Source organism: Amphibalanus amphitrite, unplaced genomic scaffold (genome assembly GCF_019059575.1).
Source record: "Amphibalanus amphitrite isolate SeventyFive unplaced genomic scaffold, NRLGWU_Aamphi_draft 001776F_arrow, whole genome shotgun sequence".
NCBI lineage: Eukaryota > Metazoa > Arthropoda > Thecostraca > Balanomorpha > Balanidae > Amphibalanus > Amphibalanus amphitrite.
This window is the reverse complement of record NW_024883269.1, coordinates 1-111,033: the sequence shown is the minus strand read 5'-3', so window position 1 is coordinate 111,033 and position 111,033 is coordinate 1. Positions and strand designations below refer to the sequence as shown.

The following is a 111,033-nucleotide window of genomic DNA, read 5'->3' as shown; positions in this document are numbered from 1 at the left end:
CAAGCTCCCAATTAGGGCCTTGGCTCCACAGATCCCCAACGCCCAGACTTTGATTGCGCAAAACCCTCAGATTCTAGATGCCCAGCTCCCATCGACTGCTCGCTGGGGGGATGGGGTGGCGATTTGAACGGACCCACGCCACATCCAGACATCAAATAACTCGACTCAATCAGAGCCAAACTGGCGATCGACGCAGCGCGATGTGACACTAGTCGACCTGGTCGATACGGTCCATTGGGCCGCGTGGTTCTGTGAGATATCGCCCTTGGTGATAGTGCAGCTGCGGCTGAGCAATGTGACAGATCATTGCCTGCTTTCAGTTGGCTTTCACGGGTCTGAGCAAAGGGAGGGAGCGGTTAGTGGAAGATAAGCGTCGTTTAGCCTTCATGAGCTGTGGCCATGAAGGAAAATCTAATGGTCTGAACTAAAGTATAGGTAATCCTTGCTTAGATCAGTGACCAATGAGGCCTATTTAATTTCATTGAGACACCGTTCCGTGCTTCTATCCTCAGGATACTGAAATCCTTCTCCTCCACGCCGCAACCCTCCTCCGGGCTGGACAGGCAACTTTATCTCATGCGGGCTGCTCCCTTGGAGCGGCACCGCTGCTCCCGAGGGAGCGCACCCCGTAGCCGGGTGCAGTGAGTGCCTTGGGGCTGGGTGGCCTGTCCTCTGGACGGGCTCAGCCCCGGCGACTCACTAGGGTGCCTGCCCAGACCAATGTCTCCCCCTATATCCTATCATCCTCCCGGCTCTGAAATGGTCTCATTGGACCGAAAGGGCCTAACCCAACAAAACAAATTGAGATGATTTGGCTTGCTAGTTGTTGAATTAAGCTCAGGCTACACTACCAGCGTTTTTTTCGGTTTCTGCGTGATTTCGGTTTCCGCGTTTTACGGTTTCTGTGTTTTTTCGTTCCGGGCGGCCGCCGCGTGGACGGTGTTGTTTATAGCATAGTGATGGATAAGTGATCAAATTAATTAATTATTCATGCTAAATATTATCGTGTTTTAACAAAATTATAATTTAATAATTGTTTTAAATATTTTACAACTAACAAGAATATATTTTCGATCATTATCATTTGTCAGCTTAATTACAATTATCATATTTGAAGTAGAATGATGAGTTTTGAAACACATATTGTCTTTTATAATCATGAATTACGTCATTTTCATTATTTATATCTGAAACTGTTCCATCGTCACAATATTATTAGCAACAATCACTTCAAATCATTCATCACTAAAACGAAATCCCGCAGAAACGGAAAAAAAGCTCACAGCTCTGAACTTTTTTTCGGTCCCGACTCGTCGGTTTTTGCGGGTTTTCGTTCCACGGGACGCAAGACTGGCAGTGTAGCTTGCGCAATGCATTCGCTATGAGACGAACTTGACGACGCGAACCGAAATCCCGCAGAAACCGGAAAAAACGTCGGAATTCATGCTAGTGTAGCTTAGGCTTTAGTCGCACTAGACCTTGCCTGAGCCTGACTATCGCACTTGCACTGTTATGCGAAAGCCGATGCGAAGTTATGTTGTGCCCGTATGAAAGTCAGCGCTAAGTCAGCGTTAGGGCAAATTTTAGCAATTAACCATATAAAACATGTCCATAAACGTGAAAAGGAGCACCTGGAAAAATGTTTTTTGATGAATGCTGATAGTTTTCCTGTAAATATGTCATGATATTTCCAGGTTGAAGTCTGATCGCTGATCGTAGATGGGCAACAGGCCGTATGTATGGGACTTGAAGTGGAAAGATGTAATCAAAAAGAGCTCATTGAAAATGCTTTTTTTCATTATCTTTTTGCTACGAAAGACAGATTATATGCCAGACCGTGCCAGACCACATTTTTGTGTTGTTTTACGGAAGCCATCACGGCTGATGCCTCGTGACTCCAGCATTAAGTGCTCCCTAGCCCAGATTCCAGCGAGCTCCACTAAGCACTCTGAGAAAATATGTGAGGCATAACGACCGCCACCGGATTTATAAACTCGGCACATGTGAAAAATGTGGCCCACGGTAGCGAATACAGCGCTGGTGCCGAGCCGCTGCCAGATTACATCTCTCGAGTTTGTGCTTTAAAAGATAAACGAGTTTTCTTTATGGAACATTAATGAAAGTTTTAGAACTTCATTAACGGCACAATCTCGCGCACATAGTTGAGAAGTCGTAACTTGGCTCATTGTGATCCTCCCTAGCTCGGGTGCGTGGCTCCTCGCAGCCATTGAGCTCCATAGCGCCGGCAGGAAGACATTCACAGACGTTCTCGGAAATGCGCAACAGCCTATGGCAATAGTCTCGTTCTACAACGATGGGCGTTGATAAAATAGTTTAATGGCACGAGCTCAAAAGCCATCAACAGAACCTGTTTTATTCAGTGCGCTGAAACAAAAGCATATCATCTGCGTTATGTATGCCTTGCAAAGTGACCTTCAAAAATGTGTCCGACTCTGATGCTATCATCTTTTTTTTCTTTTTTTGTTACGTTGCCCTAACATATGGCCATTTTGCTGAAAACATCATGTATTTGTTGTAATAGTAAAATGTTTGTATTTTTTTTTATTTCTTTTAACACTGCACCTTTTCTCTCCGTCTAACCTCTTTCCTCGCACGACTGACCTTCACGCCCTATTAACCCTGGCATCCATCAGCCCAGTTGACATCCCGCCCTATGACCCCTCCCCCTCACCATCAGCCGAGTGCCCCCCCCCCCCGCCGGAGGGGGTGAGAGTGCAGGGGTGCTCGTTCATCATCGGTCCGGACGGTGAACCTAAGCACTTCCGGTGCCTTTGATGTTGCCGTCAGGACCGCGGGCGACGGAGAAGGAAGGGGTCTCGAGGCCAATATATAGGTCGATAGTGGCTGGAAATGGTGGGCTGATTGAGCTGACTGCCAGGCGGGCACACGGGGCTTCTACCGTGATTGAGAACGTGACAAATAACGGTTCATGTCCTTGAAGCTTTCAATCACAGAAAAGGAGATTCTGGATACCTGATCCTTCCGTATATGGAATGTGCAGCTTTTCTAGTTAATGTATACTTTACAGGAATTCATTTAACAGCGAAATTCAGTTTTTTGGGCGTTTGTAATCGGGCGCTAGAACATTGTACCACTTGAGCCTATTTTTGTTTTACTTTGTGTACCACGTAGCCTCGCTGTTTTTTTTTTTTTAGCAGTCGACGACATTCTCAGTGTAGCCAACTAGCCACACCTGCCTGAGTAGTGAGCACTTCATCTGTACTTCACCAGCAGTCCTCTCATCACCGATATCCCTTCCCCGTGAACTCTGTTCCAGAACCATTGTCCTCCCTTTCGTCACTGGCTACTATATAACCCATCAGATGGCTATCGATATAGTAGGCAGGCGAGCCCATTTTCTTTGACAAATGGAAGACGCTCAGAAAAGAGTTGAAGTCTCGCTCGGTCGTTGGGGATTTTCGGGCTTGGCTCCTCTAATGATCTGTTTAATGGATGTTCTAAATGGACCAGCGGCTACTGACAGGGCCAATTTTCAAAGATGCATTTCTAAGGCCCAGAGTGCCGACCTTTCAAAGCGAGTTGATTGAGAACGGGATGCGTATCGAACCCCAGCCATGAAAGACGTGGAAAAGCCGAAGAAATATGAAACTATATATGCGCTGGCATCAGCTGAGTGAGGATTCTGTGTTGCGAATTCAATACCAGATTCGCGTTAGCTTTCAAACTGTCAGATTGGTGCCAGTGTGACATTCAGCAGAATCGTTCTCATTGCGTTGACCTTCGTCATTATCCAAACACGGAATGCCAGCCTTGGTAGTTGTTAGGCCCAAATACAGTTGTGAATTTCTGAGATAAGGGATATTAAATTTGTTCATTGGAAATTATCAACATGTTAACCCTCGCCCATGTAGGGGGGAGGGGGTTGGTGCAACCCCCCCCCCCCTGAGGTTTTTCTTAGCTACACGCCGAACCGTTTCAGATAGCCTGCTCAAATTTTCAGTACCCTCTGGGGCATCCTTTGCGCAACTTTTGGTATTTTTTTTGTCAAGGTCATGTCAGGTCACGGAGTTATGACGTCATAAAGGGAACAACCTCCGGCCAGATTTACGCTAAATTGGAGATTGCTTCACATTGGTATAAATGCCGACTGACCTGACACACTGATGGACTGTTTTAGAATCACAACTGGCTGATTTGACATTGGCACAATGTCCGTTGACATTTTGAAGGTCACTAAAGGTCAAGGTAAGGTCAGTGACCTCGGTTAACCTGTAATGACTTCTTGCACTTGTATGCCTTTTCGGAGTATTTTGATGCCCTGAATTCGAATTTGCTATCCATTTCAGGCATCGTCGGCTGTTTCTTGTAGTTCATTTTGGGTCAGGGTCAGGTCAGTGACGTCACACGCCTGACGTGACCCAATGCACAAATGACCTTGCAGACTTCCAATGCTCCCAACGCATCATTTTTAGAGTTATGACATCGAAATACACACCAAACGATAGAGAATTGATCAAGGATCACGATAGTCAAGGTTTCAAGTCGATATCTCTTACCGTTTTGCCGCAATCGGCGCGAAATCTGAAAAAGTTAGATTTTTTCCGAAAATTTGACCTTTGACCGGTCATAAGTAGGTCAAATGTTGACCTAGGACCAAAAAATATACCACCAATCGCGAGATCTCGTTGAGAGCAATCCGTTGGTCTTTTCCGCTAAGCTCTACAACGCTCCGTTTTCAAACGCCAGGGGGGGTCGCACCAACCACCCCCCTGCATGGGCGAAGGTGGCAAAACACCGTTTACGGGCGAGGGTTAACAGTGAAAAAAAAAATGACCATCATGGATGCCTTCAACATTTACACCACAAATCATTTATTAGAAATGGCTTATTGATACTAAAGCTGGTAGAAGCCCCGCAATAATCCTCTATTTTCAACAGAACATCAAAAAACGATTCCACTGACAAACTTTTTGATGGTCATCAAAGGCGAAATCAAGGCAAAATGAGAATCAAATCAAATGTTCTATCGGCGGCACTATTTGGAGCACCGTTTAGAGATAAAAGACTTGAAAGTAATTTAACAGAGATCTGCTCTTCTGGAAGATCAAAAGGTTCGCATCAGACTGACAATTTTGAAGCGTGGTGAGCTGAAACACTAGCAGGATCATTACAAATGAAAATTGGATAAAAGGCAGGCTCGTCTTATTTAAAGATTCAAAATATTGGCCCTGATTGACCACTACTCAGCTCAACGTGCTTCAGTCGGTGGGTCGTGAGATTCCTGGTTCAATTCAATCCCGGGTTCGATTCCCAGTGCTGCGCGACGCTCGCTTTGGGAAGTGTCGTTCCCTGCATGCTGCTCACCAGTGCAGCCGTTCTCTCACATAAGCCTCACCACAAAACTGTAAAGAGTAAGACGACTGCCTTTCTCCAAGTAGACTTCCATGGCCTGTTGGCCAAGGGAGAATAAATAAGTAACTAAATGTAAACCTGACTGAACGCTTAGCCAACGCAGACTGAGGTCATAACGAGAGTAGCTCGTTCTGCTGGATCCTGACGTCAGCATTTTGTGTCAGTCTTCTGACTCCGCTCGGTGGTAATTTAGACATTCCTAGGAACAGTGGGTAAATATAGAATGGATGGATGGTGCCAGTTTGGCAATCTTGACTAATTTCCTAACGCAACTCTTGCCTCTTTCTCACGCATAGTATGCACAGAAAAGGCTTTAGGTCAATATTTTTTGCGTGACTTTTTTGGTCTATGGTCCGATTCAAAACAGCGAGATGAGAGGAATTCGACCACCCGCTAGTGAGACCAAATCCCAAACACCATAACGAGACGCTGCGCTGCGACTGAAAGACCATACCATTTTGACTGCCGTTCTTCGGTGAAACAGGCCACGCAGTTGTTCAATCGCTCACCCCGGAGGATGCTTCAGGTTGAAAAATTTATTCAGGAAGAATCCCACCCTTGCCATGCATTCATCATGAGCTCGAGCTGTTCGGGAGCGTCTCATTTGACTCCAGAAGTGAGAGGTAGTGACGTTGAAGGGCTGTTCTGACGGTACGTGCCAAAGTGCGGTCACTGAGGAAATATAATTCACCGTCAGATTGGAGAAGTAGGCGGGCACAGAAGCTAAGAATATCCTGTCGCTGACGAGAATATCGTGTTCAGAGTTATTCAGTAATTTAGACGGTCCATTTAGTACCGCTGCAGAATACTGGTCGACATCCCACCTGGTGCAGTTGAAGGATATTGGATAAGCGTAGTGTCGGGGTGTATGTAGTTACTAGTTTGTGATCTCGCATTGGTCACATGGATGCTCGTTTATTCGATGAGCTTGAGGCTGGTCAATTAAAGATCGCGAGAGAAACAGAAACACAGCCCTTTCGTTCTCTCTCCCCTCCATACACGTTTGCGTTTTCCAGCGGCGCGGACCGCAGGCATCTGTCTGGCAAAAGTCCAGCAAGCACCACTCTACCACTGCACTGGGGCTGACACTCCCTGAACCTCCCTCCCTCAGAGCCGACTCTCTCTCTCCCTCCCTCTCTCTCTCTCTCTCTCTCCCTCTCCCTCCCTCCCTCCCTCTCTCCCTCTCCCTCTCTCTCTCTTTCTCTCTCTCTCTCTCTCTCTCTCCCTCTCTCTCCCTCTCCCTCCCTCCTACAGCGCTCCGCCGTTCCTCTGACAACTGACTGACGTTAACTGTTGACTCGCCCGTCAGCCGCCCGCTCTCCAGTTCTCCACCAGCCAGCCTCGGTCTGTGTAAACCGCCCTCTAACAGCCTCCGACGGGCGAAACGAGCCACAGAAATCCGCCGGAACTCGGCTGCTGTGTAAACCGGGCCTTTACGAACGTTAGAAAGCGGCGACGGGGTTGAAGTCCAGGATTTTACGCGGTGTGGATGAACTTTTCCGGTGGTTGTTTTAATGTAATCAGCGTTCGCGGCGGCAATGAACGGAATTTAATTAGGCGCTCTCGGTCTGTGCGGTAGTTGATTTTATACCGACCGCGGCGAGGCGCGGAACGTTTGGGTGTTAAGTGGCGCAGTGGTAACGAGAATGAGCCGCGAGGATCTGGGGGATATGATAACGTGCTCCATTTTGTGTCATAGCCGAGCGCCGGCCGCGGGGAAGGGCACTAAGTGAGCGCTCTCCGCTAAGGAATGGCATGAAATGCCGCCGAAAATTACATGTGCCGTCGCCACAGGGCTGTTGGATCAAGAAAATGTGAAGTGAAATGAATGATAAAGCCAAATGAATGTGAAAAGCATAATGGAAGCATTTATATTGTGCCGCGGAAACGTGCCGTGAAATGGCGATGTGCTGATCCATTGTGGTGGTTACAAACGAGGGTATTTAAATTTCACGAAACAGCCCTTCCCTTTCAGACATGTGTCTGTAGAACTCCCCGAAATAGCGTCCCTACCGACAAATTAAAATTATTAAATGTAAAAAGACACAAGACTCAGCTCACTCGACAGCTAAAAACGTCCATCTCCAGCGCTTGCTCTGCGCATATAATGACCAAAGCGAAACAATAATCGCAACAGTCGGTCGACCGAGGAGTTCCTAAACGAATACCTTCGTGGTCATTTATAAAAGTTACTCCAACAATGCGACTCAAGACAAGGTTTCATAGAACTTTCGCGCTACAAGAAAGATACGGTTTCGCCCATGTGATTTTATCGCAACAGAAAGGATTTTTATATGCAATGGACAGAGTAAGGAGTGGCACTAACCGATTGTGCAATCCCGCTCTCGAAGTTGATACTCGTAATTAGTTCACCTGTTGTTGAGTTGAAAGCACCTGCAGTATCAGCTCCCGGTTTCAAGTCATTTCAACAGCACTTTGAGGTCTCTCCAAGACGTGACTGAGAAGCTTTGTGTTGATGCTTCAAGTAGTTCCTTACGGCGCTTATCTTTGTCCAAACCTTTGGATGTTACTGTTGTCGGTAAGGAGGGAGATAGCGTCTTTGGCTCCGGATGGTACTGCCTAGCGAGCTTCGACCCATGCGGGCGCACTCTGCGGCAGTTGGGCTAATATTGACCCTGGTAAGAGCCCGCATGAGTGCGTGTCTCTGTGTGAGTATGGGAGTGTTTTCGGAAAGAAAGGATGCGTACTCGCGCAAGTTAGATGTGTTTTGTGCTGTCTGGCTTTCAGAGCGGAAAAAGAGAAGGGAAACGAGTAAGTATTGCATTGTTATTGGTTGAAAGAAAGGTGTTATGGGTAAAAGTTATGTTTTAATATTTGTTAAATATAGACACACAAAATTGAGATAGGTATATGGCTACAAGCATTTTAGACAGATGCAACAGATGAGGGGAGAGAGAGAGAGAGAGAGAGAGAGAGAGAGAGAGAGAGAGAGAGAGAGAGAGAGAGAGAGAGAGAGAGATGGGGAGGAAGAGCAGGATAGAGGAAATGCGGCGATATGAGACACAAGAGAGCGAACACACAAATATATGTAGTATGAGAACTTATCGCAATGCATCATAGGCGGGAAATAGTAGGTGACCTATCTAATGGTTTTCACTATCAATTCTCATCACCGTTTGGATTTCATTGTCTAAATGAACGGATGGTGCTGAAACAGCTTTACATAATGGCTTGCCCACCTGCTCCTAATATGAAAGTAAATCAGAGTCAGCTGAATAGCTGGGTTTTATCGAAATCACTTTATAATTTCAGGCCATATTCTGATCGATGGCTTATATCAGGACATTGGCCCAGTTGAATTGTCGCTGCTCTGACCTGCATTCTTGAAGCAGACAGTTTTTACCATGTATTATCCAGGTCAACTTTAATTCTTTTGAGTTGCACACAGAAATATTATCACATCCAACAAATTTGGTAATTGTCCACTGTCCATCATGATAGTCTTTGTAAGGCTCGCCTGAAGATACAATTTTTTGAAATCGATGAATAATTTATCGGTAAAGCGCAGATAATAATTATCAATAGCAATGTGTGCGTGGGGAGCTTTATCACAGAATTTACATGACTTTTCGAATAACGAGCTGAAAAATGTATGTTATACAAAATATTTACTTTGTTTTACTATTTTGAAAAGGTGACCTTTGGCCAGTATCAGCGAGCGCTAGGTGACGGAAAGGTCCACTTTCACTTCCGGTCGCAGAGAATGAAACACCGCTTTGACTGGACGGGCCTCGGAATGGTCTTTCATTTCATCCAGAACTGCAGACGAAATGGCCCTTCTCTTTTCGGCGCCAACAGTTTTGATAAGAAATTCTCCAGCGCTGTCGGAGCTGAGTTTTCTGCCGTAGGAGCGGTGTGTTTTAACCGGTAAAACATATAGCCGCCGACGGCGATCATCCTTATCCTTTGTTCTCCCGGCCCGTGTGAAGAGTTGATACAGTGCTTGGTTAACCCTCGCCCGCACATGCCATTTTCCCATCCTAGAACGCACATGGGGGGGGGGGGGTTGCCACCCCCCCCCCCCCCCCGCGCCATTTCGTTCCTGTTGGAGATAGAGCTTAGCGGTAAAGACCAAAAAGATTCTTTGGGAAGAGACGAATCCAATGGTACCCAGTTTTACCTTCTCAGGTCAGTCATTGACCTTCCAGGTCAGGTCAAACTAAAAAATATTGCTGTTTTGGGTCACCGTTGGATATCAATTGCGCTGCTTATCATATACCGATGACGATGCCGTTTTCTGGTGCCAAGCCAGTTAGAGCCTCTTTGTCACACTACCCGACCAGGTTTTTGCTGCTGAGGTCATTTCAGGTCAAGTTAGGTCAAGGTCAATGATATGTGTTTGTATGTCTGTGTGTGACTGTGTGTATACTGATGTGTGCAACGGTTGTTTATGTGTCCATATTACATGAAATCATGATCTGAGAAGCCTTTACCAAAAATGCAGTAAAAAAAGCTTCACAAAAAGTAAATTCAGCTTGCCTAAAACGCAATTATCTTAGATGACCTAGGTTGACCTTGACCCTGACCTTGACCTCTGTACAATGTCAAACAGCATGTTCCATGATAGGTGGGAGGTAAGACTGGCAAAAAAGGCCGAAATCAGGGTGTCAAAAGCTCACAAGGCCCATAGCCAACGCAAAATGTTGAGAATTGGCCATGGGTCATGACATGATCTGAAAAACAAGGTCATATCTCCGAAACCAAAAACCACAGAAACTTGAAATTTTCAGTGGACATCAAGAAAGGATAGAAGAGCAGCTATACGAAAAATCAGCCTTCTAGCTCTAAAAATGTTGAGTGCAGAGCAGAAAGACTACCTGGGGGGGGGGGTGGCAACCACCCCCCCCCCCCCCATGTGCGGGCGAGGGTTAAGTGGACTGTTTCGCCACTGACGTTTTGCTTGCTTTTACGATCGTTATAAGTTATATCTAGCCTCACAAGTGTTCGTAGACATCTGGGGATCGTTTTACGTGAAATGATATTTTTATCGTCACTCTAGCATAAACTACAGCTAAATAATGACTGATATTTGATAGAGCCGAATATCACCATTTAGCAATGCTGCCTTTTAAAGACTTTGTTGTTTTTGTTCACCATGCTACTCTTTGTCCCATTTCCAGAACTGTTTGGCGAACTTTACCGTATCTTGTCATACAACTATGGTTGTATTCCCTTTTCATCTATCTGGTAGACAGAGCACAGAACCTTTCTATCCCATCCAGAAGACCACGACAGCGCTATCAAATTGTTAAATACTGACTCATGTTAACATATTATGGATAGTCGATGGCCAATAAATGCAGTAAGGCTAACTTCTGATCGTTTCTCATTCGTCTAACATGTCGTTCCAAATTAGATTTGATAGCAAATCAACAACCTTCCAAAAGTTACCGAAGAGCTGATTGACCGCGGCGACTTGGCAAACGAATTACGAGTGAAGGGACATTTGTTACAATGGTTGATAGGAACCAACGATGGAATAATATTGAGTGATTTTCAAGCACTGCAAGACCCAGCTTCTTTAGGAAATCACTACGGTATCCTTTATTTCAGGTAATGCACCGATGCGTAGCATTGAAGGCTGAATCTGATGCTTCTCAGACGTGTTCCTCAGACAGATGATTTGGGTTGACGTCATTGGCTCTTCTTTGTAGTCGATTGAGGCTAATTTGGTATGTCTCAGGCTAGGTTGGCATGGAAACTAAAAGGGTACTATTGCTTGTGGCCGTTGCTATCATTACATCCAGCTTAGGTATTCACTTCCATCAGTGTTATTTATGTAATGTAAAAAGCTCTCGACTTTTACGTAAGCGAGCGTTGGTTGACTGTGTCATGTTATCCAAATGGCACTTATCCCGCTAAAAAAAAATATATTTCTGTACCCACCTTACCTCTACACGATGTCGGCAAAATATTTTGTTCCGGAATGTAAAAAAAGAGAAAAATTTCATGTATGTAATAAAAAAGAGACAAGTCGTCCGTATTTGTATCCGGAAATAGCTGTCCGTACATAAAGGCTTGTTTCAAGGCCATCTGCCCGTAACGAAACTGCTACCAACCACCCGTACGGAGCTGTGACCCGTACACCGCTCTGCTGAGTCTAGCTCGGTCACTACGCCGCTGGGCCCGGCCTCCCCCTCCCCCCAATACCACCACCACCTTGCTGGGTCAGCACAGCTCTAAGCTCAGACTCCCGCCCTCCCGCGGCACTTCGGGTCTCCTCTAATAGCCAGATAATTCCCGGGACTTAGCGGCACGCCCGCGGCTATGCAAAACAGCTGAGTGGCCAAGCGGAATTCGAGGGAATGCTTTCATCTAATCAAGGAAGCAGCTAACCAGGGGTATAAACTTCAGCAAACAATTAAGATAAAGCAAGCGCATCAAAAAATGGAATGTTAGCAGGGATATTGCTGGGCGCGTTGAGCTGCTTATCCCTGTCAGATTATGTCTTAGACAATACTGGTGTCATGGGCCTTTATCGAGGCATGATGAGACATGCATATTTTATCCAGTGGAGTGAGAAACAGACGTATTTTAAACATATTACTGTCAAGCGAGGCGTTTAATAAAATAAATGTTGGTTGGTAGAAGCGGCTTTCAACGTTGATCAATATATAATGTTATGCACACATGAAGACCATCATCATATGCGAAATCTCCTATTGGCGCAATAACTATGTAGACAGTAGACATTTATTTGACGTCAGCAATGCTTGCGATCGTAGTCAAATAGTCTTGAACCCTTTAGTTGAGCATCTTTAGAACAAAACGGTCAATACTCGATCAGATTGAACATTTTTACGGTCTCAGAACGCCTAAAGGCAAGTGTTCCGCGACCATGACCGTCCAGGCGTAATCAAGGTCGACCTAGATCGACCATAAACGACTTGAACGACCAGAAACGGAAACCGATTTTCGCCACGGTATTGGTATCTCCTCAATGCTCCCTAACGCCCGTTCCTGACACTGGAGCTCGGTTTCTGTGAGAATTTATCGCCACTCTCGGACCGCGCCGCGCCGGCAGAGTCGTATCTGTGCCGTTCCAGTCTCGTTCGATGCTCTTTGAGGTTGTAGCGCGTCTGCAGTGGTCCCCGGACACCTACCAGTGACAGCTGAATGCCGGTCTGGTGCCCTCAGTTCAAACAGACTCGCAGACCGCGCGCCGACCGCATACCAATGGCGTATTCGACCATCAGCAGCGTCAGCAACTGTGAGCGACCGTCAGCAGCTGTCGACAGCAGAACGGAGCTTGTTACGGCCGATCTTCTGCATAATGAACAGACCCAGTGTTAGCAGAATCGCACGAAATGTTTAGCATTACAGTCTGCTGAAAGCCGATAGACTTATCCAATACAGCCGTACAATGAAGTCGTTAGTTATGTAATAGCCCACACTCAACACTTCTGGTTGCATGTTAAATTCTAGTACCCAGCCAATTGAAATCCACGAACCATATCGACTTCGATTTTCGATACCAAATGGGAGCTCACTACAACGACAGAGTCAGTGCTCCATTCGGCCTAGCATTTTACAGCTGTCGCAGACGCAGCAGCCGACGCCGACTCAGTGACGTTTGTGCCTGTGCGTCACGAGCGCTCTATAGTGGACTGTATCTTGTTTCTGTGTGACTGGGCTTGGCTACTGGTCCATGGCATTTAGGTGACTGAAACGCAGACCCTCATGATACAAGGATAAGTAGGGATAGAGGCCACGATGGCGTGACTCGAGGGGAGGTTAAAGAGTCGCGCTGGCGCAACAGGGGCTCGTAAGGACAGAGTCCACGATGGCGTGAACAGAGGTGAGGAATAGAGACCGCGATGGCACGATCGGGCGAGGTTGGGGCTGTGCCGACCTACCTTTAAGAGATAAGGATAGAGGCCACGATGGCGTGACACGAGGGAAGGTTAAAGAGTCGCGCTGGCGCAACAGGGGCTCGTAAGGACAGAGTCCACGATGGCGTGGACAGAGGGGAGGAATAGAGACCGTGATGGCACGATCGGGCGAGGTTGGGGCTGTGCCGACCTACCTTTAAGAGAGATAAGGATAGAGGCCACGATGGCGTGACACGAGGGAAGGTTAAAGAGTCGCGCTGGCGCAACAGGGGCTCGTAAGGACAGAGTCCACGATGGCGTGAACAGAGGTGAGGAATAGAGACCGTGATGGCACGATCGGGCGAGGTTGGGGCTGTGCCGACCTACCTTTAAGAGAGATAAGGATAGAGGCCACGATGGCGTGACACGAGGGAAGGTTAAAGAGTCGCGCTGGCGCAACAGGGGCTCGTAAGGACAGAGTCCACGATGGCGTGAACAGAGGTGAGGAATAGAGACCGTGATGGCACGATCGGGCGAGGTATAGGGAGGAGGGTAATTCTGCGTTTGAAGTGTAAGTGAAGTGAAATGTAACTGGAATGTATACTGTGCCGCTATCTTGATTCTCTCACTCCTCGCTCTCGGTGATCACTTCCTTTGTCACACCACTGCACTGATTTCACAGTCTGTATTGCAAAGAGCAAGATCCGGCAAACCAATTACACTGCTTGAAGGCTGCGACGAGCGGAACGAAACAACCGCCCGGCTCGACGACTGAGGCAGAACAGAGAATAACTTGAGTATACTGTGCCGCTAACTTGAAACCTTTTGCTCAATCGCTCCAGGGGACCACTTCCTTGGACACACCACTGCACTGATTCACAGTCTATGTTGCGATGAGCAAAGAGCCGGCAGAAAACCACCACACTGCGTGGAGGCTGCGCCGAACGGAGCGAACAACCGCACGGCGCGAAGACTAGGAGAGAACAGAGAGCGGGAGGTGTTTACAGCAGGCTTTAAATATGACTGGCAATGGGGTCACACACAGGGGAGATAGCGAGGGAGCAAAGCAAACGGTATTAGGCAAACTAACTGGGCGCGACGAACCGGAGATAAAGAAAGAGATAGGGCGCGACGCAGCGCGCCAGCGGCCGCCGGGACGGACGCAGCGCGCTAAACAAACGTAACCGGGCCCGCCGCGCTGACCACGTTCCCCGTGAACAAAGCTATCGACGGGCGTCGCCGCGAGAGGGGTCAGGTCCGGCACACACAGGTGCGCGCAAAAACACCCCCACTGGGGCGGGGGGGGGGACGGCGCGGCGGCCCGCTCGGCTGACCCACCGGCCGCCCGCCACCCTGCTCGCGAGACGGGCGACAGGACAGTTTTGGCGGTCACATCCCGCCCCCCGTGTTCGACTCTATGAGAACACTAAACTCTGTACCGCCACTGATATATCGGCTGGTAGAAGGCCTCGACGGGGCGGAGTCCGGACCGGGCGAGCAATCGGCAGTTCCCACATATTTACACATATTTACATTACTGTTCACAGCACTTGCTCACTGTTCTCCCATCACCGCGATCTGGGCGACGACCATCTACCCGCTTATCCTCCCGCTGTCTTGATCTGGACAGAACGGACTCTTCGATCTGGTCCCGGGAACACCTGGGTCATGCGGGCGAGCGGTCGCGTAGCCGGCAGTGTGTTGGAGTCGGCGAGGAGCGCTGGATCTCCGGCGAACACGCTCTTGATGCCCCGCCGTCGGTTGCGTGGCTGGGGCGAGGGCATGCACCGCTCGCGGTGCTGCCGCCGCCGCTGCTGCTGCTGCTGCTTGTCGCGTAGACTCTGGGACGAGAGCATGCACCGCCCTCGGTGCTGCTGCTGCCGCTGATGCTTTCTGTTGCGCGGGCTCTTGGACGAGGGCATGCACCGCCCCCGTAAGGGCCCAGCCGAAGTCGGTTCGGATGGCGACTGGCTGCCCTGGTGGTCCAGCTCTCACCTCGTGCTGGATAACAGCTTCGAGAACGTTGGCACCCAGAAGCAGTTGCACTTCGCCTTTGGAGCAGTCTGGCACATCTAGGTTCTCCAGGTGACGCCATGTTTGTCGGTGCCGTTTGCTGATTCGTGGCACAGAGATGTTCATCTTCGGTACGGCCCACACCTCGGATAATGTTATCCGCTTCTCGCTGGCCTCAGGGGACAGACCTTGCACTTCCATTACCAGCTTCCTGGCCACTTGCCCCCTTCCGGTACCTTGAATCGTCTGCATGCATAGTTCCTGCGGCTCGCCTGAGATGCCCAGCTTGTCTGCTAATTTCTGACTGCATAGGGATGTTTGGGCGCCAGGGTCTAGTAGAGCCAGTGTGTCTCTGGTCCCTGTCCTTCCAAAGACTCGGACTGAGACTACTTGCAGCAGCGTAACATTGCCTTTGTCCTCTTGATGGCATCCCGAGGCTGCCGCGACTCTCTTCTGCTTGGTTGCGAGACGTATCCTCGAAACTGCTTCATCAGCCTTTCTCTCCGTTTCCGCGGTTGACACTTCGGGTGGCTGAGGCCTGACTGGCTGGCCGCCGTGGAGGAGAGCGTGGTGCCGGTACTTGCAGCCGTTCTTCCCACAGCGTTTTGCCTTCCGGCAGTCTTTCACGCGGTGGCCCTTCTTCAGGCACCGGAAACATCGTTGCTCACCAAACACGTGCTTCAACCGGGCGTCGGGAGGTTTTGCAGTGAACAGCTTGCACTGATCCAGATTGTGATGTTCTCCGCATAGAGAACACTTCTGGTCCTGCGCGGGTTTCGCGATCGTGGTAAAGGCCTGTCTGCTGGCAGTTTCAACGGTGCGTACCCCTTTGTTCTTACGGCTAGCTTCTTCCGAGTCCAGCTTTCCCTTGGGGCAGCACCTGCTGATCTTGGCTTGAGTCTGCAGCCACGCATCCACATCCAATAGTGACGGTTTTGCGGGCTTTAGCTCCATAGCAAACTTGCCCCACTCACGCCTCAGTTCTCTTGGTAGTTTTTCTACTGTTCGCTGCAAGCTATTGCTACTGTGCAGGTCTGCGCTCGCTCCTATGTTCTGCAGAATAGTGACCGCACAGTGCACGGTTGCTTGAAACCCTTCCAGTGAGTCTGCGTCGTCTTCACGTGGGTCCGGAGCGTCGAAGATGCTGTTGAGGTTGTGCTGAATGACGTCATCGTCCTGGCCGAAACGCTCTTCAAGCGCCTTTAGAGCTTGGTGGTAGAGAGTTCCGTCGTACAGCATGCCAGATATGGTCTGCTGTGCCAGGCCACTCACAGATGATTGTAGGTGGGCGATTTTCTCAGTGTCGGAGAGGGATGGTTGGTCATGGACCAGCGCCTTGAATAACCCAACCCACCTCGGCCATTCTGATGCCTTTCCGCTGAAGGTAGGGAGAGTTAATCTTGGAATACTCTTTGTGAAGGCAGAAAACGCGGTCGCTCCATCTGTGCGCGGCGCCTGCTGCGGGCCTTGCAGTCCTTGTATCCATGACGTCGCGTTTCCCACCTTGCGTGATTCCGATCTTTCAACTGGCTCTTCAAGACGCGCTCCCACTCGACGGGCCGTTCCGGCGATCGCTCCTTCACGTACTTCACGCTGACGGCTCCCGGTCACAACCTCTTTGCCTCCAAACAGTTCATCCTCAAAATCATTTCTTCTTTCTATTTGGAGGTCATCGCTGAGCTCTTTGCGCAGGCTGGCTTCTAGCTGGGCGGCTTCAGCTTCATCTTCAGCGTCTTGTAGCTGTCTCCTCCGCTGAGCTTCCCTTTCTTGACGCTGTCTCTCCTCTTCTTGCTTCTCCTGAATTCGTCGTCTCTCCTCTTCTTGCTTCTCTTGAAGCCGCTCCTCTTCTTGCTTGCGCTTCAGCTGCTGTAGGCGTAAAGACTTCAACTTTGCGGCGACTTCTGCTTCAACCTGCAAAGCTTTCGAGGCGTTACTTGTGTTGCTTCTTTGGGCGACAGATACATGAGAGCCGGCTTCTGATGGCGCCTCATCTTTGCGCTCAGCAAGGTGCTGAGTGATTCTTTCCCCAATTTCCTCTCTGTCGCGCTCGACTTTTGCGCAATACGCTTCTGCCTCAGCCCTTTCAGTTTGAGATGTCAGACAGGCTTCTAAAGCTTCATTTGCTGCGATGACACCTTCCAGGGTCGAGTCAATGGTTTCTAACAAACCTTCCAGGCGCGACCGACTCCCACGGGCTGCGATGATCGCTTCCGCTCGGTGACACGCCCGTGAGAATGCTGCCAACTTTTGCCCCCGTTTTCGGCGCAGCAGTTTCAAGTTTGCACTGGCTGCTTCTTGACGAGCTTCTTCCTGGACGCTCCCTTCTTGCTCGGCTGCGCCGGGCTGATCTGTACCTTCTGTTTCTGACATGATGCGGGCTCTATCCGGCCCGGAGGACCAGTTAAATGTCGCAGACGCAGCAGCCGACGCCGACTCAGTGACGTTTGTGCCTGTGCGTCACGAGCGCTCTATAGTGGACTGTATCTTGTTTCTGTGTGACTGGGCTTGGCTACTGGTCCATGGCATTTAGGTGACTGAAACGCAGACCCTCATGATACAAGGATAAGTAGGGATAGAGGCCACGATGGCGTGACTCGAGGGGAGGTTAAAGAGTCGCGCTGGCGCAACAGGGGCTCGTAAGGACAGAGTCCACGATGGCGTGAACAGAGGTGAGGAATAGAGACCGCGATGGCACGATCGGGCGAGGTTGGGGCTGTGCCGACCTACCTTTAAGAGATAAGGATAGAGGCCACGATGGCGTGACACGAGGGAAGGTTAAAGAGTCGCGCTGGCGCAACAGGGGCTCGTAAGGACAGAGTCCACGATGGCGTGGACAGAGGGGAGGAATAGAGACCGTGATGGCACGATCGGGCGAGGTTGGGGCTGTGCCGACCTACCTTTAAGAGAGATAAGGATAGAGGCCACGATGGCGTGACACGAGGGAAGGTTAAAGAGTCGCGCTGGCGCAACAGGGGCTCGTAAGGACAGAGTCCACGATGGCGTGAACAGAGGTGAGGAATAGAGACCGTGATGGCACGATCGGGCGAGGTTGGGGCTGTGCCGACCTACCTTTAAGAGAGATAAGGATAGAGGCCACGATGGCGTGACACGAGGGAAGGTTAAAGAGTCGCGCTGGCGCAACAGGGGCTCGTAAGGACAGAGTCCACGATGGCGTGAACAGAGGTGAGGAATAGAGACCGTGATGGCACGATCGGGCGAGGTATAGGGAGGAGGGTAATTCTGCGTTTGAAGTGTAAGTGAAGTGAAATGTAACTGGAATGTATACTGTGCCGCTATCTTGATTCTCTCACTCCTCGCTCTCGGTGATCACTTCCTTTGTCACACCACTGCACTGATTTCACAGTCTGTATTGCAAAGAGCAAGATCCGGCAAACCAATTACACTGCTTGAAGGCTGCGACGAGCGGAACGAAACAACCGCCCGGCTCGACGACTGAGGCAGAACAGAGAATAACTTGAGTATACTGTGCCGCTAACTTGAAACCTTTTGCTCAATCGCTCCAGGGGACCACTTCCTTGGACACACCACTGCACTGATTCACAGTCTATGTTGCGATGAGCAAAGAGCCGGCAGAAAACCACCACACTGCGTGGAGGCTGCGCCGAACGGAGCGAACAACCGCACGGCGCGAAGACTAGGAGAGAACAGAGAGCGGGAGGTGTTTACAGCAGGCTTTAAATATGACTGGCAATGGGGTCACACACAGGGGAGATAGCGAGGGAGCAAAGCAAACGGTATTAGGCAAACTAACTGGGCGCGACGAACCGGAGATAAAGAAAGAGATAGGGCGCGACGCAGCGCGCCAGCGGCCGCCGGGACGGACGCAGCGCGCTAAACAAACGTAACCGGGCCCGCCGCGCTGACCACGTTCCCCGTGAACAAAGCTATCGACGGGCGTCGCCGCGAGAGGGGTCAGGTCCGGCACACACAGGTGCGCGCAAAAACACCCCCACTGGGGCGGGGGGGGGGGACGGCGCGGCGGCCCGCTCGGCTGACCCACCGGCCGCCCGCCACCCTGCTCGCGAGACGGGCGACAGGACAGTTTTGGCGGTCACAACAGCGATCATACGACGACATTATGCTCAGTCAGCTGGACGAAAGGCATTTCAAGCTTTTTTTTATTTCGGTCAATGTGATGGTTTCGTATGAAAGTAACAGCGGGTACTGAGAACTGAAATGAAATAATGTTTTTCTTGAAATCCTGGAAGGAGTCTATTCGATAGACAGGCCGTAGAAACATTGCCCTACAGAGTATTATAGAGCCTCTGTCTGTCTGTCTGTCTATCTGTCTGTCTGTCTCCCCCTCTCTCTCTTTCTTTTCTCCCCTCTCCTCTCTCTCTCTCTTTCTCTCTCTCTCTCTTTCTCTCTCTCTCTCTCTCTCTCTCTATTTCTCTCTCTCTTTCTCTCGCTCTCCTTGATAATCCTCATATCGGCAGTCCCAATGAGTCGCATCTAGGTGACATCCGTCCGCAGCACGTTTTAAAGGGACTATCCCACCTTCAAAAAAGTACCGTTTAGGATTCGGAAATGTTACTCATGATATTTTGACAAATTCTGCAAGTTTTTACGCATTTTCATCGTATACTTTTTGAGATATTGCGACTTTCATATTTCATCGTGACGTCATTTATATCGAATCTGTGACGTAATGAAGGATTTACTTCATGTCAATGTGAGGGGAAATTTGGCAGCAAATATATTTGCTCTCAAATATGACGCGGCTCATACAATAACAAGAGTGTCTCTGATTGGCTTATTCGTAAATCAAGTGATACTTCACTTGAATGTGTGACAGCCGACAGGCGTTCAAAAGGCAAATGAGTAATGACGTCATCAAATGGCCGTTAATAGTTAACCCTCGCCGGCCGAGGGGGGGCGGGTGCCGCCCCCCCATAGGGTTTTTTCGCGATAGCTCCAAACACGCTGGCGATAGAGAGCTGAAACTTGGCATACCTGACCTTTGATCCAAGCCGGATCTTTTGACATCAACCGCATTTTTGGGTCAGGTCAGGTCACTGACCTATGACGTCATAAGTGAACCTCTGCACGGTCTTCAGATGTCGCAACTTCGCAACGCCCTCACTGCCAGAGGAGATGTCACAGGGAAATGAAACTTGCAGGATCTAGTATCCATTATGAGTCCCACAACTTGTATATCTCGGATTTTTCCTCAAGGTCATATGAGGTCAGGTCATTTTCGTGACCTCACCATTATAAGTCAATGGGGAAAAATGAAAACTGCTATTCTGGCGCCGGGAACGATCTCCAACTATCTCAAGCACACAGAATCGTGATTTGATGCACTCCTTGCAAGGTTAGATACGTCACTTTTGCAATGTTGACCTTGCGTGACGTCAGTCATATTAGTTTTTCGTCAATAACTCTTGATCAAATTGAGCTAGCGAGTCGGGAAAGCCGCCAATGGACTCAGGAAGGCCTGCCGAATCGAATGATATGCAACATGACCTCTTTCGACCAACTTCGTGACCTGGGGGTGCTGACCTGAAGTTGACCTGAGGTCAACACCCCAAGTTGACCTGACCCGGACAAAAAGTATATCATTCGACGCGCCTGAGCGAGGCGAACACGATGCTGCCAAAATCGGCGCTCTGCGGCCGTTGTTTGCGAAGTTATTCACCAAAAACTGAACCGTACCTTGGGGCACTTGACCTGACCTCAGAGGTCACCGGTTGACCTAGGACCTTAAAATCGGGTACCAATCTCTGCGTCTCGTAACGGCGCACACGCTCGTTTTTTCCGCGACGCGCTAGCTCCACCAGGGGCGAAACGGCGAGGGGGGGTCGTACCCGCCCCCCCCCCCCTCGGCCGGCGCGTATGTAGAAAACCAATAGGTCCGGCGAGGGTTAAGAGATAGGGCCTTAGCTAAGGCCCACTTTTCAAATGAAGGGAACGAATTTCTTTAAGACCACGAAACTGAGGATATTGCGACCAGGATATATAGTTGGTTTCTGAACCTGGCCGCCAACTTGGCTATCTCAACTCAGAACTAATGCAAAGGTGGGACAGTCCCTTTAAAGGGACAGTATCATCGAAAAAAAAATCAATGTATGGAGCTGATTTTTTTTTTACTAGCATTTCTTATTTTTCTGAATCAGAAAAACATAGTTTGAGGACCGAACTCGGTGAAAAATATTTTTTTTCATGAGCGAGTCATTTTCATGAGCGAACCACCACTACAAGCATGGCCGCCACTTTGGAAGCCTGCGAAATTACTACAGAACTGGCGCAGATAATACATTATTGACGCTACGCTTACGCGGCCGCTCTTCTGATTGAGTTGTCGTTGAGATCGAGACTGATCAGATGACGTCATACATATACGTCATACATTGGAGGGAGATTGTGATTCAAGCTGGAGGAATTCCTTTGTTGAGCCGCTAGAATCCGAAGGAAACAGCGGAAATTGCCTACGACTATTTAATGAATTTAACGGTGATGAATAAGTGCGAAAAACGTTTTGGCTTTATAAAATTTGATGAAATGACCAGGGTAAAAGTTTTATTACTGGCGGTCAATTCAAAACGGCGCAAACATTTAAACAGTGAAGATAGTGAAGCACGATTCAAAGTGTAGTACACCTTTCGTACTTTGAGCGGCGATAGCGGGATAACGGTGTGGAGCTTCGAGGATCGGTCTTCAGTTCCCGGACCAGAAAGGTGGGGCCTATGCAATGTCAAATTTCATCAAAATGGTGATACTGTCCCTTTAAGATCAACAGCCCGGCGACGTTTCGTCAGAATCCTTCTCCAATTACAGATGAATGAGGGGTCTGTTCTCAATTGATCCCTAGGACCTCCGAGAGTCGACCAACGGCCTCCGTAACAGCTATCGTTAATGGCTAACGCCGCAATCTCAGAGCTCGTAAAACGGCCTCTCCAGTCTTATTTCTTCCGTGGGAGACCGTCAAAGACGGCCGACAGGAGAAATAATGCACAGCTGGGGAGACTATCACTTCAGCTGAGATTTCTCACCATCGCAATTCTAAGTGGAGGCTGAGCGGAAAGCCGAGTGGAGAAGATCGCATTAAACTTCACAACCCATATCGCTCGGTTATCGAACATATTTGTTATGATTTTATGTTCCAAAATTTACTTACGGGTATTGAAAAACGTGACTCTGTTAAGTGGTGTTCACTATGTTTCGAGGCCTCATTACAGTCTCTAATGGTTTTGTGGCCTCCCAGATGTTGGCTATGCTCTGTCTGGCCCTGACTTTCCTGCTTTAGGGTGACCACCTGCCTTGGCGTAACCTCTAAGCTTGGCGTAGTCTCTGTCCTCCACATCAAGTAAATTGTCAGCGTGACCTGACTTGACTATTGACCTTAGCGTGACCTTTCGACACTTTCGCTAACCTCATCTGACATCCCTGCAGGTTTGGTGACATATGACCTTTGACCTTTGACCTTTGACCTTTGACCTCTGACCTTTGACCTCTGACCTTTGACCTCTGACCTTTGACCTCTGACCTTTGACCTCTGACCTTTGACCTCTGACCTTTGACCTCTGACCTTTGACCTCTGACCTCCGACAGGTCTGCTGACGCTGCTGGCAGTCATCGGCGCCATCATCTACGCGGCGGTGACGGCGGCGGGTCAGGGCGACGATGACATCATCTCCCGCTACGTCTCCCTCTACAACTACGCGAACGCTAACAACACTGACAGGGAGCTCAGGTGTATTCAGGTGAGGGAGAGGGAGGGAGGGAGAGAGAGAGAGAGGGGGAGGGGGGAGAAAGAGGAGAGAGGGAGGGAGGAGGGAGAGGAAGAGAGGGAGAGGGAGAGAGAGAGAGAGAGGGAGAGGGAGAGGGAGAGGGAGAGGGAGGGGGAGGGAGAGGGAGGGAGGGAGGAGGGAGAGGAAGAGAGGGAAAGAGGGAAAGAGAGAGGGAGAGAGGGAGTGGAGACGGGGAGGAGAGAGAGAGGAAGAGTGGGAGAGGGAGAGGAAGGAGGAGAGAGGGAGGGAAGGGAGGGAGTGAAGACGGGGAGGAGAGAGAGAGGAAGAGGGGAAGAGGGAGAGGAAGGAGGAGAGAGGGAGGGAAGGGAGAGAGATGAAGAGGAAGAGGGAAAAGGAGAGGACAAATAGGGAGAGGGATAGGGAAAGGGAAAGGGAGAGGAGAGAGAGAGAGAGAAGCAAGAGGGAGAGGGAGAGAGAGAGAGATGGAAAGATGCCAGATGGAGGGAGGAAGGGGGAGGTAGGATGAAAAGGAGAGGGAGAGGGCACAGCGTGAGACCTCCGAGATTTGCTGGATTTTGGGCATTTGTGACGAGTTTCCTTACCCAGGTCGAGGCTGTCTCCTAAACTGTGAACCCGCGTCCGCTGTCTGTGACGGTGCCATCTGATACTCCTTCGCTACTTTCACAGATTTTGACGATGGCCTAAGGTGACTTCCACTCTCTCCACAAAATTTTAACCCTCTATAAAACACTATAGATTTTTTTGATGTAAGCAATGGTATGTTTGAGCATCGTTAGTAATATTATTGTGATGAAAAATGACCTTATGCTAATGATATAATATGATTAAGTTGAATTGAAATAAGACCAAAAAATCAAAAACTATAGATTTTGAAGGTGACCTATGGTATCGGTGACCCCTGTGACTCTTCCTCGCATTTTGTGATACCGTGGACCCCTTTGGCCTCTCCCCAAAACTGACGGTGATCTTGAATGGTCCGTTTGTGACCTCTTTCATAAATAGTGACCCTACTGTGACGTGACCGCTCCCATAGGCTGTGTTTGTGACCTATGGTGACCTCTTCCACAGACTGATGCCGCTTGTGACCTATGATGACTTCTGTGCCCCCACTGCCACATTGCCACATTGACCTCGAATGACCTCTGTGACCTCTTCCCCACAGACTGTGACGGAACCACGGGTGGATGTGTGCGTGTACAGCGCGGCCGAAGACCGCTACGTCTCTGCGCAGCTGCTCAAAGACGGCGTCTGGGAACCCAAGTTCCTCAGGGTTTATGAGGTATGTAACGGACGTGGTTTTCAGTAGGATGCTTGAGTTATTCGGACCATTTTGGTTTACCTACGTGCAATAGGTAAATAGTTACCGACAAGTTTATCATAAATCAAATGAGAAGTGAATTCAGTGAAGTGAAATGAAATCAAAGAGAAGGAGTACCTATTGCTGCTAAATTTCATCGATGCCGACATCTCGGAAGGATATGTTAAATCTAATCTGAGATGGTGTCAAATCGCTAGACAGAAGACCTCGTTTTTTGTGCCGAAATCGACGTAAGTTACCTACCTACTCTCATTGGATGATATCATATCACACATGCTGTGATTGTTAACAGTTCCTGTGTATTGACCACAGCATGCTCTGTTTGTTTCAGAAAGCTCTGAGGAACTACCCATTTTCTGACGTCATCGATCTGGGTGCCCATATTGGCTTTCACACGCTGCTGGCAGCGAAACTCGGCCACCGAGTCCTGGCGGTGGAGCCAGTGAGCTCTAGTTTGCGGCGAATCCACCATGCAGCGCTGCTGTCGGGTGTGCGCAAGAACATCACGCTCTTTCACAATGCAATCTATAACGAGCGGACTTACGCGTGGCTACGGCAGCCGCATGGAAATATAGGTGGCACTAGTATCGTGATAGCAGATCCTACTTCAGAGACCAACGAAAAGACTGCGGTGCGGACAATTCTCACCGATGATTTGTTTCCGTTTCTTCAGCGAAGAATCGCCCTCATCAAAATGGACATTGGTACGTGAAACAGCCGCATTTGAGGGCCACAGTGCGACAGTGGTGCAGACGAAGACAGGGTGAAATTAGACTTCGTGCTATGTGGAGGGAAAGATGTGCTGTGGATGGCTGGACCCCATGAGTGTGATGTTTATCGGTTCTCGCATTTGAGTTAGATGGTTTCCAAATCTGGGTCCCCTTGGGATAAATAATCCTAGCTCGTCCCCATCACTAATGCACGTTTCGGTTGTGACATGTCATGGCCGATGACCTTTATTGAAACGACATCCTGTGGTAAACGACATTGTGTCATTGACGACACATGTTGTGTACGTAGTACCCAATGTGAACGATATCCTGTGTAAACAGCATTCCGTGTAGGCAACATCAATTGTGAGGATCCCATGCAAGGAACGTTTTGCCATGCTATTTAGACGAAAGCGAAACTTTCACCATAAGCGACATTCTTTGTGAGCGTCACAACGTATTGAGTGTAAATGTCGTCCTATGTCGACGCATTCCTGTGTAGACATCAGCCTGCGGAGGTAAGTTATTGATCCTTATTACTGACGTGATGATATCTTCTCTAGCATCCTGCCCCTTCAGTTCTCATCGCCCTGTGGAGACCTTGATAACTTATTATGTTTTCCCCATGTGCCGACAGAGGGCTGCGAATGTCGCGCTATTTTTTAACCTTGTGGAGACCTTGATAACTTGTGTTTCCCCCATGTGCCGACAGAGGGCTGCGAATGTCGCGCCATCTCATCAGCCACGCAGATGTTCAGCGGGGTGCACATCCCTTACATCTTCATGGACTGGTCCATCATGTTCCTCCACCAACGGAGACCAGACACCGTCTGCTCGCCAGAGTCAGTGGCGCAACGAGGGCGTGGGGCGTGGCGAAGGGTGTGGGAGCAAGGGGGACGGAGACGAAGGTCCATGACTTCCGTTCTTTTAGTATGCTTAGCTTTACTGGGAACAGGCAAATATTGGCCAATAAGGCACTATGAATTTTCAATAATGTGCGATGTGTTTTGCCAGTTTTGTCAGTTCTTGCAACGTTTGTGCGTCAAAGTGTCTGGGGCTACAGAGGCCTACCAATGTCGCGAAGACCTTTGTCGCCTTGGTCACCAGGCCCCCATTTTTGCTCTTTTCGACCGGATGTGTTTCATGCCTTTTCTTCGCTGTGTTTGGTGGCCTGGCACCTGCCCTTGATGCCTAACATACCTTTCTAATCTCACAGGAGTATCGAACGGATGACCATCTTCCTAGCGCACCGCGGTTACGTGCCGTACGAGGCGCAAACCAACGAGCAGCTCGACTGGCGCGAGAGCACAATGTGGCGCATCGGCTACGTGTATTGGCGCCATGTGTCTGCTGAGGACCTGCGGGATCCGCCGTCTACCACGCCGCCTCCCCCGCGAGACATTGATGATGAGGACTACGCCTACAGACCGTGGTAGCCTCGGGCTTGTCGGGTCGGTGCGGGATTCATACAACTAACTACTGTCCGTGGTGTCTCGGGCGTGTCAAGTCGGTGTGGGATTCGTGCAACTATCGGGTCAGATTGGCGCCGTCTGGCTCGGGGCTCTTGCAACTACAATTTGTGGTAGCCTCGGCAGATCAGGTCAGTGCGGGGTTACTACAACTACCAGATCGGGTCAGGCCAGCTGGTCCGGGATTCCCACAACTACATCTCGCAGAAGCCCGGCTTGGGTCGCGTCAACGCTGGCTGGTGCGGGTTTCACACAACCACGCCTGGTAACCGCGGGCGGTCAACAACATGGTGGAGTTGGACGGGTCGGGCCAACGTCGACGGTGCGGGATTCCTACAACATGTAGTGCGTACAACATGCTCAATGTGTGGTGCTTGAGTGCATGCTGGAGCGGTGAACTAGGGAGTGAGACGTTACGTTAGAGTTTTCACCAAGAATGTGTAATTAATTAGTACGGTCTGGTCGACTGGAGAGTGTTTCTAAATACATTGATCGTCTTAATGAGCTCAAATGCCAACTAATTCATCGTGTTCCTGTGTATCATTTTATGTCATCTACTGGCGAAATGGAGGGCATCATGTGTGACATCTCGATGTATTAACCTTCGCCCCAGTAGGGGGGGCATATGTTACCACCCTGTCGCGTTTTTTGCGTGTGAATAAAAAAAAGCGGCGCGTAGCGCCGCGCCACTTGCGGTAGCTTTTGGTACATCAATTTTAGACAATGTGTGAAATTTTTGACCCCAGGTCATGTCAGGTCAGGTCACCAGGTCAAGTTAACTGACCATGCCTAAAAAAAAGTTTTCAATCATGTCCAGCCTGCAGTGTTTGTCAGAAAGGTTTTAAACTTAATGGATTGCATGATGTTATGGGCGCCTACAATTTGTATATCTCGGATTTTTTATATCCGTGACCTAAGGTCAGGTCACTGGCGTGACCTTTCCATTACAAGTCAATGGAGAAAAATGAGAATGCCTCTAGATCCGTGTGTACGCATAGGAACAGTCCAAATATTTCAGAATCACAATGATTTGGACCACCCGTGATGACCAAGGTGTCATTTTTGCTGATAGCCTCTAGAAAGGTCATCCGAGGTCATTTGAGGCTACAAACAGCTTTTTGCCAATAACTCGCGATTGGAAAGAGCTAGAACGCTGGGAATGGTCTCATTGTGTTTGTCTTGTTGAGACGCATCGACTGATATACAACATGACCTTTTCCGGTCAGGTCATGACCTTGACCTGAGGTCAAATTTTCAAGTTGACCTTTCAAGGTCAAATTATAGTTCATTCGACGCGTCTCGGCGAGAGGAACACGATTCTGGCAATAGAAATGTCGTGACTTTTTGTAGTCGAAAGTTATTGTCGAAAAACACTTTTCGTAAAAACAGCTATTTTTGGAGTTTTTGGCCTCTGGAGGCTAAACCGTTGACCTGAGGTCAATTTTGATAATGACCTTATCAAAAGAAGAGTTCAAAAGCCATCGATTGCTTTCCCATGCGTTTTTCTAGCTACCATAGTTCCTGAGATAACGGCATGTTTTCTGAAAAATATAATGACCATTGGCAAATTTTGACCTTTGATGACCTCTGGTGACCCCAATATTGCTCTAAGATGAAAAATGACCGAAATACTTTCTAACGTACGCATTGAGAGCTATCGACTGCTTTTTACTGTGTCTTTCTAGCCCTCTTAGTTTTTGAGTTAAAGGTGGGTGGTAACATATGCCCCATCCCCCCCCCCCCACTAGGGCGAAGTTGGCTGAGACCACTACTGGGGCGCGGGTTAACAACGGCTTGTGGGACGTGAAAGAACTTCGGTTCCCGTAAAATAAAAACACACATCAATGTACCACATGTATAACAGTGAAGCAGGAAGGCAATAGAGCATCATGAATCCGCTCAGCGGAGCCCTGGCAGGCCAGCAGACCTCATCAGACCATTCATTGTGATGATCTTTGAGTTTGGAACTTCTGCGGAATGTTTCGAGTCTACGGGATTGATGGAGTTTGTGCCCACTGCGAGGGCGTTGTTGACAGGTGGTGGCTGGATACCAGTGTACGGGAACAGCGCAACCGTGGTTGCAGGATAAGACATTGAACAAATCGGTGACGTCACAACTAACTGACGTCATGAGAAACTTGCGCGTTGTTGTAGTCAGGTTTGTAACAAGTGCACTTCTGCGCCCCAGGGCTCTGTCTCTTCTGGTCGGTTGTCAATGGTTATCTGGTGGCGATAGTGCTCTGTTATTCCGCCACCAAATATGGCGGCATTTTGTAAGCCGCCCAATATGGCAGCATGTTATGACGTCATGTAAGCACACTGCCCTCTTTTTGGAGAAGCTGCCACTTGCCCCGGTCAAGTCCAATTCTCTGATGGCAGCGGACGACTGTATGTTGGGCTGGCTTCTGTTTGAATTGTTGTAGAGATTTTGTGCCCGTTTGTGTGTGTGGTTGTGATTTGCCCGTTGATGATTTGTGAATGAAACTAATACAGAAGGTGCTGATCGGTCATGCAATTCCTAGGCCTACAATTTCACATTCTAAAGTCGTCGAAGATAAAAATTGACCTCGGTTAGGCGGTAGGCATGCCTACATTTCTGCGAAAAGGGTCGTATAACAACAGATCAATAAACTGCAGCCAGACATTATAGATCTCCTAGAGATAGATCAACGTAGGGTACGCCCAAAACTAGTTTTTTTTTCACCGGTTTAACCCTCGCCCGCACATGCCATTTTCCCATCCTAGAACGCACATGGGGGGGGGGGTGGTTGCCACCCCCCCGCGCCATTTCGTTCCTGTTGGAGATAGAGCTTAGCGGTAAAGACCAAAAAGATTCTTTGGGAAGAGGCGAATCCAATGATACCCAGTTTTACCTTCTCAGGTCAGTCATTGACCTTCCAGGTCAGGTCAAACTAAAAAATGTTGCTGTTTTAGGTCACCGTTGGATATCAAGCGCGCTGCTTGTCATATACCGATGGCGATGCCGTTTTCTGGTGTCAAGCCAGCTAGAACCTCTTTGTCACACTACCGACCAGGTTTTTGCTGCTGAGGTCATCTCAGGTCAAGTTAGGTCAAGGTCAATAATATGTGTTTGTATGTCTGTGTGTGTCTGTGTGTATACTGATGTGTGCACCGATTGTTTATGTGTCCATATTACATGAAATCATGATCTGAGAAGCTTTTACCAAAAATGTAGTCAAAAAATTTCAAAAAAAGTAAATTCAGCTTGCTTAAAACGCAATTATCTTAGATGACCTAGGTTGACCTTGACCCTGACCTTGACCGCTGTACATCGTCGAACAACATGTTTCATGATAGGTGGGAGGTAGGATTGGCATAAAAGGCCGAAATCAAGGTGGTAAAAGCTCACAAGGCCCATAGCCAACGCAAGATGTTGAGAATTGGCCATTTGGGTCATGACATGACCTGAAAAACAAGGTCATATCTCCGAAACCAAAAACCACAGAAACTTGAAATTTTCAGTGGACATCAAGAAAGGATAGAGGAGCAGCTATACAAAAAATCAGCCTTCTAGCTCTAAAAATGTTGAGTGCAGAGCAGAAAGACTACCTGGGGGGGGGGGGTGGCAACCCCCCCCCCCATGTGCGGGCGAGGGTTAAGGCCACTTATTTTTCATCCCTTGACTTTTCAAAAAGAAAACATTTGCATAAAAAGTACGGTATTCCGTCTCAAAGTTGTGGGGGCACCGCCCCCACGGCCCCAGAGTTTTGGGGGCAGGCTGCCCCCACTGCTCCCGGGCTCCCGCGCCTATGGTCGCAACACAACGTCCCCATCTTTACATATCACATTAGCCACATTTCTAACTAGCAACACGTGCCTCCCTCCCTCCCTCTCCTCCCAGTTGGGAGGGGGGGGGGGGTCGGACCGTCTTGGAACGATCACCCAGCCCAGCTGAGAGCTCTCCCGTGCCGGCTGGTCGGTGACGTAAGCAACTTTCACTGCCCGTCGCCTAGCCGCCGACACAGGATAGCCGGCGCGCCGCGACCGGTTTTGGCTCGGCGCCGCGCGGTGCCTACCCTCAGCCATCCTGTGCGGTGCCGTTTTGGCAGAGCGCGGGGGGCGGCGGCCGGGTGCTCCTAGCAGAGCTGGCAGTCGCATCGCTAGTGTGGGAGAGGAGGGAGTGTGGGTAGAGTGAGGAGAGAATCCAGCGAGTGTGGGAGGCAGCTTTGGTGTTGCAAGAAAGCTTCAGGAGAGGACAGTCAGACTCGGATCTTGCAAAGGTAAGCAGCTGCGTCGCAACGCGTTATTGCAGGTAAATTGTATTGCATTGTCCAACATTTACCTGAGAACTCAGAAACCGTGCAATGACAAAAGGCAACAGGTGACGCGAGGCGAACAAGGTCCCAATGCGTTCTTTGTGCATTGTAAATCAGAACCTACTCGCGGGGTAAGTCTAAGCCACTTGTTATTTAGGTATAGTAGGTACCAGCAATTGCAACACGCATTCGCGATAGTTAGCATATTATGCCGATACATCGGTTGCATTGTAGTTCCCGATATGACATGTTGGTAAAACCTTTGTGCACTGCACCAGCCCGTCGTAGGCATAAGGCACGTCTTTTTTATCTGTCTTCATTGTATATGAGCTACACATTTACGAGAGGGCGGGCACACCTGGTCGCTCCCACAGCTATGCAATTGCATATGATTAGCATTGGAAACAACGCGCACCTGAATATTTGACGCGAACCAAACCGGCTACTACCAGCCAAAGCTGGTTCTGGGGATACGGTAGACGGTCCCCTTCACGACAAGCGAGTCGCCTTGGCCCGGCGACCGGCGACATCCATAACTCAATTCCCCCTTCAGGGAAGGGGGAGGGAGCAGGGGGGGGGGAGGGTGCATTCGTAACCCACCCGATGTCTGCCAATGCGCATACCTTCGAGAGCTACTTGATCCGTCGATCGAATGACTGGCGAGTGTAGTATTTGTTGATAAATGAACATCGAAGGATGTATCATGTAACAAGATGCTTAGGAGTTCGTAGGCGGGTCCGAGCTACGTCTATGGTCGTGCTTACAAATGGTCAATTTGTAAGGCGTTGGCCCCGGCTCCAGTAGCACAGCATTCGACCATTCGGACTGGATTTAGGAAAGACATCCCTTTAGATAGTTTCATACACCCGACCTAAAGTAAACGAATGAATGTATGGAGCCCATTGATCTGCTTTATGAGACGAAAGGCTGCAGTGTTTCACATCCGCTGTCCGTTGTTTCTCTTGGCTCTGCATACTACCTGAGGCTGCATGGCTGTCGGTCATAAATTATCATGGTGATGAGGCCCGAATTTCCTCCATTTCCTTTGTATTGAACGCTTACAATCGAGTAGGTAATTGATCCAGAAACGTGTTGACATGAGACCCTGCAGCCTCTTTTGTACATTTGGTCGAATAATCTTACAAAACTGTCCTTTTTTACACGTGTTCCTACGAAGTTGAACTTGCTAAGGATACCTATTAGCGGTTTGATTGGTTTTCAGTCGGCTTATTTCTATTGCATGAGATGATACCTACTGATGTCAATTATGGAAAATCGTGATACCGACACCAAACCAAATACCAACAATACCGACGGAAAATACCGAAACCGAACCGACTTGGGAATATGAGGAAAATACCAAGTTTTTACCAAATTTTCAGCCTCTTTTTTACTACTTAGGATTCATAATACCAACAAAATACCAAATGCATTCGCCTTGAAATACCAAACACCAAGTTGGTATCGGTTTGGTATCGGTATGCCAAAAAGTTACTAGGTATCTGATTCGCATCTCTAGTGCATGACTATTTCAATTTCCCGATGAGAGAAAATGATCTCTTAGATATAGCCATTCCGATCTCACCTCTTATGATACCATAAAAGCATATAAGTGTAAGCAATATGCGTATAAGGTAATTTCCTCTAAATCACACAGAGTAACCTGTCGAGTGTCGCAGTATTGCGTGTTAGGAAAGCAGGCTTCACGTATTATTATAGTGACAGCTCAAACAATTAACGGCACTCATAAAAATGAGCCCATAATTAGACATAGATACTGTCACACAGAAGGGCAGACACTACGTGCCACTACGACGAGGGGCGTAAGTTCAATGTCTGACTCCATGTGTTATAATCTGCGTCACCGTTTATAAATATACCTACACCCACCCTGGGGGGAGGCATATGCGCGTCACGTCTGAGCGTATGTTTGACGTCGGTGGCCTCTCAAGCATATAAGCTGTGGTTCATCTCATCAGTCCATGTGTGAGTGGGTGCGGAAAATCGGGGACCCGTTGAGCTTGATACCTTATATGGCGATAGAGCCGTGCATAAAGATATAGTCCTAGGGTGATCTCATTTTGCCATTAGTTTTACCTGCGAAGTTTTTACTTTTTTCGTTTTCATCGTGTTTATGATGATTCCCAGATGGGTTTTTCATTGCCTCTACTTTCTAAACGGGAAAATGACTAGAAATAATTTTACCTTGACTCATCGGCTACAAATGTACCGGTAATTTAGGTGCAGATACATGCCATTTCTCGCAAAATCAATGAAACAGTTAAATGTATTGAAACGCCCATATGATTATGAACTGAAAGCGACTGTTTACCAGCAATTTTAGATGTCCTACCTACCTATCTACAATAAAATACTGCTATTTGCTAACTCATGTTAGATTTCTAAAAGGGCCTGTTTTCAACTTGAATAGCATTTTATTATAAAAATCGTAATCTGTTTAAGAACAATAGACGTACGGTTCTCCAGGGTATTAGTCGTTGGTCGCTCGGCGAGCGGGAGGGCAACCAGTTCCGCCCCTGTATCGCGTGACCCCTTGCTCCGCCCAGTTACGCACGAGCGTACTCCACGCCGCGTAGTAGCGTGGGGAGGGGAGGGTTAGAATGGTGGCATGTGTAGAGGCTAGAACCGGTTTCCACCGCCATGCCACCGCCCAGCGACATGGAGCGGGGTCAGTGACCAGGGCGCAGGGAAAGGTCAGAGGTCAGCTATAACGTAGAGCTTTGTGTCTCCCTCCCCTTCGCGTGTAACGACCGCACGACAGCGGCCGGCCGCCGATCAGGCTTGACATGTCAAGGTCACCCGCAGTCAACGGGCTCAGAGGGTTGGTCGAGTGCGCGCCCTTGGCTGAGGACAGTCTCGACCATGTGCTATGGTGCCGATAGACTAGCATGGGTAATAAGTTTTTGTTCAGTGCATATGGCTGCTGGGGTGTGCTATCTTGATTGATGCTTTGTAACGTGTATGATACGCTTAAAACGTCGCTGGCAGTGGCCGAGAGGAGATGGGGGGGGGGGGCGGGGAGGTGGGTGCCGCCTCCACATGTTTATTTTTGCTGATAGCTGCGGGGGCTGAAATTTGGCAAGCCTGACCTTTGATTCAAGGTGAATTTTTATTACAGCAGCTGTATTTTCACCCTCGCCCATATTGTTGTTTTGCCAGCGTCTATCGTAAAGGGGGGAGGGTCCGTTGGACCCCTTTGCCGTTCAGCCCCTGATCGAGCTAGAGCTTCGCAGAAAAAGAGCGTGTTTCCCGTGACGAGAGGAGGCCGATGATACCCAATTTTAAGGTCCTAGGTCATTGGTTGACAGGTCAATATAACTCAAAAGTCGGGGAATCGGGACCTGTTAGAGCTTCGTAAAGTGAAGCTGTTATAGGGTTTTGCGTTGTGCTGATCACGAATTTCAAGCTAGTTTTGATCACAAATGATGTTTTCGTGCATTTAGGCCAGGTCGGGTCAGGTCAGGTCAGGTCACATGTTACGAAGGAACCAAAACTACTTCTTAAATGCTCAAACGGTTTCTAAATGCGAAATCGACTCCAAAATCTACCCTAGAAACATGTAGAACTCGAAAGAGTGAACAAAGGTCATCAAAGGTCAGTGACCTGACTGACCTTCACGTGACCTTGACACCCACTAAAATCCATGGGATCAACATCCTTTCACATGTTTGATCGCTTATAGCTACAAAAAGACAATAAAACGCGCTCTACTCGAAATACGCCAAAACGCGATTCCGGCCAAACATGGTCTCGGAAAACAGGTCACAAGTCAAAGGTCTTTTGAGTCAGGGTCATACAAATTATAGGGTAGGCGTTATATTGATTAACCCGCGCCCCGCTGGGCTATTCAGCCATACGCGCCCTGCTGGGGGGGGGGGGGGGGCAGATTCTGCCCCCCCTGTCTAACTTCCGAACCGATGGTCGTAGAAAGACGGGGAAAACGGCAATCGAAAGCTCTCAACAAGGCGGATCTTAAGAGCCCAAATTTTTTTGCTTAAGTAGGTCAGAGGTCAGGTCAAGGTCAGGTCAAGGGTACAAAATGCAAGTTTCTACAGTATCGGCCTTGCACCGTAGTTGCCGAAGAATGGACTGAGACTGATTGCCCAAAACGTGTTCTTAGACTACCAAGACAATATTCGTTGCATACAATGTCATTCAAAGGTCAAGGTCAAGGTCAGGTCAGGTCAGGTCAGGTCACCAAAAACAAAATATAGAAAAGGGCATGTGCGACACATGTTTTATGGTTCATTTTACTCATAGAATTCAATAGGCACACTCAATAAGTGATATAGACCACCTCTGGATGAATTTCAGGTCGAGGTCAGGTCAAGGTCAGGTCAAGTGAGGTCAAATTTTGAAGTTGGTTGTTAAGGCCCAAAAAGGTGTCTATCTGATGCAGTTTTTCACGGCGAATCGAGTGGTGCTATTTTTGTTTCCGTACGAGGTCTAGAACTTCCAAAAAAATCATTTTTTCAAAAATTTTGTGTGTCGTGACGTCATAAAATTTTGAATAACTCCCACATTTTTGAATCGATTCTTCTGAAAATTGGTATGTAGATGCACATTGACCACTTCTCTGACATATATTCCGGTTTTTTCGATACACTCAAAATTTTGGATTTTATAACTATTTTCCCAAAAAAATCAGTTTTTTGAAAAATTTTGGGCCAAAATCCAAAATTTTCAAAAAACCGAGATAGCCATTTGATAGACAACGTGAAATCACGTATAACCTTTTTTGTTACGTCTTGATTCCTTTAAAAATGAAGATGTTAGCGGCGTTTGAAATTTTGCCGTTTTTGAGGCGAAAATGGCGAACATGACGTCACTAAAACGTCGATTTCTCAAAAATTTTCCGACGGATTTCGTTCAAATTTTCAGGGAACGTGTCAAATTGATGTATGATAAGGTACTGAAAGTTTGACGTCGCTGGCGTAACGCGTTTAGAAGTTATTGGCGAAAAACGGGAGGGGGGGCAGATTCTGCCCCCCCCCCCCCCAGCGGGGCGCGGGTTAACTCGAGGGTATTAAAAGTTTCGTCGCAATCAGCCGCTTTTTGCGCGAGTTATTTGCGAAAAAAACTGAGGGTAGGAGGTCTGTTCGACACCCTCCTACAAGTGCGAAGGTTAACCCGCGCGGGGCTGGGGTCTCCAGCCGAACGCGCGGGGCTGGGGGGGGGGGTGTAAATTTTACCCCCCCTGTTATCTCCCGAACTAATGGTCCGATTTGGAAAATTCAAACGCCAATCGAAAGATCTCATCACGAACAACTAAAAACATGTACTTAATTTTAAGTTTGAGGTCAAGGTCAAGGTCAGGTCAAGGGTACAAATTGCAAGTTCCTACCGTATCGGCCTTGCACCATAGTTGCCGAAGAATGGAGTCATGGACTGAGACTGATCGCCCAAAACGTGTTCTTAGGCTACCAAGACAATATTCGTTGCATACAATATCATTCAGAGGTCAAGGTCAAGGTCAGGTCAGGTCAGGTCACCAAAAACAAAATATAGAAAAGGGCATGTGCGACACATGTTTTATGGGTCATTTTACTCATAGAATTAAATAGGCACACTCAATAAGTGATATGGACCACCTCTGGATGAATTTCGGTTCGAGGTCAGGTCAAGGTCAGGTCAAGTGAGGTCAAATTTTGAAGTTGGTTGTTAAAGCCTAAAAAGGTGTCTATCTGGTGCAGTTTTTCCCTGCGAATCGAATGGTGCTATTTTTGTTTCCGTACGAGATCTAGAACTTCCAAAAAAGGTCATTTTTCAAAATTTTTGTGTGTCGTGTCGTCATACAATTTTGAATAACTCCCACATTTTTGAACCGATTCTTCTAAAACTTTGTATGTAGGTGCACATAGACCACTTCTCTGACATATATTCCGGTTTTTTCGATACACTCAAAATTTTGGATTTTATAGCCATTTTCCCAAAAAAGTCAGTTTTTTTAAAAAAAATTTGGGCCAAAATCCAAAATTTTTAAAAAACCGAGATAGCCGTTTGATAGACAAAGTAGAATTACGTATATCCTTTTTTGTTACGTCTTGATTCCTTTAAAAATGAAGATGTTAGCGGCGTTTGAACTTTTGCCGTTTTTGAGGCGAAAATGGCGAACATGACGTCACTAAAACGTCAATTTCTCAAAAAATTTCCGGCGGATTTCGCTCAAATTTTCAGGGAACGTGTCAAATCGATGTAAGAAAAGGTACTGAAAGTTTGGCGGCGCAGATATTGCAAAAATTCGCGAGGCGGGGTAAAATTTACCCCCCCCCCCCCAGCCCCGCGCGGGTTAAGGTCAGGCCGTTGACCAATGACGTCAAAAGTGAACCTCTGTAAGGTCCCAAAATGTCGCGACGTCGCAGCACCCTTTGTGCCAGGGGACTTTTCAACGGGGAATGAACTCAATGAAGCTTATATAAATATGATCTAGTACTATCTCCCAGAGGCCTCACAAGTTGTATGTAGCTATCTCGTATTTTTCTTAAGAGTCACCTGAAGTCAGGTCGGTCACGCAGCCTCACGATTATTAATCAATGGGGAAATATGAAAGCTGTTATTTTGGCGCCGGGAACCATCTAAAGCTGTCTCAAGCGCATTAATTCGTGATATACAATCTTTGGAAGCCCCAGCATTCACTTTTCCATTCTTAAAGTTAGGCGACTTCATTTATGACGTCACAAAGGTCACAGGAGTTTTCACCAAAAAGTCCCGATCGAATTGAGCTAGCGAGTCGGGAAGCCACCAGTGGACTTGTGAGGACCTACCGAATCAAAGAAGCGATATGACCTCCTTGAGCCAGCCTCGTGGCTTGAGTGGCTCTGCCCTGACATGACCTGAAGTGAACACCTTAAATTGACCTCAACAAAAACAAAGCGCTATTCGACGCGCTTGAGCATGCAAAACTCGATGGTGCCATTATCTTGGCTCTGTTACCACTTATGGTGAAGTTGTTTACCAAAAACCGATCCCGCGACTTGGAGCTCTTATACTGACCTCAGAGTTTATCGGTTGACCTGAGACATTCAACTAGGGTAACAGTTGCTGCATCTCATACGACGCACGCGCTCAGTTTTATCCGCAAGGCGCTAGCTCAATTAGGGGCAAAAAGACGGAGAGGGGTCGTAATCGCCCCCCTCCCCTCGGCCGGGGTTTATGCAGAAAACCCAAGATTCCGTTGAGGGTTAACCCGCGCCCCTTAGGGCTACCGGCGGACCCTACCACCCGTAGGGGGGGGGCGTTTCGGCCCCCCCCCTAAGATCTCGGAAATGTACCGGCCGATTTTCAAAATTCAAACGGCGTTCGATAGCCCCACCAGAGAACTACCTTGTGACCAAATTTCATTGACCTAGGTCAAATTGATGACGTCACAGGTCAGGTCAAAGGTCAGATTTTCACCATTCACAGGCATTTCAAGAAATGTGTTGTAAAATCGAGTAAATTGGTAAGTTATTGAAAACCATCGATGAGACATTGTTCGTCAAACACATACTTCGCTATCTGAGGTCACTGATACCAGGTCAGGTCACAGAGGTCAGGTCACTGGGGGTCACAATATGAAAATGTCGTGTGATACATGTTTTATGGTCCATTTTACATGACAAATGTGATTTTGTGGGTCAGGCAGCCTTTGGGGCCAGCTTAGGTCACGTTTTGGTGAAGGTCAGGTCAAATTAGGTCAAATTTCAAAGTTGATATTTTGCATAAAATGGGTATCCATTCGATGCAGCTCGTCACGGGGAAATCAATGGTGGTCTTTGTTTTGCCCTACGTGGTCTAGAATTGCCAAAAACTGAGTTTGAAAATTTGACGTCATCATTTTCGAACAGTTTTTTCGCTATAACTTGGCCAAAAAACGAGATATTGATCTGAAATTTGGTATGTAGATAGAAGACGGTAGCGACTATCACATTATTATATTCCGGTTTTTTCGAAACTCAAAAAAAATTTGGATTTTTGGCTAATATAACCAAAAAATTGCATTTTTGATTTTTGGGGGTCAAAACTCAACAATTTCAAAAATCCGAGACAGCAGCTTTGTAGCCCTGTCAATTTTACACCTTTTATGTTTGATCATTTTTTCTGTATCTTCAAAGCTGTAGGCCTGACAGCTCTTCTCGCGAAGGTCTTTTTTTCGGTCGAAAATGGCAGAACATGACGTCATTCTGACGTCATTTGTGGCCAACCTATCATAGCCTCTGGAAAAGTTTTTCAGTCACCATGTGTAAAATTGATGCCCGGAGGGGTCCTGAAAGTTTGGTGACGATCTCCCCAGCCGTTTAGGAGATATCGACGGAAAAGGACAGGGGGGGCCGTTTCGGCCCCCCTACGGGGCGCGGGTTAAGTTCTGAAGTGATATATTATGATGCGAGAAGGTATAGGTCAAAACAAGTATGCACACGAGCGGATGTGTATAAAACTGTGTTTGAGGTATGCCTTTTTTATTAAACAATCGATTTGCTTTAGTTATTGGTAAGAACAGATACAACCAAGAAGAGCGCCCCTGAAGAAAAGGTGGCGCACCGGACGGGTGCGATTTTAAGGTCTAAGGTCAGTCGGGGACCTCTAAGTTCGGATCAAGCGCTGCATGTTAGGGGTAAAAAAATGGGGGCAAAAAAACATCCCGATTTTGGCAGCATCGTCATGCTTTGTCACGGCACTCATCCACTCCCTCGGCCGAAATATTATTTTCTTTTTGTATGAGTTCTGGCATAATCCCGCACATTATGCTGCATGTTGTTTGCTATGAAAAAATGCACGTTCAGCTACGTTCTACGCAGTACGCACTAACCTAACCACCATCCCATCATCCACCACTAGCCACCATCCCGTTCTGTGCTCCCTTCCACCCCACACGAATCAGCCGAGATGCTAGTCACTCGGGCTAGCGCTATCCTATCCTCTCTTCCTGACTGCACAGCGCTAAAACCCAGAGCCGAGACTTCCCGAGCGCGACCTCTGACCCCACGCGGTCCGAAGGGTCAGCCGATGCCTAAGGGCGCGCCGCGCGCCGGCCACCCGGATAGCCTCTGCCGAGTCTCCCTTTCATACACCGTTTACAACGCGTTCGATTCATTCATGTTTCTGTGTTTCCGCGTTCCTCTCGTTAGATGGCTCTACTGATGTCATAGGCGATCCCAGGAAGATTGCGGCCAGAATACCCCAAACGGCAGAAAATGAGGTTTTTGGTGAATATCTCGGAAAGTATTTGGCATACAACGATGCAATTTCACAGTCTCGTGGTAAATGTGCATACACATAATTCGGGTTGATACTTATGCATTTGAACATTATATAGGACCAGATATGTATGAAAAAGCAAAACCAACAAGACTTTTACTGGAGAACCGTACCTTTGCGTTTTGGTCCTATCTAATACACTTCGAAGCCAGTGAGCCGATGACGGGCGCGCTGGTTATATTTCAGTCCATAGGTGGCACCACCGTCTAGCGCCTGCGAGCGCTATGATGCTGCACCGCACGACACATCTCGGTCTGCATGGGACAAGCGACGGACGGGCGGCGGTTACACGGCCCAGGCTAGACGTTTATATACATAGACGTAACTGACAATGACACCAACGAGAATAATGTATTAACATAGGAGACATGCCTATAGGAGCTCTGTTTTGGCATTTGTATGCGTCCTTCTAATTATACCTATAGGTATTAGTTTGTTTTGGTGATCCGTGTGTTTTATTGCTGCAGTTATTCAGATCAAGTTTTAAAAGTCATATGCATCATTTTCCCGCTTGTGTGCGCGTTTTTGGTAAACTTTTGGCGTGATGTCCAATGCATAGGTACATGAACATACAATTACATAGGTACCTATATCTGCATGATGCCATGTCCGACTATACAGCCGAACTATATTAGGTATAATTACAACTCAGTGCCAGTGTTGTAACCTCCCCCCCCCCTTGCCCCTCTCACAGGTACCGGTCGGCCCGCGCGGCTGGCCCACCGGCTCCATGTGGCGGTGTCGCCACCGCCGCTACTACTTGACCCTCCTGGCCGTCTCCCTAGCCTGGGTCGTCCTCATCGCCGCCATCGTCCGGTTCGCGCACATACGTGAAGCCCGGCTACGAACGGGGCGCGGCGCGGCGCGTCTCAATGTGGCGATCAGGACGCGGCAGGGCGTGCTGCCCATCAGGATAGCTGAGGTGGAGACCCTGAAGGCCAGCCCGCTGGAAAAATGGAGCAACGAACAGATGAAGCTGCTCAACATGTAGGTCGGGGATGGGCGAGGTGATGAGCGCTGTTTAGTGTCATTGTGTGGCCTAATTAGGTTAGCCAGAATACGTTCGACTGAATGAAAAAAAGCCTAAACGTTGCGGTATGAGTGTACCTACCGTTTCTCTACTTTATTCGTACAACACGGTTTAAAATGCATAATAAGTGTGCTTAAGACGTTCTGTCATCCAGTTTCATGAAGTGAGTCTAGTCTTTATTACAACTTGTCCGATCTCAAATATTTGTATAGTCGACTGCAGAATGATGTTCCACTTTTCACAGGCAATTATTTACCTGGAGTGGTAGGCTGTGCCGCATCACACGGGCTGAGTTCACAAATTATAGCTTTGTCCCAATGCTCACAATCGACACGCTTAATTGCGTGATAAACGGCACAACTTAGCGCTCCGGTCAACTGATAGCTTCTGAGGAGTGGAACATCATTCTGTAGTCGACTATACGCCTGCACTTTTCCAGATGTTTTTTTTTTATATGACTGCTCACCGCAGTGCATAACTTCTACCAAAGTTGTCTCAGATTTCCCAAGATCTTTTTACATAGCCTCCAAATGACTATGACCAATGTAAGTATGCCAATAAATGCGGCTCGAGTCATCAGGCATCATTAATATCCGGCAATGAAAAAGGTCACCCCCATTTACCCCTTTTCCCCGCCCCCAGGACGTTCCGGCCGTGGTTGTCGACCCGCTCCGACTGTTCCCGGCTCAGCACCGGGTTCGGCCGCCACCTGCCCACCGTGGCGCTGGTCAGCCTCCCCAGCAGCGGTAACACGTGGATGAGGTTCCTCATCGAGGGAGGGTCCGGCGTGTTCACCGGCAGCCTCTACAGCGACCTGACCATCGTCAAAGCAGGTCAGTGACCTGAGAGGTCGGGGTGGGTGACGACCAATGTAAGGAGAGGTCAGGGCAGGTCAGCGACCCGAAAGGAAAGGACCGGAATGGTATGGGCTTGTGATCCGACAGATGTCAGCGCAAGCGACTTGACCATTGTCAAGCATGTCACTGACATGACAAGAGTTCAGGGCCAGTGACCTGCAGTGGGACTCGGAAAGGTGGTCACAGGTCAACAAATGATTTTTTTGATAAAAATAGTCCCGGAGTGTCATATTGCCTGCCGGCTACCGTACTGGAATTCAAGTTGACTGGATTGTGCAGGAAGAATGACATGGGTGCTATACGCATAGCGATATTGAAGAGGCAAATTAAATTCATCGACGCTAACCGCGCTCATTTGAGTTCGTCTTGACCCTTGAGCCAGGTCGAGCGGCCATTGACGAACCAAGATCTTTGGTCTCCGTTTGCATAATCACACGCACTGCTTGGCTTCAGTCTGACTGGACCTCTCCCATTTCCCCGCAGGAATGTACGGCGAGCTGGTCCCCCACGACTCCGGCACCACGATCGCCCAGAAGACGCACGGCTTCACCACTCTGGAGGGAGTCACAGCCAACCCCAGCGAGCAGCGGCGGCGGTTTGCGCACGTACAAGAGCTGGGGTGTCGGGCGATCCTGCTGGTTCGGGACCCGGCGGCTGCTATAGTTAGTCATAGGCATCTGGATGCGGCGGGGCATCTGGGCTTCGCGCCGCAGAGCCACTTCGAGGGAGAGGGTGAGTGTAGGGAAGAGGGATGGGAGGGGGACGGTAGAATGACAGAAAGAGGGAGGAAAGGAGAGGGACGGTAGAAGGACGAAACGTACGTAGACTGTCAGCGAAGGCCGAAGGGACAGGGAAGGAGACAGGACTGAAAGGGAAGAAATGGGAACGGTGGACACTACACTGGAAGGGAGGGAGAGAGGGAATGAAAGGGAGATGGAGAGGGAGAGGGAGACGGAGAGGGAGAGGGAAGGCAAGAGATTAGAGGAATAGTGGAAGAGGTCATGGACTGCTGATTTGACATGGTCGAGACAAAGTCTTGAACAAGAGAATACCAATACCAAACGCGTATGTGACGCATGCATGAATATTACGTGTGCTGCAACTTCATCACTCCTTTCTGGCTTCTCTCACAGGCTGGGATAAGTTTGTGGACCAGAAGGCCGAGTTCTGGTACAGTCTGTACGCCGCCTGGATAGATCAGTGTCCTCCCGAACAGCTGCTGGTCGTGCAGTATGAGAAGCTGAAGAGCCAGCTGAACACAGAGCTGGAGAGGGTGCTGCGCTTCCTCGGGGTCCAGCCCGACCCAGAGAGGATGAAATGTATCGAGAGGTGAGGGACGGTGAATAATGTTAGAATGGAGGACGATCGACGCGGCATACGTGCTGGTTTGTATGTGATATGTTTTTAGACCCTAAACCACGATCTCCCGATCTTCTGATCTCTCTGAATCCTGATCTGACACCTGACTTACCTAACTCACCCAGTTATCCCGCGCGGGGCTGGGGTCTCCAGCCGAACGCGCGGGGCTGGGGGGGGGTAAATTTTACCCCCCCCCCCTGTTATCTCCCGAACTAATGGTCCGATTTGGAAAAATCAAACGCCAATCGAAAGATCTCATCACGAACAACTAAAAACATGTACTTAATTTAAAGTTTGAGGTCAAGGTCAAGGTCAGGTCAAGGGTACAAATTGCAAGTTTCTACAGTATCGGCCATGCACCGTAGTTGCCGAAGAATGGAGTCATCGACTGAGACTGATTGCCCAAAACGTGTTCTTAGGCTACCAAGACAATATTAGTTGCATACAATATCATTCAGAGGTCAAGGTCAAGGTCAGGTCAGGTCAGGTCAGGTCACCAAAAAACAAAATATAGAAAAGGGCATGTGCGACACATGTTTTATGGGTCATTTTATTCATAGAATTCAATAGGCACACTCAATAAGTGATATGGACCACCTCTGGATGAATTTCAGGTCGAGGTCAGGTCAAGGTCAGGTCAAGTGAGGTCAAATTTTGAAGTTGGTTGTTAAGGCCTAAAAAGGTGTCTATCTGCTGCAGTTTTTCACGGCGAATCGAATGGTGCTATTTTTGTTTCCGTACGAGGTCTAGAACTTCCAAAAAAATCATTTAAAAAAAAATTGTGTGTCGTGACGTCATAAAATCTTGAATAACTCCCACATTTTTGAACCGATTCTTCTAAAAATTGGTATGTAGGTGCACATAGACCACTTCTCTGACATATATTCCAGTTTTTTCGATACACTCAAAATTTTCGATTTTATAATTATTTTCCCAAAAAAGTCAGTTTTTTGAAAAAATTTGGGCCAAAATCCAAAATTTCAAAAAATCGAGATAGCCATTTGATAGACAAAGTAGAATTACGTATAATCTTTTTTGTTACGTCTTGATTCCTTTAAAAATGAAGATGTTAGCGGCGTTTGAAATTTTGCCGTTTTTGAGGCGAAAATGGCGAACATGACGTCACTAGAACGTCAATTTCTCAAAAATTTTCCGACGGATTTCGCTCAAATTTTCAGGGAACGTGTCAAATTGATGTAAGAAAAGGTACTGAAAGTTTGGCGGCGCTGCGCGCCGCCGTTTTTGAGATATTGCAAAAATTCGCGAGGGGGGGTAAAATTTACCCCGCCCCCAGCCCCGCGCGGGTTAACTCACCTCAGTGAGGACCTCACTGATCTCTGCTCTGACACTTGACAGACCCCGACTTCATCGACCCTGCCTTCGGACCAACGGCCTTTGAAATCAATTTTCTCTTACCTCTGACCTGACAGCTCGCTGATCTTTTCCTCTGATATATGGCCTGCGACATCGATGGTGTCTGACATCCTGAGTTTCCACGCCCCAGATATCTTGCCTCCCAGACGGATCCCAGACATCCTAGTGTTAATTAACCCTTGTTTGATCTTCCTAGGGATTGATCTTCATGTTCTGACCTTTTTTACCCTCTGCATTCTGATCTCTTGTCCTTTCCCTGCCCTGCGAGTTGACCTCCTTGACTTCTCTAAACCCTGACCTCTGACCCCTGTGACCTGACCTCTCGGCTCTCTGACCCCTAGGGTCTGACCTCTGACCCTTCCCTCAGGTACCCTCGCGGTAACATGCAGCGGCGGACTCGCGCCAACAGCACAGGACCGCAGTCACCCTTGTCTGACAGACACAGACAGCGAATCAAACGCAGCGTGCTCGCCCTTCACCGGCTGGTCAGCGAGCACCAACTCGGCGACGGCATCGCAGACTACTTGTGACGTCAGAGTGACGTCATAGGACTGAACGGGGCAGGTCTGGTCTTGGGAGGAGTGATGGCTGCCCGGACTAATGTGACGTAACTTCCCGGATGGTGCGTTTTCCTTTGAGTCATGCGAGAAGAGAAAGGACGGTTTTCGATATGCAATTCATTACGTGATTAGTCTGATCGGAACTAAGTGGCGGTTTTCAGGACATAAGAGCACATCAAAGTCATGAACTGGGAGGGAATGAAAAGGGGAAGGGGCGAGGTTTGTGAGTGAAGATATGGATGGTATCCTACATCAGCTGTGACTTTTCACATATGATAGTGGTGAGAAAAGATGTTCTTTGTGCTACTATCTGAGAAGAGATTAGACATCTCGTGTGCTTTTTCTATCAGCTGAGAAGAGCTTTTCGGTTAGGTCGTGGTACCAATGGTTTACTGTCTCACGATGTTTTTACGCTTACGTGCTCATTGGAGAAGCCTACCTAAATATTTATTGGGCGATGGTCGGTAATGATCAATGAGTAATGACAACAGGCGGCCCGTGGATAAGGTCATGCTCTTTCAAATTGCGCCATAGAAACATGAGGCGTTTGTTTGACAGAATTCTGCTCAAAGCGCTGGTATGCCGAGGCCCTGAAACGTAGCAGTCATCGTTTCTTGCATCGTGTCTTGCATAGTGTCTGGCAAATTCAACAAGCATAATCACTGCCTTAACATATAAGGATGTCAAACGCTCATAATATTTATCTCCTGTACTGAGCATCTTGAGACGAACGGTGAGATTGAAAGCCTAGATAAACCCATTACGATAAACATTCAGCCAGAAATAGCGAGCAATTTATGTAATGCAAGCTGTTGACTCCTGCGTTTTTCACCGAGTAGGCGCTTCAAGGTTCTTTCAGTATTACCCCACTAAGGAACCATACAATCCAGTGTGCCAAATTCTACCAGACGCGAAGGGCGAATCCTCGGGCACTCGTGTGTCAATATTCGTTCCTTTTACATTGTAACCCCTGACCGTCATATTTTCGCGTTATGTTATGTGAGCTGGTGTTTTTTCCTGATATCGAGGCTACTCCGTTCCACTGTGCATGGCCGTGCTATCTTGTTTGCAATCCCTCTCGTGCAATGTTTTAGCCACCGATCTGATGCTCCCATCCACTGTGCGTCGCTATCATTGCTCCATTGACGTCACAAATGCGCGAGTCTAAGCTCCATAGCCGTCCGACGGCAGTGCTGTGACGTCACCGATAGGCCAAATAATCACATCTAAGGCGAGAGATGACATTTAGGAAAGGATGAACTCTTGCGAGGAATGTTGATATTGCAGGGTGATCTGCGACATTGAGATGGCCTGTGCAATTGGTCGTTTTTATAAACACCTTTTAACGTGGATATGGCATGAACCTGTTTGGAAAACTGTCTCTTTCCATCGTGATTTGTGATGCTAACTGACGTGCCTTACAATGGCTGGATGCTTGTGATAATACATGTTATTTTGTAACGATAAGGTTTTATTGGGGGGGGGGGGGGTACACGCGCCAGACGAACCCTAAAGCGTTTTCGATGACGCATTTTTGCTGAGGTATTCTCGCCGGAACTTTCGAAGTGAATTAGTATTTATTTGTCTATGCGGTGTAGTTAAACGTCATCCTGGGTTGAATAGTATCGTATTGAATATGTTAACCCGCGAGTTGCTGGGGGGGGGGGGGGGGGGCGTTAAACGCCCCCACTTTTTTTCGCCGGGCCATAGCATAAAAACGGCGCGCCGCAGGCGCGCCAACTTTTGGGTACCTGTAGGAAATTGATCGAAGTTTATTGTGACAAAGTTTCAAAAAAATCGGTCGGAAAATTATTGAGATATCGAGGTTTTAGTGACGTCATGATTTCTGAGTTTTCGACCAAAAACGGCATATGTTCAAAAAATCATATAAAATCACAGAATAGACATACAGACATGCCGTAAACGCCATTAGACTGCCAATACCATGACCAATCAAATGGCTATCTTCGATTATTGATTATCGCTCCGCATTTTCCATAATCTTGAACTGAATCTTGGCAATTTTTCGTGACTACTTCACGACCATGATACTTGCATTTCTTAAATTGAACTTTTTGAGCCAAACACGTACACATATGATAAAATGAATGTCATCATCGTGTTCTACGCCCCAAATTACCTATAAAACATGTGTCACAGGCTGCGAATATCAGTTTTGATTTTCGGGTATATGTGCCTACCCGGTTGACCTGACCTTGACCCTGACCTATGCTTGACTGACCCCTACATGGAGCTGACACTCTTGTAGGCCTTATATGATGGATTGTGCACCGTTTGGACAGAGTTTATGACGAGAGGCGCCCATTGCGAAGTCCTGAAGTCCATGCTACTGAAAGCCCGATTTCAGGTGTTTGACCTGACCTTGACCCGACCTGTGACCTCAAAATTCAACTTTAAAGTACTCATCTGAAGCGTCTCGTCGCGCTCTTTCGTTTGCCGCCTCGTGCGTTTCGCTGCGCCTATTGGTTCTCGAGTTATCGGCTGGGGGCGTTTAACGCCCCCCCCCCCCCCCCCAGCAAACGGTGGGTGGCGAAATACCCCAGCAACTGCCGAGTTAACCTGTGGGCGATTCGACACGAGTTACCGCTTTTCACGGCGGTTCAGAACGTTTGATACGCTGAGTGGCACGATGTATTCATATCGTACACGTGACAGGTATGATTTATGTCCCAAATAAGTTACGGTTATCTGAGGTACACGCACAACACAAAAATAATTCACCTTATACACAAATACTCGTGAAAGTTCGTACAGTACTGGCGAGACATGAAGTAATAGCACAGCCTCAATAATGAAGACATCACCATACGCAGCACACACATTGCGACTATCACTGGATACTGATCTCGTCAGCTACAGTAGCTCTACCACAGGCGTAACGGCAACCAACTCCCAGCGAGGCAGTCAAACATTTAGACGTCAGTCTTATACTCTTATCTCAAAGAGTTAGACAAACTGAGCTCATGCACTCACGCACTGGCGCTCATACACAGGGAAACGCAGACACTCGGACACTCAAACAGACACCCATCGCTAGGGAGGAGGGGGCGACGGAGTGCCCGGCCCCGAATCCTCCCCTTCCGATCCCTCCCCCTCCTCTCCTGACTCCGACTCTGACTCCGACCCCGTCCCCGAGTCCGTGCCACTCTCCCTCTCCCTCTTGCCTTCCTCTCTCCTTTCCTCCTCCTCCTCTTCCTCTTCCTTCATCTCGGGCTCCTCCTCCAGGAGTACATCCAGTTCCTCCAGTGGAAGTCTCAGCCGGAGGCCGGAGCGTGCCATGAGGTCGCAGGCGCGCCTCAGGTGTGTACGGGAGAGGTAGAGATGGACCTGTTTGGACCACGGACAGGCCTGGATGGCACGGTAACACACCGCTTCCAGATCCTGTCGGAAGACGGAAAGGGAAGACGGTTAGGGACGAGATTAGTTTGCTTTTAGTTAGGGAGATATTGGGGTGGGTGGGGAGATGAATGCCTACTGGGTCAATGGGAAACATACGATCAGTGGGGGGGGGGGGGGTAGTCAGGGAGGTTGGGTCGGGGAGACAGCACTGGGTCAATGGGAGTATGTAAAGTGGGCCGAGAGAGACGATGTAGGCTGGGTGACACGCTGGGTTCAATAGTAGAGCGAAATGGATAAATGGGAGATGCGTTGTGGGTTACTGGAAGGCTGGTGGACTTCAGGAAGACGGATGGGGGAAGCTGCATCGAATGAATAGATGTGATATGAACATTTCAGAAGACAGCTGTTGGCTAAGGAAGACGAAGCTTGGTCAGAAGGATGGGACTGGGTCGAGACAGCACGCAGGTCTCAGGGATGCAGTAGGCATTAGGCTCGCGAGATAAAATTGATCTATTGCTGTCTGAGGAGGTAATCCAAACAGGAACTAATGTAAAAGTAGAGAGCACAATATCCGAAACGGCAATATAGCTCGGAAAAGAGAAACACATGAAATGGTGGAATAGATCACATTGTACACAGATCTAGCTGGGGTTCCAAAAATAGAAGAAGGATTTTAGCTATCAGATATAACTCGTACTGCTTATATGTCACACTCTGTCAAAATTCGTGCTGTTTCATCTTTTACTTGTCATATATACTTGCCAAACACCCACCACATTTCGTCCCACCCATCCCTTACCTTCCCCCCGGTCCTCAGTTCCAGCTCCAGGTACAGCAGCCACAGAGGCAACCAGTGCTGGAGCCGGGGCTGCTCCACCAGCCGCGCCAGCCGCCGCCGCAGTCGCGCCGCCACCGCCGCCGGCGTGGGGGAGGCTGGGGAGGGGGGCTCCGCCGGGGGAGGGTTGGGGGAGAGGTGGGCCACCTCACCCGTCGCCCGGAGAAGGGAGAGCAGCGGAGGGTCGGAGTCCGCCGACGCACTGTGGAGAGATGAGGTAAGAAGTCAGACCGTTAGTTGGAAGAATCAGGGGGAATGGGGATGGGACATCGGTGGCAATATAAGTTAAATGTGTGAATACCAAAAAGTCACTGATTGAATAAGCGATACCGAGCCTATACGAGCCGAGTGTAGGCTGAGCGAGCAGTTCATACGACAATCAGGTATAAGAAAACAGCTCTTCCTGTTATCTCTTTTCACACAAGTCTGTCGGGAGCTATCTATTTATCTAGCACACAGTAAAAGTGACAACAGATGCACGAGTCTTCTTTCTCGCCTACAAAAATCACTCCAAAATATACCGTCCAACGAAAACCTGTAATTCAACTCAATATCGACTCCCCCATTTCAACCACCTGAGTCTCTGACGCCAGGGTACGGGGCAGTGGCGGGCCGCCAGAGCGGTCAGCTCGACATCCAGGGGTAGCCGCGCCAGGGCTGCCCGCAGAGCCCTCTGTAGGTGGCTCTGCCAGTTCAGGGGGTCCGCCAGAGGCCGGGCGGCGGCCAGGAGACGGCAGCAGGCGCGGTGCAGGTCGGCGGTCACCCTGGGGGACAAACTAACCGTCAGTCATGGATAGATTGATGAGACGGAGGACAGACGGCATATGAGTACTTAGCAATGTATCGCACTTCACTGTGCCTTAATTTTTTCCAGTTGGTTACATAAATTACTCAATACGATGTGTCTAATATACCATTAAAATAGATCACAAATTCTGGTAAATCACAATATTTTTCAATCTCATTTTACAGTTCCCCACCCCTTTGGTCTATCTCCTCAGTCCTCACCACATATTACCACCCACTCTTCCTGTCCCTCCCCGCCCTACCTCTAATTCTTCCTAGTTCCTATCCCGTTCCGTTCCATTCCTTTCCCATCCATTACTCCTACTCACCTATCCGTCTCTCTGCTCCTGTTCTTTCCGAGGTCTCCCAGCACTGCCGTGAACACCTCAGCAGCCTCCTGCATCCCGGCCGTGACCAGCTGACACCAGGACAGGCAGCACGTCACGAACACGACGGTAGGAGGCGGCCTACCGCCGGCAGCCAGGCTCGTCAACTCTGGTAGTAGGCGCCTCAGACGAGACACAGTCCGGGCTAGATGGTGGGCGGGAGGGGTGACGCCGGGCTGAAGCGAGGTCACCTCACCACTAAACAGAGCGCTGAGCGCGGCACGGCAGCCGTCGGAGGGGTTCGGACCGGAGGATAACACCAAACACCATCGGTGAACTAGTTCAAACCGGATTGGGTCGTCGGCACCACACTGGGATAGAGCGGTTTGTAGAACCCGAGCGGAGGACTCCACTGCACCGGTCGACCGCTCAAACTGAGCGTACTCGATGAATAGAGGCACGCTGTGGCGCTCAGATTTGAGGATGGCCTTCATTTTCTTTCGAGCTTCCTTTACTGCGCCGGCTGCGGCGGCAGTGGTGGTGGTTTTGGCGGAAAGTCGAGCTGCGCGTCGGGCGATTATTCGAAGTCTGTGCTGAAGCAGCCTCGTCCGGTGCTCTCCCGACATTGCCGTCGCTGTTTGCTCTAGAACCCTGTCCACGAACGCCGCGTACTCGGGCGAGTCCAAGTTCGGGCCGAGGGGAGGCATGGTGAGCGGTTCTTCGGGCGAGTCCATTTTCTCCGAAAGGGGAGGTAGCTCTGGTGAAGGAAGAAGCTTTTCCACTCCAGCGGCAAGCATTCGGAGGGTATCATCATCTTCACTGGCCATTGTGTGACTCTCATCACCACACAAAAACGTCACAAAGTCCTCAACTAGTCGCACTCGCCTCTCCGGCGCCACTCTGAACAGAAAACCTCTCACATCCTCAAAGAGGACAATCCGATCCGTATCCTCACAGTCGTCCTCCTGACCGGGCCGGTCCCAGGGTAGCCAGTGTCGGGCCGCGCGACCCGCCTCCGCCGCACGCCAGACCTCAGCTCGAGGTTTCCCAGAAGACAGAAGTTCCAGTTCGGTTTCATCATCTGGCTCTTCGACTTCAGCTCCCCGCCCGTTGGTACGCAAAGCCAGCTCCGTGGGCCAGCCGCGCGCGTTTGGCTCACCGACCCGCGGCAGTCGTGAGTCCCAGAAGGGCTCGAAGGAGGCAGGTGTGCCGGCAGCGCCCTCGAGTGGCGGGGAGAACAGATTTAGTTCCAGCAGAGCCTGGTAGATGGCGATGGCGCGCTCCGTGTAGCCGGCTTGGCGTAATATCTGCCGACAGAACAGCGAGTTCATGAATTCAAAGACATAAATTAAGAACTCAGTACCAGCCTAAACTGTGCCAGGAAAACCACAATCGGTAGTGAAATGAGCTCGAAATTCAGGAAGCATCATCGATAGGGCAGAGACAAAAACATCGCAGTGTGCAAAACTTATTGAGCGGACTTGAAAGTTAGTGACTGCGGACACAAAAAGCCACAAAAAGCATACCACAAAGCACATTTTCTTGCGTTCTCAGTCCTCATCCTACATGGGTACTCTACCCTAGACTCCCATCCTGCAGTCCCACTCCACAACCACAACCCGGTGTTACATTCTACGATCCCACCCCGGGCTCTCACCCTACAGAGGTGTCCGACCACCTCTACAGGAACTACTCCTCGAGTCCCTACGGAGGACACCGGCCATGTCCCACCCTGGAGTTCCAACCTAGCGTCCTAACCCTTCACCAAGTCCCACCCTAGATTCTCAGTTCTCACCCTACAGATGTGTCCGACTACCTCCAGCATAAACTCCTCCAGTCCCTGGGGCGGCCGGTGGGGCCGGGCCGCGTCCGCCTGAAACTGGCGCATCTTCTCCAGACATCGGGCGTGCGCGGAGACCAGGCCGGACACGGTGAAACCCGGGCAGTGCTGCTGAGACGCCAGGTACCTGCGACAGAGGGAGGGCGAGTTTGAGTGAATCATGGGAGACAGATAAGCGAGGAGCAAGAGCTGCTGCACTTAGCGAGCTGTAAGGAGATACTAAGGGTTACCTTGTTACAAATCGACATATAAATTCATCATTAACAGACAGTGAGATGGTGTTCCCAGAAGCAAACTGTCAAACATTAATAACGTCATGTTTTTACCCGGCAGATAGCAAAAGTGTATCAACTGCTTCATTAAATTACATCCAAACAAGGAATATGCGGGCTTCCTCATATTCACTCGATTTTCCATCGCCTATTTCTAACAACAGGAAAATATCAAACTGAGGTTATGTGCACCCAAACGCTGGCCAGCCTTTGACTAACAAACCCACACTCCCGCTGACCACCCCGCTCACCTCCGCCAAACTCCCAGCTCGGCCGGATGGCTGAACAGCAGCTGTCTCCACTCTGTCCGGGCTTCCTCAGGCGGCTGGTCGGGCTGGCGCAGCTCCAGCCTCCTCAGTCGCAGCTCCACGCTCCCCGCGCAGTGCCGCAGCGCGCGCTCCAGCACCGCCAGCTGGCCGTCCAGCAGCTGCTGAGAGGTGACGCAGCCGGCCAGCCGGCGCCGGCGGGCCTCCAGCAGTTGCAGCCAGAGAGAGGCGTCCCCCGGCCGCTCTGAGACCAGCCGGTTCAGCTCTGCGGTGTCGCGGTCCGGCGGACCCAGAGGACACTCGGCACGCACCGAGCGCAGGTAGTCAGAGCCGTCGGAGGCAGACTCCGGCGGGGGAGAGACCGCACGGACGGATAGCGTCACGAAGGAATGACCCATCGGAAGCGTCGCGAGTGGTAAGGTGTTGGAAGCGACGCGTCGCAAACGACGTCTCCAGTGGCGGTCGTGATATCTCGCGACGGAGGCGACGGAGCGTCGGTCCCTTCTAGGTCGGCCTAGAACTCCCGCCAAACGACGAACATAGCGCGCCACATGGTGATGGTACATCTCCGGAAAAGCGCGCGCGGCGCGGTCCGGCCGACGATCCACGGAGAACGCCGACTCCGGACGAACACCAGCGTCCTCCAGAAAGACGCCTTTCAGTGGAGGCGACTCGGCGGGAGCCGGGGGAGGAGAGCTGTGCTCCTCTCGACGGCGGCGCTTCTTGTGACGTTTGTGCCGAGATTTTGACGGTGAGCGGCTGCGACTGCGGGAACGTTGCCGTTTGTGTTTTCGGCGGTGTTTTTCAGCTCTTGGTGGAGATCGTTTTGCTGTACTGTCATCAGGCACTTGTGAAGTCGCACAGGTTGTATCCGGGATGAGAGCTGAACACACAGGAGACCCCTGACTGCTTGAGTATTTTGTAACAGATGCAGCACTAGTAATGTGAGATTCCCCTGGTTGAAAGCTTCCATTTGCCAGCCATGCTTGGTCATCTTTTTCCTTACTTTCATCTTTTTCTTGTACATCTGCTGAATAAGCTGGAAACAGACTCATCTTAATTCTGAAACAAACATTCACAGCAAATTAACATAAAACCACTTTGTTCTTACTATGGCACCTTTGCATATACTAATTCACACAAGTTATCTACAGTTGCCTCTTATAGGTATGATGATGAAAGGCAAACATAAGAATAAAACTTAGCAACAATTCAGATACAAACAGAGTGTAAATGGCTTTTTGATTACTGGAGTAGTATCACCTGTGTCAGAATTCATGGGAATTCATAGACAAAGACTTCAAAATGTGATATGCTTACCCATTACCCAAGGCCCAAATCCAATTTTAACAGTTTTGTCAAACTAAACATGAGATTACTAGGTACCGTTGATTAAGTGGCACACTTTGAAAATAATTAACCCGCGCCCCACTGGGGTCTGCGTATAACACGCCCTACTGGGGGGGGGGGGGGGGGCTATTCACAGCCCCCCCCCCCTCCTAACTTCGAAACTACTGGGCCGATCGTCAAAATTCAAACGGCGTCTGATAGCCCCGGAAAAACTGTCGAATGAAACCTAATTTCATTGACCTCGAGGTCACCGATGACGTCACAGGTCAGGTCAAAGTAAAAATTATTAGCATTTTGGCTTGTCCACGTTTTGGGCTCTGGCCGCCGTCTTACAAGTCAGATCAGGCTCATTTTTGGATCACACACTCGTGAACAGATGCTCTAGATACCCTGAGGGTGTCAAACTTGTACTTTGATTTTCAGGTCAAGGTCAGGTCATCACAGGTCACGAAAACACGGGTGGAGAATGTTTGAAAAAGTTACCCCGGCCGGCGACCGAAAGTCAGAAAGACGATGATGCTCAAATATTTGTCAACGGTTATCAACAAACCCCTATTCTGTGGCATAGAATAATGGATGTCTGCCGTTTGTACGTTTTTAGGGAAAACTGCTGCACGCAGGTGCGGAAGATTTCGTAATTGTAACAACAATTTTGCAACACGCCTTAAAATTTCGGACGCATGTCACCTAGTGCTAGGTCAGGTCATCAAGTCAAATTTACTGGATGATCGTGCTAAAAATGCCATCATGCCCTTTGCAAAGCTTATTCCGTATAAGTTGCAACCTTCCCACACAAAACAAAATGTCAAATTTGACCGTTTTGACCCTCTTATTGATTTGAGCTCGCACCTGAAATATTATTCGCGACCGAGCCTTAAACAAGTAATCGAATGTTTTGTTTGCAGTGTTTAAGCTCCGTTATGTTCATGAACTGTGAGAAAAGTTGTCGGAGAACGCTAGATAAATTTGGCTTTTGATGATCTATGGTGATTTTATTATTGAGCTTGCCTAAAACATGACCAGATTTCTCTGGTCACGTTTGTCGCTCTTTCAAACGTCGTTCCGCTTCTCGCCTCGTAGCCCAGTAGCCGAGTTAGAAGCAGACATGTGCACGGATCCCAGACAACCAATCACGGAAATCGAGATGGCCATTAGATTGACGGTCTTCAAGCATGAAATTATGGTGGAAAACATGGCTCATAGAAGCCTCTCAATGAACCAACTATTTTGCATTCCTTCAGGGTTAACAGTTCTGAGAAAATCCCTCAAGATCCATCTCGGATCCATGATTCGTGGCCATGGATCCGAGATGGATCTTGAGGGATTTTCTCAAAACTGTGAACTCTGAGGGAATGCAAAATAGTTGGTTCGTTGAGAGGCATCTATTAGCCATGTTTTCCACCATAATTCCATGCTTAAAGTCCACTAATCTAGTGGCCATCTTGATTTTCGCGTTTGGTCGTCTGGGATCCGTGCCCATGTCTGGTTAGAAGGAGCGTGAAAAGCCCACCTCTCGACTCAACGTGTTACGATAAGGCCACCACCCTGACGCGGGTTAAGTTGGGGGAGCCTTGAGCCCCAGCAGCTCGTCCTTCTATCTCACTGATATTACCCTCGTCCTGTCTTGTGATGTTATTACAGTGCCATCTTACGATAACGGCCCTTAAATATGATTTACTTCTGTTTGATGAAACATGTCGGGCTCCACGACGAAAAGACTTAAAAACATAGAAGCTCCAAAACGAAAATAAAGTAAATTTTCAAGAACTTTTCAAGGTAAATAAGAATAATGAGAGACGCTTTTATAGATGACAGTTTTTTTTTCGTATGGACTATGGAGACAGCTTTTAGGATTTACAAAAGTGGAAAAAATTACCCCGGCCGAGCCGGGGTCGGCTGAAAGTTACCCCGGCCACGGCCGGGGTGGCCGGGGCAGGTTCTCCACCCATGCACGAAAATATTATATCATGAGTCGGTCACGTGACACATGTTTTATGGTCCATTTAGGTCCAAGATTTCGAATTTGATGTCGTCTGTGTCATTGGAGGTCATTTTGAGTCGAATTTAGCTTAGGTCAGGTCACTTTCAGGTCAAAAAAGGTCAAATTTTGAAGTTGAAATTTTTCAACAAAAAAGGTGTCTATTGGATGCAGTTTGAGCTCAGGAACACGATGCTGCTATTTATATTGGCGTACGATGTCAAATACGTGCTGAAAAATTGATTTGAAAATTAATAATTGTGAATTTTTTTGCAATAATGCGTAAAACTTGGCCATTTTGGAAGATATTTAGCTAAAACTTGCTAGAGTTAGTCATAATAATGCGTTCTATCACATATTTCCGTTTTTTTTTCGAAAAGTCAAAAACTTTTTGAAAAAAAATGTAAAAATATAAAATTTGGATTTTATTATATTTAATTTTCCAAATTTTCAAAATTTCGAAAATCCGAGATAGCAGTTTGATAGCGCAGTCTATTCTGAGTCCTCTCATGCAAAGAAATTGGATCTAGCTTAAAAACTGAGCTCTTGGGAGCGATTGCCGTGGTTCAATGTTTTGCGTCGAAATCGGCCGAACATGACGTCACTCTGACGTCATTTCCGGCCGACCTATAGTATATACGAAGTTCAAATTTTGACACAAGGTGTCAAATTGATGCAGCCTAAGGTACTGTGGGTTTGGCGTCGATACGTCAGGCAGTTTGGAAGTTATTGCAGAAAAACGGGAGGGGGGCTATAAATAGCCCCCCAGTGGGGTGCGGATTAAGTTAAAAAGGTAAGCGTCCAAGCTCACAGACAGAGGCCACATTGCCATAAGGCTATGAGTATGACAAACCCAATGATCAAATATTCTAATAACCTCCAAGTAGGCAGAAAAAATAGAATGAATGATATTAACACAAATAATCCCTCTCCGACCCCTGGCTACTAGACGCTAATTCTCACTGAAAAATATTTAACATCTACACAGCGAAAAGAAGAATATCTCAATCAATTCCAACTCAATGCTCAGTGGCACAGTCATAGATACTAGCTCAGTGGTCTAACTATTCCATTTGAGGGCTTCAACTTCAAACGCTTCAAACTAGAGACTTCAATCTTGCTTCAATATGGGATTTTTTTTTTTTTGGTGGCCCTAACTTACGTTAACGGCCTCGCGAGGAGGGCGGCGACCTAACTACGCCGCGCAAAAGAAACAGGCCGTCCTAACTAAGACCGGTGGCCACTTTTACTGCAAGACAACATTGACATGGGAAAACCCATATCCATGTACTATGCCATGAATATGGGGAAAAAACCCATGAATTTACGTTAAGACACATAAATGACAGTGAAACTTACCGTTAAATTGATGTTTGTGAGGGGAGGGAAGGAGGAAGTTTGTGAATCTGGCAATATATATTTTGGATATTTTGGCAATATATATTTTGGTTATATGGCCTTTTGTTGTGAATGGTAGGGTTACGATGTTACGATGAAAGTTGGATGATTTATATCACTGCCTAGCTAGTCTAACAGTCAGATTTTGTAAATGACGTCATAAGAACTTTAGCATTGCCTACATATTTTACATAATACCTGTCACGAATAAACGTCAAATACAAATTATAAAAAATCTTCGAAATTAAGTAAAATTATCTGCACAAGTAAGCACTTTGAAACGCATGAATAAATTCTTGATTTGCTAGTTTGTGAAGAAAGCTATCTCATTTTCTAACTATCTCATTTTAGAGCAAAAGTTTCGTTTTTAGGCTTCGATTGAAACAGCAGCGCCAATACTGTCGCAAGCATGATCGTTTGCGTTGTGTTGATGTCCCACAGCCACAGGCAAGGCCCTATATACCGCCACAGGGAACTCCGCCACAATAGAGTGCAGTGGTTGTTCCTGAATGGTGCGTTCCCAGACCGCTTCAACTTTGCTTGCACTACTGCATCGCATTCGGTATCAACGTTTACCTGATTCTGCTGGAAATAGACGTAAGATTAGCATGAACTTTTGCTCGGAATCCTCAGAGAGTGAATCAATAGCTGTAGGCACCACGGTTGAGCTGCTCCACAATTGCACGACCACATGTCACGTGTCACGTGGTGTTGCTCGCCGGACCTCAGGGGCTAGGCGCCAACCTGAACCAGTGCACCAACTGCACCATGCAGTGGTGCAGATGCAGATTTACTGCGGTGCTGTGCAGAATTTGCGTGGAGCGGTAGGTGGAGTGACCTATTGGTTTTCTGCATATGCGACGGCCGAGGGGGGGGCGGGTATGACCCTACCCCCTTGCCCTTTTGCCCCTGGTTGAGCCCAGTCTGCAAAGTATGGCAATTTCGACGAGATCTCATCGGTGCGGGCTTGTTCGGCTGGTGCGGGTTTGGTGCGGTGCGCCATACGGTCAGACTGCAAAGTATGGCACGCAGGTTGACGAGGCACACCGGCCCAAGTTCAAAATCCGCACCAACTCTTCAAACTGAGCCGGAAAATCCGCACCAAAGCGGGCTGAGAGCCCAAAAAATCCGCACCAGCACCGAACCCACAGGCAATTATAATGCAAGGGACTTTATTCATCTCACTATAATTATTTCCCATCCAATTTCAGTTTCACTTACCGCTTGAGCAACGCTCACCACAGGACCGCGCCGCGCACTTGTACCGTAAGTTTGAAATAGAGCAAATAGACGGACGCAGGTGAAAATAGGGCGCCGGAGGGCATATTGGGTCGTGTGACATTTGGGACTTCTCCCCCTCTGTGGGCCTTCTACATGCTAAATGTCACATGTGAATTTCACGAGCCTTGATCAAATAGCCCTAACAAACTTTCGTAATTTGTATGAGTGAAACCAATGACGTCATTCCCAAGTAGCGTGCTGATTGGCAATCCAAACCAGCTGCTCACTAATGTGACATACCAGTCACCACCACTGACCGTGGCTGACACGCATTTGTAGGGCTTTCCAAAGAACAGTCAACAAGGGAACCCGACCGGGTAAGAAGACCACGCGAAGTCTGCAGTCCGCACCGCACCAAGGTCCAAGCGTTGGTCCAAGCCAAATCTGCACCGCACCAGGCCAGATCTGCACCGCACCACTCCAAAATCCGCACCAGCCGAACAAGCCCGCACCGACGAGATCTCATCGAAATTGCCCTATTTTGCAGTCTGGCCGTACAGTGCAGATTTGGCTTGATGTGGTGCGGATTTAGTGAAGTGCGGTGCGGAATTGACTTGGTGACGGACATGACAGACCAGACGAGATAGATGAGGAAAATCGAGAGAAAAAACATTGTTGGAGCTTCAACATCACGTAATTCAGTTTGCTCTCGTAATTCAGTGTGCTCTCAGGTCTAAATGAGTGTGTGGTGGTCAGAGCGGACTGACAGTGCTGGTGGTCCCATTAATCACGTGGGATGCCCATAAGCTCGCCCTCTTTGCACTGTTGCACGTCTCTGCGAGGCGCTGGCGGACGGCGGTATAGTGAGAGAGATGAGCTGAGCACGGCCGATGAGAGGGATTCAAGATTTGTACGACCGATGAGAGGGCCAGAAAATCACCGCTCTGCCGCTCCAAGCAGTCAAATGCAAACAATTTATCGGGTACGTTCGACGCAGCTAACGGGTTGCGTTGAAAGAATCTGAGTTTGTTGCGTTCTGCATTCGGCAGCTTTCGTAAACGAGATGCGCCCGATTCATGTAGCGGGTCCAGTGCAGATCTTTTTGTACTCTCAGACTGTACTCTTTGGTGCGGATTTTCCGGCTCTGTAAGGATTGGTGCGGATTTTGAACGTGGGCCGGTGCACCTCGTCGACCTGCGAGCCGTACTTTGCGGTTGAGCTAGCGCGCTGTGGAAAAGCCAGTATGTGCGCTGTTAGGAGGCGCAGATATTAGTGCCCGATTTTAAGGTCCTAGGTCAAGTGGTGACTTCTGAGGTCAGGTCAAGTGGGTAATGGTAAAGCTGGCGCAAGCTGGTGTGACCGTCGCCGCTAACCAGTATATGTGTAGATGAAGTTAGAGTAATATACAATCTAACCTGACCTAACCTTACCTACTAACCTACAGCCCACCAACCTACAAACCTACAACCTACCAACCTACAATCTAAACTACCTACCGCCGACGGTGACGCCAGCTTTACCGATACCGTCAAGTGCCCCAAGGTACGGCTCCGTTTTTGGTGAATAACCTCGCCAAAAACTGCTGCAGAGCCACGATTTTGGCAGCATCGTGTTCGCCTTGCTCGGGCGCGTCAAATGATATGCCTACTTTTTGTTTGGGTGAGGTCAGCTTATGGTGTTGACCTCGGGTCCCAGTCAGGTCACGAAATTGGTCTAATGAGGTCATGTCGCATAGCATTTGATTTGGCAGGTCTTCCTGAGTCCATTGGTTGCTTTCCCGACTCGTTACCTTAATTTGATAGGGAGTTATTGACGGAAAACTAATATGACCCTAATGACGTCATAAATGACGTCACACAAGGTTAACATTGCAAAAGTGACGCATCAAATTTTGCAAGGAGTGCATGAAATCACGATTCTGTGTGCTTTAGATAGTTGGAGATCGTTCCTGGCGCCAGAATAGCAGTTTTCATTTTTCCCCCATTGACTTATAATGGTGAGGCCATTAAAATGACCTGACCTCGTATGACCAGTATGACCTTTAGGAAAAATCCGAGATATATAAGTTGTGAGACTCCTAATGCATACTAGGTCCTGCAAGTTTCATTTCCCTGTGAAAGCTCCTCTGGCAGTGAGGGCGTTGCGAAGTTGCGACATCTGAAGACTGTGAAGACTGCAGAAGTTCACTTATGACGCCATAGGTCAGTGACCTGACCTGACCTGAAAATGCGGTTGGTGTCAAAAGGTCCGGCTTGAATCAAAGGTCAGGTATGCAAAGTTTCAGCTCTCTATCGCCGGCGTGTTCGGAGCTAGCGCGAAAAAAACTATTGGGGGGGGGGGGGCGGCACCCGCCCCCCTCCCCTCGGCCGACGATGGTTAATCATCTAAGTCTGAGTATTGTATTGCAGGAAGTTAAAATCTTATAATTCACACAGTTATAAACTCTTCTCATTACTTAACTCCACCTCGAGACTGCAAAGTGTTGCAATTGGGTAGGTACTTAGATGAAAAGACGCATCAGCAAGGGTGACAGACTCGCATCATTATGAATCCCAACAAAACCAAATGTTGAACTTTTCGTACAGAACGAATGACTATTACAGGTATGTATGAACCAGGGATGTTCGCATTTGTGGTGTACAGAGCTTAGAATATACACTTGTGAAAAGTGGCAACTGCAATAAAAGGTCTGTTCCTGCCTGGCCAATATAATGGGCCATTGAGTCTCCTGTGCATCATATTCTCAGACAATAATGTGCAGCACACGGTTCAGCACAGTAGGTAGTACTCAGAGTCCCTACCACTCCACGCAAATTCCGCACAGTAAATCCGCCATGCACCGTGCACTGGGTGGCGGGCCGCGGAGAGCCCCTGCTCTTACGATTAGGTCAAAGTGGGAGGATGTGGATTGTGGGATGGGATTCAGAGTGGGACAGAATGTACCCTATTGTTAAATTCAGGGAGACTATCTGTACGGCTCTCGCGAGATTAAGCGGTAGGTTTTGCACTTTTACATTTCCGGTTATATCTCAGAAACAGGGCTGCGGAGTCGGAGTCGGATTCGGAGTCGGTCGGAGTCGACAGTTCTGCCCGGAGTCGGAGTCGGAGTTGGAGTCGCCAAAATCTTACCGACTCCGACTCCGGAGTCGGAGTTAACGCTGCATGGCTCAGCGTCATGCACTGCACCTGTTTAATTGACGATACTGCGCTCGAAATTAGATTTTGTCGAAGAAAGGTCATTTTGCTGGTTTGGACGAACGTTTTCAGCGAAGGAAGCAGAAGACGGTGAATTCCCCAGAACCTGCTTTTTAATTATGCATATTATTTTTAATGCAAATTTGCAACGCAACGCCTTGGAAAGCACAAGAGATCGTTTCAGGCAAGATAAAAACATCTCCATTATGAACTTCAATATCATGATAAGTATGTATTTTAACCCGCGCCCTGCTGGGCTATTAAGCCATACGCGCCCTGCGGGGGGGGGCAGATTCTGCCCCCCTGTCTAACTTCCGAACCGATGGTCGTAGAAAGACGGGGAAACGGCAATCGAAAGCTCTCAACAAGGTGGATCTTAAAGAGCCCATTTTTTTGCTGAAATAGGTCTGAGGTCAGGTCAAGGTCAGGTCAAGGGTATTAAATGCAAGTTTCTACAGCATCGGCCTTGCACCGTAGTTGCCGAAGAATGGACTGAGACTGATTGCCCAAAACGTGTTCTTAGGCTACCAAGACAATAATTCAATAGGCACACTCAATAAGTGATATGAACCACATCTGGATGAATTTCAGGTCGAGGTCAGGTTAGGTCAGGTTAAGTGAGGTCAAATTTTGAAGTTGGTTGTTAACAAGGCACACTCAATAAGCGATATGAACCACATCTGGATGAATTTCAGGTCGAGGTCAGGTTAGGTCAGGTTAAGTGAGGTCAAATTTTGAAGTTGGTTGGTGAGGTCAAATTTTGAAGTTGGTTGTTAACAATCAACTTCAAAATTTGACCTCACTTAACCTGACCTAACCTGACCTCGACCTGAAATTCATCCAGATGTGGTTCATATCACTTATTGAGTGTGCCTATTGAATTCTATGAATAAAATGAACCATAAAACATGTGTCGCACATGCCCTTTTCTATATTTCGTTTTTGGTGACCTGACCTGACCATGACCTTGACCTTTGCATGATATTGTATGCAACGAATCTTCAACACTTAAAATTAAGCTTAACCCGCGCCCCAACGGGGGGGGCTATTCATAGCCCCCTCCCGTTTTTCTGCAATAACTTTCAAACCGCTTGCCGTATCGACGCCAAACTGTCAGTACCTTCGGCTGCATCAATTTGACATCTTGTGTCAAAATTTGAACTTCGTAGCTACCATAGGTTGGCCGGAAATGACGTCAGAGTGACGTCATGTTCGGCCGATTTCGACGCAAAACATTGAACCACGGCAATCGCTCCCAAGAGCTCAGTTTTTAAGCTAGATCCAATTTCTTTGCATGAAAGGATTTAGAATTGCCTGCGCTATCAAACTGCTATCTCGGATTTTCAAAATATTGAAAATTACGAAAATTTAATATAATTAAATTCAAAATTTATATTTTTTATTTTTTCAAAAAGTTTTTGACTTTTCGAAAAAACGGAATATATGTGACAGAACGCATGCTTATGACTAACTCTAGCAAGTTTTAGCTAAATATGTTCAAAAATGACCAAGTTATACGCATTATTGCAAAAAAAAATCACAATTATTAATTTTTCAAATCAATTTTTCAGACACCAATATAAATAGCACCATCGTGTTCCTGAGCTCAAACTGCATCCAATAGACACCTTTTTTGTTGAAAATTTTAAACTTCAAAATTTGACCTTTTTTGACATGAAAGTGACCTGACCTAAGCTAAATCCGACTCAAAATGACCTCGAATGACACAGACGACATCAAATTCGAAATCTATGGCCTAAATGGACCATAAAACATGTGTCACGTGACCGACGCATGATATAATATTTCCGTGACCTGTGATGACCTGACCCTGACCTGAAAATCAAAGTACAAGTTTGGTACCCTCAGGGTATCTAGAACGTCTGTTCACGAGTGTGTATACCAAAAATGAGCCTGATCTGACTTGTAAGACGGCGGCCAGAGCCCAAAAGGTGAACAAGCCAAAATGCTAATAATTTTTACTTTGACCTGACCTGTGACGTCATCGGTGACCTCGAGGTCAATGAAATTAGGTTTCGTTCGACAGTTTCTCCGGGGCTATCAGACGCCGTTTGAATTTTGACGATCGGCCCAGTAGTTTCGGAGTTAGGAGAGAGGGGGGCTATGAAGAGCCCCCCTCCAGTAGGGCGTGTTATACGCAGACCCCAGTGGGGCGCGGGTTAAGACGACGACGACGAAGATATAGCCTGAAGTACACTAAATTTTCTAGGTGCAAAACCTACCGCTAAAACCCGCGAGACCTGTACATTTTACTGAGTCCAAGCATCATCGCATTCAAAAACAGATACAGATGCGACCGTCATATGACATTGAGAAGAGGCAGCATCCTATGAGCATCAGCTTCCTATGCCTCTTTCCTATGTACTATGTTGAGCATAATGGTGAGCATCTACTATGGTGAGCATTTATTCGCTTTTCTTTCATAAACGTTTCCTTTGCCACAGGCATTGAGAAAGCAGGGAAATGCAGGCTCCACTCATCAAGAAGGAGAAGGATGCAGATGAAGACGATGAGGTCGTTTCAGAGGTAAGAAGTGCCAGCTAGGCACTGGTGGAGCTTCGTTGTGATTAATTGTCACTTTACCACCACTGCCAATAGGTACAACATTTGAAAGGATCCCAGTAAAACTCTGGAGTCTGGAGGGGATGGTTAATGCAAATACACATGTCGCAATGGTGACAAAATTTCATAGTGCTGAAATTAATGCACATGGAAAATGGATAATGGTTTTAGATGCCAAGAATGCTAAGATGTCAAGACCTGCTAAGGATATCACACTGTTTTTTTGCCAGATGCCGGTGTTCCTGTCCAAGGGTCTGCAGGACAAGCTCTGGGTGCTGCAGTACCCAGTGCGGCCGGCGCACATGACATACGACCACGCCCACTTCCTGGAGGTAAGGACACGCCCACATGACCTAAGGTCGCTCCTATCACGACCACGGCTAGGCGACTTAAGACCATGCCCACTTTACTAAGGTAGACACTCGGATTTACCCACAAACACAAAGTAACATATTCTTATCAAAATGGAAATGGCGGTGTGAGCCGTGAGATTTTTGGCTGGACCATTTTCATATTTCATGCTTCTGTTAAATTCTTAATTCAAGTTAAATTTAAGTTAACTTTTTCAACTTCATGCCATTCATGCAGTTCTTTCAAAATGCTAGGGAAATCTGTGTAAAAAGCATGAACTATTCCTATTGCTAGCTGTAATCAGTTGCATCCCTCTGTGCTTATACTACTGACAAGTGAGCTGACCTCTAACCCCCGACATTTCGCCCTGTCCCCTCTACAGGCTCAGCTGAAACCGACGCAGCACCAGCTGCAGCTCTCGCTAGAAGTGGACACCAACAGCTCCAGCTACGACTCCAGCAAGGGCGAACAAATTGCCCTCAACGTGGATGGAAGCCGGCTGACGCGCGACCAAAACGACCTCTACTACTCCAGGTATGTTCTGCAGTGGCGGCGTGTTGTCGGGCAGCTCTAGTGCTGTTTGTTGTCGGGATATGTTGTATTAAGCCGGTCCCGTAGCTCCGTTGGTTAGAGAGTTGGACTCCGCGTGGTGAGAGCACGCGTTCCCGGTTATGACAGTCCGGGTTCGAAGCGCGACGGGCGCTCGACATTTATGGGCTTCCTGACAGTTATGGTTGCGGTTGGTGCCAAGCCGTAGCCAGGCGAAGTCAGCGAGGGGACCGGCCGTACGCGGCTTTGTGCGCACGTTAGACTTTGGACTCTAAATTCTGCCATAGAATCGGAATTGCGCGATCGGAGGGTAGAGGGCAGGGTCATCGCAACAAGCTTCGCTTAGCGGTGGCTCTGTCCTTGTGAATCCTTCCCATCAAAAGGTTCGGACGAAATTTATAAAAAAAAAATGTGTTGTGCAGACTGCTACCTGTCTTCTAATCTCTTTAGTTTTCCGCGCATAGGAAAATTTCCGCTGGTTTTCCTGAACTTTTCTACAGTCTGTAGTCTTTTGGGCTGCAGTCTGTTGCCTGCGGTGCTCCGTCTATTGTATGTGGTTTGTCCGTATACAACTTGTTTGTTCATCCTCCACAGTCATCGGATTACAGCACAATTTCACCGTGCGGCAAACGCAATTTGGGGTAAACTACCAAACTACCCCACTACGTAACTACAAAAAAAACTACCCCAAAATTGAGTTTACCGCACTTGGTGAGATTGGGCCCAACACGTCTCATCTGTCTCATGCCGTGTGCCATTATGCGGTGTTTGGCCTGCCGCTTGCGGTGTTCCTTCTTACGTCCTTCTGTTGGTAGTGTATCGTCTGCCGTTTGGACTGTTTCTGTCTGCAATTTGTCTGCCCTGCCGGGCATTCTCAGTATGCCACGTACAGTCTGCCGTCGGTACCCAGTCAATCTGTTTACCTTCTGCACTCTACAAGTCTGTAGTAGAGCGTCTATAGTCTGTCTGCCCTACTGTCTGCAATCTGTCTGCCCTAATGTCTGCAGTCTGTCTGCAGTCTGTCGTTTATCCTCTGCCGTCTGTAGTATAGCGTCTGTAGTCTGTCTGCCCTACTGTCTACCGTATGCACTCTAAAAGTCTGTAGTATAGCGTCTGTAGTCTCTGTGCCCTACCGTCTACCGTCTGCAGTCTACAAGTCTGTAGTAGAGCGTCTGTAGTCTGTCTGCCCTACCGTGTACCGTCTATCATCTGTCCCCTCCCGTCTATCTGGCCTGCCGTCTATCCCCTCCCTCTCTGTCTTGTACTGTCTGGGATTGATGACTGATGTCCCAGCCAGACATCTGCGCTCGCCGACACTGGGCGGACGGCCATGAGTGATGGCCTCGCAGCACATTTACGAGGGAGGGTGGATCGACACCTGGCTGCCACAGTGGCGAAATGTCAGTTTTTGATTCATTGAGAGCAATCCATCGGTCACTGAACACAACTGTGTGCTACTTGGAGCAGAGGCAATAAAAATACTATTTCTAGAAGAATATATGAAAATTTTTGGCTGCGATCAGTTGAACCGATAATGGAATGAGTAACCATTACGATTTACGACGTTCAACATTACGAATTACGATGTCAAGGCTCTAAATTCATCTGAGGCATAGTTTGCACCCTTAGGGATGTTTTTTTTCGTCAACAGGGACCACATCTAGGCCGTTTCAGCGCTTTGTCAGAATGTGTGTTGTGAGAATACCTGTCCTCGCTGCTCAGACATGCGAGCACGCGCTACTTTGTCACAGAAGATGCTATATGTCACAGACAAAATTTTAACAGTCACAGACATAGGCGGCAGTTCAGTCATCCTGATTTTGAAGTTTTTGGATTATTTGTCTTATTTGCTCGAGTTATTTGTGAACTAAACAGCTACAACATTGCGTGAAAGTGCATTTAATAGCTCTTTGGCTTACGTGCCCTAGGCGGTATTCAAGATGCTTTCATGGGAGGGGGAGCATAGTGCATAGTGCATACGCCAAATATGTTTCTCAATAATCCGAAAACTCCTTGCATTTCGATTCCTAACACACCCTTGTGCAATTTAAAGCAAACTTTTCTCGACAACAGTCGCTAAGTTTTCTTTTTTATTCTAAAAAAACAACAACAACAAACTTTATCGATTTTGGGCGCTCACGGGGGGGGGGGGGGGAGAGATAAGCCCCAAAGGCGCCGTAGATCCGCCAGTGTTCGAATAAAGCGAACGAAATGGCGTGTCTTGTGCACGAGGAGACCTTCAATTGACTTTTGCGGGCTGTTCTTGCCGATCCAAAAAGGTGTATCAACTTTAACCCGCGCCCCACTGGGGGGGGGGGGGGCTATTCATAGCCCCCTCTCCAGTTTTTCTGCAATAACTTCCAAACCACTTGACGTATCGACGCCAAACTTTCAGTACCTTCGGCTGCATCAATTTGACACCTTGTGTCAAAATTTGAACTTCGTAGCTACCATAGGTCGGCCGGAAATGACGTCAGAGTGACGTCATGTTCGGCCGACGCAAAACATTGAACCACGGCAATCGCTCCCAAGAGCTCAGTTTTTAAGCTAGAACCAATTTCTTTGCATGAAAGGACTCAGAATTGACTGGGCTATCAAACTGCTATCTCGGTTTTTCAAAATTTTGAAAATTTTGAAAATTTTATATAAAAATATTCAAAATTTATATTTTTATATTTTTTCAAAAAGTTTTTGACTTTTCGAAAAAAAACGGAATATATGTGACAGAACGCATGCTTATGACTAACTCTAGCAAGTTTTAGCTAAATATCTTCAAAAATGACAAGTTATACGCATTATTGCAAAAAATTCACAATTATTGATTTTTCAAATCAATTTTTCAGTACGTATTTGACATCGTACACCAATATAAATAGCACCATCGTGTTCCTGAGCTCAAACTGCATCCTATAGACAACTTTTTTGATGAAAAATTTTAACTTCAAAATTTGACCTTTCTTGACCTGAAAGTTTGTTTGTTTGTTTGTTTGTTTATTTATTTTCGATCATGGACATGCATTGTGAGATGATGATACAGATGGATTGGCACAAAAGCAAAACTGCTTAACTCAAGGTACCTCTCCAACAGAATACCGAAAATAAATCAAAGATAAAACGACCGCCTCCGGACACCGACCAGCACCCCTCCCGCCACCCACACAGCCCGTCCGTATAGGCAAACCGGGCGCCCACCGCCGCGCAGCCGCCGGCCGCACCCCGCCCGGTAAGCAGAGGCAAAGTCGAACGAGGTGCGGCCGCCGTCCACGCAGCGGCATACGCCCAGGTCCGCCATCAGCCGCCGTCAGCTGCCGGCGCCCGCCAAGGAATCTAAAATGAAAAGCGTTTGGTGTTAAGGATGAATCGTTGGAAAATGTTTGCAATTTGCTGTTGTTCTCGCTCATTTAAGTTAATTCCTTTGAGATAGACAGTGATTTGCTGCTCTTGACTTAGGTTAGAAAATTCTGGAATGATGAATAAAGTTTCATGAATCATTTGGGTCCTTATGTCACGATAGAGAGGACAGTGAAGGACAAAATGTTTTATATCTTCAGTTAGATGACCACAGAGACAAACAGGACTATCAGTATTACGGCTATGGATTTTGAATAAGTGTGCGTTCAGTTGGGATAAGCCCATTCTTAACCTTGCATGAAACACGTTCGCTGATCTGGAACCAAGATCGTAGTAAAACTGCGGCGAAGCTGCGCCACAGCGCTGGTGTATTTCACGCTTGAAGGATCGGGAGGATTGGATTGAGGTCACCTCAGGTGGGAGTTGGTTCCACATCCTGATGGATGAAGGGATGAAGGATTTCTGGTATGCTGTGGTTTTGTTAGGGGGCAATGTTAGAGATGTTGCGTTTCGCAGTGGTCTTCCTGTTGTGTGTGCTCTTGTGTCAGGTATGAGTGAGGTGATAGCTGCGGGTAAGTGATGTCTGTTGTGGGTGAATGAATGGAATGTCGTTAGTTTGTGGAGGCCTCGTCGCGTTTCCAGTGTCGTCCACCCTAAGTCTTCTAGTAGAGTCTGTGTGTGTGTCCTGAAGAGTGCTCCTGTTATTAGTCTGGCTGCCCTCTTGTGTACTTTTTCAAGTCTGAGTGAGTCGCTAGTTGTCAGGAGTCCGTCGTACACAATGTCACAATAGTCGAATAGAGGTAGGATATAAATTTGGTATATGTTGTTAAGGATGTGTCTGGGGAGGATTTTCGCCAGAGGATAAAGTGGACTGAGGGCTCTGTTGACGTTGAGGATAGTGTCATTGACGTGCTGGTGGAAATGAAGGTCTGTCGATATAGTCAGTCCCAAGTGTCTGTGGCTTGTCACGCAGGGGATTTGTTGTCCGTCAAAGTGCAGTACTGGTGGTGTTTGGGAGGGTTTGTGTGTGAATGTTTGCTGTATTGTTTTGGTACCATTGAATGTTATCGTCCAGTCCTTGCCGAATTGCTGTATTTTGTGTAGGTCTTGTTGGAGCGAATCCTGTCCAGTTGTCGGGTCGTGTGGGTGTGTCTTGTAAAGTGTAGTGTCGTCGGCAAAAAATAATATGTCGTTGTTAGTGATGTCAGATAGGTCGTTAAGATAGATAAGTGCGAGAAGGGGTCCCAGGACCGACCCCTGCGGGCATCCTGCGTTGATGGTTCTTGGGGTACTAAGTTTTTCACCAATTTTGACTATCTGTTTTCTGTTTGAGAGATAAGAAGATAACCAGTTGATGAGAGTTCCAGTAAGACCGCATTGTTTTTCACATTTAAAAAGGAGACCTCTGTGCCAAATTTTGTCGAAATATTTGCTTATATCTAGGTAAATAGCTGTTAAGTCGCTACCTTGGTCCAATGCATGATAAATATTGTTAATGAAATGAATAAGTTGAATTTGAGTGCTATGCTTAGGGCGGTACCCGCTTTGTTTGTCGGATAGTAGATCATTTTCGGTGAGATGTTCATATATTTTTTGGAAAACTATTCTTTCAAGGATTTTAGATATACAAGGAAGCAAACTGATAGGCCTATAGTTGACTGGATCGGAGTTAGAACCTTTCTTTTTGAAAATTGGATGTATGATTGCTTTTTTCCATGATGTTGGGAAAATTCCTTGAGATAGAGACATGTTAAATAGTTTAGTTAATGGGGTTTTAATTATGATGGCGGTCATCTTTAGTAACTTTGCTGGGATGTTATCATTACCACTAGATTTGTTAGGGTCCATATTATTGAGAACTTTCAAAACTTCTTCTTCAGTTATTACAATGTTGTCTAAAGGAGGGGGAGGTGGGTCCGTGGGGGCGGTCCTGGGGATGGGTTGGTCGTCGTTGTCAAGTTGTGTTTGTCTGGCGAAAAAGTCCCCTAAGAGGTCAGCTTTGTCAGAGTCCTGTGTCAGTGGAGTTCCGTCAGGTCCTATGAGTGGTGGTATGGTCTCTGTCTGTGGTCGTCCCAATATGTTTTTCAGGGTCCGGTGATATTCGTGTGGATTTTTCTTTGAGTGTAATAGAGTATTTACTTGACTGTTGAGATGATTTTCCTTTAATTTTTTGTTAAGACTAGTGGTAAAGTTACGCTGTCGTCTCCAGTTGTCCCAGTGATGGTCTGTCTTGTGTCTCTGAGCCAATCTGAATAGTCTGTCTCTTTTCCTCATTTCTCTCCGAAGTGTCCCAGTAACCCATGGTTTATCATGTGGTCTGATCTTAATTGTTTTAATTGGTATGGTTTCAGCAGCTGCGTCCAATAATGTCTGGGTGAAGTTAGCTGTCGCCTCGTCTATGTCTCTGTCGAGGATTAAATCCCAGTCTGTGTCAATGAGGAGATGTGAAAGTTTGTCTGTGTCCATGTTAGTATAGTTCCAGATGTGTTTGTATGTAGTTTTTGGGGATGCGAGTGTCAAGTCAAGGGTAGCGAAAGTGGGAAAGTGATCGATTTGTGAAAATGAAGGGAGAACTCCGCTGTCTTTTACTAGACTAGTGTTAGATGTTATAATGAGGTCCCTTAGGTTAGCAGTAGTTTGCGTGATACGGGTAGGTTGGTCAATGAGTTGAATGAGGTTAAGTGAGTCAATGGTGTCTTTTAAATGAGTCTCAAATGCAGTGATGTTGCTATGTGTTATAGAGTTTGTGTCACTCAGATAGTTATTCCCTGCATTAAAGTCTCCCAGGATGAATATGGATGATGGATTGTAAGCTTGTGCAAGGGAAACACTTTCAGTTAAGTTGTCTATGAAGTCGGATAGGAGGCTACTTGTTAAATTAGGTGGTAGATAGAGGCAGCATATGAGTAGTACGTCAGTCTGTGTCTTAACAAGTGACCAGATCCACTCAGTTCCGTCGAGTTCTAAGTCGGGCAGTCGCTTTGTAGCTAGGGTTGATCTAAAGTAGGCAGCAACTCCACCACCGTGTCTAGTCCTATGTCTTGTCATTGGGATGTGGTAATTATCAAGAGTGTATAGGTTGGGGTGCACTTGTTCGTCTAGTTTTGTCTCAGTCAGCAATAATATGTCGATACTGTTATGAGTGGTGAAAAGAGCTAGTTCGTCTAGTCGTCCAGGTGAAGTGATGCTGTTAATGTTGACATGTGATATTGTGATTGGCTTGTGTTCTGATGGTCCTGGGTTTGTTTCCAAACCACTTATGAGCAAACATGCTTGAATGTCAGGAAAGAGAAAATGAAAAAGTTTAGAAAATACTATACATGCTAGTGGTGAATGGTGATATGTACAAGTGTTGCGTAAGTGTTTTGTGAGAAGATGTTTGTGTAATGGTGGAGGATGTGAGTGGTTTGTGTAATGGTGTTTAGGCGATGGTGAGAGGTAGGGATGAAGGATGTGGTTTGGAAAGGATAATACACCAGCCACTGTGGCACAGCTTACCTCAAAATAACTATGGTGAAAGCCAAGGCGAGAAGATTCAATTTGGAGATAGAAAGATGAAGAACCAGTGGCGGGCTCCTGGCAGCTTCTGGAGGCTGTGGGCATATAGACAAGAACGTCAGGGTCGTGCGAGTGACAGGGTGGCTGAGATCAAGGTGGGAACGAAAGATACATCAACAGAAGTGATATGCAGTAACATATTAGTGATATAGCAAAGAAACATCTAATCATATTTAACCAAATAACTCCAAGGGAACACAAATTATAATAGATGTGCTATGGCTTAAAGGGACCCTCCCACCTTAACATTAGTTTTGAGTTGAGATAGCCAAGTTTGCGGCCAGGCTCAGAAACCACCATTTATCCTGGTCGCAACCCCCGCAGCTTTATGGTGTTCAAGAAATTTCTTCCCTTTACTTGCAGGGTGGGACCAGCGTGGTCCCTATCTCTTAACCATTACGGGAATCTGATGACGTCATCAGGCTTTCGAACGTCCGTCATTAAGTTTGACTAAAACGTTTTGTAGCACGCGGTGGTATACGCTGCTTTGCGCGCAACAAATGCCGCACTTTTAAATAAAGTCGCTAGGAACAGCGGAGATCCCAAAAAGTAAACAAAAGTAAAAGTCTAATATATTGAAAAGCGGTGAATATTTTTCGATGAAATTTGGTAGATATTCGTTTTTGCTCTTTCTGAACCGAGCGACATCACTTTCATGCCAATTCATTAACTTTTTTGAAGGTGGGAGGGTCCCTTTAATGGCAGGCGATAATGAACAACGATAATGGACAATGAGCAGTGATCATGACATGGTAGGTAGCAAAACAAACTGCGGGTTGTCTGAACACCAGCAAAGAAGGCACTGGACCAGCTAAGCCTGAATTCAGCGTGGGTAGCCAGGGCAAATCTAGTTAACACAGCATGTCTGGTTTTCTATGTGACCCTGAACTTCAGCTGTCTCCCCTGGCCCCCATCCATCTACAAACTGGATCGTCCAACTGAGCATTGGCATTGTCCAGGTAGATACGGATACATTTGATTCAAGGAACACACAAGCTACAGTAGAAGATGTGCATACAGATTGATGGCAGACAATGATGAACAATGACAGTGAACAATGAGCGATGAACATGACATGATAACAAAACAAACTGCAGGTTGTCCGAATGACTGAACAACAACTAAGAACACACTGACACTGGACCAGGAACCTACCCATTGTTCTGTGTAGGAAGTTAGGTTGAGTCTAATAAACAAAACAAGTATTGTTTCTATGCAACCCTGTACTTCTGCTTCCTTAGCCTTCTATCCAACTACACACTGAATCATCTAGGAATGTTGTCTAGCAGATCATGATACTGATACAAACCAAAACTCCATAGTGATAGTTTATCATCTTTGAATACTGATCATGCTGGAATGAGTGGTGCTGGTGCAATATCCTCTCCTCCAAGTCCACTGTTTATCAATATAAACACTAACTTGAACTCAATGTTGATATCCTGAATCAATATTCAACTCAATCCAAATCGAGACCGTATCAAAACAAAACAAGGTCAAAGCACTGCACAGACTTGGCCGGAATGCAGTGCGTCACGAACGTAGCACCTGCGCAAGATCTGTCATTGTTCACAATATGGAAGCTGGTTCAACGAAAGGAAACAGGCTACCATATGGTAGTTTACCTTCGTGTGTTGTACTTCCCTTCACTGGTGGGTATCGGGTTGGGTACCGGGCGCCGGCGGCGCTGCAGCCGCGGCTGCGAACGACTGCGACTCTCGATCCTGCGACGGTGCCGCCGTATCTGTCTGGCGTCCGGCTGTCTCCGTGCGTTCCACGATCCGACGAAGATCCTCTTCGGACTTGATCTTCTGTGTTGCAGCGGTGGGAGCCGTCTTGATCTTCATAACGCAGTCGTCGCTCCAGGCTGCCCAGATCTTGCCTTCTCTGCGTAACTGGCGAGCCGCGTACATAACCTTCTGGTTGCGTCTGGTGAGATTTTCGGTCACGTATGCGTTCGTGGTCGCGTTCTGCGGCAGACAAGATTGTCTGGGCGGGAGCGCCGTCCTGAGCTTCTTGCGAGCACGCCAGACTTCATCCCTTTTCGTGTAGGACACGAACTTGACAATCAGCGATCGGGCGCGAGCGGAGCCGTCCTGTGCGGTCTGCGGCTTGCCGATCCTGTGAGCCCGGTCTATGTCGCTGGGCTGGAGCTGGACTCCCAGCGTCCGGCCGAGATCGATCGCCAGACGCACCGGCTTCTCGTTAGCCGTCTCCGTCACGCCGTTAAAGTTCAGGCAGTTGCGACGCGAGTACTGCTCGATGTCGTCAATCGCGTCAGCTTGAGCTTCAATGATTTTCTTCTGCTCATTGACTTGCTCCTTGAGCTGCTTGATCTCCTTGTCGCGAGACTCGAGCTCTTCTTTGAAGATGTCACGCAGAGATTTGCGTATCTCGTTGTCACTGAAGCAAGCCATCAAGGCACGCTTCAGAGCTTCCTCCGTGACTGGCGATGAATCAGGCATTTTAATTCACTCAGACTCAGTCAACAAAATCACTTCCCCGTCACTCGCACGACCCCTATCACCACAGAGCGTTCACAATGTCCGCCCCGAAACGGGCTGGCAGGCTGCCAAGCGCGACACGGCTGGGTCGGGGTCGGCCGCAGGCGGGCGAGCGGAGCGAGGGGCGCGAGCTGTAACCCGGCCGGCGGTCAAGGCCAAAGTGACCTGACCTAAGCTAATTTCGACTCAAAATGACCTCGAATGACACAGACGACATCAATTTCGAAATCTCTGGCCTAAATGGACCATAAAACACGTGTCACGTGACCGACACATGATATAATATTTCCGTGACCTGTGATGACCTGACCCTGACCTGAAAATCAAAGTACAAGTTTGGTACCATCAAGGTATCTAGAACATCTGTTCACGAGTGTGTACACCAAAAATGAGCCTGATCTGACTTGTAAGACGGCGGCCAGAGCCCAAAATCTGAAAAAGCCGAAATGCTAATAATTTTTACTTTGACCTGACCTGTGACGTCATCGGTGACCTCGAGGTCAATGAAATTAGGTTTCGTTCGACAGTTTTTCTGGGGCTATCAGACGCCGTTTGAATTTTGACGATCGGCCCAGTAGTTTTGGAGTTAGGAGGGGGGGCTATGGAGAGCCCCCCCCCCCCCAGTAGGGCGTGTTAGACGCAGACCCCAGTGGGGCGCGGGTTAACCCTCGCCAGTCGCCCTGGCAGGGGGGGGGGTTGATGCGACCCCTCCCCTAAGGTTTTTTGAAGATATCGTAAAAACGGCGGCAAAATTAACACAGCCTATGAGGCAACCTTTTTACATATGACCTGAAAATTTCAGTTCCTGGTAACCTTGGGTCAGGTCACCAGGTCAGAAAAACCGGTACAAGGTCATGGACAAATTTCAATTTTCTTGATGCACCTGTCCTACTCACGGTTTTGGACTGATTTCTTTCAAACTTTCAGGATGTGCTAAGTTCATCCTGAAGTTCTGCTATTCATTCATTCTGCTATGTTCATATTTTAAGTTAAGTTCACCGAGTTGTATAACATAAGTTTTTTTTGTGTCACTGACCTGAGGTCAGTCTGAGGTTATTAGGTTGTAATGTTAAGCCTATGGGAAAATATTCAATTTGGAAAATAAAACAAAAAAGTATATCATTCGACGCGCCTTGACGTGCTGAGTTCACTGATGCTTTTCTTTTTGCTCTATCTTAATTAGATCAAAGGTTATAAGCGAAAAACTTTTGACCTGTTTTTAGCGAAATTTTTACAATTATACTCCCCAACCCCCCCCCCCCCCCCCTAAATATTGACCTAGTGCAACCAAATTAGCACAGGGGTGAGAACTCAAGGGCACCTACCTACCAAATTTGGTGTTTCTAGGTGTCATAAGAACCAATCGCGAGGGGGGGGGGGGTCGCATCGACCCCCCCCCCCCCTGCCAGGCCATGTTATGAAAAATGCCCTGCCAGAGCGACTCAGCAACCGGTGGACCGATTGATATACGGCCTTTTTTGTTGGGTGGCCCCATCCCTTCTACCCCGTAATTGACTATCCTTGATGCTTCTAGGTAACCATCGTGGCACGTGCCACGTGAAAAGTCGAGGGCGTTCAAGCTGTTTTTGCTGAATCAGGGCTTTTGAGAGGCCCATCCCATATCTCGGCCACCGCTTGGGTGATTGACTTGCGTTAAAGGTAGTGTGCCAGCTTTCCTGGACCGTATGGAGTTAATGGCCCAGATAAGGAGAACCGGATTTTTAGAACTTATCCATACCTTCAAAACTCATGGAAACGTCTTAAATTCTTCAAATTTGAGTACCCCAGTGCGAAATTCGCCCCGACGGGTTGTCGGTCGTACCCCAACCACATTTCACACCACTATGAACAATAAATGCACACACTGAAATCGCTATTACCGATATGCTCATCCAATCAAGTTTCGATAAACCCGTTCATCATCATCTCCTGCGGTTTCGAACACGCCTGTTAGGTGGTGCGGTAGACCGCGCCCAAAGCCAGGGCCCCGGTAACGCGAGTTAGCCGAGTCGGGGCAGCGTGCGCTGACCCAAGCCGGGGCCGCGCGTCCTCCCGGTGTCATGTGATAGCCCGGGGCTGCCCGCGGGGATGCGGTAGACCGCGCCCAAAGCTGCGGCCCCGGCTTGGGTCAGCGCACGCTGCCCCGACTCGGCTACCTCACGTTACCGGGGCCCTGGCTTTGGGCGTGGCTTCTGCTCATACTTTGTGGTGCGGTGGTGGTGCGTCGGGCCGCGCGCTCTGACTTCGGCCAAGAAAAATGCGTCAGCTGATCATTGTCATTTCTGCCACTTGCGTGTGGAAGAATGGGGTCATAACTTAAGAGACGGCTTTTTCATATCAATTATTTTACATAAAATCATATTTCAAACCTTAAATAATGTTCGACAGCCAAATAAAAGAAACAATACCAATACAGGCTTACAGTTTAAGGCTCGACATTGTGTTGTCTACGATTAGACAGCTGATAACTCATTCCCGTACGTCGTAACTCTATAATGACCTTTGCTTATTGTCACATGTGCGCCGCATTCGCGGTTGTTGCCGACGCCTGTTTGCAGGTCAGCCCACTACAGTTGTTATACATATCGAAAAACCGATAAACTTTTAGGCGAAAAAGGCACTATTCCAGGCCCATTTTTGATTTTCTTTGCGATATTAATTAAAAACAGAAGCTTCTTATCCTAGGAAAAATAAAATGGGAAATCTTTCAAAGGTGGCACACTACCTTTTTGTAGGGTAGTTGCATCCTTCTTCCAAGCATCGGATACTCTTGATGCGTGTGAGTCACCCCACCCCCTGCACGCTCAAAATAAAAAAGAAGAGATTGTTTCCATTACAATGACTGCAATTAATGGGGCAATTTCGCCGAAACTTGGCATATAGGTGGGCAGTGGGCACCCACCAGGCAGTGCATTCCTATGTATTACGGTTAGAGTGCTACTTGCACGTGCGCTTGTGCAGGGGTCGCTTCCAGATCTTTAGAACGGCTGGTTCGATTGCGCTCAAATTTGGTACGCAGCTAGGGATCAGTTGGAAGGGTGCCATGCAAAAGTCAATTTGGACCCGGTTGGCACGTGCGCACGTGCAGGGTGTCGCTTCCAGATCTCGGAGACGGCTTGACCAATTGCCCCGAAATTTGGCACGCAGATAGTGACCAGTTTATGGGGTGCTGTACAAGAGCCCGTTTGAAGTACCCTCTCGCCCTTCCGCACGTGCAGGGCTCACTATCTCGCTCGCTCGTTCTTCGCCCTAAAGTCGTTTTACTGGCTTGTACCTCAGAAAGACCGGAGAGTTGCGACGATGTATTTCCCCTTATAGTTGAGTAGAAAAGTGGGTCTAGACCAAAAGCAGATAGCAAAGATTGTAGGAACATCAGGTCCTGTCAGTTCAATAGTTCAATTGTTCGAATCTGCCTCAGACGCTACAGTACTGGACCTCAGGCACTGCAGTAGTTGGTCTCAGGCCGTGCAGTACTGGGCGTCAGCCGTGTTCGACTGAATCCAAGTCAGCGCCTCAGTGACGCGGGCGAACACGTCGGGGCTGTTGGCCAAGGCACACGGCCGGCCGAACGAGACGACGCCGATCAGACGGAACCGGCCGGAGACCTCGGTCACCAGCGGGCCGCCGCTGTCGCCCATGCAGACCGACCTGCCTCCCTCTGGGTAGCCTCCGGCGCAGATCATGTTGCTCTTGAGCGTGGTGCCCCAGTTGCCCTGGCAGCGGCTCTGGCTCCAGACGGGCAGCTGAACATGCTGTAGCGTGGTGGCCTGAGGTTCTTCGGCGCCCACACGGCCGTAGCCGCTGGCGATGGCCGTGACGTCGGCGTACGTCTGGCCGGCCTCGGCCAGGCAGACGGCCGAGATGGTGTTGCTGAAGGTGATCTCGCGGTCCAACTTCAGCAGCGAGAAGTCCCAGCCGCTGCCCGTAGCGCTCGTGTACTGCGGGTGTTCGATGATCTGGACGACCGAGTAGCGCTGCTCGCCGGTGTCGGTAGTGCCAATGCGCAGGTCGCCCAGCATCACCTGGATCTCGCTTGGGCTGCTGCCGTCGGTGCAGTGGGCCGCCGTCAGCACGTAGCGGTTGTTGATGACGCTGCCGCCGCACCAGGAGCGGGTGTTGCCGGTGCTGACGATGCCGGCCTGCCACGGGAACTGGCCAGCGGTGGCGTCTGTGCCGCCCACCACGCGGGTCTGACGGACGCCGCACTGGCAGTCGGTGCTGGGGCTCGGGGTCGTCTGAGTGCCAGGCTCCGGCACCACGATGTAACAGTAGAAGCCCTTGTCAGTCACCGAGTAGTCTGTGTGGAAGTCGATGGTCAGCAACGTGCTCTTGATGGAAGGCACCGTTCTAGTGCCACAAAACTTCTGGCCGTTGATGGACAGATAGTCCCAATCGCAGCTTGGGTGATACTCGAGTTGGAACGGGTTACAGGTGATGCTGATCTCCTGGCCAGCACTGCCTCGCAGCCTCAGACCGACGTCAATATTGTTTGTGTAGTTGTTCGGATAGTTTGTTGAAATCCAGGAATAATAGTTGGGGTTGAGGGTGATGTCATGCACAGCACGAGTGAAGCCGTTTGACGTTTCGAACATAGGCAGCGGCTCGGCGCTATCGGACATCACCTCATTTCCATTGTACGGTACACCGGTGGCAGCATTGTCATCGAAGTCAACCGGCTTGGGTTCCTTCCTCGCTGGCTTGGCTTGTGGCTTGGCCAGCGCGGCGGCGACCAGCAGGCAGCAGCAGGCGATCTGCAGACGGAGCATGGTGCCGAGTGCTGGGAGCTGAGGTGCCGAGGTACCGGCGGCGCGGGCTCTTATACCCGTCCTTTGGTGCGCAAGTGTGCTCAACTGCGTCGCACTTTGCCGTGGGGTGTGACGGCTTCCTCCATTTTCAGTGACTGGGCTCTCTGGCTACGTGATCTCTGACCTCCCTGTCGACACCGGTGCACGGCTGTGGGCTGTTTGTCAACGCTGCCCTGCCGCCGCCTGGCCCATGCCGCTCCCATTGCGTCACGTGCACTGCCCTTAAACTACCATGGTTGTCCAGATGATGAAGGGTCAGGTGCTACTCTCGCGGTCTGATGCGCCCGGGACGCTTTCCTAACGGTCGCTGACACACTTATTTTAATTTCGTTTAATTGCATTTGTTAATTTGTGATGGGGGATGGAGTGCGCAATGTTCCAAACTTCCAGAAAATCTGCGAAGGAGAGTTTGATTCATCATCAACTCCTCATTGGCTCAGGACATTGAATGCCCTTTGCCGACTATTCGCAATAACTCGGAAACTGACTCTGCGATCGCCTTGAAACTTTCTATAACTATTTGTTAGTTATTTCCGCCACATCACGCCATGTCCAAACGAAAATTTTACAAAACTCCTGTATCCATCAAAACCGTTTTGTGAAGGAAGGAAATTCCCATTGTTACGGGTTAGTTGAGATAAAAATGGTGTAATCACAATTTTCTTCATTAGTACGAAAAATGGAGCGATAAAAACTCAAATTGGATATGCGCAAGAATCATAAGTTGAACCACCACACCAGTTCAATCCTCCACGTAGGGGCTTCTCTCAGCGGCAGATCTCCGGCTGAGACGTCTTGAGGATTTCTTTCTTTTGATGTGAGCCGACGTTGACCCTGCTGCCTGCTTCAGTCTGCACGGTCTGGCAGATCAGTTTCCTGGCGGGACGTAGGAGGACACCAAGCTTTGTCCGGATTGTGGCAGACCGCTCGCGCCCGTCTGGGGCGCGCTGGAAGGAGGGGGCCCGGCCTTTGAGCCACACGTTTCTTGGATGTCTGTCACGATTACGATGCTCCCTTCCTGCACTTCTCCTACCGCTATTTGGAACGAGTGGCGAGACGAGGCAGGTACTCGTGCGTCCAACGTCTCCAGAAATGGTCCTATACTTTTCACTCTACAGGTACACTCTAAAGAGCTCCGCCGGCGTCTTTTAACCCGCGCGGGGCTGGGGGGTAAATTTTACCCCCCCTCGCGAATTTTTGCAATATCTCAAAAACGGCGGCGCGCAGCGCCGCCAAACTTTCAGTACCTTTTCTTACATCAATTTGACACGTTCCCTGAAAATTTGAGCGAAATCCGTCGGAAATTTTTTGAGAAATTGACGTTTTAGTGACGTCATGTTCGCCATTTTCGCCTTAAAAACGGCAAAATTTCAAACGCCGCTAACATCTTCATTTTTAAAGGAATCAAGACGTAACAAAAAAAGGTTATACGTAATTCTACTTTGTCTATCAAATGGCTATCTCGGTTTTTTGAAAATTTTGGATTTTGGCCCAAATTTTTTTCAAAAAACTGACTTTTTTGGGAAAATAATTGTAAAATCCGAAATTTTGAGTGTATCGAAAAAACCGGAATATATGTCAGAGAAGTGGTCTATGTGCACCTACATACCAATTTTTAGAAGAATCGGTTCAAAAATGTGGGAGTTATTCAAGATTTTATGACGTCACGACGCACAAAAATTTTGAAAAATGATTTTTTTGGAAGTTCTAGACCTTGTACGGAAACAAAAATAGCACCATTCGATTCGCCGTGAAAAACTGCATCAGATAGACACCTTTTTAGGCCTTAACAACCAACTTTGAAATTTGACCTCACTTGACCTGACCTTGACCTGACCTCGACCTGAAATTCATCCAGAGGTGGTCCATATCACTTATTGAGTGTGCCTATTGAATTCTATGAGTAAAATGACCCATAAAACATGTGTCGCACATGCCCTTTTCTATATTTTGTTTTTTTGGTGACCTGACCTGACCTGACCTTGACTTTGACCTCTGAATGATATTGTATGCAACGAATATTGTCTTGGTAGCCTAAGAACACGTTTTGGGCAATCAGTCTCAGTCAATGACTCCATTCTTCGGCAACTACGGTGCAAGGCCGATACTGTAGAAACTTGCAATTTGTACCCTTGACCTGACCTTGACCTTGACCTCAAAATTTAAATTAAGTACATGTTTGTAGTTGTTCGTGATGAGATCTTTCGATTGGCGTTTGATTTTTCCAAATCGGACCATTAGTTCGGGAGATAACAGGGGGGGGGGTAAAATTTAACCCCCCCCCCAGCCCCGCGCGTTCGGCTGGAGACCCCAGCCCCGCGCGGGTTAAGAGAAGATGAAGGCTCAACTCCACCACTCTACTGACCAGCTGAGGCCCCACTGATTAGGAGGTGGTGCGGAGTGAGTGGGTCGTCATCGGCTGAATCCAGCGGCGCATCGGTGATAGGTGTGGAGTTCGTAATACACTTTACCTCTGCCAGAAATGTCACCAGCTCTTCCCAACTCGGCGACTGCTCCTTCAGTAGACTGTCGGGGGTTTCTTTCGCGATCCCGATGCTGCTCCCCAAGACGCCGCCAGCAGGGGGATTCCGTGGCGTATTGAGCTTCCACTAGTCACCCCGGGGCGCCAGTTTTCGATATATCCTGTCGTGATCGATGAGGCTCACCTGCTGTCCGAGTACCTTGCCGGCAGTACCTTGCAACAACGCCGGTTTCGTTGCAGTGAGCGGTTGCCGTCCCGTTTAGGTTCCACAGCTATCTAGTGCGAGGCGTTACCGGCCGCCCGTTCAGCGCCCGTGGGAAGGACCGGGGCGGTCCCACTGACCTTACCCGACTGTTTCCCGGCACGCTCGTGGGAGGGCGGACCAGGGGCTCGGTCCAGACGTATCAGAGGTATTTTAGTTCGTAATTAAACAAGGATCTAAAGACCGTTTACCAATCGGTCTAGTGGACACCCAGAACAAAGACTGAAAAAGCGTCATGTGGCCGGGTCGGGCTGCTGCTGATGGATTTCTCTTGTTAAGCCACAGATAAACTCGCTCACTCTCTCGTTAATGAGCTGAACAAACAATTCCCGGTTAGCTGGCGATACGCGGGTCACACGCCGTGATGTGTTCTGGGCGCGAACTCGCTGCCACCGAGTGAGGAGACTTAACCCGCGCACCGACGGGGGTCTGCGCCAACTTAGTACCGACGGGGGGGGGGGGGCGGATGACCGCCCCCCCCCCTGAGATCTCGAGAACGAAGCAAGATAGCGACAAGCCGTAAACGGCATCGGATACGCACGGACAAGGTCTACAATTTTTACTAAGGTCATTTTCAGGTCAGGTCAAAGATGACGTCACAGGGGTCGAAAAAGTCAAAATGGCGGCGCTAGATATGGAGAGGGTTTTTCTCGAATAACTTTCGAAGTAGTCAAGATAGGAACAAACTAAGGGCATCATCGTGATCCTCTCGTCAATCCGCATCGAATGATATATATGTTGACCTCGAAAGGTCAAGGTCAAAGGTTGACCTCAGGTCACGTGACCTCGAGGTCATCATGTATATCATTCGATGCGTCTTGACGAGCTGAACACAATGAGACCATCCGCGCGGCTGTATCTTGTTCCTGTAAGGAGTTATTGGCAAAAAACCTTTGGTGACCTTTGATGACGTCACATGACCTTACAGCTGCCCAACAGCAAAACAGACCTCAAGGTAGTGAAGGTTGATCGTATGTGAAGTCATGTATGGTATATGGGGCCATTCCGACCCGTTTTAGTGGTAAAAACAGGGAGTTGATTTTTCCCCCATTGACTTATAATGGGGAGGTCGCGAATTTGACCTGACCTTAGGTCACCGACATCAAAATTCCGAGATATACAAATTGTAGCTACTAATGACCTAATAACATCCTGCGACTTTCAAAGGCCTCCGACATCTACTGTAGCTCTGGCACGGTGACAAAGTTGCAAAAAAGTGACTTGAGGTTGGGTCATTCAAAGTGACCTGGTGACCTGACCTTAAAAGTTAGGAGGTTCAAACTTGCACACCATGTGTAAAATTGATGAGAGAATAGTCATACCAAATTTCGCGGCGCTACGCGCCGCGGTTTTAACGCTATCCGCGAAAAACCTCAGGGGGGGGGGGGGGGGCGGATATCCGCCCCCCCCGTCGGTGCGCGGGTTAAGGTCCAGACTGTTTAGATGCTCTAAAATTGCTGGGTGGCGAAACTATTTCACATAATGCAACGTGCTGATCGCCATACAACGTGCTTATTGCGAGGGAGTGCGAGGCGAGTCTTATTACGGAAAACCCTCAGTATGGCTGCCCGACCCGGCCCGACCCGGCCTGTAAAGCTTTTGACAGGCTTATTACTCAGCAAACGCTGGACCGATTGATACACTACGTTTTTTGTTGGGTGGCCCCATCCCTTCTACCCCGTAATAGACTGTTATTGATGCTATTAGGTGACCATCGTGGCACGTGCCACGTGAAAAGTCGAGGGCGTTCAAGCTGTTTTTGCTGAATCAGCGCTTTTGAGAGACCCATCCCATATCTCGGCCACCGCTTGGGTGATTGACTTACGTTAATTTTTGTAGGGTAGTTGCATCCTTCTTCCAAGCACCGGATACTCTTGATGCATGTGGGTCACCCCCCGCCCCCCTGCACGTTCAAAATACAAAAAGAAGAGATTGTTTCCATTACAATGACTGTAATTACTGGGGCAATTTCGGCGAAACTTGGCATATAGGTGGGCACCCACCAGGCAATGCATTCCTATGTATTACGGTTAGGGTGCTACTGCACGTGCGCTTGTGCAGGGGTCGCTTCCAGATCTTTAGAACGGCTGGTTCGATTGCGCTCAAATTTGGTACGCGGCTAGGGATCAGTTGGAAGGGTGCCATGCAAAAGTCAATTTGGACCCGGTTGGCACGTGCGCACGTGCAGGGTGTCGCTTCCAGATCTCGGAGACGGCTTGACCAATTGCCTCGAAATTTGGCACACAGATAGTGACCAGTTTATAGGGTGCCGTGCAAGAGCCCGTTTGAAGTACCCTTTCGCCCTTCCGCACGTGCAGGGCTCACTATCTCGCTCGCTCGTTCTTCGCCCTAAAGTCGTTTTACTGGCTTGTACCTCAGAAAGACCGGAGATTTGCGACGATGTATTTCCCCTTATAGTTGAGTAGAAAAAGTGGGTCTAGACCAAAAGCAGATAGCAAAGATTGTAGGAACATCAGGTCTTGTCAGTTCAATAGTGCAATTGTTCGAATCTGCCTCAGACGCTACAGTACTGGGCCTCAGGCACTGCAGTAGTTGGTCTCAGGCCGTGCAGTACTGGGCGTCAGCCGTGTTCGACTGAATCCAAGTCAGCGCCTCGGTGACGCGGGCGAACACGTCGGGGCTGTTGGCCAAGGCACACGGCCGGCCGAACGAGACGACGCCGATCAGACGGAACCGGCCGGAGACCTCGGTCACCAGCGGGCCGCCGCTGTCGCCCATGCAGACCGACCTGCCTCCCTCTGGGTAGCCTCCGGCGCAGATCATGTTGCTCTTGAGCGTGGTGCCCCAGTTGCCCTGGCAGCGGCTCTGGCTCCAGACGGGCAGCTGAACATGCTGTAGCGTGGTAGCCTGAGGTTCTTCGGCGCCTACACGGCCGTAGCCGCTGGCGATGGCCGTGACGTCGGCGTACGTCTGGCCGGCCTCGGCCAGGCAGACGGGCGAGATGGTGCTGCTGAAGGTGATCTCGCGGTCCAACTTCAGCAGCGAGAAGTCCCAGCCGCTGCCCGAGGCGCTCGTGTACTGCGGGTGTTCGATGATCTGGACGACCGAGTAGCGCTGCTCGCCGGCGTCGGTAGTGCCAATTCGCAGGTCGCCCAGCATCACCTGGATCTGGCTGGCGTCTTTGCCGTCGGTGCAGTGGGCCGCCGTCAGCACGTAGCGGTTGTTGATGACGCTGCCGCCGCACCAGGAGCGGGTGTTGCCGGTGCTGACGATGCCGGCCTGCCACGGGAACTGGCCGGCGGTGGCGTCTGTGCCGCCCACCACGCGGGTCTGACGGACGCCGCACTGGCAGTCGGTGCTGGGGCTCGGGGTCGTCTGAGTGCCAGGCTCCGGCACCACGATGCGACAGTAGAAGCCCTTGTCAGTCACCGAGTAGTCTGTGTGGAAGTCGATGGTCAGCAGCGTGCCTTTGATGGAAGGCACCGTTCTAGTGCCACAAAACTTCTGGCCGTTGATGGACAGATAGTCCCAGTCACAGCTTGGGTGGTACTCGAGTTTGAACGGGTCACAGCTGATGCTGATCTCCTGGCCATCACTGCCTCGCAGCCTCAGACCGACGTCAATATTGTTTGTGTAGTTGTTCGGATAGTTTTCTGAAATCCAGTAGTAATGGTTGGGGTTGAGGGTGATGTCATGCACAGCACGAGTGAAGCCGTTTGACGTTTCGAACATAGGCAGCGGCTCGGCGCTATCGGACATCACATCATTTCCATTGTACGGTACACCGGTAGCAGCGTTGTCATCGAAGTCAACCGGCTTGGGTTCCTTCCTCGCTGGCTTGGCTTGTGGCTTGGCCAGCGCGGCGGCGGCCAGCAGGCAGCAGCAGGCGATCTGCAGACGGAGCATGGTGCCGAGTGCTGGGAGCTGAGGTGCCGAGGTACCGGCGGCGCGGGCTCTTATACCCGTCCTTTGGTGCGCAGGTGTGCTCAAGTACGTCAGCGCCTTGCCGCGGCGCGTGGCGATGCCTTCCGTCTTCAGTGACTGGGCCCTTTGGCCATGTGACCTATGACCCCATCCCTAACCCTTCCTGCACCGCTGTGGGCCATTTGTCAACCCCGCCTTGGTGTCATCTGACACAGGTCGCCCCACCCGCTCCACCGCCGTGCCATGTGCGCCGCCCACGGCCTTCGGGTGACTTTCCATATGATAAAGGGCCAGATGTTGCTGTCGCGCTTTGATGCGCTTAGAACTCCAGTTCCCCCCAACGGTCGTTGACATACTTTGTTTTTGTGATGGGGAGGAACATCCCACAAAGTCTCAGGCAAGGGACAGTTCGAGTCATTATCACTCCAGCATTAACTAAGGGGCAGGGCTTCAACGCCCCCTGCCGACTATTTTTGATTATTCAAAACTGCTTCTGTGATGGCATTGAAACTTCTTTAACCTGCGCACCGACGGGGTTCCGCGCCAACTTACAACCGACGGGGGGGGGGGCGGACACCTGCCCTCCCCCCTGAGATCTCGAGAACGAAGCAAGATAGCGACACGCGGTAAACGACATAGAGTACACACGGACAAAGTCTACGATTTTTACTCAGGTCGTTTTCAGGTCAGGTCAACGATGACGTCACAGGGGTCAAAAAAGTCAAAATAGAGGCGCTAGATATAACCAGTTTTTCCGTGCCAAGATCTACTGTATCACATCATAAAAAATTAAAATATTCGCGCGTGCGGGACAAAAATGAGATAAGAATATTTTATGATCCTCCATTTAATGACACCCGGACCCGACACCCGGATCACGATGGTGCTATTAGTTTGTTCCTAGCTGGGATACTTCAGAAGTTTATTCTACGATGTGGACAAATGAAGAGAGGTCGTTTTCCGTAGAGGCCTACATTTTGACAAAATCTCTGGACGAAACCCGACGCCAACGAAACCTGCAGCAAGTCAGGCTATCAATAATTAGGTACGCAGCGCGGTGGAGCTCATGTTGAGCATCTCCTCTAATGAGCTACTATGCTTCATGTGGCAACGAATATTGATGCAGTGTTTGGTATTTTAACTTTTGGCCATTTCCTTGTGTGCCCGATGGTACCAGTAAACTACCTCTTATACAGGGTGTCCCGAAATTGATGCGCGGTTGGTGCGGCATGTTATGTTGCCCCTCCCGAGTGCTGAACAACTGCAATTTTACCGGCTCTGGCACCACTGACATCTTGCTGGTCACACGATCACGTGAACCAAGCGGCTAACGCGACCGCGGCCGGATGTGGGCGCGGGAGCCCACTCTTGTCCAGACAGGCAACGTGGAGAAACTGCATATCACCAAAAGTGAAAAGGCACAAACTACCGATCCGCTACCGCGCGGTGGGGATGATCAAGGACGGTGTGACCCAGGTTCCGGATGCCAGAGAATTGGGCGTCAACTCTGCGACAATTAAACTTTGGATGGACCGCAAACGATCAGGAGAGACACTCAAGAACAGCACGGTTCGAGGGCGGAAGACTGCCTTGAGCCGAGTGGCGAAAATCGTGATTGCAAAGTCGACCTTTAAAAAGCACCATTCAACATCGCTGACAAGAAAACTGAATAAGATGCATGTCCCAGCATCCAAATCGACCCTCCACCAGTATTTGAAGACTATCTTGAAGCTGAAGCTGCTCAGCTTCAGGATGCAGACTTGGCCTACCGTGGTCCAGAAGTGCAGGCAGCTGGATTTCGCCAAGACCCACAAAAACTGGACCATTCAGGACTGGAGATGCGTCCTTTTCAGTGACAAGGTGTCTTTTGTGGTTTCTAAGCCCCTAACTGCCAGAACGATCGAAATGTGGGCCAACGGCAGCTCTGAGGAGTCCGCTGTCGAGACGGTGAAACGTCTGCTGAAGAATCTCATTTGGAGTATGATGAGCTACAGAGGCGCTCTGAGCTTCACGAGGTGCCTCGGGGACAGACCGTGACTGCTTATTACTATGTCAGCGAGATGCTGAAGAAGACTGATGCCACAAAGATGCTGAGGGAAAAGGTAAATGGTTCAAAAACCAGAGTCAAACTTTTGTCGGACATGTCCAGGGCCATTTTCCAGCAAGAAAGGGCTCCAGCTTATCACGCCAGGAAGACCCAGGACTGGTGCCGAGCGAGGCTCCCAGGCCTCTGGGAGAAGGGGACATGGTCTGGCAACAGTCTGGACCTGTCGCCGATCCAAATTATCTGGACGATCGTCAAAAAAGAGCTCAGCAAGCTTCCATGGGCTAGCTCAGAGAAGAGGCTGTTTCAGAAGATATAAACGGCATGGCGTTGTTTCAAAGGATAGACTCTTGACAACCTGAAACGTGACACGCTTGAGTGCAATAGGCCGTGTATGCAACTGAATGGGGACTAGGATAACATATAAGCCGTGAAATAAATTCGAGCACTTAATAAGTTATTGAGGATAAAACAACCGCGCATCAATTTCGGGACACCCTGTATGTGAAATATAAGAACAAATGATGAAAAACATCATGATCCTTCATTTAATGACGCAAGGTACAATTTTTACGGAGGTCAAAGATGACGTCACAGGGGACCCTATCATTCGATGTGCCTTGACGAGCTGAACACAATGAGCCATCCGCATGGCTGTATCTCGTTCCTGTAAGGAGTTATTAGCAAAAAAAACCTTGGGTGACCTTTGATGACGTCGTATGACCTTACAGTTGCCCAAGAGCAAAAAAGGCCTCGAGGTAGTCAAGGTTGCTCGTATATGAAGTCATTCATGGTATATTAGGCCATTCCGACGTGATTTAGTGTAAAAATAAGATAGTTGATTTCCCCCATTGGGTAATGGGGTGGTCAGGTATTGACCTGACCCGAGGTCATCGATATCGAAATCCCAAGATATACAAATTGTAGCTACCAATGACCTTATAACATCCTGCAAGTTTCAAAGGACTGCGTCATCTACTGTAGCTCTGACACGGTGACAAAGTTGCAAAAAGTGATTTGAGGATGGGTCATTCAAAGTGACCTGGTGAGTGGTGACCTGACCTTAAAAGGTGGTTCAAACTTGCACACAATGTGTGAAATTGACGGGGGAATAATCATGTCAAATTTCGTGCCGCTACGCGCCGTGGTTTTTCCGCTATTTACGAACAACCTCAGGGGGCGGATATCCGCCCCCCCCCGTCGGGTGGGGCTGGAGGGCCCTGTTATCTCCCGAACTAATGGTCCGATTTGGAAAATTCAAACGCCAATCGAAAGATCTCATCACGAACAACTAAAAACATGTACTTAATTTAAAGTTTGAGGTCAAGGTCAAGGTCAGGTCAAGGGTACAAATTGCAAGTTTTTACAGTATCGGCCTTGCACCGTAGTTGCCGAAGAATGGACTGAGACTGATTGCCCAAAACGTGTTCTTAGGCTACCAAGACAATATTCGTTGCATACAATATCATTCAGAGGTCAAGGTCAAGGTCAGGTCAGGTCAGGTCACCAAAGACAAAATATAGAAAAGGGCATGTGCGACACATGTTTTATGGGTCATTTTATTCATATAATTCAATAGGCACATTCAATAGGTGATATGGACCACATCTGGATGAATTTCAGGTCGAGGTCAGGTCAAGGTCAGGTCAAGTGAGGTCAAATTTTGAAGTTGGTTGTTAAGGCCTAAAAAGGTGTCTATCTGATGCAGTTTTTCAGGGCGAAGCGAATGGTGCTATTTTTGTTTCCGTATAAGGTCTAGAACTTCCCAAAAAATCATTTTTCAAAAAAATTGTTTGTCGTGACTCACCGTGACGACATAAAATTTTGAATAACTCCCACATTTTTGAACCGATATTTCTAAAAATTGGTATGTAGGTGCACATGGACCACTTCTTTGACATATATTCCGGTTTATTTCGATACACGCAAAATTTTTGATTTATAATTATTTTCCCAAAAAAGTCAGTTTTTTTAGAAAAAAATTTGGGCCAAAATAAAAAATTTTTCAAAAAAAAACATGATAGCAATTTGATAGACAAAGTAGATTCACGTATAACCTTTTTTGTTACGTCTTGATTCCCTTAAAAATGAAGATGTTAGCGGCGTTTGAAATTTTGCCGTTTTTGAGGCGGAAATGGCGAACATGACGTCACTAAAACGTCATTTTCTCAAAAACAAAAAAATCCGAAGGATTTCGCTCAAATTTTCAGGGAACGTGTCAAATTGATGTAAGAAAAGGTACTGAAAGTTTGGCGGCGCTACGCGCCACCGTTTTTGAGATATAGCAAAAATTCGCGAGGGGGGGGGGGGGTAAAATTTACCCAGCCCCGCGCGGGTTAACTTTGTGTGATCGAGAGGTATAATTACGTCAAATGACATCACGCCATTTTCAACCAAAAACTGGTAAAAGTTTTATATTTTTTCAAAGCGTTTGGTGCAGAAAATTGAAAATTCCACATGTTAAAAAAAGGGCAATATATCACTACTGTTAACGCCAGACCCCTTGAGACCCTAATTTTTCGCGATTACTTTTAAATGCGTGAAGGAATTTCAACCAAGCTCAGGACATGGCCGTTTCAAGACAGGCCGAAACTTTTACAATTTAGATATTTTATCGCCATTTCAATATTTCAGGCACTTGTCATTGACTCGTAATGTTAAATTTCGAGCAAGATTTTCATCCGGTGTGTAGAGGCTATCACCAGTCAGTCTGTGATACGTTATGACGTCACAGCTAAGCCCCGCCTCTGTGGTCTTGGCCTGCGGCGGTTTCGGGCCGGCGCGCGGTCACTCTCGCTGTGGCGGGGAGCGGGGACGGTCGAACGGTGCCGAAAGCCGGCGGAGTTGTGCGTAGCGTCTTGGCTGACAGTGCCCAGAGAGCGACATGATGACTAAGGAGTCATAAATGCTCAATGCGCACTGCTTCTACAATGCTGATATGTTCGCTGATATATTTTTTTTATAAGCTGCATATGACGGGCAGATGGCATATAACTGACATAAGGTTAGGAAATATTCACCTGTATTTAAAGCCTATGGCGTTGCAGATAATGCGATAATGGGATGTCGGATGTCACCAAGTAGCTGCCGATTTGTCATTGACATTGTAGCAAGGGAAAGAAGGGATGGGCGGGCGGGTAAACACTCCTCTGCTTCGTTGCAGCTGACCCAGCACCGGGGTCCACCGTTGTTCGGCTGTTGTAGCAGAAGAGAGAATAATTCGCCGCTGGAGGAACTCGATAGTAAAGCTGCTAGAACAGGGAAGCTTGAGAGTCGTTGAAGGGATTCCGAGAGAGATCTTCAGAGAGAGAGATCCAGATAGTGATGAGATCCACCTGAGAAAGATGTAGGTATCCAGATCCACCTTGCATACAAATACATCTGATGGAAGATGCTTTAAAATTTAGAGGCTTGATGATTCTGTTCATTGTATAGACCATGATGCACGAGATGCTTCTTCACTGCTCGGATTAGGGATAGTGTTGAGATTCGCCTCCCACCGCCGTGCTCCAACACCAACAGGTCACCGGTGCTGGTGTATTGGTCTCACACGCCCTGCACCGCGCCGCTCCGTCGTCGGTCAGGGCCCACGCCTGACTGCCCGCCCGGCCGCCCGCTCCGCTGACCCGGGCTGGGTCGCTCGCCGGCCCGCCGCCAGGCGGCAGCACCGGACGGGGGCGGCGGCGGCGCGGCGGCCGGTCACCACGCGGATACATATTTATACGAAATCCCGACACTCCTCCCCCCTTATCAGGAGAGCGGCGCGGATTATGAAATAGAACGATAACAAACAAAATAACATTTACCAGCTAACACAAATGCACTTGCTTCTCGGGCAGTGCGCGATCGGCACCACCACGTCGCGCAACGTCACCAACGATGTCCCGATCACCGTCTCGCGCGCGGTCCTCGATTCGCTCCTCGTCCTCGTCCTCGATCCTCTGGGCATCTTCAGGCTTCAGCCAGCTGCAGCCACGCCGGCCAGCCCGCCTTCGCCGCGACTCGTGCGTACCCCGCCGGCGACAGGTGCACGCCATCGTCGTCGTAATGGAGCAGCGCGGCACGGGACAGCACATACGCCGACACCTTACGCCCCTGGCGCCGCCGCTCCAACACGCATCGTCCTACGGACACGTGCTTGATGCGCATGTCGCTCTCGAGCGGCTCCCCCAGCCACCGGGTGACTGGTCGGTCGAGGTGTTTGAAAGCCGCCGTCGCTTCCCACTGGGCCTCCCCCTCGCCGACCAGCGCGGCGCGGGGAGGGCTTCCCTCGGCCCCCCTCCGGGCCCACAGTAGGGGAGCATCGCGCCTGGGCCTCGGCGTCGGCCCGAGCAGGATCACCGGCGCGATGTCCCTGGCCAAGCTCGTGACGGTGGTCTTGAGCTGTCGCCATACGGCTCCATCGAGACGGTCGGGAGTGGCCCCCAACGGGTATACGTCATTGCCCCCGAGCCATACTGCCACTTCTGATGGCTGGAGGCCTCTTCGGCGTGCCGCTTTGCTCCACTCTTCCACTTTGCGCGCCAGGGCACCGGAGCGGACACAGCCGGCCCAGGTCTTGCCGACCTGTGCAGAGGGCACCCACACGGTGACCTCCCACTCGCCCACTCGCGGAAGAAAGCCGGCTCGTCGGGCGAACGAGTCCCCCACGAGCAGCCCCGCCCGGAGGGGCGGACCCACGCCGCTCCCCCCGGTCCCAAAGGAGCGCATGGCGTCTCGCACCAGTGCAGGGCTTCGCAGGAGAGCGCAGCACCCGCCTCCAAGAGCCTGCTGAGGGGGTGGTAGGCGGACGTTGCCCTCCACGGTCACGGTCACGGACGCGCCCTCGCCGCCTCCGTCCACGGTCCGGGAAGGCGGACTCACGCCGCTACTCCCGACCACGGACACGGCCATAGGCGCGCCCTTGCCGCCCCCGTCCACGGTCCGGGAGGGCGGGCTCACGCCGCTTCTCCCGACCACGGACACGGTCGTAGGCGCGCTCCCGCCGCCTCCGTCCACGGTCCGGGAGGGCGGGCTCACGCCGCTTCTCTCGGTCGCCGCGTCCGACTCCGTCCTCGTGGGCATCCACTCGTAGAGAACGGCTGCATTTTCAGCCATCTCTGCCGCTCCCGCGGTCCCGTTCACGTCATCTTCCTCCGCAATATCGAACTCGAACAAGAGGTCCTGCCGTTCGTCGAATGTCAGGAGGTCCGCTAGCAGGTCCTCTTCATCCATCGCGTCCCTGAGAGAGCAAATAAACCGCGTCATGCTACGCGGACACCTGATACGGCACAACGGGTCGGGACACTCGACCAGACCGTGTGATGTAGGGGGCCGGGGGACCGTATACTGGGGGGCTCTCGTCATCCTCCCCCACCCGTCCCACAGGAGGCGCGGGCGTACTGTGTCCAGAGGATGACTGATGCAGGAGAAGGAGCATCCGAGGCCTCCTCTCATCGTCTGTGGTTATCGCGGGCACGGACCCATCACCGCCTCCCTCCCCCGGGGGCCTTTCCCCCGTAGACCTCGGGGTTCCCCGGGTTCCCTGGACACGTCCCTTACTGCATTTGGAGGGCTTCAGGTGGTTATGATGGAGAACACGTACCTTGCCGTCCTTGTTGGCCACCTTATAGGCGACCTCCTTCCCGGGGGCCCCGACCTTACCAATGATGGTAGAGGGACCGGTGAATGGTAAGCCCAGCTTGGGTTTACCGCCAGCTGCGGCCCTGAAGTCTCGGGTCCAGACCTTGTCCCCGATCCGATACTCTTCGGCACACTGCTTCGCGTCATACCTCTCAGCGGCTTCCTTGGCGGCTCGAGCCGAGTTGCTTCGTACTTGATTGTACGCGGCACGCATGGAGCGGAGTCGGTCCTCGAGGTAGCTGTGCACCGGCACGGATTCGACGGCAGGTCCGTACTCGACGTCCAGCGGCATCCGCGGTTCGTACCCATGCACCAGATAGAAGGGTGTGTACCCGGTTGCACTGTGGATTGATGAATTGTAGGCCATTGAGTACGCCTTGATGTCGACGTCCCAATGCAGCCCCTCAGCATCGACGCATTTGCTGATCATGTCCTTCAGCGTCCGGTTAAACCTTTCTACCATGCCGTCGCTTTCGGGGTGGTACGGCGTAGTTCGGGTCTTGTGGATACCTAGTCTCTGGCACATGGCCTGGAACACTCGGGACTCAAACTGCCGCCCTTGGTCAGAATGAAGGCGATCTGGGACACCGAAGTCGTGGACCCAGTCCAGGAGACATTCCAGTATGGTTTCGGTCTTCTGATCAGCCATTGGGTAGATGCGGACGTATTTGGAAAAATAGTCCATGATGATCAGAGCGCAGTTATTTCCTTTTAAGGACGTTGGCATTTCGGTGACATCGACGGCGATCCTCTCGAAGGGCAAGGACGTCGTCTCCGTCACCATCGGGGCTCTTTTTGCGGGGGACGGCCGGTGCCTTCTCTGACAGGGGACGCAGTCATCGCAGAACGCGCGTATGTCCTGGTACATCCCCGGCCAGATAAAACGCCGTCTGACACGAAACGATGTCCTCCGCCGTCCCATGTGCCCACTGGTCGGATGGTCATGCGCCATTTTAAGAATCTCCTCCCGGAGATCTTTTGGGACAGCTGCTCGAAAGCCCTCACCCGTCGCCAGTCCGATGACTCCATCGCGCAGCTCGACGTCCCTCCAGCGGGGCAGCAGCACCTTCCCCCAGGCTCCCATCTTGCTCCGATCTGGTGTCTCCCCACTCTCCAGCCGGCTGCGGATCTGCTGCAAAGCGTAGTCCTGTTCCTGAGCTTGACGAATACCCTGAGCGTCGCCTCTGCCAGCCCCCAGAGGCGCGTTGACCGCCGCTTGTATCCCCCCTTGGCTGGTGTGGTCCGGATCAGGGCACACGCCTGTATCCGTGCCACCAGGGAAAGGACAGCCCTTCAGGGCACCAGACGTCACCTGTGCCTGGACTGTGTGGTCTGGATCAGGACACACGCCTGTATCCGTACCACCAGGGACAGGACTGCCCTTCAGGGCACGAGACATCACCTGGGTCTCTACTCCTCCGGCGCGATCTGGGTCAGGACACACGCCTGAAAACGTACCGCCGGAGCGAGGTTTATCCTCCAGGAAGCGGGACGCTGCTACGGACGCCTTAGCGCCAGATACGGAGGCGACAGCCACTTCAGGAGTCGGCACTTCCACTGTTCCGGACTCAGCTGGCCGCCTGGATAGAGCGTCAGCGTTGCGGTGTTCCACTCCAGCCTTGATCTCGACATCAAATTCAAACGAGCTTAGCTCGATGGCCCAACGGCCTCGCCGTCCCGTCCCGTCACGTTCCACCGCAATGGACTGAGGGATGTTGGCCAGAGGTTTGTGGTCGGTAACGACCAGGAACTTGGCGCCTGTGGTGTATTGACGGAAGCGTCTGATAGCGTGGACGACAGCCCACAACTCCTTGTCATAAGTGGGCCACTTCACCTGCTGCTTTGTGAGGACCTTGCTGTCGTAGGCTATGACACGCTCCTCGCCATCGATCCGTTCCGTCAGGACGGACCCCACCGTCGTGTTGCACGCGTCCGTATACAGCACAAACATGCCGCGGAAACGAGGCAGAGACAACACGGGGGGCGAAGCCAGGATGCTCTTGAGCTGAGCGAAAGCCTGGCGCATCTCCGCCGTCCACACCAGTTTCCCGGGTGACAGTGCAGCGTTCCTCAGTGGCCTGGCGATCTCGGCATAGCCATCGATGAAGTGGGCATAGTAGCCACACAGCCCCAGGAAGCTATTCATCTTCGAGTCATCGGCAGGTTCTGGCCACGTGAGGACCTTGTCCACGTTCCTTTGATCTGGCTTCACTCCTGCCTCCGATACTGAGTGCCCGAGAAAGGTGACTTCGTTTCTTGCCAAGTGGCATTTTTGGGGTTTGAGTTTGAGACCGGCCTCTCTGATACGTTCGAAAACGTCTTTCAGAGTCGCCAGGTGCTCGTGCTCGGTCTTGTTGAAGAGGATGATGTCGTCTAGGTAGACGAGGCATGTCCGGGTGTCTAGACCCGCCAGCACAAGCTCCATCAGGCGCTGGAAGGTGCCGCCGGCGTTTTTCAGCCCCATGGCCATCACTCGAAACTGGTGCAGTCCCCTCCCCGTCGTGAACGCGGTCTTTTCACGGTCTTCGGGAGCGATCTCTACCTGCCAGTATCCTGTGGCCATATCGAGGGTGGTGTACCATCGCGCCCCAGCCAATGAGTCCAATGCGTCGTCGATCCTAGGAAGCGGGTGTGCCAGACCCTTCGTCACGCTGTTGACAGCTCTCATATCCACGCAAAAACGGAAGGACCCGTCTTTCTTGCGTGCGAGAACTACGGGGGAGCACCATGGGCTGTCGCTGGGCTCTATAACTCCGTCTCGCAACATCTGCTCCTTTTGGAGTTCCACCTGTTCACGAATCGAGGCGGGGATCCTCCGAGGCGGCTGCCGGACCGGAGGAGCGTCTCCCGTGTCGATGTGATGCTTCGTGAGGTGGGTGCATCCGATATCTCCGGAATTGCGGCTGAATATATCCTGATATTCCATCACCAAGTGCTTTAGTTCAGCTCTCCCCTCCGCGGACATCCCAGAGCTCTCCACATCGACGACAGGGGGAGCGGGCACACGCCGATCGCCCCCGTCGTCGGGTGCATTGAGAACGTCTGCTGCGCACTGCGCCTGGGTGCAGCCTGTGGTGACGTTCCCGGCTCCAGGCCCAACACACGCCACGGCGTGACGTACGCTGGTCTGTCTGTCGTCACACAAGTCGAACTCGTTGTCGGCTCCGGGAAGAATGGCGAAGAGCGTGCCGACATCACTACCCTTCAGTAATTTGATCTCCCCCAAGCCGGCGTTGGTCAGCCGAATGGGAACAGTGCCATCATGGTCAACTGTTACCACCTCCCTCGGGATCAGGAGGCCCTCCCTCTCCGCTGTGTGACTGGGCTCGAAAACTCCTGACAGAGATGACGGATTGCGCACCTTTCCGTCGAGAGGTGCCACCCGGGCCGCGACGATGAGGGCTGACCGGGCCGGGACAACAGCTGCAGCCGTGAGCAACGCCCTCGCGCGGGTCGGTCTGATCTCGCCGTATGTTGGCAGAGGAATGGACATTCCCGCGAGCCTGAGGACCCCCTGCTGGTCGTCGATGATGGTGCCATACCGGCAGCAAAAATCACGGCCCAGGACGACGTCATACACCAGACCGCTGACCACCGCGACACTCGCGCATGTAAATGACTGGTCACGAATTCTAATTGGAATCTCACTCAGGACGCCTGCGATATGAAGGGGCTCGCCGCCAGCGCCTCTCGCCGGACGGGAAGGCCGCGTCATTTGGTAGCCGAGATCCCGCTGTATATCTATTTGAAGGCCGTCACGGATCATGGTGAAGTCGGCCCCAGAGTCCACCAGGGCCCACACTTCCTTATCTCCTACTTGCGCTTTTACCACCGAAGCGGTAAGTCGGGACCCTGATGGATACGGGGCCGGCGCCTGTCCCTCAGCACCGGCCGACATCAGTTTCCCTGCATGCCAGAGGGCGGCACCGAGGAGGTATCTCGGGGTGCGGCGGGGTACATCTGCTGAACAGGAGCACCAGGGAGCAGGCGGCAGTCCACCAACCAGTGGCCACTCCTTCCACAGCCCAGGCAAAACGGCCGCTCTCCATGAGGGTTGGGCCGCTTGACCGAGTGGGGACACTCGCGTGCATAGTGGGTCCCCTGCTCGCCGCACGTCCAGCATCGACCCCGCCGGCTCCCAGACCCCCCGCCAGTACTCCGGCGCGTCCCAGGCATTCTCTGAGTTGATCTCGGGTGCTCTGAGCCAGTCCGTTCACCCATGGCCGCGCCGTCCCGCTGCCGGTCGGCAGTCTGAAGCTCTTTGAGCGCCTGTTGGACAGCATCGAGGCGACGCTCGAGCGCATGCAGCGGGGCCGACCCCTCCCCACCATTCGATGGACGGGTGACCGGCAGCGCTTCGAAGGTCATCTGAGGATCGGCATCCCAGAGGCGCGACGGGTCCCGATCGAGCCCGCCCGCCCCAGCGCACGTTTGGATAACCTCGCCGGGGGGCACGGTCCCCGGCGCGAGGTAGGACGGGCACACGCCGCTCCTCCCCGCCGCCGGAACACCCCGACCGAGCCCGTCCGCCCCAGCACACGTTTGGGCAACATCCCCGGGGGGCACGGTTCCCGGCGCGAGGTAGGGCGGGCTCACGCCGCTCCTCCCTGCCGCCGGAATACCCCCCGGAGGCCGACTGACGGCAACGTGGTCATCCCCTAGCTGGGCGGCCGCTGCCACTGACCGCACCCCGGCTGTGGCCTGCCTCATCGCACTGACAGTCGCCTGACGTTTGTGTACGGCACACGCTTTGTCAGCCACAGCCTGCAACGTGTGCAGATCCTCGCCGCATAATTGGCCCTGCAGACGTTCATCGTGCAGTCCACACAAGAACCGACTTGCCAAATTCGTTTGGACGGATGCGTCGGTCTCGCCGGCACGTGGATATGCGGCGCGGCCCAGCAAACGGATCCTGTCGGCGAAGTCGACCACGGACTCGCCAGGCCCCTGCATGACTCCTGCCAGCTCTGCCTGGGCCTGGAGAATTCCGACATCTGACCCGTAGCGCGCTGCCAGGGACGCCTTGATTCCTGAATAGCTGGTTTTAGTCTTGTCGGGAAACGAGGCGTAACAGTCTAGCGCCCTCTCCTCGAGGAGCGCCACGAGGCACTGGATGCGGTCTGCATCGGAAAACGAAGCGGTTTGGGCTTCGAACCGGCTCACCCATTGATTCCAATTCTGCCCCTGTGCTCCAGAAAATGGCTTAGCCTTAGACAAAATTAGTATTTTGGGATCCATGCCCGGTCAGGATCGGGACACCGCTGAAGTTACGGGCAAACGCCGAATACTTCAACGTGTCAGGACACACAGTTGAAAAAGGAACAATGCCCGCAGGGAAGTACGGCTAAACAGGCGGTAACACGCCGGATGTTTTAGCAGTACGATGTAAAAGAATATGTACAAATTTAAGCGCAATAATTCCTCTCGGGAATTTTCTCACCTGTGAGCAGGCGCGTAGATTGGTGTGGCATCCACGGCGAGGCGGACCTGGTCCCTTGTCGTCCTACCGACCGCGCCAATGTTGAGATTCGCCTCCCACCGCCGTGCTCCAACACCAACAGGTCACCGGTGCTGGTGTATTGGTCTCACACGCCCTGCACCGCGCCGCTCCGTCGTCGGTCAGGGCCCACGCCTGACTGCCCGCCCGGCCGCCCGCTCCGCTGACCCGGGCTGGGTCGCTCGCCGGCCCGCCGCCAGGCGGCAGCACCGGACGGGGGCGGCGGCGGCGCGGCGGCCGGTCACCACGCGGATACATATTTATACGAAATCCCGACAATAGAGGGATCCGATCAGCTGGGTTTGCGGCACAGTTGGGCAGGTGAAGGACAGGGCATTCGAAGTTCCGATGACCACTGCCAAACATATGGGTGGTAATTACATTGATAAATTGAATGTGATCATTCGTCCAGTCACCCATTCCTATATCACTGGCCTCCCCATTAAGAAAATTGCCCACTTAATTCGTATTAGCGTTGCTAGTTTTAAGTTGCCCTCAAGAATCATTTGTTCGACTGCCGTAACCGAATTCTACCAAATTCCTATCGGCCTTACTCTAAGATTCATGCGTCATCATTCTCACACCCTTGCTCGCATTACGTTCACATTTCATGTATTCACCCAAATTTAATTGGTAGCCCCCGAAATTCCCTCCGATAGTGTTAGGCTTCTTACAAACCATGGTCTCCCCGGCGAGATAAATGTCTCTTCCGAAATCCATATGCACGCTCCGCTAACCGGCGACAAACATACTTATCGCAGGGCTGTCCAGAATAATTATGCACAAATATCCACCCTCCTATTTTATGGGATTCACTACACGTCCGATAGACTTATAGTACACACATACACGATTTATATGCGACTTATCTCTCTACCGGGAGAGATTACCTATGCCCTCTTCCGGTCCGCGTGTAACATTCCCGTTCACGACCCAGGGACCACAGTTCATATCCTGGAACTATCCTTAAACCATGGGATTTACTCTTCAAGGCCTTACGGGTCCTGGAGTACATTCTTCCCTCCCCTGAGGCTGTCCAGTACCGATTAGAGTACCTTTACGAAAATAAGTATGAGGACTTATCCGGGACACTACGGCTCGCTTTATCCGCCCTTTGGGTGACTCACCCCTGACCTTCGGCTTCTTGCCTTTGGCATAACTTACTCTCCACTGCATACTGTGCCAATCTTCCCCCTCTCCCCTGCCGTAGAAACCTCTCACTGCCTTCTCACCCAGTGTTACCTAAGCGGGAAAATTAACAGTGGCCGGTACCACTGGCGGAAAACGTGCATATGCCCTGCGTACGTGACGGCGTGCCCCTCTTATTATTCCGGTCTGGACGTGGGTTTAGAGAAGTGCATCTGTGTCTCATACGGTCATGCTGGTAAACGTTACGCCATAGGAGACGGGCAAACAAGCCGTCTGTGCCTCAAAATGCCCTGTGCCAATATTGGTGGAGTAATGATTGGCGCTAACTCGCAAGAACGCGAAGAACATAAACCGCATTATTTATCCAAACCAAATCGTAATCTCAAGTCCTTATTGCTGCTGCACGCGTGAACCTAATCATCAGTTCTCGTATACAATCCTAGCAGACCTTGAACCGCTCTTGATTTGATCAGATGATCTAGAACTTGAACCGCACTTGATTTGATCAGATGATCTAGAACCAATTAGTACGCACCGATCTGTCGTCTGGTTGTGATCCACCGTATCATAGTAAATTACTGAATGCTCAAACGGAAATGACTCCTTGAAACTCATTCGATAGCTTCTGATGGACTACTATTTACCTATACAAATTATCTTTATAGAGTGCTAGAATATTGTCATAGGGGTCCCTAGCCCTTCATGGAAAATCTAATTTTAATCATCCTATCAGCAGTAAACAATGCACATCAAACGAACCGCTGTCCTAGATATTACCTAGCATGTCGTATTTAGAATTACGCATTAACTGTTTACGTTCTTGTCCCGTGGCAACTTTCCACAACTAACCATGTTTCTATTCGATGACCTTCACCTACCGCACGCGCCCCAATTACGGCTAACCCACTGCCCCTGTTGTGGTTGCTCCTCGCGCCCTCTGGCGGCTCAACGCCCGCGTCGGGAACGACGATTACCACGGCTGCCGGTCGGCGCCGCGTCGACACCGTCAGTCAGTCACGCCGCTACGGGCGCGTCAACACTCGCGGTACAGTGCTCGTGCGTGTTGTCTCTTCTGGCCGGGTAGATTCACCGGATGTGTCAATGAGTGTAAATCTGGTAAAATATCGCTGCAATATCTCCCTGTTCGACATCTCATCAGCTCCACTCCACGTAAGTTTTTTTTTAAATTAAATTCCTGTCCCATTTAATCGTTTCCCAACAAAGATGGTCTTTTCTAATATTTATTCTACAGAAGAACAACGATCGGTACCTATATTAGTCGCATATTAGTTCTAACCACAAACAATTCTACAGCTACCTATTACTCGACATTTCGCAATTTCAATGACGCAAAGTACAAGGACCATCTAAAGTCGCAAAGTGTCAAAACCGTCGACCTCAAACCACTACTCTCAACTCTGCACCTATGTAACAGAAGAAATTCCGCCGTAAGCTCAAGCATTCGTATCTGTCGAAAATCATAACTCATAGCCATATTCATAGATCGATTGCATGAATCAGTCGTCACCTTAAAACATTACATTCCTTTTCAACCGTATTTACCTGTTCTCTAATTGATTTCGACTTCGCAATTAATTCCTACAGCAATATTACCAATGATTTCGCAATGCAACTTTTAGTGAGTACAGCACGAATCTAAACCCTTAATTTCACAAACGTTCCAATCTCAAATCGTACCTGACCACCGCCGACAATAAATCGAACGAACCAGTTTGACCAAAGACAAAGACATATTAAATGCTGTCACGTATCCTGTCATCAATCTCAACGTTCGTGACAATGAGCTGCTTATTCAAATTTTAGCCTCTCGCTCTCGGCCTAATCGTGAACCCCAACAGACAATAACGGTTTGTTGGCGACTCTGACATGACCTCACAATTCAGATCCTAATATGCTACTAGGGTGTCTGGACCAATAAGTTCAAAGTAATTTAAGTTTTCCAATTCCAATTGAGAGTGCATTGTATGGCAACCGAAAATGTTTGGCAGTCGTCACGGCACGGCAGGCTGGGCAAAGGGGGGGGGGGTCAAGGATTGGGATTGAGCAGACTTTTCAACAACACTCACATTCTGGAGTTCTCAGTGTGGTCACAAGCGTCGGCGGTTGTCCTCCGGCTCTGGTCGGTCGAACTGCAGAGGCTTCTCGCGGGTTACCCCGGACTGACGGCGGCTCCCAGATGGCGTCTCCGGCTCCAGCTGTGGACTGTGACTCTCGGCTGCTCGACTGTGACTCTGGCTGCTCGACTGTGACTGACCCCCTGGTTGGATGGTGTACACTTTTATAGTTGGGGGGAGGGGTGACTGCCACGCCCTTGCGCCGTCATCTTCCTCTGCCTTCTTCTGGTGGGTGGGTCCGTAAGATGGCGCCCTCTGTCCTGTTTAGTCACCTTGTTCCTCTGTGCCTGCAATTTTTAGCCGTCGAATCGTCTTCGTGTTGAGTGCTTTATCATTTTAGTAATCGCTGGCATAAAACAATCCCTGAGATGTTTGTTATCTTCGAGTTTTAATTTTGATTCTTCAATTTCATTTTATTCAAACTTTTGTTTCCTTCCGTTTCGTCTGCCGCCCACGCCCCTGTGACGTCACTCTTGCTCCGCCCACCGTACCGGGGCGTGGCCGTAACGCAGCGCCTTCTTCCTCTGCGGAGATCTCTGGAACTACAGGTCATTGCTTGCGGCTGTTGTGGAGGTCACCTTCAAGTCGTTCTGCCGGGTCGCTCACCCTGGGTTGCTGTACACCGACAATGGAGGCTATGTGCTCCAGCCGGCCTCCATCCTTGACACTGCTCCATGATCTGTTGACATATCTTGCTGATGCAGCGTTATTTGAGGAGGTTCTAATCGCTCATCCTGCGGTAGCTGTCTCCATAGGCGGGCGTCGTAATGAGAGTTTAACGGTTGCCCATTGCGAAGACCTCTGGAACTACTGCGTTTTTGCTTGCCATAGGATCTTCCTGGTTGTGCCATTCCCACCATGTGACTCAGCGCGGCGCAGCTGTTGTGGTACCTGACAGAGTACGTGACAAGTGACAGAGTACCTTAACGTGCTCGTTCGCCGCCGCCGCCGGCCGCGGTCCTGACGTAGCTTGTTGACTCAGCTGTGCCTCGACGGTTCGTACTGATGTAGGCGGCATCGTCTTCTCGCAGATGTGTCTACTGCGGGCTATTCCCACGGACAGTGCTCGTTGCGGGAGTTGGAGAAAAGTGATGTGTGGGGATGGCGGGCTTGGTGACTGGGGGGGGGGGGGGGGTGAATAATGAGAGGGGAGGGGAGCGCAGCAGCAGCGCTCCGCTCAGCTGTGCGTCACCCGGTGGCAGCGATGCGTGTGTGAATGGAGGGCTAGGCCTGTGACCGGACTGCGAGGGGGGGGGGGGGAACTGCCGGACCGAGCCGTGCCGAAAAGATACTACGTTAAATGTTCAAGATGTAGCGTGCTACAACATCGCTATGCAACCATCGAACAACGCAATAATAAGTTAATTGCCTGAGCTTCACATCATACGGCTCGCTCGTATTTCACACAGATACCCTACATCAAAAATCGTATTTGTTAGGAATCGTTAACGTTTGTTCGAAGCACGACTGAGTAGTAGGTTGAGGAGTGATGGTCCTCTTGGTCCTATATACAAGAGTCAACAAGAGCCTAACATTTACTTGACCGTCTGCTGCAATTGACTCATAGCACGTGAAGCGTCAGCGAAATTCATAGTCCTTCACAGATGGCAGGGGTGTCGTTTGTACAGAGGTCGCTGATGGGCACGGGTCAATGCCGCAGTCGTGGGCGGAGCCTAATGTCATATGACGTAGAAAGCCTCTATCCAGGATGGAAAAACAGTTAACATTACGAGTCAATGACAAGTGCCTGAAATATTGAAATGGCGATAAAATATCTAAATTGTAAAAGTTTCGGCCTGTCTTGAAACGGCCATGTCCTGAGCTTGGTTGAAATTCCTTCACGCATTTAAAAGTAATCGCGAAAAATTAGGGTCTCAAGGGGTCTGGCGTTAACAGTAGGCTATGATACATCGATCATTCAGATTTAAGCAAGGTAGGGTAAGGAAAGATAACTTCGTGAAAAAATACAAATCTTCCTCCAGAGCCAACATTTTGCGTTGGTGTGCAAAAGTTGAAGCATGTCTTCACGATTATTTCATTGCACACGCTATGGTTCTTCTTAGTTCGTTTTATTATCGTCTGTGGATTTTTCGCAAATTGCATTTAAGAAAAAGAAGTTTTTGCTCCTAACCTCGTAAGTAGAGTCATAACTTCGTGAATTATCTTTCGATGATAATAAACGAACGTTTGTCTTGAGATGCCGTAAAAACGAGAAGCTTTTCTGAATTTAGCCTTTTTCAACACCCGTCAGCGCATCTCGCATGTTGTCTTCAGACCATAATTGATGGTTTCCCTCCTTGCCCGTGGCTAAGCATAAAATAGCAGTGGGCAGCGTAAAGGTAAATAGCTGGCAATGGAAAGGATATATCTTTTAGGAAAGAGTATTAATAGAACCTGGGTGGCTGTTCAGAAAATGGTTGCTTTACTTTTTCATCATGAAATTAGGGTTCACGAAGTTGAGCAACTCGACCATATTTCTCATTTGGCAGCACTACAAAGGTTCAGGGAAAGCGGGACAAAAAGGTCGTCCACTGACATACATGACATAGACCTAGCAAACCAAACACCACTTGTTAATTCTCAATTCGGTAAGTTGAGAAAGGTACTCTAGTTTAAGTAAATCGAGAAAAGACATCAGGTTATACCATATAAACCGAAGGAGGGGCAGCTGCTTACCAAAGTGTCACTCCACCGACTGCGCGAGCCCCACAGAAAGAGGTAGTTGACAGCGCAACAAATTTTCAGATTTCTGAGAAATTGCGAATCACGAAGTTCAGGATTTCATGAAGTCACCTCTCCCTACCCTTTTTAAAATTTGGCTATTAAGTTGGAACGTTCTTCCTCCCAATATGATATATACGAAGGTTCCCAAAAATGGCATCCTTGTTTCGAATGTCTGTTTGAAATGATTGACATGTTACAGGAAAATGAATGGCACCATTTTACTTCTGAACTTGATGTTCATCTGAAAGTCACATTTGTATTCATATTCGTCGAAATTTTACCTTCTTTTGTTTCGATTCCACCTTGAACCGGCGTCCGACCTTTACCTTTTCCCGTTAAATTAGCCTCTTACGACACAGACAACTCACAGACAGGAAGTTTTTCAAGCTATCTGACCAAGCTGGTTACTAAATATAAGTCACATGATATTTATGCTTTTAACCCGCGCCCTGGTGGGGTCTGTTTATAACGCGACTTGGTGGGGGGGGGGGCTATTTTTTGCCCCCCCCCTCGTATCTCCGAAACTACTGGACGGATCCGCAAAATTCAAACGGCGTTCGAAAGGCCTGTCAAATTTATTGAAGGAAACCAAATTTCATTGACCTCGGGGTCACCGATGACGTCACAGGTCAGGTCAAAGATGAAATGTTTCACCGTTCACGGGTCTACTAGGGAATGCGCTATAACACCGAGGAAAATGCATTTTGTCGAGAATCAGCGATAGGGCGTCAGTTGCCTAGTAGATATGTTGCTATTAGAGGTCACTGACAATACCAGGTCAGGTCACCAGGGGTCACAGGTCAGGTCACATGAGCCCAACTTTACTAAGGTTGTGTGATGCATGTTTTATGGCCAATTTTTCATTTCCAACTCAATGGTGTTGGTTATAAGACTATCAGGTACGGCTTAGGTTACTTTCTGGTGAAGGTCAGGTCAACGTCAGGTCAAGGTCAGGCCAAAAAAGGTCAAATTTTAAAGTTAATAGTTTTGCATAAAATGGGTATCGATTCGATGCAACTCGTCACGGGGAGTCTAATGGTGGTCTTTGTTTTGCGATACGGCGTCTAGAATTGCTAAAAATTGAGTTTGAAAATTTGATGTCATCAATTTTGAACAGTTTTTTTCGCGATAACTTCGCCAAAAAAAGAGGTATCAATCTAAAATTTGGTATATGGATGGAAGGCGGTAAGGACTATCACATATATTCCGGTTTTTGCGAAATTCAAAAAACGTTTTGGATTTTTCGACTTTTATATCCAAAAAATCTATTTTTTGATTTTTGGGGGTCAAAATAAAAAAAATGCAAAAATCCGAGATAGCAGTTTTGTAGCCCTGTCAATTCTACAGCTTTTATGTCCTTATCATTTTTCTGTATTTGCAAAGCTATAGGCCTGACAGCTCTTCCCGCGAAACCCTTTTTTGGGTCGAAAACGGCAGAACATGACGTCACTCTGACGTCATTTCCGGCCAACCTATCATAGCATTTGGAAAAATTTTTGGTCACAATGTGTAAAATTGATGTCCGGGAGGGTACTGAAAGTTTGCTGACGATCGGCGCATCGGTTCTGGAGATATATTGAAAAGTCTGGAGGGGGGGGCAAAAAAAGCCCCCCCACCAGGTCGCGGGTTAAAACTGGTGGCTTTATTGATCATGACCCAAAACATGAATAGATAAAAATTGGCATGAACCAAAAAAAGTTCTTCGTGTGAGTTAAGTTCTTACGGAAAAGCAGCATCTACCTTTTGTCATCATCTCCCTGACCTTGAATAACCTGTGGACTGTGGTCCTAATTTCAACATGGGGTGCAAAATTGAAGTGTTGTAAGCTATGCCGAGTATCGTGGCAATGCGCTCCGCACTACACAGTTTCCTCAATCCACGCAAAAGTCCCCCTCCACCCCCGGCACCATCACTAGGAAGAAAGTCACGTTTTCTTTTTATGTGAGAATGCAAAGACATTTTATTAATTTTGCACCGCTGTGTGATGCACAAATCCTTCAAATGTCCTCCAGGATCCGCCAGTGTTAGAGTCACAGTGGTGGGTGTTTCGACACGACGGCGCCTTGCACGAGGAGCGTCTACAGAGATAGATGGTGCTTATTGATGGCCCACAGCCGGGTGACGGTGGCAGCCAGACGGGAAGCAGCCCTGTGGCATGATGCATGGGGACAGTGGCCGACTTTTGTCTGTGACAGACTGCAGCGTCACGCCCCGCGCCACGGCATCAACTGCATGGTGAGCACACCTGAGCGCCGAAGGACGGGTATAAGAGCCCGCGCCGCCGGTACCTCGGCACCTCAGCTCCCAGCACTCGGCACCATGCTCCGCCTGCAGATCGCCTGCTGCTGCCTGCTGGCCGCCGCCGCGCTGGCCAAGCCACAGGCCAAGTCAGCGGGGAAGGAACCCAAGCCGGTTGACTTCGATGACACGACTATTACCGCTGTACCGTTTGATGAAAACGGTGTGAAGAACGATGACCCCCAGCCGCTGCCTCGGAAACCCGACTATGGTCGCGCCGCGACTGAAAGGACACTGGAGCCCGGCACACACCCCTATTATTCTCCTGGCTATCAGAACAATGCCAACTACCCAAACAACTACGACGAAAGTCTGAAAGTAAGGGGCAGTTCTGGCCAGGAGATCAGCATCAGCTGTGACCCGTTCCAACTCGAGTCCCACAGCAGCTGCTATTGGGACTATCTGTCCATCAACGGCCAGAAGTTTTGTGGCACTAGAACGGTGCCTTCCATCAAAGGCACGTTGCTGACCATCGACTTCCACACAGACTACTCGGTGACTGACAAGGGCTTCTACTGTCGCATCGTGGTGCCCGAGCCTGGCACTCAGACGACCCCGAGCCCCAGCACCGACTGCCAGTGCGGCGTCCGTCAGACCCGCGTGGTGGGCGGCACGGACGCCACCGCCGGCCAGTTCCCGTGGCAGGCCGGCATCGTCAGCACCGGCAACACCCGCTCCTGGTGCGGCGGCAGCGTCATCAACAACCGCTACGTGCTGACGGCGGCCCACTGCACCGACGGCAAAGACGCCAGCCAGATCCAGGTGATGCTGGGCGACCTGCGCATTGGCACTACCGACGCCGGCGAGCAGCGCTACTCGGTCCAGCAGATCATCAACCACCCGCAGTACACGAGCGCCTCGGGCAGCGGCTGGGACTTCTCGCTGCTGAAGTTGGACCGCGAGATCACCTTCAGCAACACCATCTCGCCCGTCTGCCTGGCCGAGGCCGGCCAGACGTACGCCGACGTCACGGCCATCGCCAGCGGCTACGGCCGTGTGGGCGCCGAAGAACCTCAGGCTACCACGCTACAGCATGTTCAGCTGCCCGTCTGGAGCCAGAGCCGCTGCCAGGGTGTCTGGGGCACCACGCTCAAGAGCAACATGCTCTGCGCCGGTGGCTACGCAGAGGGCGGCAGGTCGGTCTGCATGGGCGACAGCGGCGGCCCGCTGGTGACCGAGGTCTCCGGCCGGTTCCGTCTAATCGGCGTCGTCTCGTTCGGCCGGCCGTGCGCCGTGGCCAACTGGCCCGACGTATTCGCCCGCGTCACCGAGGCGCTGACTTGGATTCAGTCGAACACGGCTGACGCCCAGTACTGCACGGCCTGAGACCAACTACTGCAGCGCCTGAGGCCAAGTGCTGAAGGGCCTTAGGCTGCATAACGCCGTTGCTAGAGTGTCCGGGTCTTCTAGGTATTGCAGTATCTAATTCCTGTAGATGCTGCAGCGCTTGAGACCGCTTTTCTGGTACTCTTTTTAATTTCATTTTTCTATGGTTTTGCGCCGGTTTGGCAGAGGCTGACCTGCTGCGTGTTTAAAGAGTGCTTTGGTCATGGTTGATCTTCTTCGCGCAATATGCTCTCTGTAAATTGTAGGCTGATATGTTTTGTATTACTCTTGTGTAATATTGGAAATATAACTTTGAATTTCTGGTGGACGCTTATGATGCTTGGAGGGCAAAACTTTTTTTTATCGCGGTATTGGTTTTCAAAGTACCCAAGGTTCGATCGCCGCTGACGGTTGGAGCTGTACAGGGGTAGTAACCAGTCTTGGTACAGTGTGTCCCGAGATTGAGCGGCTGGTGCCAGCGGTCGTTTCCTCGACTGCGACCGCCGGGCAAAGTAAAATTTACCGGCATCCTGTCCCCAGACATCTGACTGTGTTACGTGATGGCATGATCCCTTACCTCGGTCGGTACCTTGGCTTGGTGGATGGGGATTGGGGAGGTCATTCCTCTCAAAGCATCCTACGGGTCTTGACCGCATATCACCGAACGTGAAGGGGCTCACGCTATCGACCCGACACCACGCAGTTGGGATGATTGAGGGCGGTATGACCTAGGGGAAGTTTTCCATAGACATGTGCGTCGCTGTACCTGCAATCAGACGCTGGCAGACCCATGGTCGCCAAGGAGAGACGCTGGAAAATCGCCAGATCGAGGGCAGAAATCAGCTATGAGCCGAGCGGACACGATGGTCGTGGCGAAGTTGGCTTTCAAAAGACACCAAACCACGAGAACCCTGGCTAAGAAACTGGCGACGAAGAAGCGCCCGGCCTCCAAGTCGGCCATCCACTGCTATTGAAGACCTGCCTCCAACTGAAGCCGCTCAAGCTCAAGCTGCAGCCCAGGCTGACCGAAGATCAGAAGGGCAGCTGGCTGGAACTCGACAAAGCCCGCAAGCACTGATTTGTCCAAGATTGGAAGCGTACTTCTTTAGTGACGTGTCACCCTCCGAGATTTCGCAAATATCTAACCTCCAGAACGACCGCGTCTGGTCCGCAGCACTTACCAGGGGCCGCTGGCAGAGACAGTGAAGCAGCCCCTGAAGATCCTCGCCTGGGGCATGATGAACTACGGAGGCCTCTCTGACCTGCACATCATCCCCCCGGCCAAACCGTCACGGCCGACTACTGTCGAAGTGGTGATGAAGACTGCAGCCTCGGTGATGCAGCGGAGGGAGGAAAATGGCCCATCGACCAAGATCTGTGCCATGAATGTCCTTCATCCATGGGTGTCCTTCAGCCCACCGACCAAGGTATGTTCCATGAATGTCTTTCATCTATGGATGTCCAGGGCGATGTTCCAGTAGGACGGCGCTCCAGTTCATCACGCCAGGAAGACAAGTGCCGCGTGCAAACTCCCTGGCTTCTGGGAGAAGGGCACGTAAAAACCCGACCCCTCGCCAATTGATATAATCTCTGGTCGATCGTCAAAGAGGAGATGAACAAGATGGATCCGGCGACCTCAGCGAAGACCCTCATCCAGAACGTCCGAGTGGCATGTCCACGGATCAGGGCCGAGACTAAAGACAGCCTGATGTGTGACATGCTGGAGCGCATGCCGTAGTGTATCCGACTGCATCAAGGCTGTATCGGAACTTAACTCCTGAACCTGTCCCATTTTGTTTGTGAAGTGCCGCTCATCATTTCGGGACACCCTGCATACACATTCCACATATAGTAAGAGCTGTATGTACACATACATAGAGCTTTATGTATGGTCGAC

General features: G+C 49.6%; 7 protein-coding genes across 8 annotated transcripts; 3 read left to right on the top strand and 4 right to left on the bottom strand.

The window, feature by feature from the left end:
• The first annotated feature begins 30,559 nt into the window (after positions 1-30,559).
• Positions 30,560-46,649, top strand: LOC122375106 (WSC domain-containing protein 1-like). The gene is made up of 6 exons (XM_043354299.1): positions 30,560-30,710; positions 40,699-40,991; positions 41,677-41,867; positions 42,375-42,623; positions 43,025-43,220; positions 44,992-46,649. The coding sequence occupies exons 2-6, from the start codon at positions 40,735-40,737 to the stop codon at positions 45,152-45,154; spliced, it is 1,056 nt and encodes a 351-aa protein (XP_043210234.1). The 5' UTR covers positions 30,560-30,710; positions 40,699-40,734; the 3' UTR covers positions 45,155-46,649.
• Positions 46,650-47,820: 1,171 nt separating this feature from the next.
• On the bottom strand, positions 47,821-84,467 carry LOC122375105 (nuclear exosome regulator NRDE2-like). 2 transcript variants are annotated; one of them, XM_043354298.1, is made up of 7 exons: positions 84,282-84,467; positions 52,855-53,931; positions 52,287-52,458; positions 50,495-51,798; positions 49,955-50,143; positions 49,344-49,581; positions 47,821-48,586 (listed from the first exon to the last, which is right to left on the bottom strand). In XM_043354298.1, exons 2-7 carry the CDS (start codon positions 53,922-53,924, stop codon positions 48,239-48,241), a joined length of 3,321 nt encoding a protein of 1,106 aa, XP_043210233.1. In that variant the 5' UTR covers positions 53,925-53,931; positions 84,282-84,467; the 3' UTR covers positions 47,821-48,238. The 2 variants fall into 2 exon arrangements, with proteins under 2 accessions (XP_043210233.1, XP_043210232.1); XM_043354297.1 differs by lacking the exon at positions 84,282-84,467 and adding an exon at positions 57,557-57,744.
• On the top strand, positions 58,082-69,403 carry LOC122375109 (DNA-directed RNA polymerase III subunit RPC5-like). Its single transcript, XM_043354303.1, has 5 exons — positions 58,082-58,192; positions 64,477-64,558; positions 64,825-64,926; positions 65,328-65,479; positions 69,394-69,403. Exons 2-5 carry the CDS (start codon positions 64,496-64,498, stop codon positions 69,401-69,403), a joined length of 327 nt encoding a protein of 108 aa, XP_043210238.1. The 5' UTR covers positions 58,082-58,192; positions 64,477-64,495.
• LOC122375108 (chymotrypsinogen A-like) lies at positions 78,327-79,673 on the bottom strand. The gene has a single exon (XM_043354302.1). It carries the CDS (start codon positions 79,671-79,673, stop codon positions 78,366-78,368), a length of 1,308 nt encoding a protein of 435 aa, XP_043210237.1. The 3' UTR covers positions 78,327-78,365.
• Positions 84,468-84,845: 378 nt separating the features above from the next.
• LOC122375107 (coagulation factor IX-like) lies at positions 84,846-86,331 on the bottom strand. Its single transcript, XM_043354300.1, has one exon. The coding sequence runs from the start codon at positions 86,321-86,323 to the stop codon at positions 85,016-85,018; it is 1,308 nt and encodes a 435-aa protein (XP_043210235.1). The 5' UTR covers positions 86,324-86,331; the 3' UTR covers positions 84,846-85,015.
• Positions 86,332-93,633: 7,302 nt separating this feature from the next.
• LOC122375104 lies at positions 93,634-96,675 on the bottom strand. The gene is made up of 3 exons (XM_043354296.1): positions 95,013-96,675; positions 93,970-94,586; positions 93,634-93,645 (listed from the first exon to the last, which is right to left on the bottom strand). Exons 1-3 carry the CDS (start codon positions 96,673-96,675, stop codon positions 93,634-93,636), a joined length of 2,292 nt encoding a protein of 763 aa, XP_043210231.1.
• Positions 96,676-107,807: 11,132 nt separating this feature from the next.
• LOC122375103 (CUB and peptidase domain-containing protein 2-like) lies at positions 107,808-109,461 on the top strand. Its single transcript, XM_043354295.1, has one exon. The coding sequence runs from the start codon at positions 107,832-107,834 to the stop codon at positions 109,134-109,136; it is 1,305 nt and encodes a 434-aa protein (XP_043210230.1). The 5' UTR covers positions 107,808-107,831; the 3' UTR covers positions 109,137-109,461.
• The last annotated feature ends 1,572 nt before the right edge of the window (positions 109,462-111,033 follow it).

Coding starts and splice junctions, on each gene's coding strand:
- LOC122375107 (XM_043354300.1), bottom strand. CDS start 86,323: ATGCTCCGTCTGCAGATCGCCTGCTGCTGCCTGCTGGCCGCCGCCGCG.
- LOC122375108 (XM_043354302.1), bottom strand. CDS start 79,673: ATGCTCCGTCTGCAGATCGCCTGCTGCTGCCTGCTGGTCGCCGCCGCG.
- LOC122375104 (XM_043354296.1), bottom strand. CDS start 96,675: ATGAGAGCTGTCAACAGCGTGACGAAGGGTCTGGCACACCCGCTTCCT. Junction 94,587..95,012: donor AGTCATCGGACTGGCGACGG/GTGAGGGCTTTC, acceptor TCGGTGTCCCAG/ATCGCCTTCATTCTGACCAA.
- LOC122375106 (XM_043354299.1), top strand. CDS start 40,735: ATGTGGCGGTGTCGCCACCGCCGCTACTACTTGACCCTCCTGGCCGTC. Junction 41,868..42,374: donor CCTGACCATCGTCAAAGCAG/GTCAGTGACCTG, acceptor ATTTCCCCGCAG/GAATGTACGGCGAGCTGGTC. Junction 42,624..43,024: donor GAGCCACTTCGAGGGAGAGG/GTGAGTGTAGGG, acceptor CTTCTCTCACAG/GCTGGGATAAGTTTGTGGAC.
- LOC122375109 (XM_043354303.1), top strand. CDS start 64,496: ATGCAGGCTCCACTCATCAAGAAGGAGAAGGATGCAGATGAAGACGAT. Junction 64,559..64,824: donor ACGATGAGGTCGTTTCAGAG/GTAAGAAGTGCC, acceptor TTTTTTTGCCAG/ATGCCGGTGTTCCTGTCCAA. Junction 64,927..65,327: donor ACCACGCCCACTTCCTGGAG/GTAAGGACACGC, acceptor TCCCCTCTACAG/GCTCAGCTGAAACCGACGCA.
- LOC122375103 (XM_043354295.1), top strand. CDS start 107,832: ATGCTCCGCCTGCAGATCGCCTGCTGCTGCCTGCTGGCCGCCGCCGCG.
- LOC122375105 (XM_043354298.1), bottom strand. CDS start 53,924: ATGAGTCTGTTTCCAGCTTATTCAGCAGATGTACAAGAAAAAGATGAA. Junction 52,459..52,854: donor GAGCTGGGAGTTTGGCGGAG/GTGAGCGGGGTG, acceptor CCTCTGTCGCAG/GTACCTGGCGTCTCAGCAGC. Junction 51,799..52,286: donor TAGTCGGACACATCTGTAGG/GTGAGAACTGAG, acceptor TTCTGTCGGCAG/ATATTACGCCAAGCCGGCTA.